The 137,626-nt window shown below is 34.4% G+C and overlaps 16 protein-coding genes across 24 annotated transcripts; 9 read left to right on the top strand and 7 right to left on the bottom strand.

The window, feature by feature from the left end:
* The first annotated feature begins 7,116 nt into the window (after nucleotides 1-7,116).
* LOC108218502 (catalase) lies at nucleotides 7,117-11,207 on the top strand. The gene is made up of 8 exons (XM_017391471.2): nucleotides 7,117-7,335; nucleotides 8,033-8,129; nucleotides 8,885-9,162; nucleotides 9,258-10,034; nucleotides 10,242-10,331; nucleotides 10,431-10,498; nucleotides 10,607-10,700; nucleotides 10,826-11,207. The coding sequence occupies exons 1-8, from the start codon at nucleotides 7,321-7,323 to the stop codon at nucleotides 10,883-10,885; spliced, it is 1,479 nt and encodes a 492-aa protein (XP_017246960.1). The 5' UTR covers nucleotides 7,117-7,320; the 3' UTR covers nucleotides 10,886-11,207.
* A 5,515-nt stretch (nucleotides 11,208-16,722) lies between these two features.
* On the top strand, nucleotides 16,723-19,641 carry LOC108216251 (catalase isozyme 1). Its single transcript, XM_017388960.2, has 8 exons — nucleotides 16,723-16,847; nucleotides 17,074-17,170; nucleotides 17,379-17,656; nucleotides 17,911-18,687; nucleotides 18,814-18,903; nucleotides 19,005-19,072; nucleotides 19,153-19,246; nucleotides 19,346-19,641. The coding sequence occupies exons 1-8, from the start codon at nucleotides 16,833-16,835 to the stop codon at nucleotides 19,403-19,405; spliced, it is 1,479 nt and encodes a 492-aa protein (XP_017244449.1). The 5' UTR covers nucleotides 16,723-16,832; the 3' UTR covers nucleotides 19,406-19,641.
* Nucleotides 19,642-20,579: 938 nt separating this feature from the next.
* Nucleotides 20,580-40,904, bottom strand: LOC108218858 (uncharacterized). The gene is made up of 39 exons (XM_017391995.2): nucleotides 40,747-40,904; nucleotides 39,881-39,957; nucleotides 39,450-39,549; nucleotides 38,805-38,912; nucleotides 37,842-37,958; nucleotides 36,441-36,591; nucleotides 35,867-36,114; nucleotides 35,464-35,652; nucleotides 35,080-35,156; nucleotides 34,873-34,990; nucleotides 34,682-34,765; nucleotides 33,805-33,900; nucleotides 33,503-33,604; nucleotides 32,460-32,528; nucleotides 30,985-31,080; nucleotides 30,803-30,910; nucleotides 30,359-30,472; nucleotides 30,124-30,207; nucleotides 29,454-29,582; nucleotides 28,306-28,504; nucleotides 28,034-28,177; nucleotides 27,884-27,927; nucleotides 27,526-27,609; nucleotides 27,364-27,432; nucleotides 27,195-27,271; nucleotides 27,028-27,097; nucleotides 25,981-26,130; nucleotides 25,217-25,282; nucleotides 24,981-25,125; nucleotides 24,789-24,853; nucleotides 24,623-24,688; nucleotides 24,389-24,482; nucleotides 24,208-24,244; nucleotides 24,065-24,122; nucleotides 23,821-23,931; nucleotides 23,105-23,172; nucleotides 21,339-21,405; nucleotides 21,188-21,256; nucleotides 20,580-20,916 (listed from the first exon to the last, which is right to left on the bottom strand). The coding sequence occupies exons 1-39, from the start codon at nucleotides 40,807-40,809 to the stop codon at nucleotides 20,830-20,832; spliced, it is 3,900 nt and encodes a 1,299-aa protein (XP_017247484.2). The 5' UTR covers nucleotides 40,810-40,904; the 3' UTR covers nucleotides 20,580-20,829.
* Nucleotides 40,905-53,358: 12,454 nt separating this feature from the next.
* LOC108216568 (glycosyltransferase family 92 protein Os08g0121900) lies at nucleotides 53,359-55,306 on the top strand. The gene has a single exon (XM_017389361.2). It carries the CDS (start codon nucleotides 53,477-53,479, stop codon nucleotides 55,118-55,120), a length of 1,644 nt encoding a protein of 547 aa, XP_017244850.1. The 5' UTR covers nucleotides 53,359-53,476; the 3' UTR covers nucleotides 55,121-55,306.
* A 1,152-nt stretch (nucleotides 55,307-56,458) lies between these two features.
* On the bottom strand, nucleotides 56,459-62,169 carry LOC108219408 (uncharacterized). Of its 3 annotated transcripts, XM_017392844.2 has the most exons (11): nucleotides 61,741-62,169; nucleotides 61,217-61,253; nucleotides 61,044-61,122; nucleotides 60,900-60,945; nucleotides 60,715-60,813; nucleotides 59,203-59,271; nucleotides 58,925-59,120; nucleotides 58,163-58,387; nucleotides 57,756-57,910; nucleotides 57,192-57,528; nucleotides 56,909-57,088 (listed from the first exon to the last, which is right to left on the bottom strand). In XM_017392844.2, exons 1-11 carry the CDS (start codon nucleotides 62,095-62,097, stop codon nucleotides 57,051-57,053), a joined length of 1,638 nt encoding a protein of 545 aa, XP_017248333.1. In that variant the 5' UTR covers nucleotides 62,098-62,169; the 3' UTR covers nucleotides 56,909-57,050. The 3 variants fall into 3 exon arrangements, with proteins under 3 accessions (XP_017248331.1, XP_017248332.1, XP_017248333.1); XM_017392842.2 differs by having other exon boundaries at nucleotides 56,459-57,528; XM_017392843.2 differs by having other exon boundaries at nucleotides 56,589-57,528; nucleotides 61,217-61,250.
* Nucleotides 62,170-66,133: 3,964 nt separating this feature from the next.
* Nucleotides 66,134-75,111, top strand: LOC108218629 (uncharacterized). 4 transcript variants are annotated; one of them, XM_064090998.1, is made up of 13 exons: nucleotides 66,134-66,554; nucleotides 67,949-69,092; nucleotides 70,202-70,420; nucleotides 70,682-70,878; nucleotides 71,162-71,236; nucleotides 71,605-71,676; nucleotides 71,772-71,870; nucleotides 72,205-72,276; nucleotides 72,371-72,485; nucleotides 73,278-73,346; nucleotides 73,430-73,733; nucleotides 73,873-73,957; nucleotides 74,371-75,111. In XM_064090998.1, exons 1-13 carry the CDS (start codon nucleotides 66,402-66,404, stop codon nucleotides 74,803-74,805), a joined length of 3,039 nt encoding a protein of 1,012 aa, XP_063947068.1. In that variant the 5' UTR covers nucleotides 66,134-66,401; the 3' UTR covers nucleotides 74,806-75,111. The 4 variants fall into 4 exon arrangements, with proteins under 4 accessions (XP_063947068.1, XP_017247145.1, XP_017247146.1 ...); XM_017391656.2 differs by having other exon boundaries at nucleotides 66,200-66,554; nucleotides 74,368-75,111; XM_017391657.2 differs by having other exon boundaries at nucleotides 66,258-66,554; nucleotides 73,870-73,957.
* Nucleotides 75,112-75,868: 757 nt separating this feature from the next.
* LOC108216737 (uncharacterized protein At5g43822) lies at nucleotides 75,869-79,807 on the top strand. 3 transcript variants are annotated; one of them, XM_064091494.1, is made up of 6 exons: nucleotides 75,869-76,053; nucleotides 77,448-77,566; nucleotides 77,737-77,919; nucleotides 78,499-78,555; nucleotides 78,967-79,031; nucleotides 79,459-79,807. In XM_064091494.1, the coding sequence occupies exons 1-6, from the start codon at nucleotides 76,012-76,014 to the stop codon at nucleotides 79,500-79,502; spliced, it is 510 nt and encodes a 169-aa protein (XP_063947564.1). In that variant the 5' UTR covers nucleotides 75,869-76,011; the 3' UTR covers nucleotides 79,503-79,807. The 3 variants fall into 3 exon arrangements, with proteins under 3 accessions (XP_063947564.1, XP_017245062.1, XP_017245061.1); XM_017389573.2 differs by having other exon boundaries at nucleotides 75,869-76,143; nucleotides 79,464-79,807; XM_017389572.2 differs by having other exon boundaries at nucleotides 75,870-76,143.
* A 662-nt stretch (nucleotides 79,808-80,469) lies between these two features.
* Nucleotides 80,470-84,976, bottom strand: LOC108219214 (probable protein phosphatase 2C 27). Of its 2 annotated transcripts, XM_017392534.2 has the most exons (5): nucleotides 84,789-84,976; nucleotides 84,066-84,321; nucleotides 82,654-82,854; nucleotides 81,684-81,889; nucleotides 80,470-81,353 (listed from the first exon to the last, which is right to left on the bottom strand). In XM_017392534.2, exons 2-5 carry the CDS (start codon nucleotides 84,270-84,272, stop codon nucleotides 80,795-80,797), a joined length of 1,173 nt encoding a protein of 390 aa, XP_017248023.1. In that variant the 5' UTR covers nucleotides 84,273-84,321; nucleotides 84,789-84,976; the 3' UTR covers nucleotides 80,470-80,794. The 2 variants fall into 2 exon arrangements, with proteins under 2 accessions (XP_017248023.1, XP_017248022.1); XM_017392533.2 differs by having other exon boundaries at nucleotides 84,066-84,975.
* Nucleotides 84,977-87,299: 2,323 nt separating this feature from the next.
* LOC108216824 (glucan endo-1,3-beta-glucosidase 12) lies at nucleotides 87,300-89,311 on the bottom strand. The gene is made up of 2 exons (XM_017389669.2): nucleotides 87,793-89,311; nucleotides 87,300-87,632 (listed from the first exon to the last, which is right to left on the bottom strand). Exons 1-2 carry the CDS (start codon nucleotides 89,147-89,149, stop codon nucleotides 87,601-87,603), a joined length of 1,389 nt encoding a protein of 462 aa, XP_017245158.1. The 5' UTR covers nucleotides 89,150-89,311; the 3' UTR covers nucleotides 87,300-87,600.
* A 473-nt stretch (nucleotides 89,312-89,784) lies between these two features.
* LOC108219447 (glyceraldehyde-3-phosphate dehydrogenase B, chloroplastic) lies at nucleotides 89,785-92,530 on the bottom strand. The gene is made up of 9 exons (XM_017392908.2): nucleotides 92,264-92,530; nucleotides 92,047-92,160; nucleotides 91,580-91,741; nucleotides 91,329-91,496; nucleotides 91,075-91,235; nucleotides 90,910-90,971; nucleotides 90,782-90,831; nucleotides 90,211-90,617; nucleotides 89,785-90,117 (listed from the first exon to the last, which is right to left on the bottom strand). The coding sequence occupies exons 1-9, from the start codon at nucleotides 92,360-92,362 to the stop codon at nucleotides 89,985-89,987; spliced, it is 1,356 nt and encodes a 451-aa protein (XP_017248397.1). The 5' UTR covers nucleotides 92,363-92,530; the 3' UTR covers nucleotides 89,785-89,984.
* Nucleotides 92,531-94,344: 1,814 nt separating this feature from the next.
* On the top strand, nucleotides 94,345-97,883 carry LOC108218046 (MLO protein homolog 1). Its single transcript, XM_017390966.2, has 13 exons — nucleotides 94,345-94,999; nucleotides 95,105-95,425; nucleotides 95,503-95,619; nucleotides 95,705-95,765; nucleotides 95,899-95,984; nucleotides 96,082-96,156; nucleotides 96,230-96,318; nucleotides 96,408-96,457; nucleotides 96,563-96,603; nucleotides 96,695-96,868; nucleotides 96,966-97,001; nucleotides 97,087-97,215; nucleotides 97,295-97,883. Exons 1-13 carry the CDS (start codon nucleotides 94,874-94,876, stop codon nucleotides 97,574-97,576), a joined length of 1,587 nt encoding a protein of 528 aa, XP_017246455.1. The 5' UTR covers nucleotides 94,345-94,873; the 3' UTR covers nucleotides 97,577-97,883.
* An 822-nt stretch (nucleotides 97,884-98,705) lies between these two features.
* On the top strand, nucleotides 98,706-105,674 carry LOC108218527 (protein S-acyltransferase 21). Its single transcript, XM_017391505.2, has 10 exons — nucleotides 98,706-99,032; nucleotides 100,205-100,318; nucleotides 100,440-100,557; nucleotides 100,916-101,103; nucleotides 101,830-101,898; nucleotides 102,173-102,244; nucleotides 102,386-102,514; nucleotides 102,860-102,940; nucleotides 103,019-103,225; nucleotides 104,543-105,674. The coding sequence occupies exons 1-10, from the start codon at nucleotides 98,988-98,990 to the stop codon at nucleotides 105,419-105,421; spliced, it is 1,902 nt and encodes a 633-aa protein (XP_017246994.1). The 5' UTR covers nucleotides 98,706-98,987; the 3' UTR covers nucleotides 105,422-105,674.
* Nucleotides 105,675-106,715: 1,041 nt separating this feature from the next.
* Nucleotides 106,716-110,844, top strand: LOC108218530 (MLO-like protein 9). The gene is made up of 16 exons (XM_064092441.1): nucleotides 106,716-107,268; nucleotides 107,365-107,422; nucleotides 107,521-107,661; nucleotides 107,758-107,828; nucleotides 108,118-108,234; nucleotides 108,357-108,411; nucleotides 108,533-108,630; nucleotides 108,772-108,846; nucleotides 108,929-109,017; nucleotides 109,141-109,190; nucleotides 109,273-109,313; nucleotides 109,402-109,575; nucleotides 109,777-109,812; nucleotides 109,899-109,966; nucleotides 110,173-110,233; nucleotides 110,390-110,844. The coding sequence occupies exons 1-16, from the start codon at nucleotides 107,140-107,142 to the stop codon at nucleotides 110,645-110,647; spliced, it is 1,521 nt and encodes a 506-aa protein (XP_063948511.1). The 5' UTR covers nucleotides 106,716-107,139; the 3' UTR covers nucleotides 110,648-110,844.
* An 893-nt stretch (nucleotides 110,845-111,737) lies between these two features.
* Nucleotides 111,738-118,014, top strand: LOC108218529 (dolichyl-diphosphooligosaccharide--protein glycosyltransferase subunit 1A). Its single transcript, XM_017391507.2, has 10 exons — nucleotides 111,738-111,970; nucleotides 112,354-112,398; nucleotides 112,600-113,225; nucleotides 113,310-113,451; nucleotides 113,538-113,714; nucleotides 114,420-114,488; nucleotides 114,603-114,692; nucleotides 116,369-116,527; nucleotides 116,609-116,833; nucleotides 117,558-118,014. Exons 1-10 carry the CDS (start codon nucleotides 111,839-111,841, stop codon nucleotides 117,744-117,746), a joined length of 1,854 nt encoding a protein of 617 aa, XP_017246996.1. The 5' UTR covers nucleotides 111,738-111,838; the 3' UTR covers nucleotides 117,747-118,014.
* A 2,022-nt stretch (nucleotides 118,015-120,036) lies between these two features.
* Nucleotides 120,037-125,453, bottom strand: LOC108218685 (monosaccharide-sensing protein 2). Its single transcript, XM_017391746.2, has 6 exons — nucleotides 125,228-125,453; nucleotides 124,879-125,016; nucleotides 124,010-124,570; nucleotides 122,524-123,458; nucleotides 121,573-121,760; nucleotides 120,037-120,776 (listed from the first exon to the last, which is right to left on the bottom strand). The coding sequence occupies exons 2-6, from the start codon at nucleotides 124,955-124,957 to the stop codon at nucleotides 120,332-120,334; spliced, it is 2,208 nt and encodes a 735-aa protein (XP_017247235.1). The 5' UTR covers nucleotides 124,958-125,016; nucleotides 125,228-125,453; the 3' UTR covers nucleotides 120,037-120,331.
* An 8,613-nt stretch (nucleotides 125,454-134,066) lies between these two features.
* LOC108216887 (protein CUP-SHAPED COTYLEDON 3) lies at nucleotides 134,067-137,151 on the bottom strand. The gene is made up of 3 exons (XM_017389745.2): nucleotides 136,494-137,151; nucleotides 135,775-136,061; nucleotides 134,067-135,070 (listed from the first exon to the last, which is right to left on the bottom strand). Exons 1-3 carry the CDS (start codon nucleotides 136,693-136,695, stop codon nucleotides 134,216-134,218), a joined length of 1,344 nt encoding a protein of 447 aa, XP_017245234.1. The 5' UTR covers nucleotides 136,696-137,151; the 3' UTR covers nucleotides 134,067-134,215.
* Between the last annotated feature and the right edge of the window lie 475 nt (nucleotides 137,152-137,626).

Here is a 137,626-nt window from a genome sequence, read left to right as displayed (position 1 = left end):
AAAAGAAGTCAACATAATAAATATGAGTAAAGATGGAAAAAAGAACAACCATTTAATATTCTTTAATATTCTCTCCGTTTTGAAATATAGGTCGCTTGACTTTTTGGCACACACTTCAAAGTCTTTTGACAGCATAGTTAAAACTATTATTTTTTAAATTTTTATTTTCCGAATTATAATATTAATCATGTACTTTTGTTAAGAAAAAGAAAATTTTAAAAGTAATAATTTTAATTATGCGGTCAAAGGACTTAGAAATGTGTGTCAAAAAGTCAAAAGACTTATATTTTTAAACAGAGGGGGTATGTGTGGAATGAGCAAAAGGCTCATCTAAATTGGGATTGAGGCAGTATTATAATACGGTTTTTCTGGCGTGTGCCCATGAGCACATGCTAAGCGCGGAATTTTATAAGTTTGAGAGTTTTTGATTGACTTTTGTATCTTAACAATGGTGGACCCCCTGCAAATGCAAAAACCACACCAATCAAAATCTCTCAAACATATAAAATTTCACCCCCTGCAAATGCAACAACCACACCAATCAAAATCTCTTAAACATATAAAATTCCGCGTTTAGGATGTGCTCATGGGCACCAGACAAACCCATTATAATAATGGTTTTTCTATGATGTGCCCATGTATGGGCATACACTAAGCACCAAAATTTATGAATTTGAATGATTTCAATTGGCTTACCTTTTTTAATAATGATGGATCCCACTGCAATTACAACAACCATATCAATCAAAATTCTACAATTTTATAAATGTGTGTGTTTAGCATGTGTCCGTGATACACACGAGATAAACCCTTATAATAATGATTAATCACAGTTTATGTGACGTTCTATCACTCATAAAAATAAGTATTTCCTAAAATACATAATTATTTATACATTGAAAAATAACTACTTATTTATAATTAATAAATCAATCAAACATCCTCAATGCTCTTAAGTTATATTTATTTTGTCCATAATAGATTTTCAATTTTCTCAATTATATTGAATAACTTGATAAAAATCTCAAGATTACATATTTTTTTAAAATAAATTGGCATCACTACTATGTAATTTACTTTAATAATTAAATAAAATATTTATATTGAACTGAATAGGATATAAAGTGCGAACAAAATTAGCAGGATTAAAGGAGTACAATTTGGTCATTGTTTAATTTTATGAAAGTTGAAATCAAAAATTATATTAGAAAAATAGTGGATTAAAACTTGGGTTAGTAACACTTGCAGCTTTGAAAGTTAGACTTCCAAAACTAGAGTTCTACCGTCATTTCTCCATTAATCAAAATTCATCCTCTACAGTGATTGATCATCTTCGTAATTTCATTTTCTCTTCTATTTATCAATTTTATTAATAAAAATAAAATTTAACTCTTTTTAGGTGAGTTCTTGTTGAATATTATATTATCATGAATTTTTAGTCTTGCACTTGTGCTCATCTTTCTGGAATGTTTGTGTTCATGACGGAAAATCATAGTTTTAACATCAGATAAAATTTGGATACATGATTTTATTTGATTTAAAAATTTATAATAGTTGGTAATGTTTATTTTTATATGTGATTTCTTTATTATAATACATATATAATCATAAATAATTACAATGAGACAAATAAAACAATTAATCTCTTTATCCAGAATAATTAATAAAAAATTAAATTATATTTTAATTAAAATTTAATATACACACAGTACAGTACTCCCTCCATCCCATTTTAAGTGTCCACTTTACCAAAAAAAAATTTCCCAAAATATGTGTCACACTCTTTAACCCATGCAGTTTTTACTAGTTCCAATATGATATTAAATACAACCAACTAGTTCCAATATGAAGAAATGTCAAATTCACATAGAAGTGATGCTATAGATAATTAATATTTATAAAAACCAAGGTGAATAGGTGTGTGAAGATAATGATAAAAACATTATATTAATTGTTTCTTAAGATATGTGAAATTTGCAAAGTGGACACGGGATGGAGGAAGTAATTTTTTGTAATATAACTCGCGGGAAAGAGAATATAAACAGACAGGGATTCGGACAAAGTTCATCAGAGTGAGGGCAAGACCGAGTACTACCAGGCACCAGCCAAAAGTAGCAGCAGGGTCCATGAAGATAAGAAACCAAATCTAGAAATCTGTAAAGAGCGGGCCCTCTCTGTAATAATTCCACTCCCTCGTGAGAAATTCATATGGGAGGTGGGCTCCATTTTCCACTAGGCTCCCATTAGCATTTCGAAGATAAGTCGCTAACTTTTCGTTTCGTTTGGTTTTTTTCATTTTTCACCGACTGACGATCAATAATTCGTTTCACAATAATTGTATTATTGCAGTATCTCGTGGTTTTGTGTTAGGACCAGCACCGTGGCGTTCTTGTAAACAAAATATCACACCTTACTTATGTACGTTGCCACAAAGGGGTGAACCTGTCAACCGCTACACGTCACATCCAAGGAGCACTAGCGCCACAAACTGGACCATGTTATGATACTGACTCGTTCGTTTCAGTCTGATGATAAGAACAATGACTTTAAGTTGTCTGATCGATGCTGCTTATCTTATTTTATTAAAAATAATAAATCATAAATATGTAATTTTATTCATAATTTAGAAATTCAGTTTTTATTCATTTCATATTAATTATCTGATATTTTTACTATTTTTTTAAATATATTAATATAATTAATACTTAATTTACTAAATAATCAAATGTGGTCAATAGTTTTAAGAGGAGTAGAATGAGAAATGACGACGAATAGAACGGAGGGAATATTTTTTTGCGTCGGATGAATTGCAATGCAACAAAGATACAGATAATTGCAATTCATGATCGTCAAAAAAAAATAAACAAAATTACCTCCAATATTAAGTTTGTCCCGCAAATAATAAAAGAATCAATCTCCTTCGAAGCCTATACCTCTCTGCATCATGTAACCTTGCTCTATATTTCTTGAAATAGATATGACATATCAAAAGAATGAAGTGCGAAGAGCCAGGTCCTTGTAAAATGCAGCCAAGCATGTTATGATCCACCCACTATACACACAACTCCATTATTAGAGAACTAGGTCCATTATGTTCAACTTTTTGCTTTCTAATCTTCCCAACTCCATTATTATTTCTTTCCAGCATCCTCTCCCTCCTTGTCATCTACAAGACTGATCACCATATCCAAACTACACACAAGATGATTAAGTTAACTTAACTATGGTTACTTTAATAAAAATCAAATCAAATGTACCTGCTAATTGTATACTCCCTCCGTCCCAATAGATTGTATACATTTGGTGTGGACACGGAGACAAAAAAAAAGTGTAAAAAATGAGTAAAATTAGATGAAAAATGAGTAAAGTGGCGGGACCCATTTATATTTAATTATAGATGTGTGATAGGGGGAGAAAGTAGTGGGTGTAATAGTGTTTATATTATTATAAAAATGAGATAGTGGAAGAAAGTAGTTGGTGTAATAGTGTTTTACATTATTAAAAGTTGTTATTTTAGAAATGTATAGAAATGATGGGACGTCCCAAAGAGAAAACTGTATAGAAATGACCTGGACGGAGGGAGTATATCTGTTACAGGAGCTGTCACCATGGCCTACCCTCAAGTAATCCACATTTTTATGGTCATTTAGGTATGCCATCAATTTTAACCAAGAAAAACGAGTTGCACCATTGGACATCATGGTAACCTCCGTACTGGAGAGCCTTATCATGATTTAGTGATATTTCTAAACCACTCAAACCTACTCTTAATGTATCGTCGGCGTAGTTAGGGTTATTTATAATATATGCTTTGTATATCGATCTGAATAATAGAGAAATAGAGAAACATGAAACTGGACAGTGATAGGAAGTAGAGCCGGCCAAACGGGCGGTTTGGCTCGGCCCGAACCGGCCCGAACCGACATTTAGCCCGTATTTTCACGTGCCGGTTCGAACCGGCACGAACCGGCCCGAACCGAAGTTTAACGACGAGCCGGTTACGGTTCACATATCTTCGATTCGCAAACCGTCACAAACCGGCCCGCCAAAACCAGTAAAACCCGTTCGAACCGTCTGGAACCGTGACCCGCGAAAGCCCGCGGTTAACCGCGACCCGCGTGAACCGCGAACCGCGGTAGCCCGCCAACCCGCGTGAACCGCGGTTCCGTGAACCGTGTGAACCGTGTTACTTGTTTGAGCATGTTTGCATGTAAACTATGTTTGGTCAATCATGATGTTAAGTTCATGCAAATTATTACTAGAATATATGAACTAGTAGTAAATATTGAGTATATTTTTTTATATAGATTTACAAGTTCTATTGAGTTAAAATTTGACAAATTGTTAGTTTAAAAATTCTACTCCTTTTTGTGGCTAGTTTTTATTCTTAAAATTTGATTTAACAAAGTATAAAAGATCATTTTAAAAGATAGTTTTTAATATTTTATTATATTATTAATGATTTTATACTCGATAAGTTGTGAATATAAAAAATATTCAAATATATAAATTAAATATTATTTTTCACTTATAAATAACTTAGAACTTCTACAATAAACACTTATTTGTAATTAAGTCAAAGCGACCAATTTGGGTGAATTTAAAATAATTGCTTCTTGTTTAAAATAAATAAGTGGAGCAGAAGTTAGAAACAAGATAAGATTTTGAAATATTGACATGGTGAAGAAGTCATGAGATACAATTTCCAGTTTTAGCTAAAATTGCAAGGGACGTATTAGTAGTCCCTGCCTCTACAATTGCATCGGAGTCGACTTTTAGTGCAGGTAGAAGAGTTTTGGATGAGAAAAGATCAAGTCTCGCGCCAGATGCGGTAAAGATTTGTGTTTGTAAAAAAGATTGGGACCAAGTTGCGAAAAGACAACAAGGACTTCAAGAAGATGACTCGGATGAGGAAGAAGATCCTTGGATGTTGATGGATACTTCGTCGTCCGAAGGCGGCAATTCGGCAAATGAACAAGAATAAATAAAAAATTTCTTTCGTTATGTATTTTTTTATTTAGTTTGTACAAGCGGTTTGTTCCGTTAAAATTTTTAGAGAGGAGTCCTCTCACATTATTTGTAAAACCTTTTTCTAATTTATAAAATTTACAAGAGGTACCGCCCTCTTTTTACCATTTATTTATTAGTTTATAATAATTTATTTATTAATTAAATGAAACAATTAAATTCCAAAATCAAATTACATTGCAAAGTCACAGTTGCACAGTGCACTAAAAACAAACACTTGCACTTGCACTAAAAAACAAAAAACAAACAATGATCACTTGATTGACTACTGTGGCAGTGTCTCTGCCTTCTGTCTGCTAAACCGCGGCAATTGAACCGTGGAACCGTGACCGGTTGAACCGCCAACCCGCTTAACCCTTCAAACCCGTAGAATCTGTATAAGTCGGTTCCGGTTTCCACTTTCCTCAGCCCGGCCCGGCACGGACCGGACCGTCAACCAATACGTGCCGGTTACGGTTCTTCCTGTGGCGGTTCGGGAACCGTCTGAACCGGCCCGAACCGCCCCGGCCCGCCCGAATGGCCGGGTCTAATAGGAAGACATGCAACAAATTTACATGCATGAAACGCTACTCCGTCTGTGGCTCTGTACCAGTCAATTGTATACGTTTCTTGATCGACACGCTTTTTAAGACTCTTATAAAACATAGTTCTACAACTTATTTTTAAGATTTTTTTTTTGTATAAAAGTATACTTTTATACAAAAAAAATTAAAAAATAATTTACAGAACTATACTATATTCAAATATTAAAGTCTGTGCCGCGCCCCCGTCCCCCAATGTATACTACGAGGGAGTATTAAATATTAGGAACCCTAATTTGATCCCCACATGGTGGGTGTTGAGGCTAAGATATGGCCGCAGCATGTGTTATTGTTTCAATCAATATAATTAATTATCGATTTTTTCATATGATATGTCAACGCGCACATAATATAAAATTTTAACTGGCTTACACTATTTAATAATAATGAATCCGATGCAATTATAAAACCACATCAACCAAAAGTATTCAAATTCATAAATTTTCGTCCAAGAACACACATTAAACAAATTCATTAATTATGACAACTGGGTAGGAACGTAAAAATCGAAGAGCTCGCCATGCTTTAGAAACATGCAGGATGCAATTAGATAAGCTATAATACAGGTGTACTACGTTACGGCACGGAAAAGGTGGCACCGATGTATTATTTTAGTATATTTGGCGAAGAAACTGAATGATATTGCTTTCCATTGAGGGATGGTATTAGCTGACAATTTTGTCCCGTTGCACAAAAATCTAGTGCTACGTACCCGATTCCGCCAATTATTCGGATATACGATATACATGAAAGACTAGAAAAGCTAGTGCAAAAATTTCAACGAAAACACTATTTCTTGAATAGCCATGCATGATCGGTGAGTCATTTAGTCCTGTATTATCGAAGACTTTCAAATATCGGTTTGGCTAGTGTGTGCCCATGGGCACATGCTAAGCACTAACATTAATAAAAATGGAGGGTTTTGATTGGTGTGGTTGTTGTAACTGCAGGGGGGTCCACCATTATTAAAGAAGGTAAGCCAATAGAAACCCTCCAATTTCATAAATTTTGGTGCTTAATGTGTGCCCATGGGCACACCATAGAAAAACCGTTCAAATATTACAAAGTAGTAAATATCCAAAACTCGAGAGATAAGAACAATCACTTTCATTAATCCTGAGAATAGTCGTATACAGCTAATATACATGCATGTTCTAGTAAATTCAACGAAAATTTTATCATCTTGTTGCGGATTAATTATTTTATATATATGTCACAAGGAATTAATGTAGCAATGTAAGCACAACTGATTGTAGTGGCCATAATGTACGAGCGTATGATGGATGAACAATTTCCAAAAATATAAAAAAGTTGCAGTATCGGTTTCAATTGCTGTGCTTCCTAGTTTGTCAGCTCTCTTTGTTTTCTTGCTAAAAATTGACATAACACGTTGAATTCAAACACGGGTGATTTTAGATGATATACATACATGTGAGTTGTTGCGTTAATAATTGTACAATCCTCAGCATTATTATCGCGTCCATTATCACTGGTATTCGAATTCATCAACTTAATAATAATTAAAAAAAATAAAAACAGAAAATGATGCAAATTCCAAAATATATTTTGGTAATAAGAATGAATTATTAAAAGTTAAAATAATATTAGAGCACTGGAGTCGGAAGTAGTATAAAGAGGAGTAAGCACTAGTGTGTTAGGCACACTCTTCTTTCTCCGTCTAATTAAGATCACTCTCTTCTCCTCTCTTATCATGGATCCGTACAAGGTATTTTCATTTCACTTCTCTTCATGTTTCTTCTTCTGATTCTTACTTTTTTGATCATCTTTGATCTTGCTTATTGTCTACATAAATCAAAGATTAAGCATGCATAAATGGAGATTATGGTTTTATTAGTGAGCTAAGTCTGCAGATATGCATGATCCAATGCTGGATCATGAAATCTAGGATCGCCTTTGTTGATGATAAGCTTCTTGTCAAGTTTACATGGGGCAAGTTGCCTAATAGTGTACAGTTCCCTTATATGGAAACAGTACTGTCGTTATTGTTCTTTTTTTTTTCTTTATATAAAAACATAGTTCCCTTTTTTAAAAAAAAAATATTAAAGGAATATATGTAAATGTTACAATAAATATATATGATCCGCACCGCTTTTTCTGATGAAATTTGATTGCATGCATAATTTTTGTTCTTGATGCGAGCACGTGAGGGATTATTTTACAGAACGAACTGATTAGATACGCTTTGGCGTAATCACTTGTTAATTTTAGCTTAAGGGCCATAAAGTGCCATTACTATACTATAAACTTGGTACTACTAGCTATAATTTATTCGCGGTTACGTGTTACATCAACTAAAATCAGATTAATTCGATTTAATTAAATTCACCAGCAGCTATGTATAATATGTGGATCTGCAGTTTGATGAATCTGTGTTTAAGTAGTTAGAAATGTGTGTTATGTAGCACCGTCCTTCAAGTGCTTTCAACACTCCATTCTGGACAACTAACTCTGGTGCTCCTGTCTGGAACGATGACTCTGCTTTGACTGTGGGAACCAGAGGTACTTACTTTCGTTTGCCTTTTGCTGTTTTTGCAACTCTGACTTTCATATGTACTACTATGATGATCATTTCTGGTACTATAAACTGCCGATCTGTACCAGTTTGATTGTATAGTATGTAGGCTAAAACGGCCAAGCTTTAGTTATTATGTTTATTAAAGATTTTCCAGTATATTATGAATTTACAAGATCTGGGTATACATGACCAATCGCGGTCAGATCTAGTAAGAGACATGGGGACACGTGTCCCGTCCTAAATTTTTTTTTGATATTTTTTCATCATTCTAAATTTTACAAAATTGTAGAACTGTCCCTAGAAAATTTGAACATATATAGATAGATGTTTTCCGAAAAATTTCTTGGTGCCCCCTAAGATTTCAATCCTAGATCCGCCCGTGTGATCAATACTTGATGTTTTTCATTTCTAATTGTTTATCAAAGATCTTTAGATCACTTAGTTTGGTTTACTTATCTTGTTGAGTTCTAGTAGCGGAACTGTTGGCTAGTTTCATCTTAATATTGGCTTTAAATGTTGTTCATGCTCCCCTTTGGGTTAAAATTCTGTTGTCCATTTTACGAAACCTGTCGAAAACTTAAATGATATTTTGAAATGATAATAATGATGATGGAACTGCAGACTTATGTGGCTATTCGTAAAATAGAAGAGAAGTGATATCAGTGATATCTTGTCTCTGGTCATTTTTATATAAGCTTCATTGAACTGATTATTATACAAACATTTCGATTTCCAACAGGACCAATTCTGCTGGAGGACTATCCTTTGGTGGAGAAAATTGCTGGGTTTACCAGGGAAAGGATCCCTGAAAGAATTGTCCATGCAAGGGGTGCCAGTGCTAAGGGTTTCTTTGAGGTCACCCATGATATCACTCATCTTACCTGTGCTGATTTTCTCCGAGCCCCGGGTGTCCAGACTCCTGTCATTGTTCGCTTCTCTACTGTTATCCATGAGCGTGGGAGTCCTGAAACCATCCGTGATCCCCGAGGTTTTGCTATCAAGTTCTACACCAGAGAGGTATTTACCTAGTTTTAGTCTTTCATAGCTGTTCGAGTTTTTTCTATTTTAAAATTAGGCAAGTACTCACTTAAATTGTTAAAAATCTTTTTCAGGGTAACTTTGATCTTGTGGGAAACAACTTTCCTGTCTTCTTTGTGCGTGACGCAATGAAGTTCCCCGACGTGATCCATGCATTTAAGCCCAATCCCAAGTCCCACATTCAGGAAAACTGGAGAATTATGGACTTCTTGTCCCACCACCCAGAGAGTCTGCACACATTTGCTTTCTTCTATGATGACATTGGTGTTCCACAAGATTACAGGCACATGGATGGCTCTGGAGTTCACACTTTTACTCTTCTTAACAAGGCTGGCAAAGCAACCTATGTTAAGTTTCACTGGAGGCCTACTTGTGGAGTGAAGAACTTATTAGAGGAAGAAGCCATCAGAGTAGGAGGTACTAATCACAGCCATGCCACTCAAGATCTGTATGACTCGATTGCAGCAGGAAATTATCCCGAGTGGAAGCTATTCATTCAGACCATGGACCCAGATCAAGAAGACAGGCTCGATTTTGATCCCCTTGATGTCACAAAGACCTGGCCTGAGGACATTTTCCCTCTGCAGCCAGTGGGGCGATTGGTGTTGAACAAGAACATCGATAACTTCTTCGCTGAAAATGAAATGCTTGCCTTTAATCCTGCTTTTGTTGTTCCCGGTGTGTACTATTCGGATGATAAGTTTCTCCAGGGTCGTATATTTGCCTATGGTGACACCCAGAGGCACCGTCTTGGACCAAACTATTTGCTGCTTCCAGCTAATGCTCCCAAGTGCCCTCATCACAACAATCACATAGACGGCGCAATGAATTTCATGCACAGGGATGAGGAGGTAATATTTACTAGCATGATTCTGGTTCATAATTGGAAGTTTATATTCATTGCTAAATCTTATATTTACTAATTTGTAGTCACCTCTCCCTCGGGATGTTATAACTTAGAATCACATTCCTTTAACATTATTAACTCTTGAGATTCAAAAGTCTTATCAGTGCTTATTTTGGCTCTCCCAATTAATCTTATAATGTACTCTTTACAGATCGATTACTTCCCTTCAAGGTTTGATCCCGTGCGCCATGCTGAGAAGCACCCCCTCCCTCCACGTATCTTGACCGGAAGACGCACTAGGGTGAGTTACAATGTTTAGTGTTCCTTATTTTTTGACAAATAATTTAATTACAAAGAAGTTTAATTGAGCTTAGTTATAACCTCTTCTCTGATAATGCAGGCCAAGATTGAGAAAGAAGACAACTTTAAGCAAGCTGGAGACCGATACAGGACTTTCGCCCCTGACAGGTAACCTTTGCTAGTGCTTGCTTACTCGTAACTTGTTCTTCATCTCAGCACCATATTTGACCTGCTTTTTTTTTCTTTTGCTAACTATATGACCTGCTTATTTAACAGGCAAGAACGATTTTTGTGTCGTATTGTTGATGGTTTATCCGATCCACGAATTACTCATGAGATCCGCAGCATATGGATCTCATACTGGTCTCAGGTAATTTGATTAGTAAACTCAACTAGTTTCAATTTTGTAAATCTTCTTGTTTCGAACAATTATGACTAGGACAATCAAGTTACGAATATATAGCATAGTAATACTATCTCATGTGGCCTGTGCAGGCTGACAAGTCTCTTGGTCAGAAGGTAGCGTCCCGACTCAACGTCAGGCCAAGCTACTAGAAAGTATGGTGGTCAAGAGCCCGAGAAATGGTGTGTGCTCAGTCAGGAGAGTACCCTGGAAGAAGAAGTTGCTGTGTTCTGTTACTTCTGTACCAGAGTTTGGAAGTATGATAATATCAAGATAGCACTCCTATAAACAAGTGTGATACTCTATGTTATTATATACTTGTACAGCCAAACTTTGTGCAGCTTGTCATGTAATTTTCTGCACTTTGAATGTTTTCTTACAATCAATAAGTACAGTTAACTCTGTGCGACCTGTTTGATGTAATATTCTGGCAGCTCTGCTGTTCTCTTATCACTTGAACTTGATTCTGTACTACTCAACTTGCAAGTACTTCACTTTTGATCCAACACTGGATTGTTTTAGGTTATAAATTTGTCAAAGTAAATCTAATTCTTAGATATTAAATATTTGATAAATCAAGCGGCTGAGTTGAACTCGAATCTCAGATGGACTAAATAATTTGGGCTCGGGTTCAGGTTTAAGATCGATGGAGTTAAACATTTTAATCTCGAAACTCGGTTAAAATTTAATAATTTTAAATATGATTTGAATGCTTGAATTGATTTAAATAAATTTTGTCAAAACCTTGAGTGTGAATATTTTAACTCGAATATTATTCAATTTATTATATAAGTTATTGTTAAATATTTATATAATTATAAATTATAGGTATAATTTATAAATTCAATTGAGGATCGGTCTGACTCATGAACCGAGTAATTTGAAGATAAAATTTCACATCGTAGAACTTCAAATACTTATAATTCATATTTGAACTCAAACCAAATTAAATTCCAATATCTTATAAAATCACGTAAAATAGCTTATAAATAATCATGTCGATATTGCTTGACTCTTTTCTTTATAATTTGAATATTCTGTTACCGAAAGTTTATTATTATAAACACACTACTCGATAATATCACGATAGTAGTAAATTGTTCTCCTGTCACATGGTCAAATTACAATTTTTTAACGTCTGCAATATCAATATATATATATATAAAGGAGGATGCGGGCGTCTCTAGAATTGTTCGATTCAGTCTTCTGATTTTTCTTAAATTTCGGATAGAAAATATAGTTATAATTCAAAAATTCAAAAATTCAGGTTTAAGAATTCTAAAAGTAATACAACTCTTTTCTTATCAAATTCTAAAGATGATACAATTCTTTTCTTATTTAGTATTTCTTATTGAATTCTAAAGATAAGACAATTCTTTTCTTATTTAGTAATCCTAATAGAAATAGGATTATATTTATTCAAACTAACAAAATCATAGATAAAATACAATTTATATTTAAGATTTGTAAGGTAATACGTACAATTTATATTATCGATTTACTCTTATAATTTTCTTAAATTTCGAATAGAAAATAAAAGATTGTAAAGATAATAATCATTAAAAAAACTGATAGCAACAAAAATTAGAACCATAAAAGAATAATAACTTTTAACTAATAAATAGGCATCAAAAAATAAAAAAAATTAACAAATAAAATAATATATAAAAAATAGGAATCATATATTAATTTTATGATAATGTAAATGGGTCTTGATTAGTATTGTGTTTGACGGGCATGGGAGGCGGCCCAAACTAATTTTTATCTAAATAATAATAAATTTTTTATTAGTATTATGTTTGACGGGAAAGTCGCTAAAATAATTTTTATAAAAGAATAATAATTTTTAACTAATAAATTGGAATCAAAAAATAAAAATAATTAACAAATAAAATAATATATAAAAAGTAGGTATCATATATTGATTTTATGATAATGTAAATGGTTCTTGATTAGTATATCGTTTGACGGGCACGGGAGGCGGCCCAAACTAATTTTTATCCAAATAATAATAAATTTTCTATTAGTATTATGTTTGACGGTAAAGTCGCTAAAATAATTTTTTATCTATGTTATAATATATTTTTTTGTTACACAATTTAAAATAATCTCTAATTTTGTCATAATTAGAATAATTTTTATTAGTAATGTGTTTGACACTAAAACGACTCAAACTAATATCTAAATTATACTTCCTCCATCCCATTTTAAGTGTCCTGTTTAACTTTTGAATGGTTAAATTGACCAAATTTTAACTGAGATTTACACATATAATATAATTTTTAAAAGTAAAAAAAATTATGTCATTATAAAATACATACAATATACTATAAAATGTAATTTTTAGTTTTTCAAAATAATAATGAATTTGTTTTTTATGCTTGGTCAAATGTGGTCAATTTGACCGTTATAAGTCAAAACAGGACGCTTAAAATGGGATGGAGGGAGTAATGTTTTGTTATAAGTATTGTGTTTGACAAGAGAGCGACTCAAACTAATTTTGATCTAAATTATAATATTTAATTTATCATAAAAATAATAATTATGGATTAATATTGTCTTTGACGGGAGTGGGGTTCGAACTAATTTTATTATTAGTATTGTGTTTGACAGGATGATCACTTAAACAAATTTTTATATCAATTATAATATTTTTTATTTGTGATATGTTTAATGGGAAGACGACTCAAAATAATTTTTATCCTATTATAATTCTAATTCATATCAAAATTTATCACGTCGCCGCGAAGCGCGATATATAAAGGAGGATGCGAGCGTCCTATAATTGCTCGATTCAGTCTTCTGAATTTTCTTAAATTTCGGATAGAAAATATAGTTGTAATTCAAAAAATCAGATTCAAGAATTCTAAAGATAACACAATTCTTTTCTTATTGAATTCGAAAGATGATACAATTCTTTTCTTTTTTATTTAATATTTCTTATTGAATTCTAAAGATGACATAATTCTTTTCTTATTTAGTAATCCTAAAAGAAATAAGATTATGTTTAAAAGAAATCAACTTGAAGGATTTCAAAAGTTAATATAATTCTTTTTTTTTTTTCGGATTCTAGAGGTAATACAATTTTTTTATTATCTAGGAATGCCAAAAGGAATATGATTATATTTATTTAAACTAATAATCATAGATAAAATACAATTTATATTTAAGATTTGTAAGGTAATACGTACAATTTTTATTTCCGATTTAGTCTTATAATTTTCTTAAATTTCGAATAGAAAATAAAAGATTGTAAAGATAATAATCATTAAAAAACTAGTACCAAAAATATTAGAACCATAAAAGAATAATAATTTTAAACTAATAAATAGGAGTCAAAAAATAAAAATAATTAACATATAAAATAATACATATAAAATAGGAATCATATATTGATTTTATGATAATGTTGATTAGTATTGTGTTTGACGGGCACGGGAGGCGGCCCAAACTAATTTTTATCTAAATAATAATAAATTTTCTATTAGTATTATGTTTGACAGGAAAGTGGCTAAAATAATTTTTTATCTATGTTATAGTATATATTTTTGTTAAAACGGGACCACAGTTCAAAATACTTTTTGTCCAATTATAATTTTTAATTTTATCATAATTAGAATAATTTTTATTAGTATGTGTTTGGCAGTAAGGCGACTCAAACTAATATCTAAATTATAATGTTTTGTTATTGGTATTGTGTTTGATAAGAGAGCGGCTCAAACTAATTTTGATCTAAATTATAGTATTTAATTTTATCATAAAAATAATAATTATGGATTAATATTGTCTTTGACGGGAAGGAGGTTCAAACTAATTTTATTATTAGTATTGTGTTTGACAGGATGACCACTTAAACAAATATTTATACCAATTATAATATTTTTCATTTGTGATATGTTTAACGGAAAGATGACTCAAATAATTTCTATGTTATTATAATACTTATTCATATTAAAATTTATCACGCCGCCGCGAAGCGCAGCTTTTTTCACTAGTTAAATCATAAAATTAGATTGGATCAAACTTTAACAACTATCGAGTAATTGTTTAATAGGCTACCTGTACCTACCATATATGTTTAGGACAGTGTGTCCATTTTGTGTAAAGCTGGAAAAACCTCAAATTCTGGTTGTCAATAAGGACTAATCTTAATTATTTATCTACTTAATCAATTCTTATATCTTAATACCCAATCATTAAGTGACACATTTGATTATCCGACCACGCGATACACATAAATTCTAATTTAACCTAAAGTAAATGCGAGTACTAATTTAAAACATGTTAGTTGTATTAGGTGTGATTAACACTAAAGTATCGATGCCCACTTGCATTAGTGTGGAGATTAAAAATACACCCACTAGTCAAATTTTTTAGTCGTACCAAATCTAGAGGATCCGAATTTAAAGTTGTTATGTGGGTACAATATGTCAATACCATTAATATTACAAATTAATACAGGAAATTTCGTCAACCGTAAACGACTCCGTCGATAAAATTAATTAAAATAGATAACTGATAAAACAAAACGTCCATGTTAGTACTCCCTATGTCCAATTTAATTCTATACGTTTCTTTTTAACTGCTTGACACGCATTTCAATACTCTTATAAAATATAATTCTGTAACTTATTTTTGAGATTTTCTTTATTTTTATAAATATATAACATCCGAACTTTAATTAAAAAAAAAATCTTAAAAATATATTGTACAACTACACTTTGCAGGAGCATTAAAGTCCGTGCCGCGTTCTCGTCCCCAATGTATACTACTCAGGGGACGGAAGGAGTAACGGTCAGAGATTAGTTTAGGGTAGCAGGTTGATTAGAATGCACTTACATGTATAATTAAATACTAAGCACTTGTAATCTCGCTTAATTAGCATTCCTGTTCTTTCTAAAGACAGGAATTTTGGCAATATAATTTATACTTCCTCCTCCGTTCCAAAATAGTTGTCACATTTCTATTTTTGTTGGTCAAATTGACTAAGTTTTGACCAAAGATTACAAGTTAATCACTCATTATTTTTAAAAACTGAAAATTACACCTTAAAGTAGATTAAAAATTATTTGCGGTGACATTTTTTTTTTTAATTTTGTTAATTGATAAAATATTAATAAATTTCGGTCAAAATTTAGTTAATTTGACCGGCACAAAACCAAATGTGACAACTATTTTGAGACGGAGGGAGTATGTTGTAAAGAAATTTTGTCCATGTTGATAATATAAAAAATGTTTATATAAGAAAATAGTAGATATATCAAAAATTGTTCTCAAATTCTTTTTTACACATCTTTGATTTTTTCAACTCACATTAATAATAATGAGACTCTATATTCATATAATAATATTGTTAATCTTAATTGGTTATATTAGGAAGGTGTTTGATTAATGGTTAATGAGCCCGGTTAACAGAAATCGGAACCTCAATCTCATGTATAGGTTTGGATTAGTTATTTGGTGCTATGGAATGGGAACCCATACCCTTCCCATCCTTGGGTTTCCATATCATGCTTATTCCTGTTAACCCCCAATTCCATTCCCGATCCTCAATTCCAATCTTAATCCAAACAGCCCCTGGATTGGTTTTTCTCACATTATAATAATATTTTTTGCATTATAAGTTATTAGTTGAACCTTTCTTCATCTTTTTGCCACATAATTAATATGATTTTATTGCTTCAAATCAACTTACATAAAATAGAAAGAAATTTCGTTTAGGAATTTTCCTTCCTCCACTTACGATGCTGAGTTAGAGAAGAATTATATATCTCTAAGTAGTGAGTTATGTTATTCACAGAAATAATATTTCAAAACTCAGCTTAATGTAAGCTTTTCGGAAAATGCAAGCTTTATTTTGAAAAGAAAAAGATAATGAGAATTAATAAGCCATTTTATATTATGCTAATAACAGGATGAAAAGGACAAGTAATATTTTATAACAGTAATTATATATTACTAGCGTAGTAGCGTGGCATATTCGAAGGCATCCCATCCTATATATATTTAACTCCATCCGACAAAATTATCATATAATCTCTCTCCATCTCACTCTCTCTCCCTGTCTCTCTCGTTTGCTGCGTTGATTTTGATCGGACAATGGATCCCAACAAGGTACACCGCTGATTAATGCTTCATTAGTACTTGTTAGAACTCTGGATGATCACAATGCTTGAAACTGGTTTATTTTTCGACTTGCAAGTGTATACAAGCAACTAATTAGCTACTTAGTAGTATTTCTCTACTTCACTTGGTTGCAACTTGCAAGTCTCTGTGCATCCATGCATTCCTTTTTTTTCTTATTACCAACAGTCATGTTTGATTTGTTTTTCTGATGCAGGATCGCCCTTCAAGTGCCTTTGATTCTCCTTACTGGACCACCAATTCAGGAGCTCCTGTTTGGAACAATGATTCTTCTCTCACTGCAGGACCCAGAGGTATTTATCTTGTCCTAACATATTACTATCCATGAAATTAGTAGCTACCACTTCAGTTCATCCATGTTTTGATTGGCTGATATCGTTTGATGTCCGGGTAATGTAAAGGTCATAGTACGCGATTCAGGTCTGCTTGTGTGTGTGTTTCTTTTGGCATGTATGGATTAGAAGGTTTCAGTTTTTAAAGTACTTTTGTTCGGTTTGACAGGGCCAGTCCTCCTGGAAGATTATCATTTGGTGGAAAAACTTGCTAATTTTGACAGGGAGCGAATTCCTGAAAGGGTTGTCCACGCAAGAGGTGCTTCTGCCAAGGGATTCTTTGAGGTCACCCATGATATTACTCATTTAACATGTGCTGATTTCCTTCGAGCTCCTGGTGTCCAGACACCTGTAATTGCTCGGTTCTCCACTGTTGTTCATGAACGGGGAAGTCCTGAAACCATTAGGGATCCTAGAGGCTTTGCAGTGAAGTTCTACACCAGAGAGGTCAGATTTTAATCAAGGATAACTTACAGGCTATAGTGAAATCAGTTTTATTCGGTCTCAAGTGCTTGAATCAATTATTATCAATTTTGCATCTGTTATGACATATTATGATATTATCAGGTCTATATTATAGTATTCTCAGTTGACATGTTGTTAGGGCATTTACCTGCTCAGATGAGAGTTCTATTTGCGAGTAACTGAACTTCTAGTGTATGAAAGATCTAACAGAGTTTTTACTTTTACATTGGACTCAGGGTGTCTATGATATGGTTGGAAACAATATGCCTGTGTTTTTTATCCGTGATGGAATGAAATTTCCAGACATGGTCCATGCTTTCAAACCGAATCCAAAGTCTCACATTCAAGAAACCTGGAGAATCATGGACTTCTTTTCCCACCACCCAGAGGGTTTGCACATGTTTACTTTCCTCTTTGATGACATAGGTATTCCACAAGATTACAGGCACATGGAAGGTTTTGGAGTTCACACTTTCACTCTTCTCAACAAGGCCGGAAAAGCAAGCCTAGTCAAGTTTCACTGGAAACCTACCTGTGGCGTTAAGTGCTTGTCCCCCGCAGAAGCCATCAAGATAGGAGGCGCTAACCATAGCCATGCAACCAAAGATCTCTATGACTCAATTGCAGCTGGAAAGTTTCCTGAGTGGAAGCTTTTCATCCAGATTATGGATCCTGATCACCAAGATAAATTTGATTTTGATCCACTCGATGTAACAAAAACCTGGCCTGAGGACATCATGCCCCTGCAGCCAGTGGGCCGGTTAGTATTGAACAGAAATATTGATAACTTTTTTCAAGAAAATGAGCAGCTTGCATTTAGCCCTGCCATTGTCGTTCCTGGTATATACTATTCAGATGATAAGCTTCTCCAGAGCCGGTTATTCTCATACTCTGACACTCAGAGGTACCGCCTTGGACCAAACTATCTACAGCTTCCTGTCAATGCTCCCAAGTCCCTTCATCACAACAATCACCATGATGGCATTATGAATTTCATGTTCAGGGATGAGGAGGTACATTATTTTCCCAGCTTCCCGCAAGAATGAGCTTAGAGTTTAATTGCTTCCTATATAACCAGCTTTAGTAACTTCAAACGATGCTCGTCTCTTCATATTAATTACTGATATGCTCTCTTCCAGGTCAATTACTTCCCATCCAGGTATGTTCCAGTGCACAATGCTGAGAAGTACCCGATTCCTCATTCTGCGGTGAAAGGAAGGCGTGAGAAGGTTTTTACTCTTTGCATATCTGTATTAGTGTTGCTTTAGATTGCATACTCTTTTAAAACAGCCTGAAAATAAGATTTAATGACATCTTCTGGCTAATGCAGTGCGTGATTGATAAGGAGAACAACTTCACGCAGGCAGGAGAGAGATATCGATCTTTTTCTCCAGACAGGTATCCCTGCCTCATTCTTGCAAGCTAGTAATTATGTAATACTATACAGTAATTATTTACTGGTTCGGTAATTTTGTCAGGCAAGAACGATTTATTGGTGTAGCGGTTGATTTCTTGTCTGATCCGCGTATTACCCATGAGATTCGCAGCATATGGATCTCATTCTGGTCCCAGGTTCAATTTCTTCTCCTTTCCAAGTGCTCCTGCAGTTAAAATTTACAAAGAAGATAAGTTGAAGAGCTAACTGAATGATTTTCCTGATATGTGGTGCAGGTTGACAAGTCTCTTGGTCAGAAAGTAGCATCGGGACTCAATGTGAAGCCCAGCATATAAAATTCTGTTAAGAGATGCTCACTGCTGAGTGTGAGGAAGTGCTACACAAACAAGTTGTTTAGAGTCAACAATATAGCACTTGTTTAATTACAATTTTTAATTTGTTGTTTAGTGTTCTCTGCTTCTGATGTTCTTGGAGTTTTTGTATAATCTCTGCTATTTTTCCCCTCAGTTTGTAAGTAAAATAAGAATGGTGCAATTTGATTGAATAAAAAAACACTTATTTTTCTTTGCAAGACTGTGTTCTCCACACTTGAGACCTAAGTTTCTATCTATGACGCCTATATCAATTTTTTAGATAAGCAGAGCAGGCCTGACCCCAGTCATGATGGTATAAATTGAGGATCAAAATTAGTCTGTTAATCTATTTATAAAGGATTTATTGAATTTTTTAAAAATAAATCAAGTATTTTTATAAGTAATTACACTGCCCTTAACTCTCAAGTAATATAAGACTATACACTTTTGGAACATGCAATTTACACAAATAAACAATTATTTAAAATAACATGATATATATATTAAAGATAAACAATTTTATATTTTGTATAGTTTTAGGGTGTTGTACTAAAAAATGTCGCTATTTAGCAGTAAAAGGTTTCTATTGTCAATTTCTGAAAAAATGGTTTGAAAACGCAACTTGAGGTCGTGTATTACTCATAAAAATCAAAACGCAACTTCAAGTCTCTTCAAGTGACATTTGGGACCATTTTTCCAAAAAATGACATTGAGGTCCATTTAGCATAAAATAGTGAGTTTTAAAACCTTTTCTCATAATTTTTTCATATATAAAAGATAATATAAAGATTGTTCTTAATTATAATAATCACAAACCACGATCCACGAATTGCTATAAGTTCTGTTATAAGAGGTTATAAATGTAGATATTCTATACAGATTCTACTATATTAAGCTGGGTCCGAGTTCTCAACCTTATCTTATTTTGCTCAAAAAATTTCTTGCACGTCTCATAGAAACTGCTTCCATATACTTCGTTTAGCAAATATAAACACGGAGATGAGTGCACGAGCCCTTCAGCAATGCGATTACCTACCGCATTAAGATCTATTACTCGTTCACATACTAACAATGCATGCCACTAAGCCCTTCTACTTTTATGTTCAAGTTAGTTACAACTCTGCACAAAAAGAAGTGGAGACTAAATTTCAAAGAATAACGCAAGAAAAAGGTATAAAGCTTTTCTTACTTGACCATTATTTCCCTGAGATGACTTAATTTACAAGTAAAATAGTTGATATTTGTGTCCTATACTATACACGCGCAGCCGCAGTGGCAGAGGGAGGAAATAAAAAGTTAAGATAATTCGTATGTAAACCCCGTGGTATAATTTAAGTCAGCCAGACCACCCGAACCAGATTGTAGTTTTTATTCAGTTGACAGCCTATGATCTTGAGGGGATTAGATTATGGTTGTGATTCAGTTGACAGCCTATTGTCTTGTTTCTCAATGAGCACACATCTTGAAGGGGGGCCGAACATGCTCAAAAATACCTGCAATCAATGCAGAAGGGGTTAGTATCTGTTGGGCAGTAATACACATATGTATGGATGAAGAACTGGTATAAAGAGATGCAGAATATTCATGAAGATTAACGTCAGAGTCCAACAACAATGATACAGCTATGAATTGCTATTTCACTAGGCTACAAAGAATAAATACAGAAATCCCTGAAATGACACTCAATATGTATACACAAGAGACGAAATATGGTTTTTTTGAAAAGAAGAAGATCGCAAAGAAAATTTCTAAAGGATAGCTTACTGGCAAAAAGATTAGTCCATGCAAGAAGCCGAGGACAACCAGGGCTAAGTACATTTGGAAGTAATAGACCTGCAAAATCAGTTGAGAAATTAATATATAAAATATATAATATTTTTACTAGTAATAAACAATCTTGGGGCAGATCACATACCACAAAAATTTCAGTCCTTGAAAAACAGAGTACAATTACCCCAACCAACTTGGTCAGCGTTATGCCGCTGCAAAGGTGACACACGGTCAAAATAAATTTCTACCAGAAAGAAAAATTATATCCGACATTGACTACCTCTAGATTGCAACTCCAGAACATAATGGCTAAAGTCCATTATACAAATATAACAACACAAGTGTTTTTATTCAGAAAAAAAAAACACCACAAGTGTTATGCTCCATTTAAAATGAAACTCTGGCTTGAAGTATACCACAGGAACCTATAACTTTTAAGGTTAATTTCACAATAACGGGTCATTTTCCAATTGGATCAGCTGCATTTTGTTTTACTTAACGAGTTCAATAGCTAAATAATAAAGGAGTTTGGCTGAACAATATCTGTTTGACATTCTTGAATAATGTATCCCGGGAAAATTTATACCATTTTCTTGTTATTTACACAAATTCTGTGTCCTTTTCTTTTAATGTAAACAGTATGGTTACTTCAAATACCTCTACAAATATAATCACCATTTCTGAGATTTTGAATTTTATATATGATATATACTTGAATCAAATTATTTAGCCATTATATTTCAGTTCTATAATTTTACAACTTATATTAAAAACATTCATACAATAACCAAAAAAATTATAATAGGTAGACCACAACAAAATTGATATTCTTTCAAACTTATATGTCATCTATCATCACAAATAATGAAATTTATATTAATTTCAAGTATTTACCAATACTATATAAGTTGTTGAAAAAAAAATTTGTTGGATAACTAAGTTTATATTGTTCAAATAAATCCAGTAAAAAGATTTGCAAAAATATACTTTTCATTCAACATGTAGATTGAGCTGCAGAGTTTGCAGGATATCTCTCTTCTTTCAGATTTGCTTAGGGCTGGGCCTAACCATTTATATCTCTAATCTCTATTACAATTGTTTTTTAAAAATGAATATGTTTGATTACCAGATCTATGGTATAGGGTTGGTTGGTTTGTTTATGATGGAGTGTCTTCAGGGGAAGAGCCGCCCTTGGGACAGGGTGTGCTACTGCAACTAGAGCTGTATGGGACAGTTACTCTTATATTTACTCTGTTGTATTTTTTGACGCTTTGATTTTTAGAATAATCTTGTTCTAAGTAAAAATACGTAATCCAAATTTTAATTCACAAAAAAATTCATCACAGATAATTAATTTTACTATGCAGTCAAAGCATCTAAAGTTGCATGCCAAAAGTCAAAACGTCAATTAAAAAAACCAGAGGGACTACATGTATACTTTGCCATTTTTTTTTAAAATTTTTAATTTCTTTCATGTTTTGCTTAATTTCTCTGACATTCAATGCACTCTTTGAAAGGTGAATACACATTTACATTGTCACTTAACTTGCTACTTTAATCAATATAACATACTTCCTGCGGATATATATCAATAGTTTCTTCACAAATTAATCAAAACAAATGACATAAAACATATAAGCACGTAAACAAAAAGATTAATAAACGAAATTATTCACTTATTAGTAATTACTATCACCTAATATAACTTAAAAACCTTGTTATGATTTGAAGCAAGAGATACATTTAATGTTAAGTTTATTTTTTGCCCACCCTAAACTTGATTTCTAGCTCCGCCCCTGGGTGTCTTCACCCTAGGGTGCAGCATAAACTTTCCCCTTGCATTACCTTGTTTAATCTACAATATCTTATTAAGCATTATTATTAAAACATGCACTTGATAGGCGAGTATACCTGAAAACAGAAGCTCCCATTGTACCCAAAGCCGCGGCTGCACGTTGATTCCTATCTCCACTGGTCACCTGAATAGAGACACTTGAATATGTTATAATTATATATTTTTATCAACATCCATATTAGTGCAAAATGGAATTGATTCAAGGATATTGGTTGTATAGCACATAAAATCTCAGACGCTCTGAAGAAACATATTGCAGCTAAATGAAGATAGTTTGTCAGATAAATTATTTGATTTCTCTGTAACTTGTATAACTTAATACATTAATACTCTGCTTCTTCCAACCTGCTACCCAACAGTGGACTGACATGTTTAAATGATTCTTGCTACAAAATGGAATTGATTCAAGGATATTGGCAGTATAGCACATAAAATCTCAGACGCTCTGAAGAAACATATTGCAACTAAATGAAGATAGTTTGTCAGATAAATTATTTGATTTTTCTATAACTTGTATAAATTAATACATTAATACTCTGCTTCTTCCAACCTGCTACCCAACAGTGGACTGACATGTTTAAATGATTTATCTCTTTATCGTATTTGTTTGGGTCAGCACAACGTAGTCACAAAAACCTTAATCATCTGTGTTAACCCGAAGAAACCAAGTGACCAAAGAACAAAAGAAAAGACAAAAAACACACTAAGCTGAAAATTGCCTAGGAAACAACAAGAATACACAATTGGGATAAAGAGAGCAGGAAGCAGGTACCAGGAAAGCATGTGTAATATGCACACAGAACTCAACAGCAATACCCACTGCCATTACAAGATTAACAACAGAGACTGCGTTCAGTTGGATGTTCAAAATTGCCATGACGCCCTGTACCAAGTATCAGTGTCACAAAAAGCAGTAAATTTTTTGACTTAGATGTAATAACCATGAATTAAAGCATAAAGAGAGTCAGTATTTTTAATTTATGTGGTGTCTCAGGTATTTCAAAAAGGAAACATACCATGAGATCCACCACAATCATCGTCAACACAAGTATTATAATAGCTGAAGTCCAAAAGCTGCACACAGAAAATAAAACGAGCGAATAAATGCTAAAACATGTTTTCAACAAATCCACAATATTTGCGGGGTTGGTGTACGAACCTAAATGTGACAGCTAAGCAAACTATAAATACCGCACCTGTTGATGGATAAAAAAGAATGAGTCAGAATCTAGATGTGTGTGGTGGCATTAACCAACACCATTCCAGCTAATACAGTTGCACTACTATTAATCAAGAGTTGCGTACACCATAATTTAAATGTCAAGTAGTAAGATACGAACCAATAGCTAGTGCCAGATTTATTAAGGCTGTCTTCCATATATCAAGGTATTGCTCAAAAAACATATAGAACACGGAATATGGAAATAGCTCAATCTGCAGAAAACATAAGTCAGAAGAGTAAGCATGAAATCTAAATATGAATCTGAGAGAAAGGTTCAACTCATAATTACGAAATTCCGTACACACCATACAAGATAGAGATGAGGTTCTCTTATGTAGAGTATAAAACTCACCTTCAAAGAGTCAGATATCCTGGATGTAAATTTTCTTGCAGCCCTCAATGAGTTGACATAGTCAATCTAATATATGTAAACAAGAGGACCATATATAAGAATGGGGTAATAGAGATTAAGGTGATGATATAAACTTTTGACTGATTTATAACATAAATTTGCCTACTTGTTTGTTCAGCGGGGTATGGTATGTACGAAAAGCTGATGCTCGAATCACACCGACCTCATAATCTACCAACATATTGAAAATACACAATGATATTAAAGGCACAGAACAAATTAAAGGAACTACTATAAGAAACCTACATACCCTAAATGAAAGGTATAGAGCATTAGATATAGGTGCAGGCTCGCATACCTTTAAGTTCCACACTGGTAGTGTAGGCTCCATGACCACCTTTTGCACAGTCGGCAGAAGGAAGAGCATTGAGGAACCAGGGAAGCTTCTCTTTAAATTGTTTAGTAGATGGACGATCCTTTTGCAAGTCTGAATGACGGAAACACTGAATAATCCGGAATCAATTTCAACTCATTAGAAATAGAAGCTGACTGGCGCAAGTAAATTAGTAAGATCAAGCATATGTAAGCATTTACCGTGGTACAGTCATTGCAAAACCCGTTTGTGCTACAAGAGCCATCAGCTGATGAGCAGCAAGGTGGCTGAAAGGAAACACCATATAGTTTTAGATAATAGGTGAATGTGTCAGATATCAAACGTATAATGACAGTGAATAAAAGTAATGGACAATTGATTGTAGAAACCAAGATGCATTACACTGTAAGTACTAAAAATAATTAGATACTCCCTCCGTTTCAAATTACATGTCCACTTTCAAAAAATCACATAGTTTAAGAAAAGTGGATTGTGAGAAAAAAGAGGTGTATCAAGTCATTAATTGAGCCTAATATGTGGTATATGGTTGATCTTGGAAATATACATTTGAAATATGTGAAGGAGGGTTGATTTGGGAAATATAAATTTACATTGAAAGTTGAAGTGGACAAGTATTTTGAAACAATTTTTTTTTTTCTAAAGTGGACATGTATTTTGAAACGGAGTGAGTAATATTATCGTATACAAAAGATAACAGTGAGCTTTTTTATTAAACTACAGTTCTAACATCAAACTTGTGAAGAATGACTTTGTTAAGGGAATATCGCCTTTATTACAGTTGTTTATTCATAACCTGGTGATTTCATTCAACTCAAAAGTCTGTTGATCCTCAAAGATTTGTATGAAAACCCAATGAATTATGCCACATAATACAGTACATAATTGTTAATTTATAGGTGTTATGGCTAGTGGAAAATTTTCCACCACAAGCAGGTATGAGGTACCATAAGAATGCATAACTGACCTGATCATCAGGTGGACAATAACTTCCGTTTGTGAACTTCCGGCAGCAACCAAAAGCTTCCGGAGACATCCAAACAAGAAAGTCATCAAGCCACGAAGAAGCAGGCTTTGCTATGTAACTTGAATCCGGAACCAATGATGCTTTTGATATCTGCAAAACAGAAAATTTATATTTCTATTAGTCCAGCACTGCAGAGATGCATAGAAATAAGAAGTAACTATATGCAGACTTGGACAAGAGATACTCGTCTGAGTATCAAGATATTGAATAATAATAAAATTCTAAGAGGTACATATTTTAATGCCCATGATTATTATACTTTTTAACTTTTTTTTATTAAGACCATTCATATCATTTAGTATGTCTATTTGGTGGGTCTGTTACAAATTAATAAGAGATTGTGGACAAGCAAGCAAATTATTTATACTCCTCCATATTTGCAATATTAACAAGGTTCACCTAATTTTAAGACTTTATTCCACTAATAGGGAGACTTTATCACTTTACTAATGAGTAAAATATTGTTGGGTTGAAGTTTTTAATTTCATCATTCTGAAAAACCTTTGCTTTGTTTAGAAGTCATTTTTTATCATATAATAAACTGTTTTTCTATGAAGTTTTGATGAACTTGTCATAAATTGTATATTTGTTGTGGGCATACTAGCACATTCCGTATTTGTGAGAAGGTCATCCAATTGCTATTTCTTTTGCATAATATTTCTACCTACTGCCCTTCTCAAGAATAGCCGGAGAGGAACGCCTATGCCCTCTTAATACAACTCGTGGATCATCCTTAGTGATTCAAGTGGTTACCTGATTTCATATACATACCTTGATAAATAAGCTCAACTCCAACAACTCACTGATATATCAGTCGAACATTTTCTAATTTCACCTTTATACATAAAATAATCAATGCATCATTATGAACCTTTAAATGAATACACAAATACATTAAGCATGCATAGATCAATGGAAATAAAATCAATATCATGCATAACTTCTCAAATGAAGGTCTTAATTGTAACAGAAACTTAGCAGTAATACCTCATTTAGAAGAGAGTTGGAGTCACAGTTGCTGATGGAGCACAATCTATTGGTCTGGCTTGATTCTGAACTGTGGAATCAACATACTACCAGCATGACTTTTATATTTGTGGAAATATTTTACACAGCATAAATAAGAGCAGTAATAAATACTGTAAGCATGATACCTATAATTGTAGTTTTTTACAACAAAGTATAGTGGTGGGCCAATTCTGAGATACTCCGAAAGATCATCAAAATAGTGCTGCATAATTTGAAAAAATAAACACATCACCTTAACAAATGTCACATGAATTGATGTTCTATACAAAGAGAAGAGTGTGATAGCGTATAAACCTGAAGATATGAGTCTCTTGGTAGAACAATTTGTTGTTCCAAACCAGGTTCAATCCGTGTAGATAATGCCTTGTAGATTATAAGCAAAATAAACAAATAATAATAATCAGAAGATGAAATGGGCCCAATGGAGATATAAACATTCAAACTATTGGAACTCACAATACTAGCAAGCACAAGAGCTGCAAAAAGAGATATAACCACCAACTTAACTCCCCAAATACCCAGGATGGGTGCATGAACCTCCTAAAAAGGAAAATAAGGTGCAATGGTTAATTAATCCGATCCCAGAAACATGAGAATTTTATTGATCCAGGATTACAAGGTGAAAAGAATAGCAAAAAATAAAATTCTGGACAACAGTGCAGCCACTCATATTATGAGACAGTATATATATACACATGTTTAAATGACATTAACCTTTAAAAGGGTTAACGAACTGCATCAAAAAGTGCAGAATATATGAATAGTAGTAAACATCCAATCATACAATAAAGACAACAATGCAGAGAACTATTACCTTCATATAGCGAGCAAGTAATCCAGGTTTGCGTTGGTCACTTCCTACAATTTTTGTGAAGGAAATTACAAAACCAAAGGTGGTGGTAGGAAGCCTTGGATCATAAAAATGAAAGCAGAATATGGATATAGTTGAAATTTTTGTAAGTACCTTTATCAGAATCAGCATATGAACCAGAAGTTTTAACACAAGGAAAGCAATCAACCCTGTTATCTTCAGCTCTCAAAAAATCAAAAACAATCAAAGCAACAAAAGCAGTAACCTGCAGAAGGAAGTCCAACAGAACAGCCAAAGCTGCAAAGAGCCATGTGAGCTTTCTGTTTTCAAACAAGACATAATACTATAATAGTGATGGCAAATCATTAGCAACAGGAGAACTATTTGTACCAGGGTGTTTAGGGAAGTAAGAGAAACCTTCTAACCTGCAAACATGGAAAACACGCGGCATGCAGGCATTGGAATAAAACTGCCAACTGCAAATGCCAAAACCTCAGACAAACTAGCTAGTGTTATGGATGGTCCAACTTCTACGAGTGCGCTACTTATACGCCCTTCCAAAGGTAACTCCAACTGCTGTCTTTTAACAGCATGTACCAGTATACACATGTTATCTACCCCAACCTAAGAACAATAATATATCTTTAAACAGGACTGCAACAGAAAGTGTTAAATAAACTTGCTTGATATATGCCAAGACTTAAAACAAAATCAATATGAAGTCTATTTCTCTTGCACTGTAAATTATTTTTTCTGTTATATAGATGAGAGTTCCGTTGAAAATTCTAAAACTTGTGTAAGCTGTAGATTCCAATTGTGCCACCACAATAGCAGTTACCAAATTTCTTCCACAATATATGCTCTTTAAACTATTTATATACTGAAAATGTTATCCACTACAGCAATTAACAAATTACTTCCAAAATATATGCTCTTCGAACTATACAGTGCTTCCTTCTGCTCTATCAGTCCCACTTCTTTTGCAACTTAATATACCGTTCCAAACAAGTACTCGACTTCTTTTGCAACTTTATATACTGTATATACTTCTACTCAGGGGCTAAGCCACCTCCTGAAATATGCTGAAGTAGTATAGGAGATATACACTACCTATGTATTATAGATGAAGTCTCTTGTTTTATCATTTTATTAAAGCAGATGATGTACAAGTTCGAGTTGCTCTCATCTAATATGTCCAATTCTCTTTTTTTTATATCCTAATATACCTAGTTTTCATTATGCTACATGAATTATTATTATTTAAGATGTTAATCTGTTCAATAAAAATCTATGACATATTCTATGATTATAGCGCGCGCACACAGATATTATTATTTGTCAAATTTTACTTGCTATACTTTTTTACAAGAAATTTTTTATGTCCATTAGATTTTTATTCTTAATGTAGTTATAATATAGCCCACCCTCACCTTATGGTCTAGCATCGCCGCCACTGCTTATACCCAACAACTTTTATTATATTAACATAATGCTTTCTATTTCAATACTTAAAATTACTCACTCGGGAGTAAATTACAACACCGTAACAGATTATAGAAAGTGGTGGTCTTACAGCCAATACAAGAAAAGGTATGACTTCCATGATGATAAGTGTGGATTTTACTCCAATCGCACTAAAGAACCCAACTGAGCCAAGGACAGATAGCATCACCAGTATAACCCCTGAAAAACCAAGCAAGACCTGGAACATGAGCCATATGATTAGAAGGATATCGAAGCAGCACTCATGCTTTAAATGAGCTAAAGTACAAAAACTACAATATAATATTAGTTGAAACAAATTCAAGAAGATCAAACGTTAAATTTATTAATAACAATAATATGCAGAAACACGAGATGTTAAACCAATTCTAAAAGGTCCACTAGCAGGTTTTGATATAATTATCTCTTTGTTATTCTAGGTTTTACACTTTTATAAAAAAAGGTTTTAAATTTAGCTATGTCCTTCCAAGTGAGAGAGGTTCCACGAGGAAAGTCACAAACCACAATAGAGATAACTTGTCGGCCTCTAATTAAAAAACAATTGTAACATAAATGTTTGTTCAGAAAGTACGAAAACATTCTTGACACCTTTCTACATAGCCTACTTTTATTCCAGATATAACCTGCATCACCTTGTAAGTTAAATAACTCAAATTTGATTTGAATGGACAGAATGTCTACTATAATATTATTGAAAACTGTAGATCATTACATTAAACTGTTGTAGATAGGAAACATACCTTGGATGAAACATAAAAAGACGTAAAACTTGGAGTATCACCGAGAGTCAAGGATATGTAAGCAAACATCACAAGATAGCTTATCTGCAATGCATGAAGCAGCAAAATACAAAGATAGAAATTAGAATCTACATTTATTAGATTGAAAGGAATCTATGGTCTGTACTCATAGAGGGAGGGAGGGAGGGAGGGGAAGGGGAGGGAGGGAGGGAGGGAGGGAGAGAGAGAGAGAGACCAGAATAGTTATAGCATCTGCAGTACTCTCTCTTTTCAACTCCTCTTCAATAGAACTTTCTGATGAAAATGAAATTGTCAAGTTCTTGGATTGCACCATTGGCAAAAGCTCATCCTGCAATAAATCCTCTGGTCACCATGAGTGTGGTCTAGGGAGTGGGGGAAGAGGCACTCGGGGAGACAATTTAATTAAGAATGCAAAGAACATATACCAGATAGCTTAGCAACTGTATCAGCAGACTTTATATACCAAACACATTTTACGGAATTTTTTCTTTCCAAAAACATTGCATAACATATATATATATGGTTTTCTGTGCAACTGTGCATGCAGAATGAAAGAACAAGAAGAAATCCACTAGATACTGCATAAAGCATATTACATTACAAGTACATAGAGCATGCATTAGTTAAAAAATACAATACAGATTTGAGAAGTGCAAACCTTAATTAACTGAATGAAAGCCTTTTCCCAAGCTATGGCTTTTTTGGTTTCATTGCCCTTTTTATCAACCGCATTGTTTACAGGATAGGTAACTATAAATGCAGAAGCCTGCACTTACAATATAATGATAAGATTAATTTTCCAGCTTGACGGTATTTCTGATGTCAAGAGATAGAAATTACCTCAGTATAATTATTTCCAGAGAAACCCCCTAATGCAGTGCTCGGATCAAGTGGAGCTTTAAAGGCACTCCTACAGTTATCGGCTGACGAATATTGCTTTAAAACAATTAAACAAGCAATGTCAATAGGCATCTAGAAAATGTTCACAACTTTTACTTGCTTTTTTTAATCTCGGAATGTGGTATTAATGAACAATCAAATCAATAGAAAGGTAGATTATGCAACCTAAGAGTAAACTACCAAAAGCAGCATAAAAAAACAAATAGAAATACCATTTAGTAATGCTATCCTAAAATATTTGACATTTTTGACTTAACTACGTGACAGATAGTTTCCAACTCTTAATACTAGTCCGCACTCCGCAGTAATCGAGGAATACAATGTGTATACACACACACACACACACACACACACACATACATGCATATTCGATCCTACAACAGTTCTTTATGGATTTCGGAAATTAATCACCAGCAAACAAGTATCCCATCTTATTATTCACTAATAAGAAATAGTGTCATAAATATTAAAATATTGAATTTCATTTATAAAGGCGGATAATCCAGAATAACATGCAAACTGTTCTCTGATTTGAGCATTAACACTGCATAAAAAGATGCATGACCTTGAGCTTTTTGTATTGTAAAACTGTGCTCAAGTGAAACTAACTAAAGAAATTTGAATCGGCAGATTGTAGTCTGGTACACTTGCATTGTACACTGGCTTCTTCCAGGGTATAAATAGTATTTGTTATCTTTTTATTGTATTCTAAATCTAAATTTTTATTTTAAACTTTTATATTAAAGGTGAGTTTATATCAAAGTAGTATGTGAGTTTATATGAGAAAGCGTTTTTAAAACCAATAGGCTCATCAAGATAAGTTCTGAGATCAAGTAGGCGTATAAATGCATTTAAATTTAAAAAGTTATAGGTATTTTAGTTAGAATAGGTTTTAAATAAGCCTGCCAAAAAAAAGTTTTTGATGATTAGACCCATTAAAATAGGTTTTAAATAAGTAGGCCCTAGGGATGTGTTTATATTAGAATACTTAAATTTATTTTAGTTAAAAACTCTTTTTCAGAAAAAATATGCCAATTTTAATATGTTTTATGAAATCTGATTATGGGTGGTCAATGGTGGTGGTAGGAGGTCGGTGGTGGTGGCAAGTGGTGGAAGGAGGTATGTACTGGTGGCATTTTCGGCTAATGGTGGTTGTTTGTGGCGGTGGCAGGAGGCTAGAGGGAAAGATAGTGGTGATAATACAGTGTGTGAGTATATATGTATGCATCATATGTTTGTATCTGAGTGAACAGTTGTATACACAATTGTGATAGCTATTATACCGAGAAAGATTGCTAAGTGTGATGGTTACATCTGTACTATAAGTTACAAAGAAATCCATGCGATTACTAAGCAATTGCAAGATTACAGAGATGTGTAACTGAAACCACCAATTTTTAGTTACCAAATGATACCTGAAAACAGTATTCTAAATGCCCAATCTGCCCATAGTTGTCATAGTTTAATGGATCCATTTTGAAATACTACAAAATAAAGGAGAAAACATATCAGTTCTGAACAGGAAAAAGGAAAATCACAAACATATTGCAAGAAGAATAATGTGCCCATTTATGTATCATATGTACAGCAGGTCTGAGAGGGTTGCATAAAAAGCAAGTAAAAAACAATTAAAGAGCTCTAAGTTAGGGGATGATATTGAACACCAGTAGAAAACAAAGAAGACTGCTTAGAACACAAGAAAACAAAGAAGGCTGCTTAGAACACAATGACATATCTTTACAATTCAAACCTGGGACAGAGTGAAAGAAGCGAAACTATTCTTGTCATTTATCAGTCCTTCACCCAGGAGTCAAAGTAGTGGATCATTTAGATGTGTCTTACCGTCGAATGCGTATAGAAGACATGAACCCGAGACGTATCTATGCAGATTGATTATGTTCTAATAATATATTATTTAAAAGCTTATTAGATTATTATGCCTCACTCTACTAGAACTAATTTAGACAAACAGGTAAAATCAAAACTAATCTCAAGTTCTCAACTCCAAAGTGAAACACTGGCTCTTTTCATATAAATTTTTATTTAGCAAAAGCATTTACCTCTTTGCACAATCTTAATGATGGAAATATCAAGATTAATATAAAAGGCTTACAAAATCATATGCATGTAAAATTTAGCATTTACAGTGTCTCCTTGGTGATGTATTCTTCATTTAGTCCTCTTTCAAACATAGTTTAAGAACATAACTTTTCATCCAAAAACCATACTACGAATGTATATGTATACACATATACCTTGACACAGCTGTATAAATAACCATTTTGCACAATTGTATGAACTTCAAAGCATCAATTAATCTTTTTACACATTCATTTATCAGGAATTTCACAACATTATTTGGTTCGTCTTCATTACCAACTCTTTTTTTTAATAGCGGCCATATATAATCAATGTAGCCAATATTACTCTTGTAGTGCAGGTCATGCGAGATTCATACCTGCAGCACACTTTGAGTTGCACAATCCTGGCCTAACGGCTTCAAGCATATGTCAGTTAGGGATATTAGTAAGCCAGAATAATTTGCTTGGATTGCATCAACCTATAAAAATCATAAAATAGATCAAGTAATTTTAAGAATGACAATAATTAGAAATGAAAAGGCAAGATATAACAAGTATAGCTGCAACAGATGAAGTGGAATCACCATAGATGACATTTACAGAAGGAGATTTACTCCTTATGTCTGAGACCTATAATCCTATATAATTACCATTCATAAAGTAGAGAACAGATACAAACCTTCTTCTGTATTTCAAAAAGTAACTTGATGTTATTTTCAGTTACAATTTTTGGAGATTTCCCATGCTCTGGATCCGGTTTTGTTGCAATTATTAGCTGCAAAAGAAAACAATAATGTGAAACAGAAAAAGCAATAAAGAATTTGTACTTTGTAGAGTCCTGAAAATCTTTCTAATCTGTTATGCTCACCAGCTAATGCCAACATCAATGAGCAGGTCCAGAATTTTAAGAAAAAGAAGAAAAAGAATACAAGAATCACTCATATAAAAACAAAGACAGTTGTTACTCATTTATGTACTTATTAAGAACGATACATATAGAGTCAACAAAGATATATAATCTTACGAACAGAATTAGAGTGATTTAGTTTTTTATGCAAGGTAATAGCACCAAATAGAAGTAGTTGGAGATTATAATCTGCTAGGGACTGAAAAACCAAGAGTAAGCTCTAGAAGTCAAAGTGCGAGATTCTTGACATAGTCGTTGCAACGGTTACAACTTACGGCCAGAGTTTAAGTCCCTAATCCAGTTTATTGATTTCAACTTCTACATTGAATAATATGAACATAGTTCCAACTCTTATCCATCCCAGATAGAAATGTCACAGAAATAGTTGAGAGAACGCTAAACAAACTTGACTAAGACAATACACAATCAAATTAAGGACCGGGCATGACAAATTATGAAGTCAAGAAGTATAAACATTATTAAACAACAATTTGTGGTCTGATTTGCAATATTATCTAATATAGAATTCTTGGTTATGTGACTTTACAATTGAAGCCCTACAGTGGGAAAAAGTTTTAGGTGAATAACATGAAGCTAAAAAGTATGATACACACACACACACACACACACATGTCTGTGACGGTCAAACCTGCTCGATTCTGTAGAAAGGTGCTAGGTGACTATCAAAGAAGTCTTTTTCTTGCAAAGCTCTACTCTGGTGTCCCACCCAAAGCTGGAAAAAACGACTGGAAGTTAGTGAACTGATAGTTGGACTCATTACACTAAATAACGAGATAATAATGAACAAAAAAGAGCTTTATGTTAAGATGTATGTGATACCTTCTCAGGCCGTGTCTCGACTTCAAAACGGATTAAGCCTAAACATAAAACTAGAACGACGACCAATGATGAACACAAGACAAATAATGGATTTCTAGCAACCCATGTTCCATATCTCCTGGTGTTATAGGTATACACACGGCCATGTTACAATATGTTAGAATATATTCGTTCGCATAATAACTCATTAATGTCGTAGCCAAGAACCTGTAAAATTTTGACATATATCCTTGGACAATTGAAAGTCGGACACCATTTCTGATTTGGGGGGCATCCTCAAGCATCTGATTGTTTTTATACCAAAAAAAAAACAGCTTTGATCAAGAAACATCAATAGAACTTTAAAGAAACAAGACACATTTAGCTAGCATAGTAAGCAAATAAATCGTCATAAAAATGCAGTAAATATGTTTCAAACTAGTAGGTACACGATATATAAGTTGTATTGACCCCCTCCGCCCACCCCCACCCCCCAGCCCTCCTTCACTCCTTGAGGTCTGAAAAAAAATGCCTTCATAGGGGTGACAAGAGTAAGCAAGTAACAACAAAATGTAGCACTGAAAGCATATATCTACGAAAATCTGCATGCACCTGCATTGGAACATTTTCATCTTTTTGCCTGTTGACGTGATGAAGTACACCAACATCAGTGACATTCACCAAAGGTTTCGTTCTAGAAACTGGGCTCTTTCCCTTTTTTTTATGGAATAAACCCCATCCTAGAAACAGAGAAACCAATAAGATATAGAGGATTGCTAGAGCAAATTCAATACATCTTGCCTGCAATCATCAACCAAATAATTAAGATGAATAAATAATAGCACAAATACCATAGTTAAGTAATAAAACCAAATTGGCAGTAAATAAGGATTCAGAGGACATAGTGGAATTGAGCAGATTATGCTAGTAGATCATTAAGGTACACACTGATGTACAAATGGGAACTCCGAACACAAGCTACCAATAAATATCTGAAGTTGTAGTCCTATACGACCTTAAGGGAGCCAATTCTCACTGAACAAGACTCCTTTTCCTTGGATGATATTGGAGCTGACATGGAGCAGACAGTGGACGATTCGCAATCACCACAAGAACAGCCCAGTGAGGTGTCACTACATGTATAAGTAGTAACATTCATAAGTTCCATTGCAGATGACTCATCAACAGCTGAGCGGAAATTGATTGCATATGGGGATCCTGGCGCATTTAGATTTGCTTTTCTTCCAAGAAAAGCATACAACTCTGCCAAAATAATATAAAAATTAGCACACTAAACAGATTAGGCTCCCAGTACTTGTGATTAGTTCTTTTCAGAAGATCTAACAGAACAAAGAAATATCATGTGTACATTACGCTGTACCTTTAATATAACTATTTAGAAACGCGAGCTTATATTCTTTACATGTTTATTGCCCCAAAACCTCATCTTTGGTAGATCCCTATATTCCTATATTTTAAGAACACCGCGAGGGAGAATTGAACTCTAGCAGCTTACAACACTGGGAAACTCCCCGACTCTCATGTCATTATCAACTTATGTATATGTAGGAATTAATTTACATAAATACCTTTAAAGTTTTTAGCACCAGCACCAATAAAGTCCATAGCTAGTGTATTCATGGAACCAAACTTCACATCCTTGCAGGATTCGAACAACCCTTTGCCAAAAGCATCATCTACATAAAAATCTATCCCATCCACAGTAGAATTGTTCTTAACCTAAATCAAATATTAAAAGCAAGAGAAAAATTAGTTTGCTATGTAAAGCAACCGTTTCATGTGTATGCTGACTGCACAGCCCATTTTGTTTAACCAGCAAGATGTTCTGGAAACTAACCTAATAAATCTGGCCCTCTAAATACAACTTAGCTAATTAAGACATAGATAACTTCACAAGGACAAATTCTCATCATATATCGATTAAATTTAGAGAAAATTGTAAAAGTGCATTGTGAACAACAAGCCTATTTGACAAAGACCTCTGGGAACATGTTCCGATCAAGTTCCACTAGTGTCAGTAAATGTACTTAATGTACCAAAATGCTGACATGGTAAACATTTGGCAAAAACAAGATTTTGTGAATATATGTACATAAAGATAGATAGAACAGCAACGTATGGCATAAACAGATGTAACACTATAACATTGTAAAAACATTTTTAAGAAATCAATCAAATACTTGAGGTAATTAGTGGATGTCACAAACATATGTCCAACGATGCTAAGAATGAAAGAGAATGATCAGCGGAATATATTTTAGAGTAATGTGCAACTACGAAATGTTGCTCATGTAAATTTAGAATTCCATGATGGTGGGCGAAACATTTTTCTCTTATGTGTACAATTATAAGTTTCTTCTCACATGGACAGCAGCGAACTCATCTATCCTAGTTACGCTGATTTGCTGTAGTCCAAATATCTCACTTTTCTGTTTGATGACTTCAATCTACATGTGTTTTTCTCAATGTATTCTTCATCTTCATACTAAATTTGAAGGTGAACAAAATCTTTGTATAATATAAGTGAATCTCGTTTAATTAGAGAAATTGAGTAAAGGGGTGTTCTTTCATCAACATGCTAAGGTAGCATCTACAAGTAAAAAGTTTATTTTTTGGTGGAAAGCACAGTGATTTCTTTTATCCTGGTTGAACTGGTTTTCTATGGTTCAAATAAATCATTCTCTTTCTCTTTTTGATGACTGCATAATGAATCCAGTCTTCATCTTCAGATTATATATGAAGATAAATAAGAAGTTTATATTATAGAATTGTATATCTTAATAAATCATCAAAGTGGAATGAAGAGACGTTCTTTCATCAACAGGATAAGGCATCTGGTTGACTTGAAGATTTCAGTTTTTCAATCAACCAGATTAAATATTTTTGTTAAGGACGCATATAAGACACATTCCTTTACCCAGATAGATTGATACATCAGTAAAAACAAAAGATAAGTACAGTTCTCGGACCTTGGATATAGAAGTCACGTTAATGAACAGACTCTGATTAGGAGAGCAAGTAAGCTCACAGAAAAGATTTAAAAAATTCCTTAGGCATGCTGGGCAACCTACAAGAAAGGGAACTGCCTGCAAGGAAGAAAACCTACTATTATAATTATAAAAAATAACATGTACAGAGCAGAGCACAAATGTAAGTTAACATGATATCACTTATGTTTACTTATGCAACGATGAATACCTTATCGCTTATAGTTCCTTCGAAGTGGGCTACCTACATTTATCGGCTCTCCTAATTACTAACTAGTAAACATATACGTAAGGTAGGTATTACTCAATTTCAACTAACAACTTGCATTTAAAAAAATTAATTGCCATATAAATTCTATAAATCTGATAGACTTAAAGAAATCCTAATAATCTGATGTTATCATTGATGTTGTTGGTAAATACGTGTGTACGCCAGGAACATCCCTAAATGACCAGTACTGAGACTAGCAGAACTGGAGGGCCAGATAAATGCTGTTTAAAACTGCTGTCATTAGATAACCAGCTGTATATGTGATATATATATCATCCTCTTGAGCACATAAATTTCTGCAAAAGTGAAGCCGCCTAAAAAAATTTAAACAAACAAATGGTTATCCTTAAGATTTGGAAGGACTAATGGGCCAAAATTCTCATAAGGGGCAGGGGTCTTCTTTAATCAAAACCCCATTTGCCTTCCAAAAAATCAATTTGTTTTGTCTATCGGACAGTAGATATGCCAGAGGTTAAATGGTGTGCTTAGTGAAGTCTATAACTGTTAAGAAGTTGTTGTAGACACTTAGGAAGAAACTTTAGTACCAGGTGCTAGAACATTCATACATGGCCTCTTTCAAAACGTTTTTAAGACAAAAGTATAACCGATGGACCTGATAAAATTGCTAACTATGACCGTGAAAATTTAAGAACCAGTGAATAATATGTACTTACTTGTTGAACTTGTGACCGCAAAGTATCAAATTGCTTCTCTGTGCAGCAGACATTTCCCGCAATTGTCGGACATAAACTTTGGATCTTTGAAGAAAATAGGTCACTGGGCTGGAATGCAAGACATGGGTGAAAGCTTAGGATATAACCACCCCCGAGAGTTTAAAGATCTAACTAAAACTATAAACAAACGGAGGGACAACGCTTTAAAAATTGAGCTGAACTTGAATTTTTTTGAAATGAGTCACGTTGAACCCATCTATTTAATCGAAAAAGGATACAGGCGACCCAGACATAATATTTTTGTGACCAACACATGTCAAGCCGAACTCAAGCTGTTCGTGGACAACGTATATATAATAATCAAGATAATAGAATATATTTTATATTTATAAATATTAGAAGTTCAAACTAAAGGAGCATAAAAGAGTCTAGCCAATTACAAATGAGCTTGAGCTTGTTTACTAATCAAGCACAATTTCAAAGCTCGAACTAAAAACTAGCCAAGACGAGCCTGCTCAAATGACCCAAGCTCGAGCTTGTTCAATTTGACAGTTCAGTTAGTTTACAACCCCATATGGGCAGCAAGATAGGCAAAGCTATAAACAAAGATATTCTAGTAGAGTGGGCCGCAAAAGCAACAAGTACCTGCACGGCTGGAGAACCAAAGGGACAGTTAAGTACTTTATCATCACTTCGCGCTCCACAAATATCATACATTGCGCAATAATTGACAGCGTGCCTTTGCCTGATATAAGAATATACAGCCAGGTAAGCTACGAATTTAAGTAGAAAACAGATTTGAAAGGGTAGTATTGTGCACAGTTGTTAACATGGAACTGTTTGAATTTAACATGGAACTGTTAAATTTTGAAAACTATTATATGCCATAGGAATCATAGTAATGGGATTCCTTTCAATGTAGTACATTAACGGTAGAGTATCCTCTTAGTATCTAGTTCTAACAGAGTGTTGTGCACACAGACAAACATGTCAGTAAGCCGAAAGGACTAATAGAAAATACTGTCTACGAGTATTTCTCACGAGGCAAACACATGATTCAGAGACACAAAACTTACCCTCCTGTGACATTGGAAGACGCAAGAATTCGTGCTTTAGGCCGCTCGGAATTTACTACAGATACAATAAAAATGACCTGCAATCAAAGTCACATGTTAATTGTAATATGTACGCAGTTAATCATGACCGGAAACAGTAATTGCCATCAAAAAGTTGCATAAACATAGAGAGCTTTTTTACTTGAGAATATAATCAGTAGGTACTCAATACTAAATTAAAACTTAAAAAAACAATACTGTATAATTCAAAAAAAAACTGTCAGCTCTTGTTCAATTTCTTAAAAAAGACAAATATGAAGTGTAGCAAACAAGTATAACCTGTACACAAACACGTTTCTGCTCGTAAAATTAAATTGCAGATGACAGTGACTTGCGCAACGTATAAAAATAAGAAATCAAAATAGCATAATTATCAAATAGTGCGATTTCACCAACACTTATGAAGTGTAGAAAGCTTATAAATAAATTGCTAATTTAAGAAACATTAAACCGACTCTGACTTGCAGTACACATCAAACACTTGCAACTAAATCAAATCATATCGAACACGAATAAAATAAATGTCGCCAGGACAACTAAACAAACATTCAACTCAAAATTTGACACATAACTGAATTACCACTACAATTTCATATAAAAATCAAATTAACAGTGAACATGAATTGCCAGTTAATCAACAATCTATTCGATCATAATTCATATATTCAAAAAAAAAACAAGAAGAAGAAGAAGAAGAAGCAATACAATTGAATCAAAGTATAATTAACTTGTACACTCCACAAAACAATTATATAAGTAATGATTCTCTCTGCACGCTCAAACATATACGTACAGATATGTCATATGTGTATGTAGAAGAGACTTGCCTGGAACAAACAAAGTGCAGCTGTGCGCAGGAGTGTTGAGAAGTTGATATGTATCGGCGACATTGCAGGAAAAATTTTTAAATTAAACGCCGGAGCGGCGAGATTTTTTTGCCTGAGAGAGATATGAGGAGAGAGACGCGTGATGTTACTGGCATTTATAGTTAGCCGACTGTCTCTGCAGTACACAGAAAAACAGGATACAGTGAGGATGAATTACGGTAATGCCCCTCACTTTCGGTTTAGAAGGATGATTAATTAGTGGGTGGGGACGTAATTAGGAGCTCCGCGTGTGGGGATTGTTACGTGATTAATTGGTTGGAGAGGGCCGTTTTGGTCATTGGGAGAGATTATTTTTTTTACCGTTGGAGATTTTAGGATTGTAAATATCGTGAAGGAATCACGCGGTGATTTAGTGCTTATTAGTTATTACGGTGGAGAGAATATGGAAGGAGTTTGTTGCGTTGAGGTTTCATCATTTTCTTTTGACAGCTAAAACTGGCATACAACGTGTTCATACATAGACTTACTATGTCTATTGTCTCGCGTTCCGTCGGAATCATTGTTTACGCGTATTTTGAGTTTTTATAAATTATATTTTAATAATAATTTTTTATTTTTGATAGGAGTTTTAATATCAAAATTTATTTAAAATAAATATTATATAATTATATAATTTTGTAAAGGGTCTTAAAAACGTGTCAAAATATGATATACACAAATATTATTTTTTTGACAGAAATAATATATATAGTTGAATGGGACAAAGAGAGAGTACTCCTTACGTATCTATTTATTTTTCTCTTTTAAGATGCCGGATTGTTCATAACATGAGACAAATTAGTGATTTACGTCAAATTTATTTATAAGACTGACTGTAATCATGAGTGATATTGTTGGATTCATTTTCATAAGTATTTTAATACGATGAAATTTTTATATTTAATATCAATATGAAATCAAAGATATCACCGATCTATGTATTGACAGATGTGATAAAACCAAATAGAAAAAGTATTAAAAAAAGGAGTGTTTATTATTTTATGACGTGTACAACCATATGTGCAATCACGGGTTTTCATAATTTTAGAATAATAAAGTTTAGTGGCTGTGTAATATAAACATAGAAATTAAGCGTGCGGAAATGATAGCGTCCTTATTCTACTAACCGAGACAACTACTAATAACTGGGTGATGTGATTTATAACTAGATTGGTTAAATATTTTACACGGAAATGCAATTTTTCTTTATGAGTTTCTTATATCCATGGGAACTAAAATAGTAATGTTTCGAGTGTTTCCCCAATTGAATAAATGCAAGTCTATAACACCAAACTAATTAAGATTGGATGATGATAATAACAGTGAAAGATTTTCTATATGGTGAAATTATAATTTAAAATTTTAGACTGTGCTCACATGAATAAAATTAAAATTTATATTACAAATATAAGTCGTTTAGGGAAAATTATAAAAAATTTATTATTTTATTCTAAACTTTTTGAATTAAAATCTAATTATTTTTTAAGTGTAAGTCTGTGACACCAAATTCATTAGAATTGGATGATGATAATAATAGCGAGAGTTTTGTGCAGTACAAAATCATAATTCAAGATTTTAGACCGTGTTAACTTAAATAAAATAGAACTTATATTATAAATATAGGGATGATTAGATAATATATATATATATATATATATATATATATATATATATATATCAATCGGAAATGCTTGTTCAACTTTTTTATGTTTTTTTACGATTTTCATCATAATAAAATATTCAAATACACATATTTCTGAAATCTAATTCACATATTAAAATTTCATTAGATCCAAATATATAGAAGTTGTATATTGAATATGTTTGTTTTTTTATCACATAAAATATTTAGAAAAAATATCAAATTCGTCGCTTGTTTGATTCAAATATATCAAATTAATCACTTATTTTCAGTGTTATAAAAAGTGCAAATCAATTCTGAGCAGCGGGACCTTCTGGCGCTTAAGCGGTCAAACGGATACCTAATCAAAATTTTGAAAATCATTTTCAACTAATATAACCAGAGAATGATGAGATATCAAATTTCTCATGAGAAATTGACATAAAATAACTCTACGTCTTACTCTCTATGCTCCAATCATTTTTCTTACAATTTTCTTTTTAGGAGTCCAATCTAATTTTTTATATTTCAATACTCATCAAAAATAGTATATGAATTCCAACACTTCTCCACTTTTCTTTCATTTTCACACTACTTCTACTACATTATTCATTTTTTTATTCATTACAAATCAATGGATTCTACTACATTTGTATATATTTTTCTGACTAACAATAAGATTTTATTGAACATAAAACATAAGAACACAGTCGGGACAAACCCCCAAACTGACAACTAGAACCTGATTGTAAAACAAAAATCAAGCTAAACAAATAGCCGCTTTGTTTTCAGATTACTTAACAGATAGAATATAAATATTCTTGATAATAAAAATGATTACAAACGTTTCTCGAGCAATCCAGTCGACACCAACATCACTGAAAATAGTGGAATCACAATTGACCTGCGCACATAAAAAACCGGTGATAGAACATTGTTAATATCCATCAGCACCAACTGAGGTTGGGGGTACAAATGCCCCGTATATTGAACAATCCTTTGTTATGCGAGGTGAGCTCTCGCGATAAGTACCACAATTCCAGATTTGAAGCGGGTTGCCCAGATCTCCCAATATACCGTAGAAATAATTCTTCACGCAATATGACAATGAATCAAAAACGCAATAAGACATACACCCAAAAACTGGGGACAATCAACAACCCAAAAAGATGGGTACGGTAACAAGATCACACCCAAAAAGATTTAGATCTCGATTTTATTGAAAATTATTATAATAGAAATTAAAGATATAGAAATGGAGGAAACCGGATGAGAGGACGGATGGGATGAATGTGATTTTGATGGAAGAAGGGGCCGGTGAAGGATGGATGATAACTATGAATGGCGGCCGACTCTCATTAGGGTTTTGAGAATTGAGAGAGAAACAATTATATATTTTTTAACCGATAAGAAATGGGACTATGGGAGGTACTGAGCATGTAATAAGAAGGGTTCGCTCAATTGTTAAACCTTAAACAAAGGGTTAGTTCAATTGTTAAACCTTAAACGAAAGAGCAGTAGCGAATACTACCTCCATCCCAAATTAGATGTCCTCGTTGACTTTGGGCACGTAACTTTAGGTGCATTGACCGTCTACTTCCGAAATTTATTTTTTTACTTTTTCTTTTATAAATGAAAATTTCATATTTTAATTTTTATTTGCAAAAATAAAATTTTAAAAATAAGTCACGTATCTATGCGGTCAATGAACCTTAAATTGTGTGCCCAAAGTCAACGGAGCCATCTAATTTGGGATGGAGGGAGTAGCAATTAGCAAGTGGGGGGTATGGTTGTAACCTTACAAAAGCTAGTGGTAATTCCAGGAGTTGGATAGAGGGAATAGACAGTTGGGGAGATGGAATTAATGATAGGTGCGGTTGTTGGGGTCAAATCTTCACTCACTGTACACCTTACACATGTTGTACTACGTACACGCTGACAGTTTATGATGCTCGATCTTGTAAACCCCTGTTTGTCCTTTTAATTAGTAAAACAAAAGGAAAAGTAATGAGAGACCAGTGACACTGACCACCAAGGCACCACCAATACACTCTCTCCTGCTTTCTTTTTTCTATATACTTCCGCGTTGCACATTTCCACCTTGATATCGGTTTAGCATTGTGACAGTCAGTTTGTCCGCTCGTTCACACTCATAGTCGACCGAATTATACTGTTAGGAATTCTTTTCAATTGTATTTTGAATTCAATGTTATATGGATATATATCATACATTGTTATATAAGGGTTATGTTGGAGGGTTCAGGGAGAGGGAGGGACAACCTTGAAATCATTACCTTTTCTAGCATTAGTCACGTAGTCTTGTTTATGTATTATATTTTAAAATTATTTTTGAACACGCACAAAACGATGCAAAAAACATGTATTTAGATTTAAATTCTGAAAATTTATGAAAAATATAAAGTCCTGCAGCAGAACTTTAATGATTCTATAGTTCTCTTTTGAGCGTGACCGTGTTATATAATTCTTACGATTTAAGTTTATTTTGAATCGTTGGCATCTGACGACTTTTATCCAATTGGAGACATTATTCTTGTTAACGATTTAAGTTTAGATCGACGACTTTATAAAATACTACTATGTCCTTATATTTTCCTCAAAATTAGGTATATAGATATTTGCATCATTTCCTCACAGGAGAATTATAATTCTTGTGTTTTTTTAACTATGCTTCGGGTGTTTTTTTTCTGTGGTTATATATTAGGCCTTAGGCGATTTATTATTTTATTGTATCCAAATAACAAATGGAGGAATAGCCTTATCCATCTTATAATTGCTCGGAGTATCTATCATCACGCTCTCTGTCACGCTTAGATGATCATACAACTGACGCCTGTGGCACGACAAGACCACATTAGAGCAAGTCCAATAGGTGTGCTAAATCAAGTCTTAAATCCAAAAATAGGGAATATGGGATAAAATTGCACTCCAACACTATGCTAGTGATGTGCTAAATCACTAGCACAAGCCTCCCCTTCCCTATTTTTAGAATATGCTAGCCACTTCTAAACTATTTTTATCATTAAAATATTCATTTCCCTCTCTCCTCCACATCATTTCCCTCTCTCTTTTTCCCTCTCTCCTCCACTATTTAATATTATTATAATAATAGGGAATGGATATAGGGAGTAGTATTGGAGCTCATGTGCTAAATCTTGTGCTAAATCACTAAGACATATTATTTTATAATATTTTTAGGGAACCTCTTAGCATAGTGTTGGACTTGCCCTTAGTCATTAGCTCATCCATATATACCTTATGTGGCATTTAACATGGAAATTCAAAGATACTTAATAAATATTACGTTCTTTATTTTTAAAAAATTGAGTTTTGACATTGACACATATTTTTTAATACATTACATAATTAGAATTGATATTTTTTAAATTTTCATTACAGACTAATATACAAATCTTATTTTTATTAAGAAAATAATTTTAAAATGTTAATATTAATCATGTAATTAATAATCTTAAAATCGTGGGTAATATCAACTTTCGCTTAGAGCATCTCCACATTCACATATTCTCTAAATATACACTTCGTCTCTGTGAGTGTCTTGAAACATGTGACGCAAAGGTTAAGAAAAATATTATTTAAAAGAAAGGTATAAAAATGAATAAAAGAGCATGACAAATTATTATTTAATATATAAAATGAGTGTAGTTGATGTAGTTAAATTTTGTAATTAATTTTTTTATTACATTTGAAATGTATATAATTGAGAGAACGTTTTACAAAAGAAAATTATATAAAAATTAACGGGGCAAAGAAAGTAATAAATAATTAAATTTCCAAAACATAAGAACATTATATTGAATGACAACTCCAATAATATTTCAAATTTGTGTTTCATATTATTATTATGATATTAAATTTAAAATTTATTAATAAATAATAATATCAAAAATGTGGGGAAAGAGTGTGAAAGAAGTGGAAAATGAATATATAATCATTAAAAATAAAATGGTAATGAGTAGCCATTACATATTCATATTCGCGAGAAATGAAAAGTTGATCCTAATTATTTAGAGAATGTCTAGTAATGAATTTGTGTAACATGTTTTCTAAAATTGAAATTTTAGTATATGATTACTAATTTGTTCGATATGCTATTAGGAAAAACGTTATTATAATAATTTAATTTTATTTAAAAATAGAGATGTAATTATTATAATGCATAAATATTTTAGCATTTAAAATTTAAAATTTTGTAGGGAAATCATGACTCTGAATGTAAGAATTATAATTACTGTATGTTTTTTTTTTTGAACAATCAGGAGTCAGGGTATAGAAAGTTAAAACATCCATTATATAATTGTGAGTGTCATTAGTAATATGTTTAGTCGGGTGTAGTCTTAAGCTTTCTCCACCAGGATTTAACTTAATAATATAAAATAATTATATGTAACACTATCAAATATTTATTTTAGGCATATTAATTTTTGTTGAGTAAGCAAGCCCGAATTAGAAGGAAACAAAAATAGCGAGGGTTTTTTACGTGAACTTAAGATAAATGTTTTTTATTAAAAATAAAAAATGAATTAAAAGTCGGAATCAAGTTAAGATTATTAAAATATTTGAAAAAAAAAACAAATGTAATGAAACCAGAGATAATATTCTACACTTTCTATAAATAATTTCTTAGACAAACAATACCAATAAATACATTAAATTTATAAATCAAGGCCGTGAAACACACCATGAATCGAACATTTTACGACCTTTTGTTACTGTAGATCTAGGAATACATTCTCAGCCTCTAGCCAACTCGAGACCATCAATGATGCACGCAAGTAGCCAAATACAATAACAAACGCAAATCACAAATGTCTGTTTTTATGTTTCCATGGTCTGAGGATTCAAAACTTGTATCTGAAGAAACTGCGATGCATGAGCCTAGCTAGCTAGATATATAGGCACTTGATTTACAACGTTAAGCACAAACCTCCCATTAACCCTAGATTCACAATCATTAATCCCATCAATCCATCATTGTTTAACATACTTTCAAATTATGTGCTGCTAATTTTATGTTCCAAGAGGATTGTGATAGTTGGAACAGCCATGAGGATCTGACATTACTATTATTAATCCATATTATTTTAATCACTCAAATCGTACTAATTGACAATAAAGTTATGCTTTTATGTGTCACAAGAGTCAAGACTCACAACATGCCTAGTTGAATAGTTGTGCCATTCAATAGTCCAGAGAAGGAATATTACTAGAATCATGTTGTCCCAAAGTACCACTTTTGAGCTTTCTAGTTATAGGGCTCTCAAACATTATATAGATACCAGATACACGTTATCCTCTGGGTCCAATATGACCCACAACTAACGGCCGAAACACATTTTTTTGAGAAAATGATAATTAAACGCATATGAAGAGATAATCGATGAATATTTATTCTGAATCTGACCGTGTAATATTAGGATGGCAGTGACTCTAATTCAAGATTTATGTCAATGCTAAACTCTTTTTGAGCAAAAAATGATATAAAGTTATTATTTCAATGAGATATTATGTATAATACTTCTTCCATTGACCAAAGTTTGAGTGAATTTTTTAAATATTTTATCAATTGATTAATTAAAAAAAATTGTAGTCGGAAATAACTTTTAATCTACTTTAAAATGTAATTTTCAGTTTTTTAAAATAATGAAAGAGTAACTTATAATCTTTGGTCAAAATATAAAAATGAAATGTGATAACTAAAAAGAGACGGAGGGAGTATTCCGTTAATTGAGCTACTAAGTTTATATTCACTTGCAATGAAAATATGAAATGAAGTTTATATCTAGCATGGTGTTGGTCAGATAAATTGTTTATAATTTTAATTTTTTCAATAGTTTCATTGCTAGTACTATTTTAGCTAAAATTTTAACCTGTGTATTGAACCCAGGTTAATTAAGAGCTAAAGATTCCGTATAAAGAATCCGTGAAAAGTAGTTTGTGATAGGCCCTCCAAATTTTTAAAAGGAAGTGGACATTGTTAAATTAGACATGTAAACAAATTGGGATGCCCGGGGAAGATGACAGCGGAGGCAAAGTGTGCGTAATTATGGCGAGGCTCATGACATCGGGATTGAGGCGTGTAATCATTGTTTGTGCTGTAAGGCATGTTAATTTTGCAAAAGCAGCGACTAAGAGCATCTCCAGCAGTGTATTAGTGTCTTCCTTATAAATATTATAAAATATTGAATCCAAGTGATTTAAGACAAGATTTTGTATTTCAACTCCAACAATGATCCTTATAATTCATTCCTTATTATTATTATAATAATAAATTTGGAAAGAGATTGATAAAAGATGGAAGGAAGAGAGAGAAAATAAGTTACAATAAGAGAGATAAATGATTTTTTTATTAAAAAAATCAAATAAGGCGTGGCTAGTGGTGCCTCATTAGAGCAACTCCAGCAGCTTCCCTATTTAATGTCCTAAGTCCAATTATAAGGAATGTGACATAAATTAGTGCTCCAGCAGTGTCTTAGAAGTGCCTTAAATCACTAGGATCCTTCTTTCATGCCTTATTAATGAGGCACCACTAGCCATGCCTTATTTGATTTTTTTAATAAAAAAATCATTTATCTCTCTTATTGTAACTTATTTTCTCTCTCTTCCTTCCATCTTTTATCAATCTCTTTCCAAATTTATTATTATAATAATAATAAGGAATGAATTATAAGGATCATTGTTGGAGTTGAAATACAAAATCTTGTCTTAAATCACTAGGATTCAATATTTTATAATATTTATAAGGAAGACATTAAGACACTGCTGGAGATGCTCTTAATAAGGCATGAAAGAAGGATCCTAGTGATTTAAGGCACTTCTAAGACACTGCTGGAGCACTAATTTATGTCACATTCCTTATAATTGGACTTAGGACATGAAATAGGGAAGCTGCTGGAGTTGCTCTAAGAGCAGCATCTTAACCCATTCCTTAAATATAATATAAAATATTGGATCATAGTGATTTAGGATAATAATAGTTCATGGGTAGTGGATCTGAATGATTTAGGGAATCACACTAAGATACTGTTAGAGTGAATTATTTTCCCATATTCCTCATATTTTGGTTTAAGACTTCAAACAAGGAAGCGGCTGGAGTTGCTCTAACGCACCTTTATTTATAGGGCATGGGCTCGCAATTGTCTAACCGGGTGGCCGGGTCGATTCCCGGTTCACTTTGACAAAATTAAATGAATTTGGTTAGATCTGGATACTGTAGGCTGGGCCCGAGAGCAAAATCTAATCCTTAAAGATAATAGCTCTTGAACAAAACAATCATGGGCCTGTCAGTTCCCATGTCGTTACAATAAATTTCGATGATATATTTTCTTCTTTCTGTCAACAAAAATACAAGCAAAACTTTTTCAAACATAATCCTCCCTCCGTTTTCAAATATCGTTTGACTTTTTTACACGTATTTTTATATTATTTGACCGCATACTTAAAATCATTGTTTTTGAATTTTTTTTTCTGAATAATAATATCAATCATATATTTTTATTTAAAAAAAAATTCAAAAATAACCATTTTTAGCATGGGTCAAAGGTCTTAAAAATGCGTGCAAAAAAGTCAAACGACTTATATTTCAAAACAGAAGGAGTACCTACCACGGTTACACTGTTACGGGGTGCGTTAGTTTTTCTTTTTTTCATTATGAAATTCAAGGGTATTCAATTGAGAATTGTTTTGAAATCCATTAAAACTTTGCCATCTTGGGGTATTCAATTGAGATTCTAAATTATACTACAAAATCGGGCGGTATTCAATTATAATTTTAAATTATACTTTAAAATCCGATTGTATTCAATTGGGTTTTTTTAAAAATCTATTAAAATCTAGTTGCATTCAAATGCCGATGATTTTTTTTAGATTTCATAAAATGATGATTTTGTGGCATTTTCAGTATATTTTAAATTTTTTGAAATCCCATCGATATTCATTTAGATTTTGAAGCATTGTGCTTAAATCCTATAAACTCTGCGACATTTTAGCAAGAATTTGCTCAAAATTAAAATCATACACAATCTATTAAAATTCACAAACCAAAAAACAATCTATTAAAATTCACAGACTAAAAAACAATCCATTAAAATCTCAATCTCAATCGAATACAATTCCCAGTTCAACTTGTTCTCGTGGACGTGGTCATTCCCAACTACAGTGAACTGACGCATCTTGTATAGGGCTGTCCTTCCCACCTCAACAATTTTGTTTCTCAAAGTTAATGGGCCTCCTCATATCTACATCCTGCCCAAATATATTCAGAAGCCTCATTAGTTTCTCAGTAGTCAGGACATGAGCTATTATTAGATATCTTCCATCTAATTTGGAGGCCCGAATTCCATGGACTGTGTTACGATTTGGTTGATCCAATATTCTAGTATGGGCCATATATGGGAAGCAACAAAATTTTGACTTTTATCACATCTCACTGTTTGTATAGTACTGTAGTACATAACAAGACATGTGATACATGTGTGATGTGTGTGTCCAACAAATAGATTTCTTTAACAATGAGCTAGGACGCTTAGGAGTACTTAGAAAAGCTGAGAATGAAAGTCATTGGCTGGAATAGAGAGGTGTGGTGGAAGAGTAGAGGGTGAATAAAGTTAAGCTGGCGATATAGGCATATAGCTTTGGACGCAATTAAGGGATAAATGTGTAAGCAATGTGCAAACTTTTACTTTATGTGCATTTCAAGTCCAAACTTATTCTAATCAGATTTGTGCAGCCAGCAAGCAATAAGGCTGTAGTATTTCCGTAAAGCCACAACTGAGCTGTATTAATTGGATTTTATAGCATTTCGTAGTTACGAAAATGGATACACAGATATGCCATAAATAACAAGGAGTGATGAGACTGTGACATTCAAAACGGAGATGAAGAACTTGGTGGTCTCTGCTTCTATGGAGACTTTAAGTATTTTCGATTTTAAATTAGAAAATGATTATTTGTGTTAATAAGTCAAAAGGCAAAAATTAATTTGAAATTATAAATTGACTTAAAACTAGAAATTGACAGGTCAGTTTATTTTATTGTATAATTTTTTTTAATAAAAGTCAATTTCGACACTAAAATAAATAAATTATATAGTTCATTATTCTTAACTTTTTAATAAGTAATAAATCATCTGTAAATTAGAATAACCCAACCAAATCGTAAATCAACTACTCCCTCCGTCCCATTTAGATGTATACATTTGTATCGGGCACGGAGACTAAGAAAAGTGTATAAAGTAATGTAAAATAATAAGAAAGAGAAAGAAAAGTAGGTAAAGTGGTGGGACCCATTAATATTTAAGTGATAGATTTAGAAAAGTAGATGAAGTTAGTGGATGAGTGGGATTTTTATATTATAAAAATTTACTATTTTAGGAAAGTTTTGAAATGTATAGAATTGAATGGGACATCCCGAAAAGGAAAGTGTATAGAAATCAGAGGGACGGAGGGAGTACTAGTAGTATAGTACTCCCTCCGTCCCACCAATTTCCTATAGAATGGGTTGGGCACGGAGGTTAAGAAATGTGTATAAAATAGTCGAAAATAGGAAGAAAAGTGGGTAAAGTGGTGGGGACCATTGATTTTTAATGTATAAAAAGAAGATAGTGGAGTAAAAGCAGTGTGAAAAGGAAAGAAAAATGGAGAAGTGGTGAGACCATGGACTATTTTTGGTAAGTTTTGAAATGTAAAGAATTGGGTGAGACACCCAAAAAAGGAAAGCGTAAAGAAATGGGTGGGACGGGGTAACTCTTTCTTTTAGATGTATTCATCAACTTGGATTTATCTGCTCATGCATGAGTGTAAAGTACGTGCGGTGAAGTTTATAGATAAGACAGCCTACCCTCCTTGTTCAACACGTCTCTCAGAGATAACAGTTTAGCTGTCACTTTCACTCCCCTTCCATCTTCTTTTTTTCAAATGTATCGTGTCACCATTTTGATCGATTTTAGTTTGCATACAGTTTTTGTGAATCACCGCCCATTAATATCTTGGCTGTGTCTCGTTTCGTTCGTTTCGTTCAACAGTATTGTTAAGTTTCGCATGTCATTCTTATCGGTTATCACTGTTTTCGTTTTTACTTATATCAAGGAAAGTTAGGCAAAAGTCATAATTATAAGGAAAAAAAACGAATAATTTATTCAGACCTCAAAAGTCTTTAAATTATGATATAGATATTAGTGACAATACTTTTTATAAATTTACAGATTGCAACTAGAGCCCTCCTTTTTTTTGGCTCAACACATTTAGAGCCATTTAATAAAACTGTTATAAATAACTCTCTAATTGGCCCAACAAATATTAATTAAATCAAAGTTTCTTGAAATCAGATGAAGGTAAATTACTCGTAACAATATAATGGAAATACGATCTATTTATATATAAAATCTGATATATAATTGTCCTAGAAAGCACTCTTCTATTTAAAGTCGATCTTAACATAAATCCTCCTCTTATATAAAGTCTAAAAATACATGAAAATATATTATTTATCTTATTTTTTGTTAACATTGATTTCAAATTTTATATTATACTCAAAAATAAATATTATAAACCTTTCTTATTTAAACTATGACGTAATCCAAAATGACTGCATCTAAGAATTAAAATTTGAAATCAAACTTTTGGAATCATTTTTAAATAAAATTTATATATTAATAGTATTTTATATATTATAACTAAATTCTATGTATTAAGAAATTTGATGATATTCATTATTATGATATCTCGGCACTTTCTTTGGTGCAACTCATGTATATCACATATATTATAAATGAATATTTATATTATAAATAAATATTTAAATTGACACTAATAATAATTTTTGACGACAATTTTAAAAACATCAACCACAAGAAGGGTATATTTGATTGTGTTAAAGATAATAAACATTAATAGCAGTTGATATTCTTTCAATCTATTTCAAAAAGATATCCTTTTCTTAAAAGAATTAGAAAAAGTGAGTTTGAAAGAAGGCCGCTCGTTTCTTTTATACACCATAACTATCTGTATGTATCAGCTTTGCCATTAACAAAAGATGATAGTCCGATCAGTATACGTTTACATCGTAACCCTAATCCTCTTTTTAGGCACCATCTTTTTCAACTTCTCCGGCGATTATCTCCTCCGCGACTATATTTTCCGGCGACCTCTCCCCTCCGTCTCCCTAGAGAATCACTTCGATCTTAACCAGTCCTATCTGTCACAACTGCCGCCGCCGCTTATCCCGTCGCCGTCAATCCCGTCTCTCTCAATTCTCTTCCCGGAATGGCAAGTCCTCGTCGTACTCCCGCCGGAGCATAGTTACACAGATTTTAAGGACCTGTTTTGCATTTTTCCGACTAATGAGAAATCACCGGCAAACTTCTCCGGCGCACTGCCGTTTCCGACGCGGCCGTGTTTGATATGCGAGCTTCCGACGCGTGTCCGCCGGAGATTGCCGTTTCCGGAGCCCACACTGGTCAATTCGTCGGTGATTAGGTATCCGCCGAGGCTAACGCCGGTCCCTGACCTCCTCCGGTGGGATTTCATCGTGTACGATGTCCTGTTCACCAAAAACGACGTCGTCGTGTTTGTTAAAGGCGTAAATAGGCGCCAAGGAGTCAACAGGACCCCACAGGAATTCAACTGTGTGTTGGGTGATAACCTGGCTAACGCAGCTCGCACCCCCGTGACTAGCTCACTCCAGGAAGTGTTTCGTTGTCACCGTCCGGATTTATCGGACGTGTCAACTCTCGTTAGAGTCTCGCTCGAATTCACAGCAGATAAAACGGTGATGCCTTCTATTGCGTACGAGGACCCCGGGCGCAAGTTAGCAGTAGCGAAGCCAAAGTCGCTATTGTGCGCATGTACCATGGTTTTCAACGTGGCCAAGTTTTTGAGAGAGTGGGTAATTTATCATTCGAAAATCGGTGTTGAGAAGTTCATATTTTATGATAATGGCAGTTCTGATGAATTGTACATTGTTCTGGAAAAGCTCGTGGAAGAAGGGTATAATATTACTACGAATTTTTGGCTATGGCCGAAGACTCAAGAAGCTGGATTTTCGCATTGTGCGATTAGTCAAAAAGACGCGTGTACATGGATGATGTATACTGATGTGGATGAGTTTGTTTACTCGCGTAATTGGGCTAATTCAACTATTCCTTCGGAATCGATGTTACGTTCGATTTTGAAAAATGTGAGTTCGAAAGTAGGCGAACTTATGATCGGTTGTCACGAATTCGGACCCTCGGACCAGAAAGAGCATCCGGCGTTAGGGGTAATGCAAGGGTATAATTGTCGAAAGAAGATGGAAAATCGACACAAGTCAATTGTGTTGCTGGATGCGATTAGTGATTCTTTGAATAATGCGGTGCATCATTTTGATTTGAAGCAGGGGTACAAGGCGCGGAGGTTAAGTGCACGAGAGGTGGTTATAAATCACTATAAGTTTCAAGCGTGGCCTGAGTTTAAGGCTAAGTTTAGACGGAGGGTTTCGGCGTATGTGGTAGATTGGAAGCAGGCTCTGAATGCGAAGTCGAATGATCGGGTACCGGGCCTCGGTTTCTCGGCGGTGGAACCGAAGGGGTGGCCGCAGAAGTTTTGTGAGGTGCATGATAATGAGTTGAAAAATTTGGTGGAAAGATGGTTTGGAGTTAGAACTGTGACTGGATACCATATGGCTTGGGAAAGAAGATGAAGATGTGGAATGAGTAATTGTCAAAATGTAACGAAAGTAATAATAGAGATAGAGTAGACATAGTGGGAATTGCACTGGATATTACTTTTACATTTTCGTTTATTAGTTAGATACAGAAGATTAGGAGATACAAGGATCCTTGCACTTTTTCCCCAGAGATTATATCAGATACTAGTGTTTTTTTTTTTTTTTTTTGCATTTCTAGTCTACATTGTTTCTTAAAACTAAAGATATGTTCATATGTCTACTGTTATTTTTTTTGATAGTCAGGCCGAGCTTTATAAATTGCTCGCTCGTGATCAGCTGAAACAACAATAGTTGTTCATAGAGGGTGAACGGGCAGAATTGCATTGTCTTGCTAAGTCAGTTTGATCCGTTTCAGATTCAACGGAATCAATCCGATGGTCTGCATGGTGTAGGTGCAACTCCTTTATTTCTCTTAGCAAGTTGAGGTTCAAGTATCTCCGGCCTCCAGGCTACAATACAACCTTTTAAGCAAAGCTCTGTCCTGAGCTTGACAGCCAGAGATGCTCGGAACTCAAGCCGAGCGACCCGAGTTTCAAACGTGACGTAATTCGAACCGAGGTTAATCGAGTTGGACGAACCGGCTCGTTTAACATAATCGAGCCAAAGTCTCTATCCGAACTTGACTTGTTTAATTTTACGAGTCGAGTCAAGCCACTTTTTAATATTATAGTAACTTATCAGATCTCAGGACTCTTATCAGATATTTTGATCACCACTTTTTAATATTGTAGTAAGTTGATAACTTATCAGATAGTGTTTATATTGATCACCACTTTTTAATATTGTAGTAACTTATCAAATATCAGGACCCTTGTTATCTAAGAGATGCTTGTCATTCTCCCTAGGCAACAAGAACATTACCTGAACATAAAGTTCATTATATATGGGTGGTGTGTTTTAATAAGAATCCACTTGAAGTGAATCTTCCTTCAGCAAAGAGACAATTTATACTAGAACAGATGTTAGATCCTGATCACAGAATCATTAGAAACAAGCGAGGATCGATGTTAGATCCTGATCACATCACAGAATCATTAGAAACAAGCGAGGATCGACTATTGAGCTAAGTTCTGAGCAAATCATAATTTGTGTAAAAAATGGGAATTAGATTTAATCAGCGAAAACATGAAATAAAAATTAATCGGAGGTTTATTAAATCGATCGGAGATTAAACAGCTGATTAATTCATTAGTCACCGACTTCTACAGCAATTTCGTCAGCAAAATAAAAGTGAAACCTAGGATGATTAACAAAAAAACCTCTGCCTTGATCCAAATATTTAACTCGGGAATCAATTTGAAACACACAATCTCGAGAATGAGAAGATAGTCGTCTTCTATATTTCATTTAAGTCCGAATCCGTAGGACTTCACCAAATACATTTTACTACTTATTTTTTGTTGACAATTTGGCCCACTCCTAAAAATACTGATACATGAAATGGGGAAAAAGAAAAAGGTCCTTAAAATATCCTCTGTTACCTTCTATATATAAACAACTTCCTGTATATGTTGCACAAGATGTTCTTGGCATTATACCTAAGAATTGGTTACAGTGCTGCACTTCACATACTTGTACAGTAGTACGTGTCATAGCTGCAATGCTAGATCTGGCTGCTGGGGTGATCCAACCCTAAACCCTGAACTGGGGGAGCTAGGTGCTTGGAGCCTGACATTAAGGTCTGGCTGTGCTGCTGATGAATATTGTATAGGGTGGGAGCTCACTGCTTGCCAAGATTGTTTCCTTTCGGTATATGGTCCGGAATTTAGTGTCCTCGCATTTTCTATGCACTCGCGCTTTTCTGAATTGTTATGATTTGCTACTGCCAAAGGAGATGTTGAGTCACTTTTAGGGACCATGCTTGGTACTTGTGAAGCTTCGGCTAGACCAGAATGTCCGCTTGTCATGCCTGGTCGTATAGACCCCATTTGGGACGGGATACTGCACCCAAGCACACCGTTTAAGCCATTTCTCCCATCATGAAATACATTTTTATTTGGCATATGGACACTCTGTCCAGGTCTTATTCCAGAAAGTGGTGTACCTTGCGATCCAGCCAACTCATTCTGGCAATTCATTTTCCTGCTTGTTTCTGTCAAATCTTTTCCATCTTGAAACCCAGATGCAGGAACTACATTTACACCCGATCTAGATGGAGGGACTGGACTGCTAATATTTGCTTCACACGCTAAACTAGATGAAGTGGAGAAGGGTGACTGAAACGGCGCTTCCCTTTCTCCGACATAACCAGGTCCAAACTTCATCCCTTGGGGTAATACACTAGCAATCTTTTTGGAAGCAATTTTCCATACAACTGGCCCAAGATCTGCTGCAAAGCGAGCTACGCTTCTTGCATAACTATGCTCCATATGCAGACCTACCTAAAGTGCAGATAAGATCAAACAGGTTTTAACAATTAGCCAAGCATTTATTGATCAATCATTAACGTGTTATGTCAGTGATTAACAGAAATTCAATATCTGTCCTATACCAATAATAAAGCTAGTATTAGTCCTAAAAGATGTAAACAGCATCATGACCAAAATGTAAATACCCAACTCTATTATGATGAGCAATATATACAATGTCCATATACAATCATTCATACCGGCATTAACTGTTTTGTATCTCCACCAAGATCGGACAACAGTGATGGTTCATGGCCAAAAGAAGTAGGGTGAAACTGCTTGTAGGTTTCACGTCGGGTTTCATCAATCAAAACCAGTTTCTTACCATACTTCATGTCAGCTCGCAAGATGGACGCTGCACCAAGAGTAAAAAGACTCAGCTACATGAATAAGGAAATTAATAATACTGCAACTCCCCGAAATTAATATATATTGAGAGATGGGTCACTGGAATTGAAAAATACTTCGACACCGCTTAAGATACTCCGAGCCTCATAAGTTAATGTTTAGAGCTTCTAAAATATAAGTAAGATTTGTTTTTTAGAGTACTGTAGATTTAGGCAGAGCATGTATACTTCAAAACCGCGGGGGGGGGGGTATTTTGCACCTGGAAATTCATCATTCCAGTCAGCCAACCACTCAGAGTAGTTTCCACTATTACGGGACCGGTGGGAAGACAGTGCAGCATTATTTGACTGAAACTTATTTGACATAGGCGCTCTTCTTAGATTGTAACCGCCAGACCCATTTGTGTTTTCTTCTGCAGTTGCAAGAGCTGGTGATTCTGCAGCTACAAGAGCTAGCGACTGTGCAGTTGCAAGAGCCCGTGGCCCTGCCAGGAAGAAAATGTCAGCATAATCCGGAAAAAAATATTGCATGAAATTAAGTATTCGAACACACATTTGCCTCAACTTGGTAACCATGGACGAGTTCTATATGCTAGGCAGGACATTCTGCTCCTCCATAAGTATTGCTTTGTGGGTGGTAACAAAAGGACTATTTTGCAATTTTAATTAATTATTGCGATCAAATATAGAAGTAACCATATATTAATCTTAATATCCAATACTATTTCATAACTATGTTTTACTTCAAGCTTTATGTGCTGCACTTTATATAAGTACATAAAATTAAATTCCTAAAAACAACTAGCATAATCTATTTAATAAGATATGAGTAATAAATTTTCAAAACAAGCAACTGCGGAAACAAAGGGACTAAACAAAATCAACCTATTTCTATTTTACCAACAAATATCATTATATTACTATATTTCACCTCAACTTAAGGGCTATATATTAGAATATCAGCAAAAAAGAACAATAGGACAAACCCAGGGTACACGATTTATAAACATAGGACTATATACCTCCGCTCTTGGCAAGATTTGCACCTGAAGAGGTCTCAGGACTATATAGAACAATGGATGTATTAGTAGGCAGCTTTTTTAGGTGTTTACTTGGTGGCCTGCCTCTTCTTACAACTTTTGGTCGCAGTTCACCATCATCACCTTCATGCCTTAAATTTTCGAAGTCGCGTTTTGCCAGCTCCTGTATGGACCTTGCCTGCGTAGCGTAGACCATGACACGCTTAAAGATTAAAGCAAAATTAAATAACTAAGAAAAATCAAGTGATATTTAGTCATACCTGCCGAAAGTAAACAGTGTCTGATGAGTTATACTGCATTGCATTTGAACAGATCAAGAGCACATCAGCCTAATAACAAGAGAATGTTAGAAATACTAACTTTTTGTTATCCAAGACAAACCTAGATGGATAGAAATACCAGAATTCCATAAGGGTAACTATCTCAGTAAAAAGGACTATACATTAACTAGAAACTATATTGGAATAATATCCCTAATATATCCCAGAAAAATACCCTACCAGATTCAATGGTACTTATTAACATTTTTCAAACTTGTCGCAAATTTGAGGACGACAAAATCAAACAGGGATTAAAATCTCACCAACTTAGCTCCAACACAAGATGACAAAGCAAAAATGAGATATCGCATTCAATAATTGGTATTTCAGCACACTAATACAGATGTATTTGTAATATTAATCCACTAACCCTATCCAAAGACCTCAGAAATTAATATAATCCAAAGAAGTTGTATAAAATTTTAATTACCTTTTGAGTAGCTTGATCAGCGGAAGTAAGAATGTTAAAGAAGAACAGGACTTGCTTAATTAGTAACATGTTGTTCTATCCTACTACTCATCCGTCTACCACCTTTTTACTATATATGAGTATCATGTGATGAATTATATTATTGGACTATTAATATAGTTCATCCTACTATCCTAGCATATTATGAATTTGATAGTATAAGTATTGAAGTGGTGGCCATCTGTCATATGCCACAAGAGTGCAAGATCACAAGGTCAAATCAGTACACTGGTCTTTTAAACACCTACTAAAACTTCATTAACAGCACTCAGGAAAATGAAATCTTAAATCTGTATATTACAAATCATAAGCTATTAATCCCAATCACTTCACTTTATAAACACTAACAGTATTAGAAGGCTATTTATAAAGGACTGTGGAGGGCACTCGCTCACAACTTCACCTTCTAATCTCATTGCAAGTAATTCTACCTAAACAACTAATTTTAAACTTAAAGCTTTAATAAAACAATCTTAACATAATATTATTAGCAGCATGTACAGAAAGGACATGAAACCAACTTATAAAAACATATGCATGGTGATATAAAGGGAAAAAAAAATACCCTTCTTCCTTTCCAGAAGCATTCTAGAAAGTAAAAACAGCTGGAAACTAGATATTCAGGCATCATTCTGAAGTGATCGCACCCTATCATATAGAAGTACTTCTAGCGAGCAAAACAATTATAACTACAGAATCAAATACTAAGGATTGATGTACCTCATTTCACAAGTTGCCACGAATAAATTGCAAATAAACCAGTGCCAGAAGAGATACTCTTTTAAAATTTTAGTAAAAAGACTAGGTCCTAAATTACAAAGGGGAATCAAGCTTATGAGCAGTGAGGAGAAAACTGGAGCCTAGAAAATAAGTTTCAATCTGAATAAACTTTGCATTTGAGCGAATTCTGTAACAGCTCTAAGTAGAACAAGAGTCTAAGGAGAACACACACAAGCATATCAAACAGATAATCAGTAACGAACCTCCAATTGTTCCAGGTTTAAGTATGATCCTGAGTCAAGTTTTCTCCTAACTGTCCCAAAATCCATTGGATGCTTAATAGTTTCATGGTAATCTGGGAGCTACAGAGGATGTACAAGATTAATCAACAAACAAAATTCAGTTATAACTAAACCACGCATCCATTTCAATATATATATAAAGTTACCTCATTGGGATCAACTGGCTCAGAGAATACACCATACGTGTCCTTCCTGCAGTCAAACATTACAAACCAACAAAGTTAACATCAATATCAAAACCCAAAAACAGTACATGGAAAAAGAACAGCTAGGAAAACAAAAAAATATACTTTTGAAGCCTGCCAAGGATGAAAACCAACAACTTTTTGTCTGGCAATGGTGTTGTGGGTCCAGTCCCCAATGATGAACCTGACCATAAATAATCCAAACAAATCCCATTAATTGTAAGCTAACTAACCAGAAATTCCAATTAATGTTCAACATAAATATCAGTAGACTGTACCATGTAAAATGTCAGCGGGTTTAATATCATTTTCCTGCTGCAAAATCAATCCAGTAACACAAGTTAGACCCCAGAAAATGCAAACAAACTACTATGTAAAGCATATATAAAGCATAACAAGATGTGCAGTAAGCAAGAAAAATATTAAAGAAAAGACAAAATATGAACCTTTTGTTACATTAATCAGAAGCCATGTAAAAAAAGTTGTCAAAATACAAACAATCAATATTAAAATAATACTCAGCTCATGTTTAGAAATTGTGTGTGTATAAATGGTAAGTGGGTGGTCTAAAATGAAAAGAAAAATAGCAAGTACAGCCACAAAGCCCTTGACTAAGTCAACCCCATATATACCCACTTCAGATCTCGGGATTTGACAAACAGAAAAAAGGGCAACGCGCGAAAATCAAGAAGATTTAAATTCCACAAACCCATATCACAAAAAATCAAACTTTACAAAAAAGGCAAAATCTAAATTACACCCAGTTTCAAAAACCTTAAAATTAGCAGCAATAATTACTCACCTGAGCATCTTTATCACCAGATCTGTCGAAATTGATGATGCTCTTCGTCTCAGGATTTTCAACAAAATTCTCCTCCTCATCATCATCATCAGATGAATTATCAGAATGTTGTTGTTGACTTGATTGAGGCAAGCGGACCACGAGTTTGACTTTCTTCTTCTCTCGCTCGTCGTCATCGTCGGAGGGCAATTCCGGCGAGTTATGACGGCGAGAGGATTTGCGGTTGCGATTAGGGCTAGACGAAGAAGAGGGGTTTATGGGTTTTTGTTGTTTGAGAGAGGGCCGGCCTTTTTTCTTGACGGGTTTGTTCATTTCCGGCGAGTGGAGTGGTAATTGTGGTGATGATACCTTACCCATTGCTCGAGTTTTCTTGAGTTCTTTAGGTTTTATTTTCGAGCTTGCCAAACAGGCCTTATTTTTTTTCTCGTTCTTTTTGACTATATATATAAAATTGGGGCCTGGGGGCGTGAGTTCGTGACTATTGAAAAAGAAAAAGAATGGGGACGCGACTCTTGAGAGCGTATTCACACACGTGATATTCAGGCCGAGAGAACCATCGGCGGATCTATTCGATTGAATTTTTAAGATTTTTTTCATTCTTAAAATTTGAGAGTACTTATTTTCAAAAAAAAAAAAATAAAAAATTTGAGAGTACTTAAATTAGGATTATTTAAAATTCGTTAAATTTGAGATTTTAGATTATATTACAAAATCTGATAATATTCAATTAAGATTTTAAATCATACTTAGAAATCTGATGATATTCAATTGCTTAAAATCTATTAAAATCCAATGATATTCAAATACTAATGGATTTTTTTGGATTGTCTAAAATGATGGATTTTGTGGCATTGTTCGGTGCATTTTAAGAGGGGTGTATTGAATTGAGATTTTAAAGCATTTTTTTGCATTCATGAAATCCGAGGGTATTCGATTGGGATTGTTTGAAATCCATTAAAATCTTGAGGTATTCAATTGGGATTTTAAACTATGCTATAAAATCTAGTGGTATTCAATTGGGATTTTAAATTATGTTTTAAAATCCGATGGTATTTAATTGGGATTGTTTAAAATCCATTAAAATATGATGGTATTCAAATGCTAATGGATTTTTTTTCATTTCATAAAATGATGGATTTTGTGGCATTCTTCAGTGTATTTTAAGTTTTTTGAAATCCCATCAAATTCAATGAGATTTTGAAGCATTGTACTTAAATCCTATCAACTCTGCGACATTTCATCAAGAATCCGCAAAAAATCAAAATCCCATACAATCCATTAAAATCCATAGACTAAAAAGAATGCATTAAAATCCCAATCGAATACACCCCCGTAAGTTTTTTAAAATCTTACCAAAATCTATGAGATTTTGAAATATTGTACATAAATCCCAAAATATCTTATATCAACTGTGCGACATTTTATTAAAAATCCGTACAAAATCAAAATCACTTGCAATTCATTATAATCCATATATCAAAACTAATCCATTAAAATCATAATCAAAAAATTATTCATTGACAATGATATCGAAGAAAGTTATAATAAATATTTTTGTAGAACATGGTATTATAAAAAACTTGAATATTGTTAAGGGTACATTTAGTCTTGACTTTGACGATTTGGTTATAATCTCGCGTTGTAATGGATTATATAATTATATGTAATTGAATTTTTTTGTGAACTCCAAGGTGTCGTAGAATTAATATATCTGACATAATTTTCAAATCTCGTGTATTATGATGAGATTTCAAGAAACATAAAACTAAACAATGCAACAAAATTTATAATATCACAAAGTCCAAAAAATCCATCAACTCCTTATTTCATCATATTTTTAATGAGTTTAATAATTTAAATAAACATCACCAGATTTTTAAGAATAATTTGGATTTTTTAGAATTATTGAAAATCCAACCTCAAGATCCTAATATATTTTTTAAAAACATAATTGAATAAAACTGGATTTCAAGAATTAATCATTCATCTATCCAACTATCTATCATGCAATTTGAAATTAATAATATATGCAAATTCTGCTTAAAAAGGCATTCCTAAAAATGATATTTTTATCCACTCTCGTCAATATAATTTTTCAAAAATGAGGGATGTAAAAATTCTAGGGCAAAATGGTTTAAACGATCGGATTTTAAAATATCCAACTATCTATATACATCGTGGTTTTTATCCGAATATAACAAGTAAGTTATCCGGCCCCGAGTATGGTACGAGAGCTCGTATCCAAAATTTCAAAACCAGTTTGCGCTTTGGTAATTAAATCAAGAGTCCCCGAGTATACTTTCCATCATGATATGAGCTAACTATAATCAGGGACTCATGTTTAACTACTTGCTTTGAATTCTACTTGGGGACTCATGATTTAACTAATTATAATCACGAACAAGGTAAAATGATCAATAATTAAACAATAACAAAAATTAGTTAAATAAAATAATAATAAAAGCTATGTAATCTGGAAAAATAATGATTCGGAAAAATTTCAGAACACATGAAAATCATGAACCACGACAAAATACAAATAAAATAAAATAAATACTAATAGAAAAATTAATTATCTAGTTAGTCACTGAGGTGGGCTTGATGTATTAAGTTGATCACTGAACTGAAAACGGTATCAATATGGTCACTAAAATCACCATAAATATCAAACAAGTACCTCGAAAAATAAGTTCAAGTAGTAAAAATATTATTTAGAGAGTTTTACACGTTATTCTTGAATATTACTCTAACTAAGTAAAAGGTTATGATTTCTAATATTTATGATAATATATTTAGATTTTATCAAATATATTTTTGAATAAAATAAATAAAATAACTATATAATTAAAAATAAATAATAAACAGACTTGATAAAATCTAAAGATATTATAAAAAATACCAAAAGTCATAACTTTTTAATTGGTCAGGGTAATATTCAAGAATACCGTGTAAAATTCTCTAAATAATATTTTTACTGCATGAAACTTATATTTCGAGATACTTGTTTGATATTTATGGTGACTTTAGTGATCATATTAATACTGTTTGTTTTAAGTTCAGTGACCAACTTGATACATTAAGCCCACTTGAGTGACCAATTAGATAACTAACCCCTAATAGAAATAATTAATTTGTATGCAACTCATATCTCATCTCATAAAACATAATTCGTCTAAACTACTATCACATGTAATAAATGAAACAAGTAAAATTGAATATTTAAAATAATACTCCTAATAAGCGCATACAAGAATAATAATAGAAGAAAATCCATAGAAAATTACGATATATACATCACACCACTTTCCTTATGAGATATCAGATACCATGCAATGTAAGTTAATTTTAAATTGCCATTTTTTCCAATTTATATTATCATATAATATAACTAATTTTGTCTACATGATTGACATGAAAATGATAGGTGCGCATTCCCAAATCCAAACTAGCAATATAGTTTAAGTTATACCAGTGTTCTAAAAGTCGGTGATTAATTGAGATTAATCGTCGATTAAGGGCTATTCAGTCGGCCACCGCCTCGATTAAGCGTTAATCAATGAAAAAATCGTTTTTTCTCAAAACCGGTTAAAAATGGATTAATCGGTCAAAAGGCGTATTTAATCGGAAAAAATCGGTTAAAAATCGAAGAATTAAAATAAAAATAAAAATGCAAAGTAATTTTTTTTAAAATTATAAATTTGATTTCAAATAAAACAAAAGGCACAAAATTAACAATTAAAGTTGTTTTTTTATTACCTTCCACTCTTTTAATATTAACCCCTAAATTCTAATTACAAAAATCTGCAAAAAAAATTCATAGAAGATTCAATCAAATTTAAGGTTACATATGAGATGATTACACTTGTATATGTATATATATGCATGTTTTGTGTTATAAAAAAAATCATTAATCTTCTGATTTTATAAGATTATAAATTTATAGTATGTATAATTATATTAATATATATAATTTAAAAAATAATATTAAATTGATCATGATTAATGGTTCGTTTAATCATTCCGATTTTTCCTCGATTTTCCGATAAATCACTGCACGGTGCCTTTACCGACTAAGTCCGATTCCCGCTTTTTATAACAGTGACTTACACTAATAATAACATCAACCCTTCAATCAAAATTAGCAATTTGTCTCCCAAGTCAAGAAAAGAAAAATCTGGAACATGATGGCAGAATATTTGAACTGTTTATATAAACTTATTTTTCAAAAATAGTGTTTATTTTTAAAAAGATATATAAATTCTATTTTTTAGAAATAAACAATTATATTTTTTAATCAGATAATGAATATTTAATATTTATACCCAATTTTTTTTATAAAAAATCTTTTTTTCCTTTTTTTTTATTTTAAATATGGAGTTGGCCAAACACCCTGAATATAGTGACGTAATATCCGATTCAATCATACATATATTTGCAATAATAAAAAAGAAGAGGGGGCAATATGGAAATTAAGAAACGTTGATGCCTGCTTTTCGATCCCAAATCGCGTCCCGTTTCGTTCCGATCTAACCTTCTCTCATCATCTTCAATCCCACGATTCATTTGATTTCATAGCTCCCTGCATCATAGAATATCTCCATCGTTGATTTTAGTATCTGTATGTGTATATAGTATACACAGTGGTATTATAATTATAATATATGGCTGGGCAGAATCAAGGAGGCGGAGGTAATGTAGACTTGTTCGATGCGTACTTTAGGAGAGCAGATTTGGATCACGATGGTAGAATTAGTGGAGCTGAAGCTGTTTCCTTCTTCCAAGCTTCCAATTTATCTAAACAAGTTCTCGCTCAGGTCTCTCTCTCTCTCTCTCTCCCCCTCTCAACTTTGTGAATTATGTTAATTAGTTGTTGCACACACGGATTCACAAATCTAGACTGCGGTAATTAGAATTGGCTCTGTTAATTTTTGATTTGTTCAACTTTGATTCTGATTATAATCAGGGGACACTTGTTTATTTAAGTTGAATATTGTAATCGTGAGGAGAAGAAGGGATGATCAATTGTTTCTAGTTTATTGTGAGGTTTAGATGTGTAATTTGAGATGACTCCTATAGTTTGTAGTTTGATTACTTGATAGTTGATAGGCCCACTTTAGGGTCTAGATTGGAGTCTGCCTTGAATAGCAAACACAGGTTTTTTGTTTAACTTGTGTATTTCTGATGCAACTATGTGTATGGCTATTAACTCATACCTTGTTATTCTCTGCTGCCTCTCCTATTCTTTCCATACCTCTTAAAATTGTTTGAGATTTCCCATAACATTTCCTTCTTGGAAATTCTTCAAGAAAACAAAAAACAAATAAGTATTCCTCATTAATCACAATCAGTAAGTGTAGTATCCAATCTATTAGCTGCTTGGTTCTCAGATTGTTTTCTGAAAAAAGTTGAAATGCTGCGAGCACTAAACATTAATCTGTAATCACAAGGCCGGTAGAGAAATACACATATCTGACTCAGCCATTGCTTTAACCACCATCTGACAATCTCAACAACATAGTTTGTTTTGCACTTGATCCTCCGCATCATCTACTTCTTGTCTCTATTTGATCGAGCCAAGTACCTCCTTGAAGCTTAGAACCTCTGCAAGATAAGGCTCTACCGTCTTCCATCCCCACTCTAGCAATAGCAGCTCCTACAATGATTCAGACATCTTTATTTCTGGCTAATCATCCCATTCAACCAGCTGTGATAAAAATTGCAGACAATTAACCTTAAAAATGTTCCCATCTGGCTACTTCCAGCGCTCAACACTACCATCACTGTCTATTGGTTCACCAGGGTTATTTTCAATCTTCGTATGACCTGCTATCCAATAATTTTATTTTATTTTTTAACTGTAATTGTTGTTGATTTTTGTACTAGTATTTACATTGCTTGCAATGCAGAGATATGTATTGCATGAAACTCCTAGCCATTTCACTATGTGCATGCTTCACATAAACCGCAAACGCCAGATATCCTCATAGTTATCTATTGTAAGGTCCACATAAGTACATCACTGCTTTCCTCGAGTTTTAGATCATGATTTATGCGTTGATCTCATGATTATAGCTTTTTATTTGTTCTGTTTTGACTAATAAAGTATTATTATCTATTTATGCACTTCCAACAATTGCTAGGCTTCAAATGAAATTTTGAATGTCCTTTGAGATTTTGCAATCTGATTCCAGTGATTACCTGATTGCAGATATGGATGCATGCTGATCAGAACCGTACAGGCTTTCTCGGTCGTGCAGAATTTTACAATGCCCTTAAACTTGTAACTGTGGCTCAGAGTAAGCGCGACCTAACACCAGATATTGTAAAGGCAGCATTGTATGGCCCTGCTTCGGCTAAAATTCCTGCTCCACAAATCAATCTTGCAGCTCTATCTGCACCTCAAACAAATTTAACGCCTCCTGCAACTGCACCTCAGATTAGTCCAAGGCCCCCTTATACTGCACCTCAGGTTAATTCCAGGGGCCCTTCTCCGACCCCTCATGCCAACCAAATGCCCCCTTCTTTACCCCAGACACAAAATTTTGGCTTCAGAGGACAAGTACCCCCAAATACAGGTATGAACCAGCAGTATTTCCCCGCCCAAGCAAACCAATCTATGGGGTCACCTGTCCCTATGCCATCTGGTACTGCCCCACGCCCGCTGCAAGGTGTTTCAGGTTCTAGTTTTCTTGGTGGTGGTAGTATAACTAGTTCTCCTGTCTCAGCAAACCTTTCAAATGACTGGCTTGGGGGTCAAAGTGGTGTGTCTTCTACTGGACCACCATCATCTCAAGTACCTAGCAGAGGGATTAGCCCGTCCATTCCCTCCTATGGGCAAAAGTTGCCTGATCCAGTTTCGATTGCTAAATCACCTGCTGGTCCAGGAAATGGTTTTGCTTCTAATTCAATGTTTGGAGGTGATATGTTTTCTGCCAACCAGTCGGCACCGAAGCAAGCATCTTCGGCCCCAACGTATTCTGCTAATACCGCACCTTCGTCGTCAGGCAATCCTCCAGTAACTTCTGCGACACAACCTTCAACTAAGCTTGATCCTCTTGAGTCTTTGAATGCCTTTACAAGACAGTCTAAAGGAGGTATTTCTGCAAGTCAGCCAGTATCAAAACCAAACCAGCAGCTTCCTGTTCAGAATAATAGCTCAGTTGGTTCATCTGCAATGCCAGCAGAAATGGGCAACTCAGCTTCCTCCCAGCCCCAACCTTCTTGGCCGAAAATGACCCGTGCTGGTATACAAAGATATCACAAAGTCTTTGTGGAAGTAGACACTGATAGAGATGGGAGAATCACTGGTGAACAAGCTCGCAACTTATTCTTGAGCTGGAGATTGCCAAGAGGTAAACCATAGTTTCTAGTTAAATGGTTTGCTTGTTTTATTAAAAAAAATAGAAGTATGCATTGTATGTTTTGAATTAAAAACGCTGCTTGTTGGGAGGCTAATTGCTACTTCTGAATTTATGCTGCTAAAATATTAGTAAGCAAAATTTATGGGGTTCCCTGATCTTATTTTGCACTCCCAATATCATGAATCAAGTAATTTACTTCAGAGGTCCCTAGAATTGCCAATAAATCCCATATATTAGCATAGTTTATTAAATTAAAAAATTGAAATGTTTGACCCTCAAAATCATTTTTGTTATTATTAGGGTCAATTACACCTTTAGGTTTTTGGTCACTCCAATTTTTTCTTTACAAATCTAACAGAATCTTCCTATTTATTATTTAATGTTTAATATGTCTGTGCATATAGAATGCCAGTACATCCCATATATTAGCATAGAAATTGAAAAATTAAATAGTGTGAACCTCAAATCCTTTTTGTTATTATTAGGGTCAATAATGTATTACACCTTTATGTTTTTGATCATCCTCCTTTTTCGTTATAAACCTGACAGAATTTTCCTGTTTAATTTTAATATTTCGGTGCATATAGAATTGAAATTGTCTCTGGTTTAGCCGCCTTGAACAAAGTTTATTATATGTTTATGTGTGTTTGTGTTCAGTAGCATATTTGAATGAGTTGGTTGCTCGTTTAGTTTTGTTTACCAGTAAAAAAGGTCTGTACTTCTGTTCTTGGTCTTACCATAACTAGTTATATTTTTTTGTTTATCAAATCAAGTACTCCCTCCGTTTCAAAATACATGTCCACTCTAGAAAAAAAGTTTTGTTTCAAAATACTTGTCCACTTCAACTTTCAATGTAAATTTATATTTTCAAAATCAACTCTCCTCCACATATTTCAAATTTATATTTCCAAAATCAATCTTATACCACATATTAGGTTCAATTAATGACTTATTACACCTCTTTTCTCTCAAAATCCACTTTTCTTAAACTATGTGATTTTTTGAAAGTGGACATGTAATTTGAAACGGAGGAAGTATATCTTTAGGCTGGGTGTTTTTATGAAACATGATTATCCCTAATTTTGACTTGGCCTTTTCAGAGGTCTTGAAACAGGTATGGGACTTGTCAGATCAAGATAATGATAGCATGCTTTCCTTGAGGGAGTTTTGTGTTGCTCTCTATTTAATGGAACGATATAGGGAAGGACAACATCTTCCAGAGACACTTCCTAATAGTGTAATGCTTGATGAAACTCTGTTAGCACTGGCAGGACCACCAACTGCTTCTTATGGAAGTACAGCATGGGGATCTGCTCCGGGTATCTATTGATGCTCACCTGATATTGACTGAAAGAACCAGAAGCACAGCATTCCTTGAAATTAAAAATACTTTGCAGATTTCTATGTTTTGCATTGATTCTGGTTCAAGTGTACATGAGATGTACAATGCACAATTTTGCAAAGCAGTACTGCTGACCCTTTTTAGTATATCAAGGATTGCTGAGCTTTATGGATCCTTGGGTGTTTTAGTCTTATTTTGTAATTTGCATATGAATTATTTTAATTTTAACCATGTTTAGGTATGAGATCACAAGGGATGCCCGGTTCCCAACCAGTGAATTCTGCTGCATCGAGGACTCCTATGCCATCAGGATTTTCTAATCAGCAGAAGGCAGGAGTGTCATCAATGGAAAATTCTCAGATGTCTCAACAGAGTAATGGGGGGCACCCTTCAGCTGATGTGAAAAATTCTGAGGAATCTGAAACTGAGAAAGTGGTATATTTGAGTATTACTTGTTTGATCAAGTGAATGGAACATTTTCTTTAATTCTATGTTGAGTTCACAAATTTATGCACGCAACAAAATAGTGTGGCATAGGCCTGTCTACACTGCTTTTGTAAACTCGGACAAGTGTCAATCTTTTTAAGAACATTACATTGGTCTAGTTTTGGTTTCTATCCAAGTGTAGGTATATGTTTATATGATATATGATTCAGCGTAATTTTGACACTTGATCTATTTGTTTTCTAAACTAATCCCACTCACTACTGTATGGAAGGTTGAAAATAAGGAGAAAATGCTGCTGGATTCAAGAGAAAAACTGGTGTTCTACCGGGAAAAAATGCAGGATCTTGTGAGTTATCTTATTTTATGAGATTTGTACAGTCTTAATTTGTACTCCCTCTGTTTTTAATATATGACACTTGACTTTTTGCACACAGTTAAATGTTCTTTGACCATGCACTTAAAATTATTTATTTATTGTAAATAAAAATATATAATATATATTATAATTCAGAGAGAGAAAATTTTAAAAATGATTATTTTTAATACCTGGTCAAGGCACTTTAAAGTGCGTGCAAATAGTTAAGTGTCGTATAGAAAACAACGGGAGTAATTGCACTTTTTTCCTAGAAGCTGAGGTTTAATTATGTAATTTATTTAATACACTGTTTTTATTATATGTTCTTAATTGTTCTGTTTATGTTAATCCTGTTCCAGGTATTGTTTAAAAGCAGATGTGAAAATCGACTTAATGAGATTACAGAAAGGGCTATAGCTGATAAGCGTGAGGTGAACTCTATGATCCCTAGAATAGTATTGGTTTTACATGTTCATGAGTACTTCTGCAGCAGCTATACCTATGTTTACTTACCGTACTATTTCAGGCTGAATTGCTTGGTAAGAAATATGAAGAGAAGTACAAACAGGTTGCTGAGATCGCCTCAAAACTGACAATTGAAGAGGCTGCATTTCGTGAAATTCAGGTGATATTATATAATATCCTTAATACAAGTTGTTTCTGTCTCTTGAACTGATAAACCATGTTCAAAGAGTAGTAATTGCTAATTGTAAGATATTCCATAAGAGCAACTTAAACTGTATTAAATGTTGCAACTAGTTATTAGATGCCACTCTAAACTACCATAGGTATTTTTTTTTGTTCTTCTGTTGCATATCCTATCATGACTATATGGCTCTCAACTAATTCCCTGTGCTGAAAAATGTCTCTCTGAGTCTTTGTCGAGCCCCTCCTTTGGGTTTCTTTTACGATTCGAGGTTTGAATTTTTGATCTCATCTTCCATTGACGATCTGTGTAGGAGAGAAAGATGGAATATAATCAGGCAATTATTAAAATGCAACAAGGTGGCAGCGCAGATGGTATCCTGCAGGTTAATACCAAATATATGCTTGTCATGTGCTTCATGACGTTAGCTAAATACTAAAAACATATTCACAGTGAGAATGTTCTTTTGGATTGTATAGGTTCGTGCTGATCGGTTACAATCCGATCTTGAGGAGCTATTGAAGGCATTAACTGAGCGTTGTAAGAGACATGGGGTGCAAATTAAGTCAGCTGCAGTGATAGAGCTTCCCAAGGGTATGTTAGCATCCTCTGTGTTTCTTTTTTAATATTTTTTCTGTGATCTCATTGTCTTATATGTGTCACAGTTGTTTTAGCATTTGATTCAATTTTTTGGTGAGGTTTTGCAGTCGTAATTTACCGATATGTTATTAGCTTAGAAGTCCAACCGCTCATGTAATAACAATTCTTTCCGATTCTTTAAAATTAATAATTATATTTTTATAGTTTGTTCAAATTATATTATCCAGTTTATCATATAATTATGCATATTAAATTATTTCATTTCTAAATTTCACATTTTAAAAAATGCACTAACACAAAAGTAGTAAAGTACAGTACAACAAAAATAGTACTATGCATGCGAAAACATAAAAAGTTGAATACAACGGAAAATACCGTAAAACTAAAAAACATTACATCAAATACATTTAATAAGTTTATAATATACACTCAATTTCTTCTATTAAATATGCAAACAGATTTTTTATTTTAAAAATAATAATTTCCACCATGCGAAGTGGGCAATAATCCTAGTTTCTATAGTCTTTTAAACTTGTTGTAAAATTAGACAACTTACAAAATTTAAATCCACTTATTTGTCATCTAAAATGAGTGATTCTAGGAGCACTGTTAATTCGTTAGTCAATTTATTATTGCACAACTTGTTTCTCATTTAAAATAAGTGATTCCAGTGGCACTGTTTATTCATTAGTCTTTGAGTAATTTTCTTTTTTATTTCAGTTAATTATTTCAAATATCTTTTAAATAAATGAACTCACTTCTGTTTCGTGTTAATTATATTTTAAGGGTGGCAGCCCGGAATTCCAGAAGTCTCAGCTATCTGGGATGAAGAATGGGACAAGTTTGATGATGAAGGTAAATCTTTTTGGTGTTTCCCTTGCTTGCTTATGCTTACCTGTTAATTTAGGGAATAATGACTTTGCTGTTTTATCTCCTAGGATTTTCGTTCGATGTTTTGGCCCCCACAGATGCCAAGTCTGGATCCTCTCACAACGAAATTTCTTCTCCAAATGACATTCTTTCGCCTGATAATCTTTCAAATATGGATGACAAGTCCGAAAATCTCTTTAATCAAGGCGAAGATACCATCGAGAATGAATCGGCATTCAACCATAGTGGAGAAATGTATGTAAAAAGTCCTACAGAAAGTCCAACAAGGCAAAATGAATTTGAAAGCCCATCTCGTGACGGTTCAGATAACCATTTCAGAAAGAGCTTTGAAGCAGACAACGAAACTCAAAGGTATGGTGTTATTTTGTCATCTATCTCTACGGTTTTGTAATGTTTTTAAATCCAATCCATAGCAAGTCAATCTTTGTACTGCTTGTTTTTTCCTTATTAAAGTTTTATGGGTTTTCTGTGTTATTTAAATTTAAAGCAGAAGCTTTGATGAACCAACGTGGGGCACCTTTGACAATAATGATGATACAGATTCTGTGTGGGGCTTTAGCTCCATGAATGCTAAGGTGAGTGTGTCTTCTGGATGTGCATTTATGTCATTATTTTATAGTGATATAATATATGGAAGCTTGTAAAACAGTGACCTTGGTAATGCAAAATTTAAACAAACGATAAACACAGAATATATGGACCATTAAATTTTGATAGTTATAATGGATCATTTTTTAGAGATAAGTGATGTTTTTTGCTCGGTGTACAATTAACTGGTCACTGGTTTATCCAATGTAATGATAATATTAAGCTTGTCAGAGAATTTTTTTTGTCAACCATTACAAGATGTACTAAACCAAAAATGTACAAGGTGTGGGATGTGGTTTGGGTGTGATTCCCTGGACTGTTATTATTGGCATGTGGTAATTTAACCCTAAATTAAGAGTAGTTTCTGACATTCGGCCTCTGAATCGATTTTGTTTAGCAGGATTCAGATCATGAGAAACATGGAGAGAAGTCTTTCTTTGAATCTAGCAATTTTGCAGGAAGTCCTGTGAGAACTGGATCTCCCGATGCAAATGATTTATTCCCCAAGAAAAGTCCATTTGGTTTTGAGGATTCATTTCCAAGCTCTCCACTATCTAGAGCTGGTAACTCTCCATCAAGATACAGCGAGGCATCAGGGGATCAGTTCTTTAACAATATGTCCAGGTTTGATTCGTTTGGTGGTGAAGACCGGGATGTCTCTTCTCGACGGGAATCCTTTGCGAGATTCGACTCAATGACCAGCAGCTCAGGCTTCGACCATAGCCGAGGGTTCTCCTTTGATGATAGTGACCCTTTTGGCTCAAGTGGTCCATTTAAAGTCTCATCTGGTAGCGAAACACAGAAAAAGGAATCTGATAATTGGAATGCTTTTTAGCTGGCCACATGATGCTGTTGATCTATTTGATCACTTATCATTCACAATACAAGTTCAGGTCTGTATGTTGTATAGCCTGGAAGAAAAATCATTACCCCAGTTTCCAAGAGTGAAAATTAAGAGAGAGAGAGAGAGCATGTACAATGTATTGCACAAGAGGGGTGATTGTTTATTTTTCATTATATTTTTTAGGTTTTTGTCATTTGTGTGAGGAAACTGGCGATTAGGCATCATTGTTTTACATATTGAAGAGATGTATGTGTTTCTGTTTAGTTTGATGATAATGTATACATTCTTTTTCCCGTATTTTTGCATAAAAAGGGCATTTTTTTTTGTGTCAGGACAAAAAGGAGAGGGTAACTTGTATCTATTCAGTATTAGCTTATATTCGTTCGGACTGTGATTTTATTTTTGGTATTAGTATACTTTAAAATTTATTTTTATTGAACTTAACTTTACTGTATATTTAAAATAATTAATAGGATCATGTATGTACTTAAATATATATTTCATTAAAAATCTTTTTTTTTGAAACAATTAAAAATCTTAATACTTGTTATTGTCAGTTGAATTCATCAAAATATATTTAAAAATAAGTAGATATAAAAGATTTGTTTAAATTGTAGTATTTAAATTATTGTAATTAAAGTAGATATTACCTAATTAAAATAAATAAACTGGCATTAAAACATTAACAATGCTATAATAAATTACAAAATTTAGAAATAACAGAATCCTTGTATTCCTTTCTAATAATTAACTACTCAACGTTAACGAGGATATTAGCACGCGTCGTGTGGGTAATAACGATTAAAAATCTAATATTAATATTGATTTAATTTATTTTCCAACCTCAGTTTAATGAAATTTTTAATAATTTACCCGCGTGCGAAGCGCGGACATAATTCCCTGGTTCTACAAAATATACGAAGACTATTACAATAAAGAATAAACTTTTTTTTTTGAAGGCACAATAAAGAATAAACTTGACAAATAGAAACTACAAATAATGTTTAACAATCAACAAAAATAATTCAAGATAAATATAAATACGATAATTCTGAATAAACTCGATCAAAGTTTTCCCGGCCAAACCCTAAACCCCCTTTCACCTGGGAAAAAAACCCTCGAAACAAAAATCATCTCCAGTTGAATTTCATTTCCTTCTTATTAGAGGACACGTCACAGACACACACGCACAGAGAGATGGAGGCAATGGTGAAGAAGTATCAGCAAAAGTTTAAAAAGGTGAAAGAGTATATAGACAAATGGGAGGAGCTTCAGTCTCTTCTTCTTTCCCAATTTAGAAGCGCTTCTGCTATCATCAATAGATTGCAGGTTTTATTTTATGTATTCATGTTTATGTTATTTGTGTATATAGGGTTTATGTAGCTTTCGACAAATTTGAATTTATATATCAAGTAAAATTTGATGTGATAATTTTGCTTATATTCCGGAAAATGATTATCCTTACACTAAGCTGTAGAAGATGTCGGGGGTGATATGTTGTAGCCGTTATAAGGATCAAGGACTGACAAACATAATCATAAGACTGACCCAACGAGACCTTCGGCATAATGTACATTACAACGGTGATTGAAATATACACCTAATCATAGGCCCTGTTTGAGAATTAGCGGTTAGCTGTTAGCGGATTGAATTAGATGTTTTGACTAGCTGATTGAAGTAATGTTTTGACTAGCGCATTAAATTAACGGTTTCTCGTAAAATTGTTTGGTAAATAGCTGATTCATTAGCTTTTTCGGACACAAATCAAAACCTCTAACTCATAAAGCTCCTCAAAGTAGCTTTTTCAAAATTAGTTTTTTTGGATCCAAACCTCTATTCCGATCCTCTAACTACCAAACACTAATATTAGCTTATTCTAGTGGTCAAACCTCTAAAACACCTCAAACCTCTAATTTTGTCCAAAACCCCTGACTTCCAAACAGGGCCATAGTCTTGTTTAGCTTCGAAATATATAAAGCACAAAAGCATTGGCGCTTCAGTGACATAATCTGCCTTTTAAATATTGATGCGTGTTTTCCTAGACGTTAGCTTCTATTGTTATATCGTTCTGGTTCTTTTGTTTTTGATTGCAATATTATATGTACTTGATTGAGCTTAACCTAACCTAAGTTCTAACTTCAAAATTGATGATAGTCAGGTCTAGAATATAGCTAATAGTAAGGAATGTAGTGTGAAATGTAAAATCATAGTTTGGCTGGGAGTTGCATAGTTATTGTAATAACTAAATGTGTATAATTGGTGCTAGTGCTAAGAGGATATGTATAAATAATTGTAACAAAATGAGAATTAGATAATGCCTTAGCAATACAAGTACATTATCTATTCAAAGTTTGATCTGTTAATAAATAATTATATCAAAGTTACTGCTGCTTATCATAAATAAATGAAGATATGTGCTCTCTGAACGTACACATGAATATAGTCTTGATATTGATAAAGGTGGTTAGATTTACACTTACTTTATTATAATTGGGACAAGGAGTCAGTATGTTTAACACGTTATGGAAAAGGGTAACCGGACTTGCCATTTTCATTTGATTTTTTTCGTGTCTTTAAAATCTAATAGCTTGACTTTATTATGCAAGTTGTGTAAATATATATATTTTTTATAGTTGATTCAAAATTCGAAGAAATATGGTGCCTTGAAGAGTGTAGATGGTATTGGAGATGCTATCTTCACAAAACAGATGAATTCGTTACAGAATATCTTGCTTTCAATGAATAAGACTCTGTAGGTTTGTTCTCTACTGTTAACTGTTAAGTTTTTATATTTTATCATTTATGTGTGTGTGTGTGTGTGTATAGGTCAATATCGAGCACTGATTCTAATTTTGTTATTTAGTCTTAAGGGTTTATGTGTGGAAACTGATTCATATTGCTGTAATTTTGACTGGAGTGCAGGGAGGAGTTTCATGCTGTTGTTATATCGCTTGAGAAGATCGTTCGTGATGGTCGGCAGCTAGTTAAGGGAGGAGGGTCCATTCAGCCCAAAGTTGCACAATTGCAGCAAAGAATTGGCATAAAACCAAGTCTTGCAGATTGCTTGGAAGGGCTTGTGCAACTTCACGATATGCACCGTTCAGAGTATGGATGTTTTTCATCTTTTCTTGTTCGCAAGTTGTGCACTGCTATAGTAGAGTTTCTATAAGGCCCACCAGAAGCTAAAGTGTCATCTGAATATGGACTTCCTCCAGCTTTTTTACATAATCGGTTGTGATACACCATTTTAAACAAGCTAATACTGTTGTGTAGCATCATAGAAAAATATGTTTCTCTGTCTGTCTGCTTACCTTATGTACTTGCTGTCAGTTATACTTGGCCAAATATGTTATTGGCACAGCTATTGCAGAGGGTAGATTTAAATATGTTTGGCTTAATTGTTCATTCGATGTTTTTATATCTTGGATTATATTACTAGCTCAATACCTCGTTGGCAGATTTTTAGGTGAGAAGCCAAGGCTTGACGGATATACACTTTGCACCGACACCTGTCGAGCAGACTTAGGATTATTTATAAGCAGCATCGAGCAGACTTAGGATTACTTATAAGCAGCATCGTTTTATTTGTTTGCAGAAATTCTGCTCCACACATTCATTGATCTTGATATTGCATTGAGAGCTTAGTTGATTCTATCGTTTGTTTAATTCGATCTACCTTTTCAGGTACCTTCTTAAATCCTCAGTTGTATCAGCACTACCTACAATTACCCTGGAACCCAGGTATTGAGCTTCATAATCATTGTATAACCCTCAGTAATACCCACCTACTCTTCTGGTTAATGGTGTAAATTATTTGAACACAATTGTCATTTCCAAATTATTTTGAAGACAACACCCAAGACCATTGTCTGGTATGTTGGTAAAAAGCTTATGATCCTAATAACATATCCAACCTTCTCATTCTAAAAATCTGAAACATATTAAAAGTTGTTAGGAGATCGTGATTATTCTACTGATAGATTGGTTAGATTTTTTTTTATTTCTCAATAACATTGTCTTTTTGGTACATGTGTAAGGGTAAAAAGTTTTCAGTTGCATTTTCCCCATATTATTCCTCCGCAATGTTGTTTCTTGGTATATATTATCTATCAGGAAAGACAGTTGGTTTAATAACACAAGCACTTCTTGCAGTGAGAGTGATCTAGAAGCTCTTCAGCAACTCCTTGTTGATCAACCTAACATCCCCAAAGATGAAGGTATGTAAGGATCACGAATAATTATCCGATAACAAGTCATATAAATGAGAAAATGGATAGCAGTTAGTAGTAGGAACTGATTTATATATGAAGAGAACTGAAATCAAAATCTCTGGTACTTAAACTTTTAGGTGAAGGTGGGGTTGACTTGGTTGAGTAATTTTAATTATAAAGATAATTCATTGTTTTTATATTCCTTTTAGATAAACAACTTCATTGTTTCTACTAAATAATTAATGCTACTTCCTAGGCTTTACTAAATAAGATGGGGTCTTGTCCGGACAAGGGTTCTTCTACAGACTTCTATTATTTTGATGCATTTTTATAATGTAGGAATTATCCTGAACCTAAACATCTGTATAATTTTTAGCCTTATTTTGGCTTTCTTATCTCGTGATATTTTCTTCTTGCTTTTATCTATTGGCAGTGCAGTTTATATATGACATTATTTATGCGGAAGATATTTGTTGACAACTACGTTAAGAGAAGTAGAGAACCCCGCTTGATGTGCTGATACTGCCAGTGGTACAGCTGTCTAAAACATTTGGAGGCCTGTCGTAATATGATATAATTTGACCAGTGATCAACACAAGCCAATTTAACTAGTACAAAAAATTGACTGTCCATGTCTCGTATGTTTGTACTTGCTTGGCTAAAAAAATTGTGATTGTAATGCTAAAGATTAGTCCCAAAAGAATGTTTCAAGTGTTTGTATGGTAAAATTTTTTGATTAAGATCTTTGCTCAATTTAAATCAATCACCTGCTTATGCGTGCATTCTTGTATGTGTATGCTATATTTGTACATGGGCTATAGGTTCATAATGTAAATTAAATGCAGAAAATCTAAGTATTCATTCGTGGCATGGTACGAGGAAACCGTAAAGAAATGGAAAGGGGGATAAAATATAGTTGGACAGAATCAACTAATCAAATTTAGATAGCGAGGTATGCCTACTTTACATGCTTGACGAGAGGCTGGAGTTCATTTTGGACATGGTACTAGGAAATGGCTCATTAACCAAGCCAATGTTGGACATGATACTAGAAGAAGACTCGTTGACCAAGTTTTTTGGACATGGTACTAGGAAATAGCTCATTAACCAAGCCAACGGTGGACATGATACTAGGAAATGACTCGTTGACCAAGCCAACGCTAATGTTCGACCTTGATGCTTGTGAACTGCGTTTGGGATTGCTACAGCTCTAAATATCAGTAACGATCATCAAAAATTGAAGAAAATAATGAAATCTGACCAGCATAATCAAACAATTAAATTTTGATGATGTTCGAACCACATATAGTGCATCCGCCAAACTCAAGTAAAATGCAAATGTGCATAGAACGTTGAACACCAATCCATCTATAATTTTCCAGGACAAGGTAAAAGTAGGACCAGAAAACTTCAATTCACAACACCATGCGAATAAAACCAGATATAGACAAGTCAACATATCATGACTCTTTCAGTTAAGAACTCTTTTGCAACATATTACCTCCTTACTAACATTTTACACTGGAAGTCGAATCTACCACGAGATGCTACATAACTTTATACATGATATAAACTATAACAAAAGTCTAACACTAAATTAAATAACTCATTTATTTGCAAAAATGAGGGATCCAAAACTCAACCCACTGTGAAGATGCTGCAGCAACACATGGGCCAAATGTGAACCCTTCACTTAACCCATTCCCTCCATTTGCACCAGGCCCTTCTTAGTAGTCTCACTTAATCCCTGTCATTTTTCTAACATACCCTTACGAATCACTATGTAAAACACCTTTCCGCACATTAAGTCCATCTGCTGATACACTTCTCGGAACGTCAGTTTGAGGAATGTCTATTCGAGGAGGAGGATCAGGGGAGAAACATACAATTATAACTGTCAGATTGTCACAACTATTGCGTTTGAGTGCTTCCCTTACCAGCTCTCTAGAACATCTCTCTGGGTCATTGTGTAACATTAACTCCTTCCTTGCTGTTGTTACAGCATACTGGCTGCTCATCACATCCCAGAGACCATCACATCCCATTATCAGGAATTCATCTTCTTCTGTCAACTGAATCTCCTGCAATTCTGGCTCTGCACTCAATGGGCAGGCAGATCCCTTGGGTCCCTTCATGTGCCAATCTCCGAGAGCACGTGCTACAGATAATCGACCATTAAGGTATCCATCATAGATGACTCCTCCAAGTTTTTCGATCCTTGTTCTTTCTGATGTGGAATTTGGTTTGTGGTCTCTGGACAGCTCAACTGCTCTCCCACGTTTTCCCAGGACAGCTCTACAATCCCCTGCATTCGCTACTACTAACCGTCTGCAAAGAAAGATAAACCATGTTACAGAATACGACGTGGTCCCCAAATATTTCAAGACCAGAAACCAATAAGTTAAAAAAAAAAAAAAAGGCATTCATAGCTACATGCAAAGTTTTTCAATAATGATTTGTTAGTACTCAGGGTGGTCAAAGTTTTATAACAAAGAAAAACGATGTCAACCTAATAAGAGTCATAAGTGGTACAGATCAGAATTCTACACAACACTCAGAGGTTTCAGCTTCAATATCATGCCACAAGCACAAAAGTGATGCTACAACATCCACCTACAAGGAAGAAGCAAAAAACCTTTAGAAAACGAAGAGGATTACCTTCCAAGTATGAGAGCAGTTAGTGCAGTAGTCCCAGAGGAGATGTCTAAATTGCTATCCTCCGCAAAGGCATGATCTGCTTTCACAAAGGCATTCATAATTGTCTTTTCCAGGCAAACAGGGAAATGAGAGTCGTCAACTATGAACTTGAGGATGTTCTTTTTAACAAACGATGCTGCGTCAACACCGCCATGACCATCAAACACCTGTTGAATAAGCACTTTGCATGTCAATTAGGAGAAAGAGAGACAGATGAACAAGGGAACAAAATTCATATTAATCACATCTTGAATCATTGAAATGAACAAACAGAGTATTGCTTCTTATTCAAGTTCCCCAAATGATAACATGGAACTAATATACCATTAAGAGCAATCCTGTACGAGTAACTGACACCTCCGTAATAAATTCGAATTCTCTCTCCAGCAATCATTTAATAATATATCCCAAGGCCCGGTATATCCTGTCTCCAACAGTCTTTTATGTGGGTTGCCTTGTCTAGGGTTTTCACCGTCCTAGTACTAAGTGCTCCCTTTCTCCATATCTTCTTCTATCATATATTATAGAGCAATGCTGGATATCCCCGATTGTAGTTCATAATAGGGCCCAATATGCATATGTCAGTTATAAAACAAATTGAATACTTAAAAAAAATAGATTTGGAAAACAAGCAACTGGCCCGCAAAAATAATGGGTAAGTAGCACCTTCCCAGTGGCATTTACATTAGATAATAAAACCTCCAAAAGCAAAATTTTACGTCACTGACAAAGTTGACACTTACAAATCCTCTAAATTGAACTAATATAAGAAGCAACTAAAGAATGCACAGGTGAGGACCCATCACATACATATTGTAATAGAGGCAAAGCAAAACAATGGAAAGTATGTTAAGCATTATGACATAAACCGGATATATTACTTAAGGAAATTGCAAGTAAAAAACTGTAAATGAAGTCATAAGTAGCAAACCCCATAGAAAGCTCCAGAGGAAAGTAAATCGGCACTTGCACCCGCACCCAACTCTTGAACAAGATCGTCTATACATATGTGTTCATCCTCCATGTGTTGCTTCGCACCTTTCTCAGCGCAGCTTCCTGACCGAAATACCAGTGAGAAGTTAGAATTTCCATCTGCAGGAGACTTAACGCCAACAACCCTGGAATCAGATTCCTGACCAAAATTGATGATACATTTATTAGTGGTTTATCGTTTGATTTTGAATGTAAGACACAAAAAAGGAAAGCTTGTAGACAACTAGACGCGTCTATATAGGCCGACCAACAGTATCATATAAAATAAAATGACGCGGTAAATATAAATTCTTCTAACAAAAAGAGTAAAAGTCAACCCCAAATCAGTTCTTTTGTCAAGATCGTTCAAGTACAAACAACAATCAGAGACATGTTATCATTGAACTTTAGATGCTTGTCACAAAATAAGAATCACAACTTTACCACATTTAGCAAGGCGATCTCAAGGCTCAAACATATTATTATTATATTGATATACTTTATTGAAAAAAAACAATCTCAGAGCAACTCCAACCCAATTAGTCAAAATATTAGCTAAAAATTAATACAATATTCGGTAGTTAAATTACTAGCTATATATTGAATTTACTCCAACCATACTAGATAAAGTGGCTATCTATCTCATTATGATATTACAATATATATGTGCACACTTTGAGAAGAAAAATCAAAATACGAAAAGATAGGCCAAGTATGGGAGACAGAAAAAGAGAATATTAAATAATGAAATGGCTAGTTGATCAGACTAGACAAATGTGTCTAACAAATGGAAGCGGGCTATAAATTTGCTGAGCCACGGTGGAGCATTGGAGTGATGCAGCTCATTATGACACAAGGTGAAATAGCTATGGCATTGGAGCTGCTGTAAGAAACAAGTTTTGGGGATTGTATAAATCAAGTCACAATATTCCTAGACCAATCATAGAGAAGTTATAAACAACTTCCGCCTGAAGAAATTTTGTCGCCACTAAGAGACCACAGACAAAAACAGCAACCGTCATATTTACATAAATGCCATTTTTACACATCTATTAGGTCAAATAACTTGCCCTAACAAAATCGGAAAGAGCTGAATGGCTGTCAAAAAGCATTCTTTACCTATCAAATTCGAAATAACCACTGCCCTGGCAATCAACACATAAATCAACACTTTAAGATAAGATGGCTGTGGATGTATGCAACATTCTGATCTTACGAAAAATGAAGTGAACTCAAACTCAAAAAATTAGTGGTTTTTAATATCAATACATAACTCAACCGGTTCACACTTTATTTTACTACTGAATTTCAAAGAACACAATAAATAACACATAAGTTAAGCTTTCAGCTTTAAATGGAGGTTTCCCTTACCAAATCAGCAGCACTTGTATCTTTAAGAGAACTTATACTATGTTGCACAACAGAAAGATGTCTCGAAGGTCTTTCACTAGGAATCTGCTCCGAATCAGCTGATTTCACAGAAACTTCATCTTTACTGATAGAAACCTGATCTTTATCTACACTACCCTCTAACACCCTGAATGAAGGCGAAAAATCGGAACCTGCTGCTGTTGCCATATTGCTTATAAAAAGTAGCCTTTTGTATGAGTTGCACAATAAACCAAACCTGACTAATCAAAACTCAATCAAACCTCAATTGTCTATAATCCCAAAACCAAATAAATACAAAATCATCAGGGTCCTTGCCCTCAGGCCTCATCACCTCTTGGCCTCAATAATCACAAAGAGGGTAACAACCTTTTCAACCCTAATTCCATTCAAAGATCAAACAGCTCAAAACTATGCAACATTTCAAACCCTAGCTACAAAATCAACTAAATATAATAAAACACATCCAACAAGAATCTAATCAAAGAACATAATCCCTCCTCAAAAACCCAGATCAGCTTTAACAATTCCCACTGAACTAAGCTATCTGAGCCAACATAATCAAGTCAATACAACCACAAGATGCAACTCTAACTTAAGAATCAAACAACTTATCACAATCTAGTCTAATATAAAATTCAACAAAATTAATAAATAAAAAAATGGTATTTATATTTTCTACAAGAAATAGAAAAAAAATGGAACCTTGGAGCAATAAGAAGATCTCACAGATAAGGAGAATTGCTGAGATAGCTGTAAGTTGTAGGGCAATGTGCAAAAAACTTCTGATAGAGATATCCAGAGAGAGAGAGAGGGAGAGAGATTAGAGAGAGATGGAGAGAGAATAAAGAAGAGAGGGTGTGGGGGTAAGTTTACTGGAAAGTGACCGGCGGTTGGCGGTAAAAGCAGGATGTCAGGCGGGGGGTTAAAGACAGAAACAGTGGACTTATGTTTGTTTGGTTTTTTAGGTAGCCACGTGTTGACCTATGCCGGACTCTGCAACTCACTCCCAGCCGTTGGATCGTGTCTCGGGAAACTAAATGCGCAGATGCGCATTGCATGCTTGGGTCGGTTTTTATCAGAGCAAAAAGATTTGCCAACCAAACAAAAATCGTTATCGATCTTTGCATTTAATCTCAACTTTATACGAAATTCTGTTGACACTTAACACACCGTACTCAAACATTAAATTTTGATACCGAGTTCATACATAAACAAAAAAACACATGGATCTTAACCTAAATGAATTGGTATTTGATATCTGAATTCCGATTTATTTTAAAATTTATATTAATAAATTATATAAATTATAATATTCTAAATTATATGATAAATTAGTTATATAATATTCTAGATTGTAATTTCGAGAAATATCAAATATGTTACAAATATTTAGTTTAGGCGAATTATATCATTTCCTGGATATTTAAGATCACATTTTATTTCTCGTAAATAGATAATGACTCACCATTTCCTCATTTTTTTTAATGATTAAATATTTACTTTCTGACTTTTACACATTTTCCTCACATTTTTGTATTATTTTTTTGATAAAAAAAATTATATTTAATATTACGATAATAATAAGAAACACGAAATTGATAGTGTTTGACTCGACTCGATTTGTCTCGGAGCATATACATAAAGTTGGATCAATTATGTTACTCCCTCTATTTTTTAATATATTACGTTTGACTTTTTGACACACACTTTTAAGTGCTTTGATCGGATAGTTAAAAGTCTTATTTTTGAAATTTTCTTTTTCTAAATAAAAATATGTAATCAAAAAATTAATTCACAAAAAAAATCAATTAAAAATATTAAATTTTACTATCCGGTCAACCCACCTAAAGGTACGTGCCCAAGTCAAAAGTGACATAAAAAAAACATAGAGAGTATATTCTTTCCATCCCACCCATTTTTATATATTTTTTATTGCTTAACGCATATTTTAATACTTCTACAAAATATAGTTATATACAAAAAAAACTAATAAAATTTAAATATTAGTTTTTGTTCAATTTAAAAAAAAAATTAAGTTATGAAATTAAATTTCATAAAAACCATCACTCAATATATAGAGATGAAGAGAGTGTGACCACTGGGTCAGTGATGAAGTCCATTTTTACATTTCAGCCCATATCTTTTACTTAAATAACTGGCCCGTGACTACTTCGATTCGGCGTGCAAAAGGAGCTTTGCCACGAATTGCTAGTGCCGGGCTGCCGGTAGTTAATTCTTTTTGTCAGACCAACAGGTCGTTGATTATAGAAACGCCACCTCGTTTGCCATTCTTCTTAAATTAATTTTTTTTTGAAAATCCATTCTTCTTAAACTTAAATTCATAAAGAAACACTTATAATCCTAATGTTAGACAATACAATGTTATTTTATGTAACGTTGAACGTCCAAACAAGATAAAACACATTTAAAATATATATTAAACGCTACATTATGTAATATTTTGTTATTATAAACCCTAATTTAATATTTGAAAAATATAATTACAAAATATAATATTTAAGATATTCGCTTGTTTTAAATCTTGTGGAAATAAAATTTTGACGCAACTAGCGTGCCCTGATTTCGCTGAGAATTACTAATACTTCGCCAAATATTAAAAACAAACACAACTTCATGCTCGTTCGTACAAAATAATTGGGTTTGATTAGGCCACCCTACGTCCCTTCCCATGTGCAGAAGCACAACTGGAGCCCTAACAAAGGCCAATTCGCTTTGTTCGTGAAACAGTAAAGAAGGAAAGAACGGAGAAAGTAACATTGTCCTTGCGCATGCACGCTCATCTTTTCACGGTCGTAAAAAATAGCGATCAGACAGATAATTAAGAATTAATTGGATATATTAAAATAATATAGCAATATTTAATTTATTATACTAATTTTTTAGAAAATAGATTATAATTAATTGGATTTAGAATAAATCGAATCTTGAGTACGGCGATTATTCAGTCAAATGGATGTTTATAAACCTATGCTTTGCTCATAAAAGATGACAAAAGATTCCACTCTCCCTGACCAAACCAAATAAGCATGATTGAAGAATCCGTAGGGCTACTAGGCCCTCCATGGGGCTGTGGCTAACCAAATTATAAATTCATACTCCCTCCGTCCCCCTCAATTGTTTACATTGGAGAGGGACACGGAGACCAAGACAATGTATGAATAATGAGTAAAGTTAGATGAAAAGTGGGTAAAGTGGTGGGACCCATCAATATTTAATAATAGATTTGAGATGGTGGAGGAAGGTAGTGGGTGTAATAGTAGTTTTTATTGTTAAATATGAGATAGTGGGAGAAGATAATGGGTGTAATGATTGAAAAAACTTACTATTTATGGTAATGTAAAGAAATGAGAGGGACATCCCAAAATAGTAACGGTAAAGAAATGAGAGGGACAGATGGAGTACTTAATAATTAGTAGTACCATCCCCTTTTATCAGCTGCCCTACAGCCTACAGGTCCGTGATACATAGTCAAAAGCACTTCACTTTCCCCAACTCACTGCTGCGAATACCGGCATGTCCCGTAACCTGATCATAACCAATCAACCACGTTTCAAAACAGCGCAATACCATGTATTTATATTTGTTTAAATTCTTTTATCAAACACGATTTTTAAGTCCTAAAAATTAGTGATTTTTTTTTGGCCCGAAATGAATTTGAAATGACGATGAAGGAAGACAATCTTACTTGGATCGCTGAATGTCACAAGCCCCGTTCCTTTAAAATCACAGTTCCAGTAGTTCCTCCCATGCATCTGGTAATAACTATTCATCGCATGTGACGCATGCGCATGAATCTTATTGGGCTCAAAACACCTCCCATTCTCATAAACCTCTCTACACTCCACACCACCCGGCCCGCAACAAAAATCCAACACAGCCTGAACCACCTTCTCATCTGCATGCGGCTTAGCCACGCACCAAACCGATGGTCCTCTCACCGCACCTGACACCACTTTCTCTCCGAACCCAAACTTGTCTCCACCGCTACAAAACTCACAGCTCAAGTCCACTTCATAAACCTTAGATCCATCTCCGTTGAAGAGCCCGAAGTTCCGCTCACTAGCCACCCCTTCTTTCTCGTTCTCATTGAACAAAGAAAATAGAAATATTTGTACGTTATCTTTAGGCCTCATGGGAGATCCTTGGCCAGACTGGCCGCGTTCGATTAGTCTCGTGTTGTACGTTCTTGCGTGATCAGGAGTGGCCGCGGTCTCGGCAGGCTCGCCTTTAGAAGGCCAGCCGGATTCCGAGACGATTATGTCGATGGACCGGTTGCCGAACCCTAATGCATTGATCGCCGAATGCACCGCGTCGATTTGTGCATCCAACATGTTGGTGTAAGTGTAGCCTCTCGGGTCATGCACGCCGCTAGCGTTGCCTAGCAAGGCGTAATCTAGGTTAACAGTTTCGGGATTATCCCGAAAGGCGAAATACGGGTAGGCGTTGATCATGAAGGGTGCAACGGTGTCGGCTAAAAATGATACGACTTCGGTCATGATGGGCATGAGAGTGGTTGCGAAAGTGGAAGATGAGGGAGGGAAAGAGGAGGCGAGAGTGGCCATAGAGTGCGGAGTTGTGACCTTTATCTTGCGGTCCAAGCCTCGTGCTAGGAGAACTGCATGGATGTTTTGCATGGCTTGGATGAGTGCCTTGGGATCCAAGCCATTGTCGCCGTCGCCATCTGCGGTGGATAAGTACTCGTTACCCACGCAGATGACGGTGACGGAAGTGGATGGAATGAAAGGCATGAGACGCGATGAGAACCATTCGTCAGCCGCGGATATGTCCGCGCTTATGTTTTTGACGAGGTTGTTTTCGACGGCCACGATGAGATCAATGCCGGTGTTGGAGAAGGCTTCGAGGATCTGTGAGTTGGTATCATAGATCTTAACTTTGTCGATGAGAGTCGATTGGAGTAGCTGAGCTACTCTTTTGGGAGAAGGGAGGTTGTTTCCGAGAGTACCGTAGTTTATACCAATACCCGAAACATAATAAAACGGAAATACCATAACGAGGAAGAAAAACAGAGAAGAATGTGCCATTGGTATCGCACTTGAGCAAAATGAAAGAGGTGATCTCGAAGTTCTTGGTCTGTGAAGACGGATACTATACCCGAGTTGTTATAAGGGGATAATACTGAGGGTGCAGGTGAGAATTATTTGGTTAGATGAGGCTGTGATCTATTTCCTTGACTTGGTTTGGTTGGTCGAGTCTGTATGAGCAGAGTGTCATTCTTTTAAGCAGTTGAAGCACTTTTGACGAATTCTATGCGCAAGGTAAGTATGGGAAATGCAGGGTAAAACAGATAAAGGAAACACTGTTTTGTGTGTTGACTGAGTGGGGGAGGCTAGTTCTTACAGCTGCTGAGCATTATGAAACGGTGCCATTAATCAAGGAGAGAAAATGCAGCAGTACTAAAAAGTTGCAGAGGACAACTTTTACAACAGGCATCTTTGAAAACATCTGTATCTTGATGTTCCCCACAGATTCTAATTCAATCACCACTTGACTTCAAATCACCCCTCCCAAATTCTGCACAAATCTACAGTATTATGCAAGATTCAAGAACCATTTTAATTTTAAAATTATCTTTATCTTAAAATGGCCGCAGCCTCTGGAATGAACAAAACAGAGTATGATGATAATAGTCTCTGGAAACTAAGGAGAAACAAATATGTTTCATTCTGGAAACTCACTGATTTATTATGTACTGTTCTTTTCTGATATTCCAAATCTCATAATAATCTCATCAACAACAAATCGTCAAATCCTCTGTCCGATAAATTATTCCATACGAGGGAAAACTAACACATCAAACGACAGGTAACAGTCATCTGGACAACTTGAATCGGGAAAAGAAAGGGGGGACTAAGAAAACTATTCATAAACTTTGCATTCCTCATCAGCAGGGTTTGTCTCGCAAAAATCTTCTAATGGATCTCCGCTTCCAGGGACTACTACACCTGGCCATTTGCTTGCTACCAAATCTGCCAAATCTACGACTCTTTGGCTGCAAAACCACAATCACACTCTAATTAGATACTATGATAACATTAACAAACTAGTCCATGAAATATAAACTATATCTTTGATCTTAACGTACCTGTATCCCCATTCGTTATCGTACCAGGCTACAACCTTGACCATGTCATCTCCCATGACCATTGACAATGAAGAATCAATGGTGCATGACACATCAGAGCACCGGAAATCTACCGACACTAGAGGCAAATCACAGACCTCCAGAATGCCCTTCAATGGTCCTTCAGCAGCCTTTCTGAAGGCAGCATTGACATCTTCTGCTGTAAGTCCTTTCTTCGCAACATTTATAACAAGGTCAACAACGGATACATTAGGCGTGGGCACCCGGAGTGCAATGCCGTTCAGCTTACCCTTAAGCTGGGGTAGCACTAGAGACACGGCCTTGGCTGCACCAGTACTTGTTGGGACTATGTTCAAAGCTGCTGCTCTGGCTCTCCTCAAGTCCCGATGTGAAGCGTCTAAAAGCCTCTGTTAACAATCATGTGTGCTTATTAATTCTAGAATCACAGTTCAGATATTACAGTTTGCAGAACATAATTATGATAAAAGACCAGATTTCAGATTGTTATAGATAGTTCCACAATTTCCCTTGGTCATCAAATTATCATGATTTGCTTCGCGTTGGTTAGTACCTGGTCTCCTGTATAAGAATGGGTGGTTGTCATGGTTCCCTTGATGAGACCTGCATATTAACGGATCCGTTAAAATTACAAATTTACAGTATTCCAGGCCTTGAAAACATTATCAATGGAATTCTTACCAAATTCTTCATCTAAGACCTTCACAAAAGGAGCTAAACAATTTGTAGTGCAAGAAGCGTTACTGCAATTAAAAGATCACATTTGAATAGGATACGGGTTTATTCTAGATAATTAAACGATACTGCGTCTGGTTTCTGGTTCTGATAATTTTTACAGATACTGACCTTATGATGTTAGCAACGTCGTGTCCATAGTCTTTCTCGTTCACTCCAACAACATAGGTAGGAATATCAGCTCCTTTTGCTGGTGCAGTGATGATAACTTTCTTTGCTCCTGCTTGGATGTGCTTCCCAGCCCCAGGGCCATCCACAAAGACACCAGTTCCCTATATATAACATAAATGAACTTAACTTTAGAAAAAACAGAAATTATTTCTCGTAGCACCAACTAAAACAAATAAACAATGTAACAGTTATACCTCAATAACAATGTCGATTCCCATCTCAGCCCAAGGAAGCTGGAGTGGATCTCTGTTTGAGACAACCTTGATGTGCTTTCCATCAACACTAATTGTCTCGTTGTCAACAATTTTAACATCTGCTTTGAAAGTCCCCAGCATTGAATCGTACTTCAGCAAGTGCGATGCCTGTACTTTCAACGTGAATAAAACAGTTAATTTATCTTCTTTTTTCTAAATGTGAATTAAGTAGATTAGATCGTAAGACTCACATTCTTGACACCACCACTGTCGTTGACAACAATAACTTCGAGTGGAGAGTCCTTGCGTCCATGCCAGCAACGGAGGAAGTTCCTGCCAATGCGTCCAAAACCATTGATCGCTACCTTCAGTTTGGCCACCGTTTCTCCTCTAACAGGGGATGATCCTGAAGTCTATATCAGATGCAGTAAAATTTACCAGCAAGTTGATCTAATAACTGATTACAAACAAGGACTTATACAGTTTATTAATGGTTTCAGCTTGATCACTTCATTTATATTGTGCTAATCTGCTGATCATCTTTATAAAGATCGAAGTCATATTTTGGTCCTGGTTTTCATCAACTGCTAATTATAACATAGTACAAAAGTCTAACTGCAAGCTTATCAAATGATCATTTGCCTACACATAAATTGAACAATAAGATATCTGCAAGAATTGTTTAGTGATCTATCAATGATTGCAAAAAAAGACTAACCTTAGGAGAAAGTTGTGAAGCCACTACATCAAAGAAGGATCCTTCACTAGCATTCTTGGAATATGTAAGAGAAACACTGGATCGGAGCCCGGAAAACTCAGCGACTTGAAGTCTCTACACAGAAAAGTAAAGAAGAACACTGATCATTTGCACCACATATTATAATATAATTAACATCATTAAGCAGAACTGCTTTACAAGCCATTGCTGCAACTACCTTGGAAGAGCACTGAGCAGGGAAAGAATAAGAGTTTTTCGATGGAAGTCTGATATTAGTTGGGAGGCTTGAAGAAACCAGAGCTGCTTTACAAGCCATTGCTGCAACTAAAGACTCTGAGAAAACCTACTTTTTATTTTTATTTTTCAATGTTAATACATAATACACTTAAAATTTACTTCAACTGTATCATAAAAATTAATTTGAACTCCTCTTTACTTTTATCTCGAGTTAATTTAGTGTTATTCTGTATTGTATTAAATAAAAATCATTGCAGAAAGAAACAATATACGTTTTAAAAGCGAAATGTGCATCCTATGGTTGGAAATTGAGTGAAGAAATGTGTGGTGATGATAAATGTAGAGATTTCTATAAGATAAGGTACTGCACTCTTCATGTTCTGAGCCACAGATTATTCATGCCTTGTTGCATGATCTTATACACTTTTATTAATGTAGTTGCAAGACCGCTGATATTCTTTTTCATTCATTTTGGATTATAGCAGATCAATCATGGCGGACAATGACGATCTCTTTAACATTTGAACGTTTCGACACTACTGTTCTTGTCAATAGAGTAACATTTTTTCGGATTTTACTTTTCTTTAGTATGTAAAAGCTAAACTGAAAACGTAAATTAGCATAAAAACAACTTCAAACGTTTATATAGAGAACACGACAAGTCTAGTATTGTAGTGTAGCGGATTGTTCAACCCTCACGGGAGGCATGTGTTGGAAGTTATCAGGGTATGGGATGTTGTCAAGTCCCTCGTTGCATTTTAAACAAATGTAGAAAAATGCCTAATTTAACAGAAAATAAAGAAGGCTGACTATTGATATACCATGAAGACAAATAAGTGGTCTGACTAAACCAAGCTACTTCAACATAATTTGCAGAGATCGCCTCAAAACAAAACCAAAGAAAACTGCAATTTCAACACTTATAGCCTTCTTGCTTGCACCCTGACATCCCTTTTAGTCACTGGTCTGCTAGTTATAAACGAATACGTTAATCATAGTTCTAATACATTGGCCAGCTGACTTGTATCATACCAAAAACAAAACAAGGTCTTGACTCTTTAGGGTGGCTGCAGCTTGAAAGTGATGCAGAGCAATTGACACTCTGAAGCTTAAATAAGTAACATTTAGTACCTTGGAAATTTACTCTCAGGAGGAAACTAAATTTGTCTTAATGCTACTAGTTAATAATGTCTACACAATATATCTTTAACAGAATTCTAATAAAACAATACTGGAGTATATTCCCACTCTTTTACAAATTGTATTTAGTTCTACCCCTTCATGTTTTAAGGCAAAAACGCGTTTGTTGCATGCAGCAATGCACTTATACTATACTAAAGTAGGGCACCTCAAAGCGTTGTCATATGTCTCATCAGTGGAAGTTTCCATCACATGTGATTTCGAAGCAGGAAGCTTCTTAGGCCCGCATAAGGTCTAACTACAGATGACTGATATATATGTAAACAGAGTGGAATATGTGACAGAGAGAGTTACAGATGTTTAATTACTGCTTAACAAAAAAACATACACATTTTGAACCCATCGAACACTACAACGTTATTACGATGAATACTAAGCCAGCAGCTGTTCATGGCTGAGCAGGACTGTTCATTGTAGCATCACCCAGTTGGTTTTTAGTTCTGTTCTCAAAATTCAGAGGCCTACGCCAACCTGAAACTTAACCTCTTTTTTTTTCCCAAGTAAAATTTAACCTTTTTACCTTTAATATCTTATTATCAAAACAAAATTCTGACCAACACATCAGAGGTTTTCTTCAGACATGAGGTTCTTGGCCTAAATAAAAACTTATTTGGCTTCTGGAGATGATTATTTAAACAATGCTCACAACTCACATCCATAAAACTCCAATAAAGAGATCAACTCTGTTAATAACAAGATTTAACAAAATCACTTATTTATATTAATATAAAACAGATGTCTCAGACACCATTTGAGCCTGACCAGGTCTTCCAAAATGATCTAGTTGTCAAATTAATAAAAAAAATTAGCATTATAGGTAGCAACCCTCACGCGCAATCAGAAGTTGCTGATGATGTCAAGAAATTGCTACCTTAACTATACAGACAAAATGCATGTCCAATTAAACTTATTCTACTGCTGTTATAATATATCTTATGTGAAGTCAATTTCGCATCATTTGCTGATACATCCAATTCACAAGCTCTCACTCTTAAGTCTCAGACAATTGATAGCTGTAGATTTTCCATCAATGTCAACTTTTAGGTATATTCTACTTAATATATTTTAGATAGCGAAGGCCGGTTTTAATTAATGAAAAACACTATCTGTATATCTGTATGCCAAACATAGTAATATACTGAGCGGTCAGCTTAATTTTTGACTCCATTAGACAACAATGTCTAATATTCAAAATATAGTAAGTTTCCAGAAGACAGCAATGTCTAGACATGCACTATATAAAGGGCCTAATGGCCTTGATCGTTAAAACTTATACGACGACTTTTTCAGTACCAAGTAGGAGTACTAGCTCTATCAGAAGTGCTCAAGATAACTGAAAACTTGCTGCATTCAGACGCATAATTATCTGTAGCTTTGTTTGCAGCTAGTGATGGCAGCGAGTGAGTTAGACGATAGGTCACTGCAAGAAATACCGACATGGGCTGTTGCCCTTGTTTGTGCAGTTTTTATTATCATCTCCATTTCCATTGAACATGGAATTCTTTCTCTTGCAAAGGTATTTTTTTTTTTTTCATTTCAGAATAATGGTTATGAGATTGTAGATTTAAATTATTGACTGTGCTGGATTCCTCTTCTTCTTTTATTTTTTTGGTTATGACAGTTATTTCATAAGCGACAAAAGAGAGCCATGACTGAAGCCTTGGAGAAAATGAAAGCAGAATTGATGATATTGGGATTCATATCTCTGTTACTAACTGTGAGTACAACTTATGTTGTCAAAATATGCATCCCTATCAAACTTGGAAAGACATTGCTCCCATGTAAGCACAACCATGAGAAACGAGGCCTTTATGATGATCATGTCCAAAATGAAGGCGGTGACAGGAGAAAACTGCTTTCATTTGAAGAGGCAATGATGTGGCGTCGAGGGTTGGCAGTTGGGGGTGAATACGAGATTCACGAGGACTATTGTGCAACCAAGGTAGGTATACTAGAATTTTCAGTACACCAGAATATACTGTAAAATGGTTAACCAACTGTTTTTTAATTTTGGGGCAGGGCCGAATTTCATTGATATCATACAAAGGGGTGCATCAGTTGCACATGTGCATATTTGTCCTTGTAGTCTTTCATGTTTTGTATAGTATAATCCTCATGGCTCTTGGACAGGCCAAGGTAAGCTTTTCTTGGCTTCTCAAAAGCTGTTAAATGCACTTCTCCCTCGAGACAATTTTCTTGAAATTTTTTTGGAACTCAATAGATGATGAAATGGAAGGCCTGGGAAGCAGAGGCTACATCCTTGGAGTATCAAGTAACTGTTGGTATTAAACTTCTTCAAATTGTTTAGCATCCTTTTCTGTACATACTTCAGAGAATCTTGTAAATTGTTTGCCATACATTATTCTAATGAAGAACACCATGCACGAGTTCATAATTCTACCAGTACTATTGCAGATCCAAAAAGATTGAGGATTGCTCGTCAAACTACTTTTGTGAAACGTCATATCGGTTTCTCCAGAGAGCCTCTGATTAGATGGACTGTACGGTCTTACACTACCCCTCTGCTCTAACAACTCAGGATTGTAGAATCTCCTTAATTTCTATCTTGGAAGTGACACATTATGTAATAATCTGCAGGTGGCATTCTTCAGGCAATTTTTAGGTTCCATATCAAAGGCTGATTATATGGCCATTCGTAGTGGATTTATCAATGTAAGAGCCACCTATTGCATTTTATATCTAATGTTTGATGCTGCAATGTCTTATATTAATTAACAATCTGCAGGCACATTTTGCACCTAATAGCAAGTTCAACTTTCACAAATACATTAGAAGATCCATGGAAGATGACTACAAGAAAGTTTTGGGAATAAGGTGTCTTTCTCTCCAATTTCAATACAAAATTTTAATGATCAGAAATTCCTAGGAGTATTATTAACACATGCCTCATGTTTACTATGAAGTATCCCCCTGTGGATTTCTGCTCTCATCTTCTTGATACTAAATGTCTACGGTTAGTAATTTCTTGTCACTAAACATTTTTAAGTTACAAACTCAGCCATAAGCTCTGGAACAATAGTTAAAAGAAGCTAATGTTAGCTTTTGGGCAATGATCCAGATTGGCACACACTGACTTGGCTTTCAATAGTGCCACTTCTGGTACGAATATAACTTGACTTTTACTTGATCAGTACAACATCTTGAAAACTTTTTCTAGTGACAAGTCAAATGTTTGAGTGCATTGTTGTAGATACTTGTGATGGTGGGTACAAAATTGGAACTTGTGATTATGGATATGGCTCAGCAAATTAATGATCAGGCAATCACTGTAAGAGGATCCCCAATGGTGCAACCAAGTGACGAGTTTTTCTGGTTTCATCGCCCCCAATGGATTCTTATCTTGATTCATCTCACTTTGTTTCAGGTCCTCACTTATCTCATAAAACTCTTATGTATACACTTTTAACATATTGTGTTATTGCCTGAGGCTAACGTCGCTACATTCTGCATTTCATCTCCAGAATGCATTTCAAATGGCATTTTTTCTGTTTACACTGGTGAGCAACTCACCAAATATTTAGATTGCTTTCCTCTACTACAAATTTCCACCATCTAATTACTTCAATAATTCCAAAACCGCAGTTTGAATTTGGTAACAAGCCATGTTTCCACGAAAAACTTATATCTGTTCTGCTAAGAGTGGTGCTTGGAGTAGCACTGCATGTCCTCTGCAGCTACATAACCTTTCCTCTCTACTCATTAGTCACACAAGTGAGTTCACCTAAATTCACATAAAAATCAAACTCCGTCGGCATTTTAGTCCTGACATGAAGTTATTTTTGCCTGGCAGATGGGCTCACACATGAAAGAATCAATATTTCAAGAACAGACAGCCAAGGCTCTGAAGAACTGGCATAAATCTGCAAAAGAAAACCAAAAGAAGCTCCGTAAAGCCGCGGGGCCTGCTGCATTTGTAGCAGCAAGTGTGTGTGAAGAAAGTAGACAAAGTGAAAGCATTCCACACACTCCAGTGTCATCATGTGAATCAGAACATGGTGATGATCAGCACTGGGATCTTGAGGCATCTGCACATATTTCACAACCAGCAGAAACAACAAAAGTTGAGTTGTGACAGTGATTGATCACCAATTACTTGGTTTAGTTTGTTAGGATCTTTAACAACATTAGTTGCCAGTGGTTAAAAAATAAAGGAAAGGCCCGCGCGTTCTTGAAGGAAAGCGTGGAAAGGAATAAAAACGGAGAAACATGGACAAGCAGAATTCATTCATACTTGCTGTGTCTTCAATTCTTTGTATATAAATGATATTCAGCAAAATCGCATGTGATGGGGTGGGGGCCATACCCCTCGCTCGTCATAAAATCTTTAGAACTACTTTCTGTGTATTAAAGAAGTTCGGAAAGTATTTTTAAGATGCAAAAGCAACACTTAGTCCGGTCCAAAAAAAATTTCCAATTTTTTCTAAATAACATAAAAAAATTAATTTTAATTGAATGATTTAAATATATTGATTAAACGTATGTGAGTAAATTAATTGAATATTATAGGATTTGAAAATATTAAGATAAGTAGTCTATATTTTCAAAATGTTTGATATTAACAAATAAGATATGATTAAATGAAATTCATATATTCGTAAATATCAATCTAATCCCGGGATAATAAAATAAACCCACCACTACCGAATATATATAATTCTTATCTTAATCACCTAGTCGCAAATTAAAAATAAGATAAAACACTAAGAATAGAAAAAATATTTATCATTCAAAATACTAATATCAACGATAACATTATTTAGAAAAACTTTTCAGAACAAACTCATTTTAAATTTATCTGAATCAAAATATCGAACATGAGAAAATCAACAAGTTTTCTAATAAAAATAGATTACAAACACTAATATATTTATATTTAGAATTTCATAAGACCATCAAAGGGATTATTATTATCATATAAATCAGAGCAGAAAATAAATAACAGCATCGGAGTAATTTTATAATGACTAATTTATCAGAACAAATATTATTAACCTTTATTTACTAATTTATAAATTCTATATACATTAAATAAAACTTAACGAAAGAGTGATACCAAAACAAACAAATCATTGACTTAAAAAACTAATCAAAAGAATTTCAAAAAAAAAGAAAAAAAAACTAATCAAAAGAGATTAATGATTGACAAATAAAAAATTGAACAATTTATATTTATGGAAAAGCCGGCAGTTTAGAGAAAGTAGTTGCTAAACAGTCCACTATGGTTTTCAGTTGTCTCTATCTATCTCTGATTCTCTGTATACACACACTCATGACTCCACAAAACAAATAAGTAAACAATTATTTCCTTCTCTGGATTCATACTCCCACAAGCCCTAAAACTAAAAATCAACCAAAAGGGCCAACTTAAATCTGCTTTTTATCATCTGGGTCGGCATTATAATTTCATGGGCATGTAACAATTTATATATTAAAGTGTTATTGTGCATGATTTTTGACTTTTTTCACTATCCAAGTGTTTGATCATGCCTAGGCGTCATGGGTGGGAACTGCCTGCTCACACTTTTCAGGTACTTACATGATTTTTAAGCCATATTTGCTGTTCAAGTGGATTAAGTACGGTAATCTAAGGTACTATGTAATCTACATGTATATATTGTTTGCCTACAAGTAATGGAGTGGGTTCTTGTTTTGGATCTTAAATTGATTATTGGTGTGTACATTGAGTTATGAAGTATGTTCTTGAATTGTAGTGTGGGTTTTAAGTAATGGGCTATATTTTCAGATGAAATTCGTTGGTCATAGGAAAAATAAGTTTGTAGTCAGTATTTGATCAGAATTATTGGGATTAAATTTCCCAGAGGCTATAATCTGTATGCTATCAGATATTGATCGTAGATGCAAGTTGTGGTTGGTTGAGCTGTATGTTCTTAAGTCTTACCTATGACATAGTTTGTGAAGTGCACCCTCTATGCCTTGCCGCCTATTTTCGGAATTATTGCACTAGTTAGGTAAGGAGAGAAGTATATCGACAATAAGCATCCTACGCATGTACTTTACACATTATACATTGACAATTTGACATTTGTACTTGTAGAATATATCAATTCCATCAGGTTATTAGTAAAAGAATTCCTTCTGCTGTGTTGAAGTTTCTGGTGAATTTATTTGATTGCAAACTCTTAAAGTGGATTAGTGTTGTTGTTCTCAGTTTCTATGGGCAGTCACAGATATGGGTGTAAAGACCCGGTATTGAGTTATCAAATAACATAATCAATACCGTCTAATTCACCCATAATTCAGATTCTAACCATGAAGCCAAATTATCTTTACTCTAATTTTATTCTGAAATACTTTATGACTTTGGGAATTACACACTTTTTTTTATCCTGCACATGTCTACTTTCTATTCAGTGAGCTATTCTTTTAATATGCGTGCATAAGTTTTTTAGTCACTTAGCCTATGTATAGTTTTTTAAACTTGACTAAACCCTGAACAACAAGGCGGCTCTCGATGTGAGAGTTTGGTACATAGAATGATGCTTATGTTTGATCTTTTATTTATAAACTCTGAGATCATTAGTTTATGATTTGTCCTTACCGTTATGTGACTTACAAGTATGTCTTCATGTTTAATATGGGCCTGTGGAAGTGTTCTAGGAAGTCATTAAATGATTACTTGAATATTTGATAACCTGTGTGGATATGCTGTACATTTACTCATTTCTTGGCGATGTCACAGGTGGTTGCTATAACAGTATTCTTCTTGCTATGTGTTGCCTTTTATGCTTTTTTTGCCCCCTTTCTTGGAAGAGACGTCTATGAATATGTGGCTGTTGCTGTATATTCGTTCTTGGTTAGTAAATTCACGGTCTAAATTTTTTTGTCTCATTTCCTATCTTAGTTTTATTTTCTCATCAATTATGTGGTGCTATATGCTAATCTTCCGGCTATCTTTTGTTTGTCACTGCTTCTAGGCTCTCTCTGTATTTGTACTATATGTAAGATGCACAGCTATCGATCCTGCAGATCCTGGAATATTAATGGAACCTGATGTGCCAACCTATAATTCTAACCATGACACAGATACCTCAGGTTGGCAGTTCTTATTCAATAAAATCTGATAATATGTATACTTGAAGGTCAAAGCACCATCTCATGAACTTCATTTATGTATAAAATATTAGGCCTTCTCGAAATTATAATTTATGATCTTTAAGACTTTGACTATTGAATTTCAAAAGTTGAAAGCAAGAAATTATATGGCGGTTCAAGTCAAATGCCTGACTTATTTAGATCATGTGTTTTGTTCTGAAGAAGGCGGTGTAATTTGAAGAATTGATAATAACTTATAATTCCTTGTTTATCCGATGCTTCTTTAAAAGCCTACCTTGTTTGTCTGATGCTTCTTTAACAGCCTTTTGGCTTCTGATTGTGCAATGCTTTTTTGTAGGAGAACATGGGAAGGAAGAATTAAGATATGGAGGGATGTCAATGAAAAATACATCAAGTTATTGCTCAAAAGTTGGAGGACTCCTTTGTGGTTGTCTTGTAAAGGCAGATTGCCGTAAAGATGATGATTATTTTGAGCAGCAATTTGAAGAACAGCATGCTGTATTTTGCACAATATGCAATGCTGAGGTATAATCCTCTTTCTTATAATACCTTAGCTTATAAATTATCAAAGCGAATCCAAGAAATCACAAACATTGTTCAGTGAGGTTTTGTTAGAATTCCTTAAAATCAGGTATTGCTGCATGACTAGCATTTCAGTCGGCTAGATCACTTTTGTGAAACAGGCAAAATTGAAAAAAGCGCAAGCTCTAATTTTGAAGCGCGATTACTCGCACGATTGTTTTGACAAATATGAAATTATCTGTATAATTTATCTATATCTATATAATTTGGAGGATGTTTGTTCTAATATTGAACGTAAATAAAAGTCTCATGCATAGTGGGAATCTAACATAAAAGTATCAGACTATCAGCCAATAACATTTAAGTCAAAGGTTTCCATATCGTTTAGCTCGATCTCAGTTCCCTCAGATTCCTTCTCTTCCTTGTAGAGGGTTGAACTTATGATGATAAGTAGGGTTGTTTTTTTTAAGTTAAGGGTCTTTCAGTCTTTTTATATCTTGCGAGTCTTTTTGTATCTCGCTAGCAGGTACTACGAGCCCTCTGCCCCACGCGAAGCGCGATGCCTCATGATTTTAACAACAATGGGCTAAATATATTGGTCAACATGCATCCCTGAATTTACATTAATGCTTAAAATCTACGAGTCTCTTTCTAGTTTCTGCACGGAATATATTGATGCTGGAAGTTTGCTACTGGAAGAATATTAACTACTGTTTAATAATTCTGCAGGTGCGCAACTTCAGCAAACATTGCAGTAGTTGTGACAAATGTGTTGATGGATTTGATCATCATTGCCGAGTAATTTTTTTATCTCAAGCTATGTAATTGCTGATTAGTGTGTGTGCCTGTGTAACTAGTGTATGACTGTATCAGCTAAGTTCTATCAAGTTCTGGTAGTTTCATAATTGCTTAACTGTGCAGTGAGTCAAGTATATAAATGTCTGTTGCTGTTAGCCGGTTCCTCTCTTGAATTTTCTGTGTTGTGTTCACTAACTTGGAAAAGCATATTAATATAATAATAATTTTGTCCTTTTGTCTGATTTTGTTATGTTGCCTTTTAATCTGCATGCAGTGGTTGAATAACTGTGTAGGAAGGAAAAATTATATGACATTTGTGTGCCTCATGGCAGTAAGCCTTGTATGGGTAAGATTTACTCAAGATGCTTTTCTGGCCTGTTCATCTCCATTGATCTTAATTTAGCATTCTCGTTTAGTTTCATGACTGTCATTTATAGTTGGTTTATGTTGTAAACATGGCATCTGCAATTTGCATGTTTGTCTTTAGCTCATTTTCGAGTTCGGAGTTGGCTTAGCTGTTTTTGTTCGATGCTTCGCCTCGAAAACAGCAACAGAACACCTGATCTCAGAGAGGCTTGGAGAAGCACTTACCCGACCCCCGTTTGCTACCGTAGTGGTATGTTGGCTGTATTTCTTTCGGTACCTTAATCTTATTAATGATCTTTCACGTGGGCATGGACTTGGCTACATATTTTCTGTGTAACATAAATTCTTTTGCCTTAGACTGGGTGTCTGCTTGTGACTTATATATTATAGATTATCTCATGGGATTCATATTTTAAGATTTCTAGCCTTTTTAACTATTGGTTCTAGCCTCTTTGAATAGTAAGTTCCAGTTGCTTTTGGGAATATTAATAGTTTGAACTTATTGTTGCTTTTGTTGTGCTCATCGATGCTCCTAACTGCTCATTGTTTCAATGCTTTAGCCTGTTTCGATTAATTATTTGTTCTTTGTTTTTAGGCTCTATGTACAGGTTTATCCTTACTGGCGATAGTGCCACTGGGAGAACTGTTCTTCTTCCACTTGATACTGATTAGTAAGGTGTGTATATTGGAGTTTATCCTTGCTATCATGAATAAGGTAGATAACATAAGCAACCTCATTAAAGTATTTCTCCAGGGTATCTCAACATATGATTATGTTGTTGCCATGAGGACCCAAAGTGAACCTCCCGGGCCTTCTGTAGACGGTGGAGATCAGCAAAGTCTTCAATCTTCACCGGTGAGTTCTGCTGTCACTGCCATTAGTGGAAGAAGCTTGCATGGAATGGGCTTGCAATACAAAGGTGCATGGTGTACTCCTCCAAGAATCTTTATGGATCAACAGGTACTGTGTCTGCCTCTTTGCTCTCTTTTAGATGAGCTTCCAACACCACTCCCCTATTATTATGCCTTGTCGGCCCTTTGATGAATCTGCTACAACACTTTGCTAAAATATTTTTCTCTAACAGCGTCTTTATATGAACGAAACACCTCTGATTTTACTGGAGCTCATTGCCAACAGAAAACTGTTTTTTTTTTTTTTAATATATGCACTGCTTCTCATAGAGATACAAACAGATTAAAATTTTAACACCTATATATGTGTTGATGATTCATTCATTATTCTACTTCTTATCAGTGGAGTGTTAATAAGTCAAGTCGAGCCAAACTCTTGCATGCCTTTATCGACTTGTCAAAAATATGTGTAGCGCAAACTTGGATCGAGTCAAAATCTTGTTTGAGTTTGGCACATTAGACAATTGGCTTTTAGGAACCATTTGCGAACAAATCGCGAACATGTGTCACAACAAGCTCTTGCTAACAAATATTACTCACAAGTTTGTTTATATAATTTGTTCACGAATATAAGAAATTATCTGAAAACAAAATAGGATATATATTGCAGACTAATTATATAAGTATAAATTCCAATGTTGTACTAGTTAAACTTTATATGACTTATATTTTATTGGGTAACAAATACTATAACTTAATAAAAATAAGAGAAATAAATAACTGAAAGTGACAATCATAATAATTTTAAATTAAATATATAATATACATAAATACGTATTAATTAAACCTATATTGAAGAGCACAACTATGGGCTAGTTATCGAGCTTGTTCTTGAATAATATTCACGAACCTAATTATCGAATTTGTTTGCGAGTCACCTTATCGTGTCTGTTCACAAGCTATCTAGCCGCACCCTTCTACGATCAAGTTTGGGGTGTTTATGAAACAAACCTATAAATCAATTTCAAGTTCAGCTCGTTTATGAGCTGATTTCGAACCGATCTTTTTCGACCTTATCACTGAATAGTTTAGGTTCATTTAAGGCCTTGCTTACCACTTATTGGTAGCATCATATGTATTTATAAAATTGCTGTACTATTTTTGCTATCAAAATTGCATGTCTTACGCTTAAAGACGCTTGACATTCTGCTGGCTAGTTTCACCTGAGTATTTGTTTGCCAAGTTCAATATATTTTTAATGTGGTCAACTTAGGCATGTGATACTTGTCTGCTTATCTCTAAATTGTCTTGTTTTGGAAGAATTGCATGGTCTGCTTACCTTATTATAGCGTGTTTCTGGAAAATTTGCTCTGTATTGGGGATAGTCGCAGATGACAAAGTTTTGATAAATGTTGTTTAACATTAGTTGCAGGATGAGATTATTCCACATCTTGACCCAGGACGCCTACCATCAACTGTTGATCCTGATGCAGTTCATCCACCTGAAAAGGGCAAGAAGGTACCACATCGGCATGTTAAAATCAGTTCTTGGAAGCTCGCACAGCTGGATCCTAGCGAGGCAGCAAAAGCAGGAGCCAAGGCTAGAGCTTCATCATCAGTTCTACGTCCAATTAGTTCAAAGCCTCAAAAATATGATTTTGATCATTTGTCAAGTTACAATATGGGTAATAGAAGTAGTCCTAGTATGAACAGAGAATATTGTGGAAGATCTGCGAGGTCTGGTTCAAAAAGCTCATATCCACCCAGTCGTGCTAGCAGGGAAGACATTGAAACTTGTGATCACAGCATCAGTAATCTGAGCAGTCCCCTCCCTCCCAGCTTCACTCCCTCTCCCTTTGGACAGCAGACTCCAAATGCAGAACACTTCAATCCAATGTATCAGGCATCTGCTGATCAATCTCCAGGGTCATCAAGAGGGAACGAAGCTGCAGTTTTAGGGGCTGCATCACCAGTACCAATGAGGAGAAACAACCCAGTTTTTACATCAAACACAAGGTCATCCATATATTATGATGAAGATGCTGGGCGTTTTGTGTCTGCATCAACCCAAAATGTGAGTTCTTCCTCTCAGGTGCCTCCTGGTCCAGAGCTTACATACACATGTCAGTCTATATTCTATGGTGGTCCCCTTGTTAATGAACAGTTAAGCAGAGGGACAAGAAACTTAAGTGCAGGTTCTGCGAGTTCTGACAGAGTTCCGACACCAAGCTATTATCAGCAGAGTAGAGCACAGAGGGGTGGCCAGCTGCCAGTGTTTAACCCAGGTGATTCTCAGCAAAACTAGTTTTCTCTCTAGTTATGTGGCGCAGACGTTTTACTGGTAGCATCCAATTGTTCATATAGAGTTCAGATTTTGCAAATGCGTTCCAAGTCAATTTTTTTCAATTTACTCCCCGTGTGGCTCTTAACTATCAAGTATCAACTAGCTACTAGGAAATTTGAATTGATACAAGTAAAACCTCTATAAATTAATATCTTCGACATGGAAAAACTTATTATCTTAATGAGGTCATTGATTACTGAATATTTTGGTGAAATATTAGTATATATTTTATTATAAATTAGAAATTCATTAATTTACACAATATTTCATAGTCATATATAATTATCAGAATTCAAATGTATTCCGACGTACATGTAAGAAGAAGTTAATTAATTTACTCATGAATGAGAAACGAATTCAAACATTATAATTCCTGCATGTATGCAGTGTTACGGAAATCGGGAATCGGACTAAATCGGTTGAGCCACCGATTTAGGGATTAATCGGAAATCGGGGATTAATCGGAAAGATTAATCGGAGTAAAAATTGGATTTATTTTAATATTAAAATATAATTTAATATTTAGTTATTATTATATTAACTATTTAGTAACTAATATATCTTCTATATTCATAAACTCTATAATTATTTATATTTAAAATAATATAGTATTTTAATTTTAGTAATTTATCATATATACTTCGATTAAGAAATATATATAAAGATTAATCGGATTTCAAAAATCGAATCGGTGACCGACCTCGCAGGGGATTAATCGGGGATTAATCGGTTAAATCCGGAATTTTTAGAACACTGCATGTATGTATTAATCAAATGTATCAAATACGACTTTTAGACAGAATCTAATGACCGAGGAAGTAACCAAGCATAACTAAAATACGCCCTCTCGGTATGACGTAATTTTTTCCGTCATTCAGTTAGTTTTTTCTAAAATTTGATTTCACTATTTTTCTTCATATTCCGACAATCAATTAACATATCATCCGTGCTATATTTCGATGTGATTTAGAAATTTTTCTATTTCTAATTTATAAGAAGATGTATTGCATTAAGATCTAATACATATATGTTTACATGGATTATCAAACTCATATCGTAGAAAAAAAAAACTCAGAAGTTGTATTTAAACACGAGAAAGAGAATCTAAAGTCAATTTTATAAAGATTGTCTAAATTTAATTTGTTTTTTTACAAGGAAATTTGATAATATTTTCGTTATGAATCCCAATTTTTTTCAAGAATACATATAACAAACATCAAGTCGTTGTAGTATAGTGGTAAGTATTCCCGCCTGTCACCCGGTGACCCGGGTTCGATCCCCGGCAGCGGCGTATTTTTTTATTGTTTTGTTTTTTAATTTTGTTATTATTTTGTTTATGAGATGTCCAAGTTTAAATTGTTTGGGTGACAATAAATGTACCTAGTTTGATAATTCGGTGGTCACTGTTTGATCAAACTCCTAATAATACTCTGAGGATAAACTTGATTGAAAAAAATGATTCACTTCTCTTACAATACGACTACCGGGTCCAGGACCAACAATTTTCAACCAGAATACAGAACAATACCATACTTGAAATTTCTAAGCCACACTGGAGATTTTTGGATTACAATTACTCGTATTTTACGCATAAATATCATTAGAATTTGCATGCATGCTTGTTTGGAGCCCCATGATAGATGTACATTTTGCATAAGGAGGATCGAGCTTAACAAGAAATGTCAGGGGGAGATGCGCCTGGTGCGAGGCAGCTTGATCAAACGCCCACCTGGGCAGTTGGTCTTGTTTGTGCAGTTATTGTTATCATCTCTATTTTACTGGAGAAAATTTTGCATGCTATTGAACATGTATGTAACTCTCAATACTCATGCAATAGCTTGTTTCAAATTACTTGGCATTGTGTTTGGTCTCTTTGGCAATGATAAGATCTTTTTTGTTTTCAGTCGTTTAGAAGCAGAAACAAAAGACCGCTAGTTGAAGCTCTTATGAAGATTAAAGGAGGTACGGCTACTAGCTTTTTATCATTTTATGCAGCTGCTAAATGTACATTGGTTTGTGACTAAATGTACTGATTAGATGGTTTTCTGTGACTTCTGCAGAGCTTATGGTTCTGGGGTTTATATCACTACTTCTGACGTTCGGGCAGAGCTACATTGCCCGAATCTGTATTTCTGAACATATTGCAAACACAATGTTACCATGCAAAAAACCAGAAGTCCATGACAACAAAAATGCCAGCAATGAATATCAGCAGGAGGCGGCAAATCTGCTACATGAGGAGGCTAAAGGTGGAGGTGGAGGTGGAGGTGGGGGTGGAGGTGCGGGTGGGGGTGGGCATCGCAGGCTTCTGTGGAATGAGCATAGGATGTTGTCAGGAGGAGGAGGAGGCAAACATAAGTGCCATGAGGTTTTAACAACCTATTTTCTCTTTTAATTGATTATGCTATCCCCAATTGCTTTACTTGATGTATCTTTTTAAGCCTTTTGATGCTATAAATTGACAAGGCATAAAAATTTATAATGACACATCTATCAAAGGCTCGTGCCATGACTTAAACTTGAAGCTTGTGTGCTAAAGAGGTGTAACTGCATTGATTCTGCAAAGGGTCTATAATATTTGTTAATTTTTTACGAGTACTACTTGAATGTGAAGATTTTCTTTCCAGATGGTTGACTAATGCAATTTTCTGACATAGGGTCAACTACCGCTTATATCTGTTGATGGAGTTCATCAGTTACATATCTTCATCTTCTTTTTGGCAGTGTTTCATGTTGTTTACAGTGCCTTGACAATGTTCCTTGGAAGGTCAAAGGTAAATAATTTGCACCGTTTTACTTAGTATATATTTGTATAAATATAGGTTGTAGCTATCAGAACTGTAATCACCATTTGAAGCTTATCACAAATGGTTATGAATTTTATTCGTTGATTTAGCTGCGTAGCTGGAGGAGCTGGGAGGAAGAAGCTGCTGCACAGGATGAACACAAAGATGGTTTTCTCCTGGATACTTACCAATTTACATACCTTCTTGTTTCTTATACTAAAAATGAATTTGAATCCACATCTGGGATTCCTCCAACCGATTAGATTGTCTAATTATTCTTTACTACGTGTTAATGATGCAGACAAATTCAGGCTTGCACATGAGACGTCTTTCGTGAGAGACCACACTAGTTTCTGGACAAAAACACCTATCTTCTTTTACGTTGTAAGAAATTGATCAAATTGCTCAACAGTAGCTGGATAATCACAAGCAACATCAGAAACACACCAAATAGTTCAGTAACCTATAAACAAAATATTTTTCCTAACCCTGCACCCTTCTCCCTGATGCATATGCCAATTTCAGGGTTGTTTTTTCCGGCAATTCTTTAGGTCTGTTCGCAAAGCTGACTACTTCGCTATGCGCCAGGGCTTCATCAATGTAAGTTCTATAATATTTATAAGTTTTCTCGGATACTTCAAGCTTCTAATCTTCCATATTTTATTTTCGATTGCTTTTTTAGGTTCATTTATCACCTGGAAGTAAGTTTGACTTCCGGAAGTATATCAAAAGGTCTTTAGAAGATGATTTCAAGGTTATAGTAGGAATAAGGTACCATTCACTCACAATGTGAACTTTTGTCTATCATGGCTTCTTCTGATGAATTTGTCCCACACAACTTTTTTTCTTCACCGTCTAAGACTCGTCTAAAGTAAAGCGCTGATGATATTGCAGTCCCCTGCTGTGGGCTTCAGCGGTCGTTTACTTGACTCTTAATGTTGAAGGTACATTATCTCTTCCATTTATATTTTATACCTTCACAATATCAGATAGATAGCAAAATTCATCTTCATTTGTAATTTGCAGGATGGCAGTCTATGTTTTGGCTCTCTGTCATGCCGCTATTTGTAAGAACTTATTAAACTGTGTATATATTGTCATCCTCGTATTTTAGTATTTTAAAAGATAAATGTAGCATGGGTTTCTTGGTTGAAGGCAATTCTGATCATCGGAACAAAGCTTCAAGCAATTATATCACAGATGGCCATTGAAATCACAGAAAGACATGCTATAGTACAAGGCATACCTCTTGTTCAAGTGTCTGATCGATATTTTTGGTTCAGTTGGCCTAAGCTACTTCTCTATCTGATTCATCTCACACTCTTTCAGGTCACTTCTGCCTCCCTTTTAAAAAGCCTCTGTTTTATGGCTTGTCTTTGTTTAAACTTCTCCGTACTTGAAACTTCTCCTAATTTGAGCAAAAAGTTTGAGTACAAATATAGCTTTGTTAAAGTGTATGCAAATACGTGTCATAATGCTAATCAGAAGTTTTCTAACCAACTGGCGCTATATATTTTCCTTTGTGTCCAGAATGCAATCGAGATAACATACTTCTTGTGGATATCGGTAATGAGGCGACCACCCTTTTACATATTTCCTCTTTATGCAGTTAAGTACTCTGTGTGAGAAATTACCTACCTTTTTTGATGCAGTACGAGTTCGGGTTGAACTCTTGCTTTCACAGTGACAAATATCTTCAGTATCTAAGAGTTTGCATCGGGTAAGTCCAATAAAAGTTCCTTCCCTCAGTCCTCCAGATAATTCGCAGCAAACAGAAACGGAATAAGTTGCTTCAGATTGGCAAATAGCTGCTCTGATATCATGCGACTAAAACAGAGGATTTCATCATTTTAATGACCACTGCAAAATGATCTATTGTTGTTATGCAACAACACACGACATCTAATTAGGTGATGAATTTGGCAGGGTTGAGGTTCTGTTTCTATGCAGCTATATCACCCTCCCACTGTATGCTCTGGTTACACAGGTATTTTTCTATGTCAAGTCCTCCATTCCGCGACAGAGTTGCATCTGCTATAGTTTTCTGATTAAAATAGAGTTATTTGGAATTATAGTCACACAAGATGATACATTTTTACTTGTAATTGTTATTGATAGTTGATAAACACCATCTATTTTTCAGATGGGATCAACCATGAAGAAGTCTATTTTCGACGAACAAACTAACAAAGCACTAATGTCATGGCATAAACATGCTCAAAAGAAAAAGGCTGAAGGTAAGCCTTCACCTGCACCGCCTGCTCGGAAACTAGTCACCCCGCCTGATTCACCTCATGATTCTCCACAGCACCCAAATTCCCATAGGGTAGGTCACGCTTCAAGTGTCGACATTCCTGAACAACGTTCCCCTTTTAATAAGCAATCAGGTGGCGGACTTTAAGGACACTATGGCAGGACAGAGTTGTCTTTACTACCAGCCTTCTCATTTACTCAACTTCAGGATCTTACACTAACGACTACTGTGGAGTTTCATAGTGGTGCCGTGGTGTAACTAACTTAGACAAAATTTCGTAGAATATCTTAATGTGGGTGTTTGGCGATGCAAGAGTACAGTTTCTTTTTTCTTGTTTACTAAAAGCAGGCATTTGTGTAGTATTTTATAAGATGGTATAGGTTCATTTCAAACGATGATGTATAGATTATTGTTGTACTAATAATTCTTATATCCGATGAGCTTTTTCTAAAAGTTTGATCGATTAATCGCATTAACTCTTGTTCCGCAATTCGTTTGTTGATTATTTAATTAATCATGTAATTGATATCTGATCTATTGAATTATCTTCCCATTAATCCTTGAATGTCTTCTTTTTATTATCCGTTTTAACAATACCTTCAATGTTCAAAAAAAAAAACAATACCTTCAATGAATTATAAATATCAAAATTTATGCACAAACATAAATTAAAAATTAATTCTCATTTATAAATAATTTATTGTTTATAAATAATAAACACTTCTTCTTTCCTGGAAACCAGTATTCTTTTACTTCTGCCTCTTTTTCTTCCAGCTCCCTCACAGTCACAGAAGCTGTACAAGTGTTGAGCCTCTTGTCTACAAAATGTTTGTTTCCATAATTTTTTATATTTTCAATTTATAGTTTAAATGTCATGGATTAATAATTTTTATGTTATTGTTCGTGAAACAATAATATTATCTAGTTTAGAGAATTTAGAAATTTGGAAGAGTTGAACTAATCGAGCATTTGACCACTTCAATAACAATATATCAATGTTACTATTTTCAATTTCCTTAACATTGGAAAATATGGTTTAGTAACATAATTTAAATAAGTATAGATTAATTTAGATCATTTCAAATTAAATTGTCATAAATATTATCAATTTATATCAAAAATATTATTAAATTGCTAAATTTGACTGGATTGTTAATTTGTTATTATTCAACGTTATGCACTCATGGTGCATCCTAAATGTAAATATAACAGATAAACACAAAAGAAAAATCGAGTCTGGAAGTAAATAAAAAAATAATAGTACGAAGACTTATAAAATTTTGGGTCCAGATCGAGAGAGATCTCGAGAGAGAAACGGAGAGAGTGAGCAGAAGAAAAATGAAACGCGGAGGCGGAAGAGGAGCGAGCAGTAGGAGTAGTCTATGTATATTAATCTCCATAATCGTAGCTGCTGCTTTATTATCTACACCGGTTGCGTCCGATCTAGTCATCTCCAAGCTCGATCGCCGGGTTTGTCTCTCATCTTTGATTTTAATTTCCCTCATTCATTTCTCATTAGCTAGGGTTTAGTATTGTTACAAATGCCTACATATCTCTACATTCGCGCTTCTTTTAACAACTCGTGATTTGATTAGTTAAAATTAGTGATTGTAATATGGTAAAAATAGAGTATAAAACAATTAGTGACTGTGTGAGTGTAGTAATTTGTATTTGAATTGTGATTATTTAATTTGCCTTCGAATAATCAGTGCCTCGTGTATGATTTTGTATCAATGTTTTTTATTATGCAAGGGATATATGTTTTATTGAGTATGTGCAATCACCTCGTGTTTGTAGTATCGTACATTGGAGTACTTGTTACATAAACTTAACCTCATTGTCTGTTATTGCAGGTTGATCTCACATCGCAGATTGTACGCATCACCTCAACACTCAAGGTGCTTATGCTTTTATTCTTTCTGTGCATATAGACGTGTGAGGGGGGAGTGTTGTATATATTAGGTTCGTTATGTGTTTTGTGTGCTACTGAAAAGGGGAAGGAGTCTTGCCAGTTGCCACTAGTTGTCAACAAGTTTTATGATTGCTTTTTTTTAATGGGTAGCTATTGAATATTCTGGTCTTTTTTTAATATATTACAGGTGAAATGTACTGGTCCGGAACCAGTACCGGAAATGTTGGTGGCATATCCTGATCATCAAGCTAAATTTATGAATCTGCTTTTGAGTACTGCAACTGAAGGCAAAGGGAAACCTACCGGAAGTGTTTCTATCAGACCTGTCCAACCAAATGGAGTCCCCCCGGCGCACACTTGGTTTTTGTTGACTTTTCCAAAGCAACTGGAAACGGGAGAAAGCATTATCATAAATGTTTTTGCAGCATTTACCCGTGTATTACAGCTGTTTCCCGAGAAAATTACACAGAGTGAAAATCAGATGGTAGTGTTTCAGGATAGCGGTTACTATCTATCTCCTTATTTAGTAAAGGTCCAATCGCTTAGTTTCAAACTGCCTGAAGGAAAAATTGAATCTTATACAAAATTGGAGAATTCCAAACTCTCTAAGAATGAGATTAAATATGGGCCATATGAGAATATTCCTGCTTTCCAACAATCTCCTGTAGCAATCCATTTTGTTAATAATCTTCCCTTTGCTGTTGCTAAAGAATTGGTGCGAGAGATAGAGGTATCCCACTGGGGAAATGTGCAGGTCACTGAGCATTATAACCTTTTCCATGGAGGTGCTCAGAGCACTGGGGAATTTTCTAGGTATGTAGATGTTGAATTAAATTATTTATCAAGTTGTCTTCATGTCAACTGGAATCTTGATTTTGAGTATTTTTCATCATAAAGATTGGACTATCAAGCGAGGGACAGAGGCGCAGCAGCATTTAGGAGCCTTGTTGCAAAACTGCCAGCCCGAGCTCATTCTATATACTACAGGGATGCAATTGGAAATATCTCGACATCTAACATATATGGTGATAATACACAGGTGGAAACTTGTCATATGTCCATATTTCTCTCAGTTAATAAATTTCTTTCCGCTCTTTGATCAATGATATCGTCTTCCAATTGCAGACTTTGTTGCAAATCGAACCTAGATATCCGATGTTTGGAGGTTGGAAGACGTCATTTACGATTGGATATGGCTTGCCGCTTCATGAGTACTTGTTTTATTCAGATGGAAAACGTTTGCTTAATGTCAGTTTTGGCTGCCCAATTGATGATGTGGTAGTTGAAAAACTTATAGTAAAGGTATGTGTACGCTCTAATTAACCTGTTGTAATACGGAAATTAGTTGTCTGTGTTGCCCTTGCCTGTAGTTCTTTCATTGTAAGCAAAGGATATGATTTTTAGTGGGGGTCATTGACTTAGTTATGTGAAACATATACTCTTTGATTTGTCAATCAAACTTTAGTGTAACCAGAAAAATTTCTTGGGGCTGCAGTCTTTTTTTTAATCAAAATTTCCTGTCATATATCAAAAAGTCAGATTGATCTAGTCAAGCCCTTCTCGAAGGCACGGCATAATCGCTTATCCTTCCTAACTTTTTAGCTCTAAAAGGGGCGAGGCCTTCTCAAAGAAAGGGCAAATTCAGTGCACACTTCTTACAAGTGTGAGCATTTAAGTATGTTATGTGGACTCAGTTCATTGGTCAAAGAATGTGATTAGAAGCTCGGTCTGACTAATGCTGAGAAGAATAGATGATAAATGTTGTGAAGAATGGAATGTTTGCATCTTTAGCTTAATTACTTTTAGCAAGGCATTTATTTCAAGTAGTTTTACATTCTTTTCTTAAACAAATATACACTTAACTTCTTAAAAGATTAACTTACTGTTTTTAAATTAAAACAATTTATTAGTAATTACTTGCATTCTTTACAGTCCTTGAAGCATTCATACTTATGGTTACATATTTCTTGGATATTATTGCGGCTAACATAATATTTTACGCCATAGATTGTTTTGCCAGAAGGTTCCACAGACATTTTTGCAGCTGTTCCATTTCCTGTACAACAATCAGAAGAGGTAATAAGAACTTAATTTACAGTCACTTTTTTTTTATGGTTCTGAATTAATTTTACCAATATTCCTTGTCCCAAAAGTGAATTCTTATGTTCTGTTTAATATGTTTTATTGCAGACAAAATTTTCTCACTTAGATATGGTTGGCAGACCGGTGGTGGTATTAGAAAAGAGGAATGTTGTGCCTGAGCACAATCTGCCACTTCAGGTAGTCGGCCAATTGTTTTAGATGAAGCATATATCTTCACATCTAATTCTTTACCAGAGAAGGTCTCTGATAAAATGTGTGCATCGTGAAAAGTATGCATTTAATGTGGTTCTGCTTGACGTAGCACGTGCATATTAAATTACAATAAACCAACTGACTGATATTCGTGGTATCCTAACATATGCACACAACTTTAGAAACGAAGAAGTGCCTTGCAATTTTAAATTCACATCGAACCATCTGATTTTTTAAACAAATCTTTGGATTCAAAATCTTCACACATCTTCTAAATTCTGTAACCAAGAGATCTTGGCTTTTTAGTTCAACTACCTAAATAAAATAATTCCTCGAGCGGTTGTTTGAGAAAATTTTGGAACTTGAAGTTACTAGTTCATCCCTTTGAAGTCGCTTTGTTTTGTGAGACAATGATGAAACTTCAAGTGTGTTTCTGAAATGAGGTTTTAAGTGAGAGGACATCGATAACTTCAGGTGGTTGTGTGATTTTTTCCCTCAGGCCTCAACTTTCTAGAGAACTTTAAGAAATGAATCATGCTGTGTTTATTAGGCATTTTTGATTTGTTAATGTTTGACTTTCGAATCATATACTACAGTGAAGTTTTCAGATACCTTGAAGAGGAAATGGGGACTATATAAATGGGATGGAGGGAGTATTAGAACCAACAAGATCTTCCAATATCTTTCAAGAGTGTAATTTTGAAATTCTACTATGAGTTTAATCCCATTATAATTTATTTAATTAACTAATTTGCCATTAATTAAAATTCTATACGTAGGTAAAACTCCAAATCATTTTTTCTTAAGCCGTTCAAGGAGAAAACTTCCTCTACGTTTCTAGGGTGGGTCCAGTTCATTTACTTAGATCTATCCTAATGAGCCGTCTTTCAAATCGTTGCAATTGATGTTTGATCCTGAAGAAAAGGAAGAGATCTTAAGAACATAGGTTATTATGATCCAAATAACAATCAAAGTTATATAAATGTTCCTGCTATATTTCCTTGAAAATGGCGTTCAGCCCACTGGAACTCTGGGTAATGCCTCTCTGAACTTCTAGCTACATAGTAAATATATTTTATATGAATTATGGAGTATTCTACCCAAAAGTAGTTGTGAGTTTTAAATTTAAGTGTATAAGTAATGCCTCCTTACTCTTTTCTAATTAACACTCTATAAGTAAATATGAATAATATGTTTAATTTTAATTTATTTTTTTGTAAATTCATTACATGATTTTTGCTTTTAATGTTAATTTAAATATTTCTCCCATGAATTATCAATATTCATCACTGGACTTGCTTTTCCTGACAACTTAAAAAAGATCATGTATTTTTTATTTATGAAAATAAAATTTGTGCAATTTAACGCACACTCACTTGAAATCCTCGCGACACCATTAAGTAGGTTCAGTTGTGGTTCTTAGAAGATAAAAATTAGTTCTCAACTACCTGTGTAGCAGATACTTGATCTTTTGTGCTGTTGGTGCATTTGAAATCAAATTATATTGTTCAGCTTAGTGTACCTTGATGTTATGCTTTGCAACAGGAATCAGGGAGAGTGTTTTAAATTTTTTTAATTTTGTTTTGTCTCAAGAAATCAGGTAGAGTTGTTTAGGCTACTTTATGAAAAATTTATCTTGTGATCTTTTATGGTTTTTTCAGGTTTCCTACAAGTTCAGCGTGTTTTCCCTTCTTCGAGAGCCATTAATGCTGATCACTGGGTTTTTCCTTCTTTTTGTTGCCTGCATCACTTATATGAATGCAGACTTGACAATCTCAAAGTATTCACCTTCTTATTTAGCAAAGCTGCAGTGGGATGAGGTGTGTTATGATGTTATATTTATTTGATTAATTTACTCTAGTATGTCATACTCCTATAACTTTGTTGGCCGTATTTTTCAGGTCCAGGCAGCTATTCAGCAGGTCCAGAACATAATTTATCGAAGCTTGACAATCCATGATAAGTTAGAAGGATCATTACGTGATCTCTCCAGAACAGGCGATGTTCAAGTTTGCAAAGCAGTTCGTAAAACAGCTGACGGTTCATTCAAGGAGCTTTCAAAAGAGTTAAAGCCCTTGTTGACATTTTTGCAATCCTCTGCACAAGCTTTGCCAATATTTTCCAAGGTTAATATACTTTCTGTCTAGAATCGTGCTTTTATTTTTTAGCATAGTTGATCCTTAAACAATTACAATGACCTTAAAAAGAATGGCAATACCTTGGTGTCGTGTCCTCATCTGTAGTAATGGAATGAAATTATTGTAAAGTAACTAAGGTGTAAGAGGATGTAGTAAGGTGGAGAGAAAAGAATATCGGAGATGAAAAGTTGTTATGATATGAATTTAAAAGTAAATAAAGGGAATAAATTACATTAAGCATAAAAATAGAAGAAATCGTCTATCATTTAAACCAGAAGAATGGAACAGAGAAAAGTATATATTTGTCTTAGTTCAAATTTCATTCCATTCTCATTGCTTACCACATCCAAGTGAACACAACCTACCTTGGAATAACTTTTCACTCTTTAAATTGTCAACTCAAGACTAATAATGTCTGCCTCACGCAAAATGAAAGAAGCTATTTTGCTCTGATTTTTACATGACTCACACTTTTGAACTAGCTTCGCTGCTGCTTTTCTTTTTGTTGCTAGTTGCATCTTTTAAGGTCAGAGTTAAACTAGCAGAAATTCCACAGAATAAAGTACATGGTAAGCCCAACCATGCAATATGTCATGTTTTATGTTAGTACTGGTATCTTGTTGATACATATGGTTTCTTGCTTGTTCATGACAATTTTGTTCTCTTCGAAGCTATTCTCTCTTTCTGATAGCTTACTTGATTGCCATACCAGGTGGATGATTTGGTAGCTAAGGAGAGGGACCTGCAGGAGAAGGTGATGCTGAAACACTCCACAGTGGTGGATTCTTACGAGAAAAAATCAGGACGGGACATCGAAAACAAAATTATTTTAATCCAGCAGAAAATATCCACTTTGAGGAAGGAGCTTGATGAGCTTCTTGATATTATTGATGAGATTTAACCAGCAAGAGCGAGAACACTTTATAATTTAGGGATATTAGCCACCTTTATATTTAATTGCCTACTGCTTGATGCCATAATCCTTCAGTTTTGTCAGGAATCAAAAGAGAACATATGGTAATAGTCAAAGACACATGTTTTTCCCTTTTGCCACCTTGTTATATGACTATCTGAATCTTTTAATGTAGAACCGTAGAAGTTGCTTTTAATGTAGAACCGTAGAAGCTGTCTGAATATTTTTGCCTTCTTATAATATTATTATTATGTTACTTAGCTTTTATAACTGGTAATGTTATGATGGCTTATAATATTTTTCTTTAATGTATTTGTATGCTTTAATATTTAGGGGAATTATCTTGTATATTGTTTTTTCAATCTTATTTTCAAAAATACTACCTTATCCAATCTTATTTTCAAATCTCTAAAATATTTTCAAAAATACTACCTTTTTGAAAATATTTTCCAAAAATACGGTGGTTGCATATGCAACCATATATGCAACTACAAATCCTGATTTCAAGTTGCAGTTTTCAAATGTCATTTTCGACCTCATCTTTGGTGTCGATATATATATATATATATATATATCGACTCCAAAGATGAGGTCGAAAATGACATTTGAAAACTGGAACTCGAAATCAGGAATTCAGTTGCATATATAGTTGCATATGGTTGTATTCAGTTGCATATGGTTGCATTCAGTTGATTCTATTGCAATCTAATGGCCCCGCCAGGGGCACCCCATACATCCGTTGCAACTTACAGTTTTCAGTTGCATTTAGTTGCATATGAGGTTGCATTTAGTTGCATATGAGGTTGCATTCAGTTGATTCTATTGCAATCTAATGGCCCCGCCAGGGGCACCCATACTTCAGTTGGAACTTACAGTTTTCAGTTGCATTTAGTTGCATATGAGGTTGCATTCAGTTGATTCTATTGCAATCTAATGGCCCCGCCAGGGGCACCCATACTTCAGTTGGAACTTACATTTTTCAGTTGCATTTAGTTGCATATGAGGTTGCCTATGAGGTTGCGTGCAACCTCATATGCAACCTCATATGCAACGGAAAACTGTAAGTTGCAACTGATGTATGGGTGCCCCTGGCGGGGCCATTAAATTACAATAGAATCAACTGAATACAACCCATATGCAACCATATATGCAACTGAATTGCTGATTTCAAGTTCCAGTTTTCAAATGTCATTTTCGACCTCATATTTTCGACCTCATATATATATATATATATATATATATATATATATATATATATCGATTCCAACGATGAGGTCGAAAATGACATTTGAAATCTGAAACTTGAAATCAGGATTTGTAGTTGCATATATGGTTGCATATGCAACTACAGTATTTTTGAAAATATTTTAGAGAAGGTAGTATTTTTGAAAATAAGATTGGATAAGGTAGTATTTTTGAAAATAAGATTGAAAACGTGATTATTAATAAAAAAAGCCCTAATATTTAATCTTGTTTTGAAAATATTTTATATTAGAATGATATGGTCGCGCTCAGCGCTCAAGGAGAAAATCAGTCCTTAAAATGAAACCGAAACCAAAACCAGAGAACCATCAACGTTCGGCTGTTGAACCATCAACGTTCTGTTGCAGAACCCTAAATTTTAAATAGATTTTTAGAATCTAAATCTAAATACATATTTTTTTAGAATCTATATCTAAATACATATTTTTTTTCATCGTTACATGTGTTCAAAAATAATTTTAAAACATAATACATAGATATTGATATTTTTTGCATGTGAAGTTCTGTTGCAGAAATCTAACTAGTACCATAAATAAGACAAGGTTTCCAAACCTGACTAATACCATAAATAAGATAAGGTTTCCATGGTTATCTCTTGGACATGATCCATTATATTATTCTTGTTATCACATTGGTTTCATATAATCAGTATTTTATATCATTTTAATCCCGTTATTATAATCAATATCGTATATCTAACAGCATTAATTAAAAATAATTGTCGTTCGAATATTTTTAGTCAAGTATAATTGATATGATAAAATAATGTTTATATTTACTAGGTGAATAATCAAAACTTTTTCAAAAAATTAATCAATGATTAAGGGATTTTTTTTATAAATAAATCAAGATTTTTATAACACATATTCTACACATAAATGGAGAAATTGCTAAGTGGCTCGTACAAATGAATTGTCCTTTACACCCGCCGTCTAGATGTGTGTTTTCATTTTTAACTTTTAAGCTTATTGTTTCACTGACAAGGTATATGCAAAGTTGTATCAAAATATAACTCGAGTAAAACTAGATATATAAGATATTATGAAAGAAAAGAGAATTACAAACAGATATTCATTTCAAAGTATTACAACTAAATTGTATAGAGAAAAAAAAACTATGAGATTAGTTCTTCACACCAAAGTTCAAAATTTGCAGACAGAAGTTGAGTGCCATTCCTAGCATATCAGTTTGAAGAAGTGCTACCCATTTCCATTATCCTCGATAACTCCAGTTCTTGACAGCACTGACCTGCACTATACAAGCAGCAAAGAAGTTGCGGAAGAACTGAAAAACAGTTCAACTGTCTCTAGTTACTCTGCTTTAGCATCATCGACCGGCCTTGCACCAACAGCAAAGAACTCTGTAATAACTTCCAGCGGCATGCCTTTGGTTTCTGGAACCTTTGCATATACAAAGAACCAAGATATGACACATACAACAGCATAAATGCCAAAGACGCCAGCTAATCCAATCGAAGTGAGCATCACAGGCAATGTGTAGGTCACAATAATGTCACAGATCCAGTACGAGAGTGCACATATGGCAATGCAAAGGCCTCTAACTCTTGTAGGGAATATTTCTGAGCAGAGGATATTCGGGATTGGTCCATAGCCCATGACGAAGCAGCAGAAATAAACTATCACACAGATGGTTGATATGATTGCATGAAGAACAGTACCCAGATCGAAAACATTGCCGATGACTAGGATAACGAGTGAAACTATCAGCACAGGGATAGTTGTGAGCAGTAGTGTCCTTCATTAAAGGAATAACGGCATATTAGTATCATAACTGAATACATAAAGATAAAGAGTGGCTACTTAAAGAAAGCACACTAAAATTCACGCAATTAGCTCAATTTGGGAAAACTAATACAGCACTCGTAACATGATAAAGGTCAACAACGTACAATAAAACTTTTAGTGAAAAGCAGCATCTTGCATTGTTGCACACAGAACATATATAATATAACACATCAAAGAAGTCAAAATTTTGAACATTCACCACTGGCTGACTTCTATTAAATCCTTAAATACAGAATTTTTAAGGAAGTTCAATGAAAGTTCATAATAAATGCAACTCCGCGCACACAAAGCCGCATTAAATATTCCATAGGACATATATTTTACCAACATGGTTCTCAAGGCTATTTATTTGATGGCATATATATTATTTAGTTCAATCAAAGATATATAGGGGAGCCAGATAGCGAATCTAGTTTAAGAGTTTAAAGCTTTAACCAAAATATTCATGACTATTCAGGGAAGAGAGATGCACATATTAAACGATATCCACATTCTGTAGAACAAAATTAAAATTCATCATCGTTTTGTTTGCTTGAAATGCAAACAATAACATAACAAAGGAATTATTTCCATAAATATCTGCAGACTCAATAGGTTCAGTTGTTGACATGCATCCACCACATCTTAACCAAGCAACATTTTACAAACAATGCCACGTTTGGTTTGCAGGAGAACACGTTTAGAATTTAATTAAAGACATGGGAATAAGTAAACCACATTTTAAAGGATATATATATGGAACTAACCTTCTACCAGCAACATCCACGAATCTCATTGCAACAGCTATGCAAGGAAGCATTAGCAAGGTTGTAAATGCACTAATGAGAAAAGATGCAGACTCGGAACCAATTCCCAAGCTGGAAAGAAGAACTTCAACACCTGCTTGCTCTAGAATTTGTGGAGTATAGTACATCACTCCGTTAATGCCAGAAAACTGCGTGATCAGTATGAAACACATGAGAAAAGAAAAGGCAGGAGTTCTTCTATAGGAATTATTAACCCCGGCACAAAATTTTGAAGGAATGCCATTTTGCATTATGTTGAGGGAATGGCTTTATCAAGAATTAATATCTCGTTTGAAAACATATGAATGACATGGTGGTCTGAAGCATATAGCACATCAAGAAAATAGATCGCATAATTTTACATTTTCACCATATGTAAAGAAAAATGAGCAATTCAATATGTTCTGATTCAGAAAAGAATATCTCGTCCGAGACGTAAAGTAAAACATTATATATGTGAATCTATCTCCATATAATTTTAAAATTAGACATGCAACATCCTCAAAAAATTTAAAGTACAAGTAAAGAAACCGTCAAGAGCTCTCCTTTCAACAATAAGAGAATTAAAACATAGACAACTAAACAGATATCAAAGCTTTCTAATCAAACTTTATGTTCCATATGGACCACTAAAGATGTCTAGATGATCCCAAGGAGAAGAAGACAATGTAGGAGGAAGTTTCTAAAGAACCTGTATAGTAAAGTACTTTTGCAAGAAATAGTAACTGATACTGTAGGCGATCACGGATACTGAGTGGAGAGGAATCAATCCACACACAATAAATGTAGTAGTGCTAATTAGGTCAAGTACTTCTTGCATTCCATTAACTAAAGAAATAAAGATAACAGAAGAACATGAATCACCGGAATATAGTGAGATGTGGAAGAGAAAGTTAAAATTAAAATTCCTACCTGTTGAAGGACTTGAATCCCAACCCCAACGACCAATGCACGCCTGACTCCTGGCTCGAGAAGAGCAGTCCATACCACCCCTTGAGAAACAGTTTCCGAAGGATGAACCATTGCCGGTCCAACTGGATGCTGATTTACAAGGTCCTTTGAATAAAGAGCAGGCTGGCTCACAAGAGCAGCAGCCTGTATGTATTCACTCTCTGCCATTTCACCGCCAGGAAGGGAAACAATAGACCCACGCCTGGACCCAGCAATCCCTTCCTCGTGCAAATAAATCCTTTTGAAACCTCCTTCTTTTTGTCCATCTTCACCTTGTCTCTCGGACCATTTCCATGCCAATTGCCACCCCCCACCAATGCCCATACTATCTTCTCCTGCATGCCCTTGCATGAGACTGCTATGGCGTCTAACACCTAGAACGCTGCCATGTGAAGGAGGAGGAACCACATCCTTTTCCGTTGCTTGACGTGAAATTAATGGACTCTGCAAGTTATCATCCGAGTCTTCACCTCCAGCATCACTTGTATAATCTTCACCTTCTCTCTGCAGGCTCTCTTCATCCCATTGTTCGGGTTTGACATGAGGATCAGCCATACTAAACATGCTTCCAAAATTTGGAAATAGCATGCTTCGCATACTTCCTGCCTCCGGAAGTTTTTCATGGACACTGCCAAAGAGAGTCACGATCGGATCTACAAGAGACCTACCCTGGTTTACCATACTTCCATGGCGAGAAGCAAGACCTATACTACCCTGTCGTGTGACAGGTTTGGCAACCCATGAAAGTCCTTCTTCAGGTACATACAGTTTAATCTGCTCTTTTTCCGCATCTGGATCTTGATCATCAGTAAGTTCATTTGCAGGCCCAATAATGTATTCTTCAATGGTTGTATCACCACCAACCGCCAGACCTTCCACAAGCAAAGCCATCTCAGCTGTGGGAAAAAAAACGTCAGCACAACTTTATAAAGTGTCAGCAAACTTCAAATGGAGTAAAGTTGACATATCTAGAAACGTATTTTATAAGGAGTAATAGCAAAATTTATATTATAATTATTAGAATTAAATGCAGATACTTTCTGAGTTTCGGAAAGAATATGTAGCCGCGATATGATTCTACAAAGGCTGCTAACAACTAAATTATGTCCTATATATTATTATAATTCAAACAACTGTGTTCAAGATAATATTGAGCAGATTAAGTTGGATGACGAATTCACTTCAAAAGATATTGGAGCATACTGAGGTATAAATTACTATGTTGACATCTACGGTAGGTTTTATATTTGTCCATTCCTAGAAAGGGAATAAAAGGAGGAACTGAATGTCGTCATCATGAAAAACATAAGCAATTGGATGCCAAGTCCTGCATGAATAACTCAGACTATCTAATACATAGGCATGTAGCTCAAAAATTGATAAAAATACCGATTTAAACCAGATCATAAAAAAAATTGTTAATGAAAACTTAATAATAGAAATATACCTGAGACATCTTCCCGGCCACGCAGTTTCTGTAAGACTCGTTTAGCCTCGGTCATCTTTCCTTTACTCACAAGCCATCGAGGAGATTCAGGCAAATAAAATACAACTAACAAAAAATAAATAACAGAGGGGGCAGAAAGAACTCCTAGCATCAATCGCCAACTTGGTGATTCCATGAGTGACATTCCAAAAACCATACAGTATGCAAGAAACATTCCGGCAGAACCCAGAAATTGTGGTAGGGTGTTCAGCAATCCTCTTATCTCAGAGGGAGCAGTCTCAGATATATAAAGCGGAACTAGAGTAACTGCCAGCCCTACTCCAAACCCATCCAGAAGCCTTGCTAAAAGCAGTGTATAGATATTAGGAGACCACAACATTATCAAACCACTAACAAAATAGAACGTGGATGAAAGTATAAGCATTGGACGTCGGCCAATCCGATCTGATATACTTCCAGAGCACGTTGTGATTAGTGTAGCTCCAATAAGTGACATGGCAACAACAAGTCCTTCTGCAGTACTACCCAACTGAAGTTCTTTCTTCACGTAAACAACAGCCCCTGCAATTTTCATTCCAATATGTTATGTCATAACACACCGCTAAATCTCACATAAATGAACAGAATCAAGAAATAAACCAAATACACAACACAAACTAAAAATCTATATCCAGTAACACAAATCTTGTAAACATGAGATGAACATCAAGCTCTAAAAATCAAATCTTCAGTTACAAAACCTCAATTCCCAGAAAAACCATAATCAAGATCCCCAAAAAAAAGATAAAAACCTGATCTTGGAAACCAATCCACTAAATTCATCGCAAAACAATATAGATTCAAAAAATCAGAAGACATTGAATATATACCTGCTATAGTAGCATTATCCCAGCCTTGCAAAAGATTACCAATCGTGGCAACAATTGCCACCAAAGCAGCCCCGTTCATCTTCACAGCAATTCAAGACTGAATTATCAAACTTTTTATATGCACAAGAACAAATCAACCTGTAACAAATACATCCAGATCATTAACCAAAAAGAGCAAAAACCAAGATCACTTCCATAATTGGATCTACACACACAAACATCACATCAACTAGCTTTACTCTAACATGCTAAACCACATAAAACCATAAAAACATAAAATTAAATACATAAATATATAGACACAAATACAATGATTAATTAAAAATGGTGAGATGGGATTATGACTAACCTTGAAAAGCTCAAGACTTGGCACAGAAATCTGTGGACTGTAGGCCACTATCCCCAGTACAAGTATTCAGAGAGAGACTTTAAAGTAGGGCGTGATGCAAGAACTTAAATTTATAAATACCCACGAATATTATTTAATACAAATGATTGTGACCATAAAATTAAATAGCAAAAAATAAAGGAATAATAATAAATAAAAGATGGGGAGGAAAGGAACAGCAAAGCATAGTTTGTTTGGGTCCTTGCTGACAAATATACCTGCGGTAAAGACACTTTAAAACGAGGAGGGGCAATTATTGTTGTTGGAAATAAAAGAATGGTACTCCTCCGTTCCGTTGGATTGTTAACATCATTTTTTAAAATATTTTCTAAGATCACTTTAAAATATAGCTTCATGAGTTTTTTTTTTTTAAAAAAATCTGAATAAAAATTTAAATTTAAAAAATATTGTAGAACTATACCTTATAAGAGCCTTAAAATATGTGTAAACAGTGAACGTTTACACGCATTTTGAGAGACTGACGGAGTATTTCCTCTGTCTATTTAGTTCTATACAAATTTTTTTGGGATGTCCATTATTTTTATATATCTCAATTATTATTTTTAATAATATAAAATACTATTACGCTCAATACTTTCTTCCACTATATGTAGTACATCATTCACTTTCTTCCACTATTTCAAATCCATTACTAAATATAAAATGGATCTCACCAATATATATATGATATTTTTAGTGTGTGTCTATGAACACATGTTGCGCAAACTATTTTTATTGGCTCTCATATCTTAATAATGATGGACCCTCTTGCATATACAATCACCACACCAATCAAAATCTCTCAAACATATAAAATTTGACGTTTAACATGTATCTGCGGGCAACGAAGGCCTAGTATATATAATTACATGGGCCCAGGGTAATGAAAAAAAAAGGGATCTTTTTGGCAAGTACAAACAGAGCCATACTATAATTCTTATATTCCATTGCTAGTGAGTGTAGGTGCTGCTAACACCCGTAAATATCTGTGCAATAATTCGTTGCTCGTCGGTCACATAGTGTACCAACTGTGGCTCGATATAAATATCTAAAGACTTTAAATATCAGAAATTTTAATTGTAACAAGTCGATTGTCGTAGTTGGCGACTGACTATGAGCGTGTTTAAAAAGATTCTGATTTTCGATTTTAAGTCCAGAGCGTATACATTTGTGTAATATATGAAAGATTAAAAAAAATAAGACAGGTTTGGTCGATAGAATGTTGATTTTGAAAAAGTAAATTATTTTAATAAAAAAATTCATATGAGATATGATAACCATCACATTTTTTTTTATTATTATGATTTTAATAACTAATAAATCATCAATAATATTAAATTATCTAAATTGATAGTTTTAATTATACATTTATCGTATCAAATCACTATAAGACATAAATTATTAATTTAAATTATCTGTTGACCTCTTTATATTTGGATTCAGTTTTTATCATAATTTCTGAAAACATTATTTGGAAATAAAGGGATAAAACTGGTAATACTTTTGGCCTAGTAAAAGTAATGATCGTATTTGAGCGAAAGGGCGATCATAGATTTAAGAAAATTGTTTTCCTTTTTGAAATCTTAAAACTTGAACATTATTATGCATTTGTTCCTCCATCGCTAGATATGAGAGTGAATTTGTCCAAAAATTATTTAGAAGTGTTCGTATTATGATCAAAAACTTAACAAAAATCAAAACTTGTTTATATTAGCATATTTATAAAAGGGTAAATAAGTAAAAAAATTTCATGTTTTGTATACGGGGGTGTTGTTTTCCTAGCTTTTCATAAGAATTTCTACTTCTTTTCCAAACACTTTATTAACTTATTTACTTTTCACTTTTATTTCAATTCTTTAATTTAAATAAAAAAATTTAATTGTTTTAAGATAACCCAAACGGCTCTATAATCATTCTCGTATCTTTCGTTTCATATATCTCGTCCCCATTTCCCTCTTCATTTCACCTATCATTCAAGGAACGAGTTAACGACGGATACATTTGAATATATCAGATTCTTAATTTGATTGTTGCTCCTCTTTTGCTTCTTTCCTCCATGGTGTTAAATAGTAAACGTTATTGCATGAGATATTTGTTAGGCGTGACAATAACAGTTTTCATTTCTTTCCTTTTTTCTTTTCCGGTAAATACAATAATATATCTGTGATGCAAGATTACAGGTTATTATTTTCTCATTCATCATATAATATAAAACATCATTTTCTTCTCCACTGGCATAGTTTGAACTACCTGGTGTATAGGATTCTTCTTGCAAGAGGACCACACTTATTTACAAACTTAGCAACAAAATTTATTATAATTAGTACACTTTAAGTTTATGGTGAGTAGGAATATATGTACATTGACAGTCTATTTAGGAGTAAATATTAAAATTAAACTAGAACAAATATTATTGTTAAGTTGGAACTTCAGAGATCCACGTTGTATTTAAATTTAAATAGAGTGTTAAACTAACTTAAACTGAATCCAGGATAAATCCAAGATGGGATTTGATTATTGGATTGCTGCTTCCAGATCTCGGGTCACAGCTCTCCGCCGAGGGACAGGAGTCCTTTCACTTAATTTTGAAAAAAATTATTTATTACTTAGAATATTGAGATGTTATGGTGGATTATAAGAACAACTTTGGGTGCAGTTTATTTGGAGGTCATTAACAAAGGAAAAAGAAACAATTAATTTCATTCTCTTTGTTGCGGTTTGTTTTGTAAAAAATGTCATTCCCATTCCCTATTTCTAGCTGAAGGTTTACCCAACTTTCTTCATCTTCCTTTCCCTACCCCACAAGGTATTTGATTTCTCTTTGCTTATTTTTTTTCATTTTCATTTATAATTTATTTCAGAAATCATTAAAAGCAAAAGTGATATGTAAGTGCCTTTTTGAAAAACAAATTAAATTTTACTTTAAATTTTATAAAATAAAAATAATTTTGATATAATTTATAAGTCAAGGCATTTTAAAAAATAATAATATTAAATAATAAATTATATTAATTTGAAAAAATAAAAATATATTATATTATTATAAACATAAATGTTTTTAAATGTATACAAATTATATAATATTTGAAAAATTAGATATAAAAATAATCATATAACTTTTCATTCTGTTTCCAGATCAAAACCAAACAAATGATACAATTCAGCATCATTCCTTTCATTTCTTTTTCACAATTCTATTTCGTTTTCCTAAATCGAACCAAACGGCCAGTTGATATAATTTGATGTCAAAAATAGGATCAAAATATTGTGTATATACCATGAAAGGACACTTCTATTAATTTTTCATTTGAGCTAGGTGGGTCAAATAAATTTACAAATTCTAACACCTCTCTAGAAATGAAAAAACATGTACTTTCTCGTCTCATTCAATACTATATATGTTCGTTTCTAATACTAGGTATGTATTTAAATTTGAAAGTGAATATAAAATATATTTTCATAATTTGTTTTAAAAATTTTTAATTTAACTTGAACTTCTAAATATTATCTTGAAGAAAAAATTATATAATATATTTTAAAAAATATTAAAATGCGTGCTGAGTATCCCGTTCCCCGGTATATAGAAACTGCTGGAACAGAGAGGGAGTACATAACAAAATTAACAATGTAAATATACATCTCAATTCTCGATACATGCTTAATCGAGATAGAAAATAGCGTCACACATGTTTGTCAAAAAAGATATATTTTTTAAGGATATGTATGTTAAGCGGCTCTCGAAAGAACAAAACGAGTACAACGGAAGGCTTGCTTAGAAAAGCTATTGCTTCGAGACTAAAAAAAAGGTTAACAACTTAAACATAGGATCTGAGCCTAGTTAGTTACTCTACGGAACTCCTGAATATTCTTTTTCTAAGTAAAGCTATTGTATTTTACCAAACAGAGGGCCTTCATGGGCCCTTAATCTCTGTACAAACCCACTTGTTCACACTTCGCCGACTGTTAACATCATTGTGATTACAAAGAATATACTTAAAATTCAACTTTTCGAGTAGGCCCAGTGGACCCTTAACCTTTGTCCATCGTCTGCTCAGCAGAAATGGCCCAACGAGCCGAATATTTAAAAAATTATATTTTTTTAACTCGTATGTTGCCTTCAATAATTTGATTATCTAAATGAGAATACAACCGAAGATTTATTAATTACTCATTTTTCATTGTATTGTTTTTCTTCGACAGGCTATATTAATTTTAATTTTATTAATCAAATAAGATGTTTCAGTTAGAATTAATTGCGGTTTTTAAGTGTACTATAAAGAAATAGATGACATTCAGAATCTGATGTCATGTCATTGTGTATTCTTTACTTACCCCTAACAACTATTACGCCCACTGAAAGGTTAATAAAGTGACTCTGATTGTGATTTCGTTGATCTGGACAGACCCACTACAAATATCAATATCCCAGATTTCCTCTTTAAATTATTGTTACAATAATGTAACGCTGATAACTCAGTTGCAAATATAACGGGTCCGGCATGTGGCAATCACTCATAATTTTTATAATTATGATTTTTATATGAATGCAGTGAGATCATATCAATCCATGTTTTATATCAATTTTAGAATTTTATCTATTTATTATTAAAAAACACGGGAAATTTGTTGCTCGAAATTAATTATCAGGTACCGTTTCTTAATACTGTTAGGTATCAGCCCATTATAAGGTAACATGGACTTTGGTGATCCAAAATATATAAGAATAATAATTGTATGTTAAGACAATTATTATAAGATTTCAGAATTGGATTCTAATTGCAGTTAGGTATTTCAGAATTAGAGTTAGATTATAATTTGGCTACGTTTGAGATGGTTATATATACATAATCATATTGTGTTTGATAGGTGTGCTCAAGATGTAGACTTAGGTATCGCTTGCGGGCGGATACTTGAGTGGTAGGCTTGAGTATCCAAGTTTGATTGATTGTATTATTATAATGGTTTGATTAATAATACAAGTTGGAACGTGAGTTTTCCATGTTAAATATATTGTTTTGTGTGTGACTTGCATTAGAAGTTGAATCTCGCTTTTTAATTCCCTAACAAATACAATAATATATATTTGTATATTTCACTTTTATATAAATTTCGATTTCATGATGTGCGAATGTTTTTATGATATGTTATTTATAGTTTTCTCAAACTAAAGTTTTATACACGAATTTTACAATTTCATTCCAATATTTCTCTCACACTCTAAGCGTTTAGAGTTTCCATTAACATTTGTCTATTCAGAAAGAGCTGTTATCATGACATTTCTCGGCGAGGAGGACTATCTTTGAAGGAGAGAACGCGTACAGCCTTACAGCGTGACACCTCGCCTCTGCCAAGTAACGATCAATTATATTTGCCCATGAATATACAACTGAAAACATACAGATTGAACCTAGTATAGCCATAATGTCGTGGGGTTACACACAGGTTTAACTGTTCAAGTGATCGCATTAACTTCAACGAAGAGATTACTATGTTTTATAACGAAGTTAATTGGAAATGACCTACATTAATTTATACAAGCAACTAAGAGCAAGTCCAAGAGTGTCCTAGTTCAAGCCCCAAATATAATATAAAATATTATATTGAATAGGGCAAGGAGAGATGTGCCCCAAAAATAGGGCTTGGGGAGGTTGTCCTAGTGATATAGGGCATCACTAGGACATTGTTGGATCATGTTTTTTCATCAATTGCCCTAAATTATAATTTAGGACATGAGATAGGGCATCTCTTGGACTTGCTCTAAGACATCCACTTTCTGATGCCCGTCCACCTCATTAGGGTCCAGGGCCGACGTCAATGGCATTTTAATTTTTACGTGTCAACTTACTAAATTCCATCATGACATTATTAAAGCATAAAATAATATCGACTAATTTTTTTATGAATTCCTAATAATTATATAAAACTAAGTTAAATTATGCGTGCATATAAATCAGTTTAATAATCTCAGAACTGGCAATATAAATATTCGATCGGGAGAGAGCGATCTCATGTAGAATATCTTAATACTATATTTGAGCAGGGAAAATAATAAATTCTCATCATTACCCCCCATTTCTCCAATTAGCAGGACAGAACTGTCCAATTCGCAATAAGGGTGGATTACCCGTTTATCTAACCCCATTGAAAAGCATATTCATCAAATAAGTTTCAAAAAATCTAGGTTAATATTAAAGGGTGCAAAGAAAATTACTAAACATGTGATTACTCAAATACTTCTTTAAGGTATGAGCATATTTTTATTCTCAACAGCGCAGGTAGGGAGAGCCTAAATGGCGAAGCCCGGTATATACGAGAAATGATTTTTTTTAATAATTATGATCATATATTGTTCCAAGAACATATATTATATTTTTTATTTTCTGTCTTTTGGTTTACATTGCCACTTGCTGCTTGGCAGAGTGACTTGGATTCCAAGAGCATATATATATTTTTATTTTCTTTAATTTCTTAATATCAGTTCCTGTTTCTCTTTCCCTCCAGTGTTAGATACCAGCTTATGAGCTTAATATGATATTTACCAGCTCCTCTTGATCCGGTGTTATATGGATCCAGAAAGCATAGAGGCAAAAAGCCTCCGATCTGTCTCTGACCGTACGATCGATATATATTTGCTTCTCATTATAAGACCCGATTAGAATAGAATTCGGGTACAAATTAAATTCGACTTGTAAGACAAAGTTGGTTACCACAAGTACAATCTACTATCATAATCAACTATGAATAGGAGCATTATTTATCAGTCATATTCAAGCTTTTTCCAGGAGTTTTTGCAAATGTAGTCTTTACTTTTGTTTTGACAAGCACATAAAAGAAAACGTGGGACAAGGCCAAGGTTGTTGAGAAAATATGTGGGAAGCATGCTGACAGAATTAACACTAAGGGGCCGTTTGGGTGAGCTTAAAATAAGTGCTTATTGCTTAAAATAAAAAAATGGAGTAGAAGTTAGAAGCAAATTACAACTTATAAGTGATTAAAGTGTTTGGTAAATAAGTAGAAGTCCTGAAACAAAAGCTAGCATTCCCAGCTTTTTATAAGTGCTTCTTGATTTTTTACACAAACAGTACAAATAAGAGCTTTTAACTTATAAATCCAGAAGCTGGGCTTTTAAGTCGACCACAAACACCCACTAAGCTTATCTCAACTTTTAACTTTTTATCAGGAGCCTGGATTATACAAGTATTAAAACACATACATGAATGCTGGAACTTGGAAGTTAGAACAGAGCTACCAGATTCAATGCATTCACAGGCGGATGCAGCTCGTCTTATAAACGGCCAGAAAAATGAGCTCACATCTTTCAATTACCTCGTGTCGAGAGTTACATGTGGTTGGTGTAATAAAAAACACCAGCATCATTCCCTCAATTGTCTCAACAAAAACAAGGATTTCTGTCTAGGCAGATTGATCTCTCAATCATAGCTCTGGATGCAATTCAAGTCCAATTTCGTGAATCAGGTGTGAAATTAGCTTGCAGCCGCTCGAATATAAGAACTGTGTATGAAAATCATATTCAACCAGTTGGTTACTCAATATTATAGAAGGTTAACCGGTGAACACACCGAACAATGATCAATTAGATTAATTGAAAATTAATGAAATAATTGTGTATTTAATTAATCCGACAATATGAAAATCACAACACTCCGGTTACGATTTGTATAACAGAAGCATCGTAAAAGGCGCGAATCAATCAAATAATTAATGAAAAAAAATCAGCTAACTGTGAAACATGAATTAGTGGGGATTAATCATACTATGTGAACAATGACCTAACTTCAACTCGATCACGATTATACAGCTTAAACTAAAATTTGTTTGTTTAAACAAGTTTGAATCGATTCTCTTATATGGTGCAGTGTTTGGTTCGATCTTCTTTGGGGGAAATATATATTGCAATTATAATTTTTGGTTTTTCGATTCATCTTCTTTCATCCGCAGCTGTACGCCTGGACACTAGACAGTATAAACAGACACAGAGCGGGGAAGGTAGATCCTACTGGCTACTACCCCCTAGCCACATACTTACTCACTGATGCGCATGCATGCAAACATGGGCCCCTCTGTCCCATCATCAATCTGGATTATACAAAAACAAAGTGACGTCATATTTATAATCCCACTTGATGAATGGGGAGTAGTATAAATATATAAATTCCCATCACAGAGTCATATCCACAGAACACCACTCCCTAGCCCCTACCAGGCTACCCACAAAGCTCCATCCCATAGCTTTGTAGTATTAAGTATTAAACCCCCCCCCCCCCCCCAACCCCAAAGCTTAGTTTTAACGGTGCCGTAAAAAATGTAACTCAGACCAGTTTCGTAGTTTTTAAATGAGAATCAGATTTGATCGATAAATATAGATATTGAGATTCAGATTTGATCGATAAAAGTAAATATTATAAAAAAGTGATTCAATAAATGTTGTAGAAAATGATCAGTGATTAAATGAGAATTAGATTTGATCGATAAAAATACATATTATAAAAGAAGTGATTCAATAAATGTTGTAGAAAACGATTCAGACTTGATCGATAAAATCATAAAACAAAAATTAATCAAGCTCTCATCATGAATTAATTAAATAATTTTCAAAAATTTAATCAAGAAATATGAGCTACTCGGTAATTAATCACTTAACGTGATCCCATACAGCAGTATCGGACTCGGAGACATTAATATAACATCAACTTATAATTCTACTCCATGCATGCGTACATACATATAACATGTAGACAGAGCAGGGGTATTACACTAGAGCCTAGAGTAACAATGCAGCTGCAACATGTCTCCATGTGTGTCTACTCTGGCATTTAAAGTAGCACCATTACATTTGTCATTACATGACTCTGTTCTAAAATAATTATATCATATAAATTCAGACTAAACAAGATTTGCAGAGACAGATTTAACTTTTAAGTAAGTATATTAAAAGTGAAAAGGCCAAGATTCTCCTGCGCTCATCTTGGTGGGAGGATCCAGCAGCAGCATCTGCTTAAAGCCGGCCCTGCTGAAAGGTAGTCCTCGTGAACACGATGATGATGAAGTTGACATTTCAGTGTCTCCAGTACCATAAGCTGGGAACCCACAGCTACCCAAGCCAACTCCACAATTATTCCCCATTACATTCTTGGTATCACTATCTAAACTCCTGAAAAGCAATGGGCTTTGTTTGTAGTTGGGGGTGTTTGTGATTTGATGAGCCAGGTTCATGTCATATTCTGCGGTTGTAGAAATTGGGAATCGGAAATTAGGAATGTGGGGATGAGTAGAGAAATGAGGGGACTGGAAATGCGAAAAGTTGGACTCGGTCTTGCAGATTTTAGGAAAAGGAGCTTCTTCTTGCTCCTTGGGACAATAGTAATCCTGGTGTGGGAGGAGAGTTTTGAGAAGATTGTGGTCTTGTTTCATTTTGGTTTTTGGCGGTGAACATGATGTTTGCAGGCCATTGAGTTCATTGTTTACGGGGAAGGGGCTGGCTTGTGACACTGCCAGAGATGAGGATGATGAGTTGGTTATGAGGGATTTAAGGTCTGCTTCATGCGGGATGTTGTTTATAAGTACTTGGCTTCGGTTTTGGTTTTGGTTTTGGAGGGACTGGAGTGTATGGTAAGGTTGTAAAGATAGAGCTGATCCTGATTTAAGACTTTGATCAAACAAACGGGACAAGGATGAGTTTGAAGCCTCTTGCATGTAGCTACTGCTGCTGCTTTGTCCCTGGAGAAGCCCTCCGTTCTTTTTCTCTCCGATTTTCTGAAATATTCTGCAAATCACCCATTCCTCCTGCAATATCGACTCAAAAAATTGTCATCTAACTCAAAATTTACTCGAATTAAGAAAACAATGCCACATTATTGGGTGTTCTGTCATCATTAAAACACTATTATAACTACAAGTCGAACATGAGATCCGGAGAACTGATGATAGACCCTTACCACTTGGACTATCCGATCAATTTCGTTCACATATGAGTTGGTAATTAAAGTTACCCACAAATCCGTACTGACATGGTGATTTGTAAGCAATACGACACACATAATCCTCAATCACTTTAACATGACTGTGACTAGACTCTGCATAAGTTTGTGATTTTGCAATAATATCTGAATTTTAAAGGAAACAACACAAATTAAATCCTTCCCACTATTCACCCAGTCACATCCCAACAATATAAATCACAAATTCCCATTCCCCCAAAAATAATGTCCACAGCAAAAATGAAGCTAGCAGCAGGTAAAGAAACACAGCAAGACTTTTGCATATAGTGCTGAGTTGCAGTGTTTTGTGATTTCAATATATTCTTCGACCAAAGAATCCGATATCAAACTTACCTAATATCTGCAAAATTTGCCAAATATCATATGCATAGCTCCAAGGCTACAACTAAAACAGTGGTAATGCAACATAAAAGTCAACCCAAAAAGGACAGTTTAAGGAGGGCTTATAAGCTGAAGCGTGCGAGAGTTGTTATGGAATTATGGAATTACCTTACACGTGTGACGGCAGGAGAAGTCACCGTCAAGGCGATATTCATGCATGACCCATTTGGTCTTTTCACCTCTGGGAGCTCTGCCTTTGTAGAAAACAAGAGTCTTCTTCATCCCAAGAAGTGTAGCAGCACCACCATTGGCGCTGCTGCTGTAAACTTCTCTGTCTTTCCCAGTAGCTTTCCAGTACCCAGCTCCTGTTGCTCGGTTTGTTCTCAGCCCTGTTGGGTATTTCCTGTCTCTCAAGCTGAAAAAGTACCATTCTCTCTCCCCCATTTTCGCTATGTCTGTATCACCCAAAAATTAGCCATACTTAATTTTAGCCCGACTGTCTCGAAATCCTGATTCCGTAACCGTGACCTACATTTGGACTTAAAATGTACTACTATGGAGGAAAAGGTACTTAAAAGTAACTTAGTTTGTGTGTGTTATGTTATCTAGATCAAACATACTACTCATATATCTGTCAGTTGGTTAGTAATGATTTAGCTGCAAACGTGAGGATACTTTTGCTTTCTGGCAAAAGTGAATGGCTGGGGGAAGCTTTTGAGATATTATTCATGCTCCATCACTATTTATGTATGGCAGTACTCTAACGAATACCATGCATTAAATTTCTGAAATGCTCCTCACATAATTCAATGAAGCACAGATAATACAACACTAAACAGTATACTAACACACTGTATATGCTGAGATGCATGGAGTCAGAAACATACCAGGGAGTTCCCAGGGCTCGCATCTGTTGAGATCAACCTCAGCAATGTCCACACCACAGAAAGAGCCATTGTAGACCTTGGAAGCAAGGTAGAATGTGATGAGCTCTTCATCAGTTGGGTGAAACCTGAACCCTGGAGGCATGCCTTGCTCATTCATCTCACTCCCATTCAGCTCACACAATATCTCTTCTATTGCCAACATCTTTTCTTAAAAAAAAAACAAAGAGATTTCAGTTATGAAGTACAGAGTAGAAGCAAGAAGCACTCAAGCAAGTAGGTGTGATTGTGAAATGAAAGATGACAACATGGAGAGAGATAAATAAATGGAAAAAAGAGGGTTTTGGAAAGATGCACTGAAACCGAAAATGAAGGAAATATATGTGTAAGAGGGGGGAGATAAGGAAGAGATTTGGGGTCATAAAGGCTTGGCAGGGGGTACAGTAAGCCACCTGTAAAGTCTCCTAATTTAAGTAAAATTTGGGGATTAAAATAAAAAATAAAAGAGATGGGGAGTTGGAGTGGTAAATAAATTTATGCGTGTATGTGAAAGAAGAGTCAGGCTTTTGCTTTCATATGATGAGCAGAGATCAGAATCTGTGATGGACTTAACAAAGAGGAACAGCGTATATGTAGCCATCTATAATACGGGGTGCCTAGAGGCTATGTGTATTAGGTAGCCCCTAAATATACACTAATTAATGTAGGGTGAGGTCATAAGCACACATTTTAACAGGAATTACGTTGGATTTGATCAGTAGAGATTGCACTGATTTGGAGTTTGGTGCACATGAATTAGGCCATATGTGGTTTAAAGCCATGGCTCCTTTTGGTGTGGTTGGCTAGGGCATGCAACATCAATGTTGATACTCCCGTGTAACATGGTTAGCTCCTAGGACTAGGCTAGAGATGGATGATGGTATGCACACGCGTGAGAAAGTGGAATCTACAGTAGCTTTGGGGGTGGTGATCAGGGAAGCACAGCCCTGAGTCCTCTAGTTCCTCACGAACCCATGGATCGGATCTTTGTGGACCTTTTTTAACAAATTATTTACTTTTAGTTGAGGTTTGGACGCACGACTAAAACCTTTTAGTTGTTTGTTTATGTTGGATGGCACACACCTTACGACCATGCA

This window comes from Daucus carota, chromosome 4, assembly GCF_001625215.2.
Source record: "Daucus carota subsp. sativus chromosome 4, DH1 v3.0, whole genome shotgun sequence".
NCBI lineage: Eukaryota > Viridiplantae > Streptophyta > Magnoliopsida > Apiales > Apiaceae > Daucus > Daucus carota.
Note: the sequence above shows the minus strand (reverse complement) of the source record. Positions and strands in the feature narration are given on the sequence as shown.

Bases quoted from the DNA above. Each gene is read 5' to 3' on its own strand.
- LOC108218629 (XM_017391655.2), top strand. From the start codon at position 66,402: ATGGCTGGGCAGAATCAAGGAGGCGGAGGTAATGTAGACTTGTTCGAT. The intron at 66,555-67,948 runs GTCTCTCTCTCT...ACCTGATTGCAG, and splicing joins CTAAACAAGTTCTCGCTCAG to ATATGGATGCATGCTGATCA. The intron at 73,734-73,869 runs GTATGGTGTTAT...TTAAATTTAAAG, and splicing joins GCAGACAACGAAACTCAAAG to CAGAAGCTTTGATGAACCAA.
- LOC108216568 (XM_017389361.2), top strand. From the start codon at position 53,477: ATGATAGTCCGATCAGTATACGTTTACATCGTAACCCTAATCCTCTTT.
- LOC108218685 (XM_017391746.2), bottom strand. From the start codon at position 124,957: ATGAACGGGGCTGCTTTGGTGGCAATTGTTGCCACGATTGGTAATCTT. The intron at 121,761-122,523 runs GTAGGAATTTTA...CTGATCACGCAG, and splicing joins GGATTCAAGTCCTTCAACAG to TTTTCTGGCATTAACGGAGT. The intron at 120,777-121,572 runs GTTAGTTCCATA...CCTTTAATGAAG, and splicing joins GTGGATGTTGCTGGTAGAAG to GACACTACTGCTCACAACTA.
- LOC108216887 (XM_017389745.2), bottom strand. From the start codon at position 136,695: ATGTTGGCAATAGAAGAGATATTGTGTGAGCTGAATGGGAGTGAGATG. The intron at 136,062-136,493 runs GTATGTTTCTGA...TGGGTGATACAG, and splicing joins CGAGCCCTGGGAACTCCCTG to ACATAGCGAAAATGGGGGAG. The intron at 135,071-135,774 runs GTAATTCCATAA...TCGATATTGCAG, and splicing joins CCTGCCGTCACACGTGTAAG to GAGGAATGGGTGATTTGCAG.
- LOC108219214 (XM_017392534.2), bottom strand. From the start codon at position 84,272: ATGGCAACAGCAGCAGGTTCCGATTTTTCGCCTTCATTCAGGGTGTTA. The intron at 81,890-82,653 runs GTTTGCTACTTA...CTTATTCAACAG, and splicing joins CCTCTGGAGCTTTCTATGGG to GTGTTTGATGGTCATGGCGG. The intron at 81,354-81,683 runs GTAATCCTCTTC...CTTTCTTTGCAG, and splicing joins ACTGCTCTCATACTTGGAAG to ACGGTTAGTAGTAGCGAATG.
- LOC108218046 (XM_017390966.2), top strand. From the start codon at position 94,874: ATGGCAGCGAGTGAGTTAGACGATAGGTCACTGCAAGAAATACCGACA. The intron at 95,426-95,502 runs GTAGGTATACTA...ATTTTGGGGCAG, and splicing joins AGGACTATTGTGCAACCAAG to GGCCGAATTTCATTGATATC. The intron at 95,766-95,898 runs GTATTAAACTTC...GTACTATTGCAG, and splicing joins GGAGTATCAAGTAACTGTTG to ATCCAAAAAGATTGAGGATT.
- LOC108216737 (XM_017389572.2), top strand. From the start codon at position 76,012: ATGGAGGCAATGGTGAAGAAGTATCAGCAAAAGTTTAAAAAGGTGAAA. The intron at 76,144-77,447 runs GTTTTATTTTAT...TATTTTTTATAG, and splicing joins CTATCATCAATAGATTGCAG to TTGATTCAAAATTCGAAGAA. The intron at 77,920-78,498 runs GTATGGATGTTT...CTACCTTTTCAG, and splicing joins CACGATATGCACCGTTCAGA to GTACCTTCTTAAATCCTCAG.
- LOC108218858 (XM_017391995.2), bottom strand. From the start codon at position 40,809: ATGTCGCCGATACATATCAACTTCTCAACACTCCTGCGCACAGCTGCA. The intron at 28,178-28,305 runs GTTAGAAGGTTT...GGCTCTTTGCAG, and splicing joins CGTGTTTTCCATGTTTGCAG to CTTTGGCTGTTCTGTTGGAC. The intron at 25,126-25,216 runs GTAAATGCTTAC...CGGATTATTCAG, and splicing joins TTTGCAATGACTGTACCACG to TGTTTCCGTCATTCAGACTT.
- LOC108216824 (XM_017389669.2), bottom strand. From the start codon at position 89,149: ATGGCACATTCTTCTCTGTTTTTCTTCCTCGTTATGGTATTTCCGTTT. The intron at 87,633-87,792 runs GTAAGATTGTCT...GGTTATGATCAG, and splicing joins TGTGACATTCAGCGATCCAA to GTTACGGGACATGCCGGTAT.
- LOC108219447 (XM_017392908.2), bottom strand. From the start codon at position 92,362: ATGGCTTGTAAAGCAGCTCTGGTTTCTTCAAGCCTCCCAACTAATATC. The intron at 91,236-91,328 runs GTATAACTGTTA...TGTTATATATAG, and splicing joins GAATCGACATTGTTATTGAG to GGAACTGGTGTCTTTGTGGA. The intron at 90,972-91,074 runs GTCAGTATCTGT...TTTTAATTGCAG, and splicing joins GACGTTGCTAACATCATAAG to TAACGCTTCTTGCACTACAA.
- LOC108219408 (XM_017392842.2), bottom strand. From the start codon at position 62,097: ATGGGTAAGGTATCATCACCACAATTACCACTCCACTCGCCGGAAATG. The intron at 59,121-59,202 runs GTATGACTAAAT...TACGCTACGCAG, and splicing joins ACACTGTTTACTTTCGGCAG to GCAAGGTCCATACAGGAGCT. The intron at 58,388-58,924 runs GTATATAGTCCT...TCTTCCTGGCAG, and splicing joins AAATCTTGCCAAGAGCGGAG to GGCCACGGGCTCTTGCAACT.
- LOC108218527 (XM_017391505.2), top strand. From the start codon at position 98,988: ATGCCTAGGCGTCATGGGTGGGAACTGCCTGCTCACACTTTTCAG. The intron at 101,899-102,172 runs GTAATTTTTTTA...ATCTGCATGCAG, and splicing joins GATTTGATCATCATTGCCGA to TGGTTGAATAACTGTGTAGG. The intron at 102,941-103,018 runs GTGTGTATATTG...GTATTTCTCCAG, and splicing joins ACTTGATACTGATTAGTAAG to GGTATCTCAACATATGATTA.
- LOC108218529 (XM_017391507.2), top strand. From the start codon at position 111,839: ATGAAACGCGGAGGCGGAAGAGGAGCGAGCAGTAGGAGTAGTCTATGT. The intron at 111,971-112,353 runs GTTTGTCTCTCA...CTGTTATTGCAG, and splicing joins TCTCCAAGCTCGATCGCCGG to GTTGATCTCACATCGCAGAT. The intron at 116,528-116,608 runs GTGTGTTATGAT...CGTATTTTTCAG, and splicing joins CAAAGCTGCAGTGGGATGAG to GTCCAGGCAGCTATTCAGCA.
- LOC108218502 (XM_017391471.2), top strand. The intron at 10,035-10,241 runs GTAATATTTACT...TACTCTTTACAG, and splicing joins TCATGCACAGGGATGAGGAG to ATCGATTACTTCCCTTCAAG. The intron at 10,332-10,430 runs GTGAGTTACAAT...CTGATAATGCAG, and splicing joins TGACCGGAAGACGCACTAGG to GCCAAGATTGAGAAAGAAGA.
- LOC108216251 (XM_017388960.2), top strand. The intron at 17,657-17,910 runs GTCAGATTTTAA...CATTGGACTCAG, and splicing joins TGAAGTTCTACACCAGAGAG to GGTGTCTATGATATGGTTGG. The intron at 18,688-18,813 runs GTACATTATTTT...GCTCTCTTCCAG, and splicing joins TCATGTTCAGGGATGAGGAG to GTCAATTACTTCCCATCCAG.
- LOC108218530 (XM_064092441.1), top strand. From the start codon at position 107,140: ATGTCAGGGGGAGATGCGCCTGGTGCGAGGCAGCTTGATCAAACGCCC. The intron at 108,847-108,928 runs GTAAGTTCTATA...TTGCTTTTTTAG, and splicing joins TGCGCCAGGGCTTCATCAAT to GTTCATTTATCACCTGGAAG. The intron at 109,967-110,172 runs GTAAGTCCAATA...TGAATTTGGCAG, and splicing joins TATCTAAGAGTTTGCATCGG to GGTTGAGGTTCTGTTTCTAT.